The sequence below is a fragment of the Ochotona curzoniae genome, unplaced genomic scaffold (genome assembly GCF_017591425.1).
Source record: "Ochotona curzoniae isolate NIBS_2020 unplaced genomic scaffold, NIBS_Ocur_1.0 contig_4501, whole genome shotgun sequence".
Taxonomy (NCBI): Eukaryota; Metazoa; Chordata; class Mammalia; order Lagomorpha; family Ochotonidae; genus Ochotona; species Ochotona curzoniae.
Window position 1 is genome coordinate 3108516 of NW_024466307.1, and position 144179 is coordinate 3252694.

Genomic DNA, 144179 nt, shown 5'->3' on the forward strand with positions numbered 1-144179 from the left:
AGCAAGAACATGGATGAGAACAGGGGCACCTCACCTGCTGGACCTCATGGCTTCTGGCCGTCTCCCACCATGGCAAGCCCTTTGGGAGAAACAAGTGCCCCTCATCTTGGAGTGAAATACGTAGCCGGCCCAGACGCTGGAGGAGCTGATGGAGGGTCCGAGGAAGGTGGTACCAATGCAGGCCCAGCTGCTCACTCTGTCCCTGGTGGTAAGTCAGCAAGTAATGACCACGAATTACCACAGCATCAGCCTCTGCTGTTTGACATAAGCAAGAATACAACCACTGTCTCATTTTTGTGCTCTCCACCTCAGGTAATCATGCCTCACGTGATGTGAAATACACAGGGAGGGCAGTCAGATCGTCTGTGGAGACAGTGAAAAGCATCAGCATGGAGCCCTTTGTCCAGGAGGTTTCGTGTCTCTTCCGTGCTCTCTCCCTGCACCTGTCACAATTTACTGCTTTGTAATCCCCTGTGTATAGCGTGCCTGAGAAGTGAACGCAGACAATCCCAGGCAACCTGGGCACTGTCTCATCACTCACCACTCAGCGAGTGCGTTCCTGTCCCCACCCCTCCTTGCCTCATGTCCCTGGGTGCAGATGAAGAAATGATTAATAGTTCCTATGAATAGAAGGGGAGGGAATGAGGAAGCACACATCCCAGGGAGGAATGGAGGCAGAAGAGGCGGGGCCATGCAGGAGTGGAGGCTTTCCATCTCCGGCATATGCTGTGAATTCAAAGATAACCTTCCCTGGAATTGCGATCTGGGCATCATCACATCCAGGCCCAGGGCTCCATTCTGACACCAGACCTGCTCTGGGTTTGTGTGTAGTTTGCCCTTTGTGCTGGCAGCTGAGACCCCCCATTTTCCCCAGGATTATCTCATTTCCAAGATGGAGAAATTGGCTTTGCAAGCAAGAATAAGAGTGATCACTTTGTACCTCAGTCGGTCACTTCTTGGAGAGTTTGTTTTGCTGTTGTGCAGGATGGACATAGTTATCTGTGTACCCATGACATTGAAAAGAGTGCACAAGTACAACCAGTGACTGCTCAAGCTATGGTCTGCCATGTGCTTCTGACATGGGCATGTCTTGCAGTGATGAAAACAATTGTTGTTAATGCAATTGCTATTCCTAGCACACAGGCTGAGTCTTCCAGACAAGGTCAGTCAGTGACAAGAACTGCTTGGCCCAGAATATTTACAGATTGCTGCAGAATAGAAGCCTGCCCCTTGGGTTTAAAGATGCTGAGATCAGATTTCTGGGCCACCTTGATACAGTGTAGCACAAAAGCAGGCTGACTAATGCTGTGTGGTGTGTCAGTGGTAATGATCAAGAGTGACAGGACAGGGCCAAGGGGCTGGGCTGAGCCTTGGCCTGTGCTCTGCAACCCCCTCCAGGTAGAAAGTAATTTGCTTCTGGGGGTGATGGAGCCCAGCTGTTTCCTCCCCAAAGTCCCAGAGCAATGTCCCTGAAGTACCTGCAGCTCCAAGGACAGACATGTGGGGCTGCTGCTGGAAGCACCTGGCTGTGAGAGTGGAAGCCATTGCTGCCCTGCAGAGGAAAAGAAGGAGGGAGAGAAGGCCTTTGAGTTCCTAACTGGACTCTTATTTCACCTCCTACTGTGGGCTCCATCACAGCCCCTCTGACTTGCTGTGTTCAAGCTGCACAGCCAAGGATAGTAGATTGGGGACTGCATTTAGCCATGGGGTCTTAGAGAGAGACAAGACAGCTATGTGGATCCTGGGACATAGTTGCCCTCCGATGCGTTAATGCTTGGTTCTGAGACTGCTCAGGATTTCCTGCTGAGTCCTGCTGCAACCACTGGTGGCTTGAGAGGATTCCCGTGGCTCCTGCAGACTTCATTTTCCTTGGTCCGCCTCTTTTAGAGTCACTGCTTCTCTTATCCCTGTGGGCGTCATCATACTAGAGAAGGTGGAGCAAGTGGAATTTCAGGAGAGCGTTTCGCCTGAAGGCCCAGAGTGGAGCTGCATGCCACAGGCTTCTTCGTAATCATGAAATTTCCAGTAGAAAGTGGATGTCAAAATTTTCTTTCCCTTGTAGGTAGAAAATTGCCATTCCAAGGTTACAAACATGTGTCCCTCTTAAAACAGGGATTACTCTTTATAGCTAAAGCTACTTAATGAACCCTTTTATGTAGACAAGTGAAGGCAAGCATACTATACTCTCTTTATTTGGGGGGGGGGGAAGCTTGAATACAAAAGCAGGTGTCTCCATTGTTCAATGGTTTCTTAAGCAATTGGCAGATGTTTTCTTCTGTAAAGGTAGCTGTTTTTCCCCCACTACACTGAAAATTAGGTTATACTTGGAATTATCCCTGGTTTTGTGATCAGGCAAGGTGTAGGTCACTGAGGTATGTGCTGCTCAGTGGCTTGGTTGCAGGAAGTTATACGAGGCAATCTGATGACACAGCAAATGTGATGTGCTGGCTTGATCTGCTCACCTGATTGAGAACTGGACTGAATCTTTATAAGAGAGGTTAGACTGGGTTGCTAATGCCTCCCTATACATGGTGCCATTTCAGATTGAGTCAGCTACACATTGAGAAATAGTTACTCCAATTATGCTTTTCCACAGACGCTCTGGAAGAGCCTTTGGGGTCAGGTGCAATGCAGCTCCAAGGAGCTGCTGACTGCCAGTGCCAAGCATCCTCGGGAGGATGGACCTTTGGAAGGGGACTGGGACTGACTTGGAGGAAATGCCGAGGCGAACGGACAAGTGTACTTGCAGTGTTTTCTTCTCCTTCCAGTTCTCCCTGGCTGTGGTGTATTACTGACCCTTCTGCCCACTTCACAGCTCTTTCTCTGTAGACGACATCAGCTGGCTAAAGTGAGACTTCATGGGCATTCCTGCCCAGCTGTTCCCACTTTCTGTTTCTCTGGCCCTTCCACTGCTTTGTCTGCGTAGCCCAGCTTACACTTAGCAGGGGCTGTGCATCCTTCAGGCATCACAGACGATGTGTTGAAGGCCTAGGGGTCATCCGAGGCATGCAGTGAAGATCAAGTCATGAAAAAGAAATGTTGCTGCTTCCAAATTACAGCATGCCAAGAGGCAATCAAATTAGAAACCTTCAAAATGAAAATGAAGCCAACTGCAGTTGAAAATCCTTACGTCTGACCCCCCTCTTTTCTTTTTTTTATCAAGATGGCACTGGAGATGAAGAGGGCAGCCCTTGCCCCTCTCAAAGCCAAGGCCGAAGCTAAGGCCCTGAAGGCTAAGTAGGCCGTGCCAACAGGTGTCCATGGCCACAGAAGATCCTCACATCACCCACCTTCCTGCGGCCCAAAACGCTCCTGCTGCAGTCGCAGCCCAGATGCCCTCGGAAGAGCACATCCCGGAGAAACAAGCTTGACCATTGTGCCATCTTTAACTTCCCCTGACCACAGAGTCTGCTAAAGAAGATAGAAGACAGCAAAACACCAGAATTCATTGTGGATGTCAAGGCCAACCAGCACCAGATCAAACAAACATATAGCTGCCTAATTCAAAATATATGTTTTTCACCATAAAAACAAGAAAATCTGTAGGTCCTCCTTCTCAGTGATGTATCAGTTCATTTTCATGGGGGAACAGAGCTGCATGATAAGTTTGTGGTGAGGTGAAGTTGGTGCTCCTTCCAAAGGTGAGAGTTTCTGTCATCCAGGAGGGTTCTCAATAGGGTTTCCTTGTCTACTCTAAACTCTCCCCTCCTCCAATGTTTTTTGGGTCACCCTCTGTTGTCCAACAGTTTTCTTTGGTTGGAATTCACAGCTGGGATTATCATCCAACAGGAAAAAAATAATAGAAAGTTCAGTGAAGACAGACCTGAATTTCTTCCCAAGGACCAAATCCCTGGTGCTTCAACTACTTGTACTCCAGCGCATCAGCTGGGACTGAAGCAGGTGTCTGTTGAAAGGGAAGTTACTCAGGCTGGAGAGAATGTGAGCTGCTCCGTGCCTGACTTCTTCCCAGTCAGTCCCTGGTGAGCAGGCTCTTTTCCCAACCTGCACCTGCACCATCCATCCATCCAAAGATGGGCTCACCTGAGATTTGGAGCAACTGGTTACAGTGTTTCTTGGCCCTAAAAAGTTGGATCTTGCCCAAAGCCAGGAAAGGACTTTACTTTTGTTGATCATAGAGGGGCTGACTCTACATGCTGTTCATTAATTTAAAATTTTGACTATCATTTTAGTGAATGGCAGGTTTATTGGCCATTGGATTTGAAGTCTTCCCAACAGCATTTTCCCATCCACATTGGACAGAAATCTTGCTCATGGAATCCCTTCTTTGCTGGGATACTGCAGTGAGTTCTAGCACTACTTCTTTAAACTGTGTGCACAGCTGGGTTCCAAGAGAACAGCCTTGGTGACACCAGCTGGGGTGCCTGGTTTGGCTTCAACTGCTGCAACTGAGTGGTTTCTGCTGGAGCAGTTGGTCATAGCCTCCTGGAAGCTGTCTGCTGTGAGTCCAGACAAAATGCAGGGAACCAGGTGTAAAATGTTGGACAGACTTCACGAGTTAGAGTGACTGAAAAGAGCCTTGCCTTTCAGTCCACTTCACAGGACACTTGCCCGTGGCTCTGAGGATGGTGCTCTGACAGGCATTGCTGGGTGGGGGTGGGGCCTCTGCAGGAGGTTCTTTGTTCTATACCCTTTCTCAGGATCACTCTTTGAACTGCTTTGCTACTTCAGGGGTTGAACTACACTGGAGTTCAGTTCTAGAGTTAGAGCTGCAATTGGGTAATCGTGCTCTCTGCTCTGCAAGGCAGAACGCCACGGGACGAGTGCTTGTCTTCCCATCTGTTCCACACTGCAGGAGGAGACTGCAGCCCGTCACGCAAAAAGCCAAGCCATGATTGATCTGCAGGTGAAAATCTCAGACCCCAGGTGCTTCAGGAAGTATTTTCTCCATTTTGTGGCTTCAGAATTCCTGTTCACAAGCCAGTGTTCATGTTGATAGATTCATGAGCCATGTGCAGGAGACACTCCTCAAAGATAGATGGATATTTAATGTATCTACATGACTCCAAGCAGGAGAGAAATTGGAAGGAAGCTGGTCCTCTTGTCATTGATCACTCAAGACTGGAATAAAATTATCAGCATGGCTGAGCCTACATCTACTTGAGTGCTTTAGCCTGTGCTATAAATGGAGCAGGCAGAAAGAACAGGAGGTTGATCAGTTGCCTGGGTCGATTTTGTTTGTGGTATGATTGGCTTGCCAGTCAGCTGTGACTGTATCTTGCCTAAGAAATGTTGAAAACAGATGAGCAGGCAGAATGGCAGGCATCAGTGCAGATTCCAGTTTCCTTGCAAGTCTGCAAAGGATGCTTATGTGTTGGGACAGCTTTCTCTTCCTCCTGATTCGCACAAATGCTGCTTCTCGTCAGTTCAATGTGGTTCTCAGAGTTCTGCCCGCATTCTGCTTTGTGGGAGTTTCCCGTTGTCTCCTCAGCAGGTTCAGTGTGAAGCTTTGCAGGCATGTGCCAGGGGGAGTGGGAATCAGAGACCAAGTGTATGGGAAACAGGATTAGGATTGAAGTTCATTTTTGGTGTGAAGTTTTTGAAATCCATGCATATGAAGGGGCTTCATAAGAGTGCAGAAAATGCATTTTAAGAGAAAACTGTGTATGGAGCTCAATCTTTTTTTGTACTCCAATACCCTTATCTTATAATTACTTTTTTTCCCTGCCATTGTTGGGAAATCTGTTTCCTGAATGTCTCTTGGAAGGCTTTGCTCAGGGTGCTGGGAAGCCTGGTGCCTGTCCCCATGGTTTCCTGTGCTTTCCTGGTGGCAAGCTGGGAGTCCCTGGGGGTTCTCGTGCCCAGTGCAGCTGTGAGTCAGAGAGCCTCTGGTCTGCTGACAGGAGCTGGGGTGTGGAGTACGCTCACCTGGGCCAGGCTTGTGTCCCAAGAACACCTTTGTCCTGCGTGAGAGAGGAAAGTGGAAGCGTGTCTTCTCCGTGGATGGTTTAATTGGGTGAGAAAGTCAGGGCAGCCTGGGTCCCGGGCTCCCTTGGTTTTTGTGGGACAAGGCTGTTGTCCAGCAGTGGGATGCAGAGGTGGCTGTCACTGGTAGCAGTATACCCTTCCAGTGTTCTGTCAGTGGTACCCCATGTGGACCAGAGAGAACAGGAGAGGAGGAAGAAGAGGAACTGGCTTGATATTAGCCCTTACACCAGTTGGGTATGGCCGATAGAAGCCTCATATTCCAGCCTGCACAGAGTGCATGAATTCCATTTGGATGCAGTGTTGGAAAAGGACCACTTAGTGGAGTTGTGACTTCTTCAGCTGTCATTGTTGTCACCACAGTCATTACCATGATAATTGCTTAAGCAGTTCTCTCTGATGGTTCTTTGCCAAATAGTTCCCTCAGCGTTTATTATTTCCATATGACAAAAGTAGAAACTGAGGCAGATGAACTTGACGTTCAAGTTTCACACAGCTTTTGGTGCATGACTCCTTTGGTAGCCAGGCCAGGTTTGGGCCTTCAGCGGCAGGCTAGGCTGGTGCCTGTATCCGCCAAAGTTGAGCTGATTTGAAGTTGGGAACCAGGCTTCATCCAGGCCTCCCACGCAGGTGCAGGGTCCCAAGGCTTTGGGTCATCGTCTGCTGCTTTCCCAGGCCACAAGCACAGAGCTGGATGGGAAGCAGAGGAGCCATGACATGAACTGGAATTCATATGGGATCATGATGCTTGAAGGGGAAGGTTAGCCGATGGAGCCATTGCCTCGGGCTGAAGATTACACTCTTGGGCTTTGAGCCCATTGGGGTCCTGCTACGTTTTGTTTCTCCAATATTCCCACAGTTGGCTCTCTGCCTGCCTGCCTGCCTGTTTCTCTTTCCCTGTGCCTCTGCCTTTTTTTCATGTTCTCTTCAATAATTCATTATTTTTACTGGTTGGTCTTTCTCTTCTTGTCAAGGCCATTTATTTTATTTCCCCCCCCCCCCCATCCAGGAAGCTTACCAAAGCTCCCAACCAGGAGATAAGACTCTCCTCTTAGGTCTTTGAGTTGATTTCTGCCTCAGTAGCCTCTTATCCAGTTGCTGTCCTGTGATTTCTGCAGGCAGGTTGAGCCTAGTCCCGTGGTGACCTGCCCAGCATCCCGTAGGAAGGAGCTGTGGTGACGTCCACAAGCAGCTCACAGCGTATACAGCCTCCTGCTTTTCTGACATGGATAGCAAGAAAAACAATCAAATGTCCAAGTGGTGTAGAAATTGAAGTTTAAGTCAGTTGCTGCAAAAACACACTTCATTGTGGTCCTGATGGGTTATTTTAAGGTCATAAGTTGCTTCTTTTAAGGTTGTGCTATTCAGACACTCAAGTATAGGAGCCACTGGGGAAATTAGTGAATCCGCCACGTTTTGGCAAAGTGCACAGCTCTGCTGCGTCTTGACTGTTTCTGCACTAAGGTCTCAGGAAACGACTTTGCATACTCTGATGTCTCTTGCCTGCTGCCAGGGGAGGCCTTCAAGCCAAGCAGATGCATATCTACTAATTTATAACCCAGTGGTTACAAAGCCCAGGGCCCGTTTCGTCTAAAACTCGTGTTTTAAAGATTTATTTTTTATTATTTTTTTCATTGGAAAGGTGGATATACAGAGAGGAGAGACAGAGAGGAAGATCTTCCGTCCGATGATTCACTCCCCAAGTGAGCGCAACGGGCCGATACTATGCCGATCCGAAGCCAGGAGCCTCTTCCGGGTCTCCCACGCAGGTGCAGGTTCCCAAAGCTTTGGGCCGTCCTTGACTGCTTTCCCAGGCCACAGGCAGGGAGCTGGAAGGGAAGCGGGGCTGCCGGGATTAGAACCGGCGCCCATATGGGATCCCGGGCGTGCAAGGCGAGGACCTTTAACCACTTGCGCCACCGCGCCGGGCCCTAAAACTCGTGTTTTAAACTTAAGAGATAGGTTACCAGTTCCTATAACACAGTTCTGCTTCCGTCCCCTCCCTCTGCATTCTCTAGGTGCTTCTTCCAACATTAGGTGATTAGAACTTTCATTTGGAATACTTTTTGAACTCTGTAAATCTCTTTGTTCTCTGCATCCAGTATTTAAGTTACTTAGTGTTCTGTAGTATCTGTTCTCCCCTCATCCTTTTAGCATGAGAATCCATGAATTTAGCTTGGCAGGTGGCCACGTAGCCAAAGGGAACATCCCCTCCCTCTTTTGCACCTGAGTGAGGTTAATGGGATATGAACAGAGTTGATGCAAGCATTTCCAGGCTTGTGATTTTAGAGGAGTCATAGAGATGGGGGAAGGTTCATGGCACACGTGTGTGTAAGGGTATTACAGAGTCTTGTTACAAATTTATATATTCCTACGTACTTTTATATCATGTTTCCTCTTAACTCTATAGCAAGGAAATTACATATAATTTCATTTTTCAATTACAGGATGGTGCAATGAAGTCTGTAATACAAGTATGAGACAATATTGCCGGAGCAGAGAGAAGGGAGGGAGTGGGTAAGGCATAGTTTGGGGGGCAGTTCGGGGGAGATTCTGGAGGTGGCATAGTTGAGGATTCAGGGTAGAAAAACCTCGTGGAGCAAATGCGCCCCTGCATGGAGGGATGAGTGCGCCAGGGAGAAGGGGTGGCACAGGAGGCTAGGGCAGCCCTGGGGAGCCTAGGGAATTCTGGGAGCTGCGGATGACTCGCTATGGTGGAGATGATGGTTGTAAGCTGGGGGAGGGAGGCTTGCTTGCCCTGCTCTATGCGACGTGTGGGAAGCTGCCATGACTGTAAGCAAGGAAGCAGGGCTGCCTTTTCGAAGGACAACTCTGGCAGTCTTGTGGAGATTGCCTTGGAGGCACGCAGAGACTAGAAGAAGACTTGGGAGCATTTTGTTCTGAAGCATGTTTAAGGGCCAAGTTGTAGGACACCTTCATGGAAGCAAGGGCTTGGTCAGCTGAGGCAGGGGTGTGGCAGTCTAAAAATCTTGCCCTAGACTTGCACCAGCTGAGTTTCTTTCTTCTGCTTAACCAGAGTCTACAACTTTGTTTCACCTCTTTCAGATTATTTCCCCAAAGGCTAGCTATTTTTTACTCTCAGAGGCCTTGACAAACTACAGTGAAGTTTCTCATTAGTTTTGTTCTTCTAAGAAGGGACGATGTCAGGGTGACCTTCTGTTTGTCTCTCTCAAGAGCCCTCGCAGGGGAAGGTTTTTATTGTCTGTCTGTATTTAGTGTTCGGCATTATTGATGCCAGCCTGTGAGCCTGTGCCCTCAGGTGTTAGTTGAACATTTAATTCCAAGATTGTCTCCTATTCGTCCCCAAACAGATCCATCAAGTCTTTTATTTTAGTGTGGGTATAAATGAAGAGGTGACATGTGGTGCTGAGTGGGATAAGGTGGTGGATATTTTGAGCTGGAAAGATGTTGAGGACATGAAAGGTGGGAAAGTTTGGACTGTCAGTTGGTGTGTTGCTCTAATTGACTGAATGTCAGAATTGCTTAAGAGAATAAACTTGGTTAAGTAGACATAACCTATTACATAGTCAAATTGCTTGTTTTTACAGTTGATATGAAAATCAATGAACAGAGGGAGGTGCAGCATAAACAATGTAGATGTGTTCAGTTTTCTCCCTGGTCCTGTGGCTCCATTGTGAATCTATTCAGGGACAGTTTGGCCTGAAGCCCATTCTTCTGGAAGGACAAGGTGAGCCAACAGTTTAGGAGGCAATGAGCTATCCTTTGGGAAGGACACACAGCACTGAATATTCTGGTGCCACATGAGTCTTGGACATCAGAAACACGCGGCTGGTGACTTTCTGAACGTGTCCATAGGGCAGGAAGTCGGCCACCTCCCCACCCTGTCCTCACACCCGGCCACATGCTGTGCTCCTATGCAACTATAGCCTAAGAAAGCTCCTCCACCCCAAAGGGCATTCGTGACATTTCACTGGGGCACGTCAGCCAGTCCTGAAGTCACAAGCTGGAAAGCTCTCAGAAGGGTCACAGTGGTCCTGGAGCCTCAGCGGGAGGCGCAGTGGCTGCATGGCCAGCAGAAGGGGTGTGCCCTGGCGGGACTGCACGGGCTCCTGGTGTTTGTACAAGGGGAGGAAGCTGTAGGGATATGAATTTCTTTTAATTGGGGCATCTGCTCTCTTCCAGATATTTCTGGAAGAGCCAAGTGCCTGTCACCATGGCAAGAACCACAATCTGAGACACCCTGTTTTGGCTTGGGGTGATTGGACCAAGCAGACATGTCCCCATCAGGGCTGAGGTGCTAGGGCAGCAGGGGAGCTGGGAGTTGTTTCTGTCCATGGGTGTGGTTGGGGGAGCAGGGGGAGGGGGCAGGGCGACTTGTCTCGGCTGTGTGTCTCCGTTGATGTTGTATCTGGTTGGTCCAGGAGGCATCAGCTATGTCTCTCATTCTGGGTGTAGAGGAAGGGAACTTTTCCTTCTTTCCTTTCAGTAGCAAATTTAAGACAACATGAAGTTAAATGAGGTTCTATTTTTAAATGGGGTCACTGATAAGGGGGCACTAAAAAGTTTCCCTCTGCCTCCGCTCCTCTCCACCTTTGCTTTCCCACCCCATGTACTGATAGAGAAGGTTCTGGAACCATGGAGTTTTTCAGTTGGTGACCTGTTAGAAAGGATGGGCAAACCCAGCATTTGGGTTGTACCACTTGGGTGTGTAACAGGCAAAGAAATTAGCTTCCTAATGAGAAAAAGTTTTGAGGTGCAAGTCCAAGATTGGTCCCTTGATTGGGCTTCTGAAGAGAGTCTCATATGGCATTGGCACAGCACATCAGGACAAGTCCAGCCAGCCAGCTGGGAAGCAGAGAGAGGCTGGTCTTAATGACTCTCTTGGGACCTTGCACCTCTGAAGTTGCAGCCCCAGCGATCCAGGTTCCCTCCCAGACCCAAGTCCTAAACACTGTAATTGGATCACGTTTCTGCCTTCATGATCCCTTCTGCTTACGACTTGGGGTTTAAGGTCCTCTGTGTGTTTGGGGCCCAGTCTTTTTCACATGGCAGCATCCATGTTTATGCATGTATGTGAGTGACTGAGGAAGGGAAAGGCACACATGTAACTATGGAGTGTGTGCTGGGAAGTGGGTGACTTCTGACAAGTTTGAAATTTGGAGCAGAGGTCAAGGCTAGAGATGGTATTTCCTCAGCCAGGACAAGTAGGCTGCCGGCCCAGCCTTGTACTCTCATGGCCCTGGACCTTGGAGTCACTTTCTCCATATTTTCACAGTGTCCCTCTGGTGCTGGTACAGCAAGGACTTGCAGTGGATCCATGGATGGAACCTTCTCAAGCAAGTCCCTTGGTTGCCCAGCAGGATCTTTCTTGATTAGAATTGTGTGAAATTGAGCCACTGGAATGGTGCTGACAGGCTGATCTTGGGTGACTCATATTGTTTATTCAGACAGAGATTGGCAAAAACCATGTCTCTAATACCCTAGGGATGGCCCTGGCTGGAGACATCAGTTTGGAAATAGTTCATAAGAATCATAGAAGTAGATGATATCATCTAGGATTGAGTGTGAACTCACGCCAGAAGTCCTTGGGGCTTGTGGAGCTAGCCTGTCTCCTGTAGGTCTTCCTCTGCTGTGTGTTGCCAACCGACACCCACTGCTGTAGCAGTGGAGGTTCCAATGGGTCTAGCAAGGGTTGTCTCACGCAGAAGGGCTGCCGAGCAAATGCAGGGGCTTCATCAAATGCACAGGCAGGCACAGAAGGCCTTCCTCACAGGATTGTCTGGCTAGATGACTGGAGATTTGTTTATTATTTGAAAAATGTGACAGAGTGCAAGAGAGAACAAATGAGAGAAGAAATCTAGCTGTTGGCTCACTCCCCACATGGGTGGGGCAAGCCCACAGCCTGGGGCTCCTTCTGGTCTCACATGTGGTGTCAGGGGCTCAGGCACTAGGACCATCTTCCATTGCTTTCCCAGGCACCTTAGCAGGGAGCTGGAATTGGAACCAGTGCTCAATTATGGAATGCTCATGTTGGCAGGTGTCAAGTTGACCTGTCTTAACTATAATGCTGACCCCCCAGATGGCTTTAAAGTTTAGTTATTCTCCCCTCTTATTGGGAGCAGACAAAGCAAATATTATTATCGGTGTAATTATTTAGATAAATGTAACGCCGAAGTATTACTATTACAAGGGTAAGAGTAGAACATTGTGTTTGTGGGGGAGATGTGTCATGGGTAAAATTGAGGGGGTTGATATATTTAGTTTTCCATTGAAATCAACTTTATTTGTATGATTTCTTGGAACCTGGACCCTTTATCTGCTGTTCCTCCACCCACCAAGCAATTGAATAACATTTTACTTTTGGCATTATAGATAAAGAATTGGCATTTTTATCAGATTTTTTAAAACATTCACCAACTTCCCATTCTTCCTTCAATTGTTTTGGAAGTTTTAGTTTGGAACAGAATTATCACCACTTGCCTGGATTCTTTCCTTAACTGCCTACTGCAGGACCTCATCACATCTTCCTGGTCCCTGGCAGAGGAACGTACACTGGGTCCTGTTCCAGTCAGGCTCTGCTCACGTCTGTCGGAGCCACTGTGGTGCAGACTGAACACAGAGCAGGAAGTGGAGAATGACAGTTTCTTGAATTTGCCTCTACCAAAGCTCAAAGCATTGTAACAATCACCCTGCTCTGTGAAGACAGAGCTACTTGAGTTTAAGGTATTTTTAAGGTCAAAAATACCTTCTCTGTAGCAAGTGGCTTTGTGCTGATCAGAGCAGCTCTGGCTTGGGATTCCTCGACCCTGCTGCTCTGCAGTAATGCTCGGGGAGTTTCCAGGTCAGAGACAGTATTTGCTTTTGATGAATGCATCCTTGGCTCCCTGGGCCTGCTGCTGTTGAAGCTTTCCAAGATGACATCTTAGCATTAGCAAGAGAGGGAGGTTGACTGTGTGAATGACTCGATCTAGAGCTGTCTGGGACACGTCCAGCGTCCAGGACTTCCCTCTCTGTCCACTGCCTAGGTCACACAGAGCAGATCTCAGGGGTTACTCTGAGTGGAAAGACAGGCAGCAGCAGCAGAGGATAATGCCAAGCTGGCTCTTTCCCGAGAGAGGAGGGAAGGGTTTGCAGCTGCGTGTTCTGGGATGATTGCAAGCCACGGTGAGAGGCTGTGTCTGTTCACCTGGACAGTCCGAAGGATCATGTCTTCGGACAAGCCTCAATGCAGGCAAGAGGGTGAGGAGGGAGTGAGACGCCAGGGAGAACGGGCGAGGGGTAGATTGTGACTTAGTTAAGAGAGTGAGTGGACAGAGAAGACAAGACATTTGGGAGAAAGAAAGAGAGGGTGGCTGCTATTCAGCCAGTCACAGCTCAATTCTACATACATTTAGCCTGTAGATCTGTTGCTTCACCCAATCGCCAATTGAACCCAACACTGTAGCTGGCTAGCACTGGCCTTCTGTGAGTCCTGGGCCCTGCTGGACTGGTCTTGATGTAAGTGGGCAGCAAGGCAACCAGGTGTTCTATATCTAAATCGTGAGCCACGAGAGCTCACATAATTAGAAGGGTACTCCCCAGTCATCAACGTTGGTGTTTTGAGTGAGTGTGTGTGTATGAGAGAGAGGGGTAGAGCAGAAGAGGAAGGGAGGGAAGGAGGGAAGGAGGGAAAGGGGGAGAGGGAGGGAGAGAGGGAGAGAGAAATCAGAAGCTCCAAGCAGCTGGAAATCCCGTGATCACTGAGGGAGGCAGCTGTGTGTGCATGGAGGGGTCAGGGATGGGGGTTGGGGTACTCTTCATTTACGGTTTTGTCCAAGCTAATCTTGACTGTTGGGGTCAGTGTTTCTGCAATGAGGAAGTAAAATCCCCAGGCAAATAAACTTGTCCCTGCTTCAAGATCCTTTTCCCCAAGAGAACTTTTACTCACTTTTGAGTTTTCCTGTTGTAATTCTCCAGCTGAATTCTTCTGATCTGAGATATGAAGGAAAGATGAGGTAGGCAGTGCCTCAGGAGGAGCTCAGGGAGCGTTAGTTTTGCAACTTGATGAGCAGGGGACAGAATGCTGGCTTTTTTTTTAAATAGGAAACAGGGTTGTCTTGGATGCTACCACCCCCAACTGCAGCCTCTCGACTCCCCCTCTTTGAAGCTGGGGAAGGTGCGACCTTGTTTTTGATTCCTGATTATCCTGGGCATTCTGATGGGCATCCCATGTGGAAAAATCTTGTGGGAGGGAGGACTTGGGACCATGAGACACCTTTGCCAGCCAGAAACAGTCCCATGAGACCAGTGCTGAAGCCAGTTTTATGACTTTTCCTTGCTTTGTGTATGTCCTTACTGGGTGCCACAGTGCTTTCTGGAGACAGGTGATGCAGTGGGCATGAGATGGCCTGGTCTGAATCCTTCTCCATCACCCACATCTCCCAGGGAGCAAACTCCGCACCTTCTCAGCTTGTTTGATCTGTCAACTAGGGAGCAGGACAGGAGGATTGACGAGGGAGAGAGACAGGATGGTGAGCTCTGGAGTCAGCATGCCCACTGGCCAGTCCAGGCTCTGCCACTTGCATGTGGCAGGCTCATCTCAGCTGGATTGGCGACCCTCCATTGCCCCTTTCACACCTGTGTGATAGTGGTGTACAGTGTGCACCCCATTGTGTGTTGTAAGGAGCAGTGGGGGGTGCAGGGTGCCGAGAAGGCCAGAGCACTGTAAAGGTTTGTTAAGCAGTTCCTGCACAGGAGGTTTTCTGCACAGGATGGCTAGTAGAACCTCATGAAATGTGGGGGTTGGCTTTTCTCTTGCTCATTTGGGGTAACCAGAGTCATTTCCCAGAAGCCTCCTTGTTCTCAGTATCTCCCTTACCCCACCAAACCATCACGCTCAGCCATAGATATTCCTCGCCCCAGCTTCCATCAGTGTGTCTGAAGCCCATCACCACCCCCGTACAGGAAGCCCAGCTCCAGCTTTGCGGAAGCTTACTTCCTCCCTGTCTGCCCTGTCCTCCTCCCCTTCGCTTTCAGGATGTTCCTGTCTCATGCATAGGCTGGGAAGGCAGCTGCCAGCTGGTTTGCAGAGCTGTATTTTGCATGTCAAAGACAAAGATTACTCCCTGTAGCACAGTTAGAACTGGCAAAAAGGACCTTCCATTCATTGCCCGTGACCTGTGGCCCATCCATCCCAGCCATTGATCTCAGTACTCTAAAGTGCCCCTTCCTCAAACACCTCACTACCCTGGTCGCCCAGGATTTACAGAGTCACGTGTGAGGGACTCTGGGGCCTTTCTTCCCAGGCAGGCAGCACGTTGCCTGTCAAGGTGCAGGGCTCACACCTTCTTCATGCCCAGATACCCTGACACACCTGTCTTTCACGCAGGAGAGATCACGGGGCAGACAGCTCCAGGGAGAAAAGGCCCTTGAAGCAGCTGGGAGTTTCCTAAGTTTGCTGGCGGGAGGAGTCAAGAAAGCAAGTGCTCATATTGAGAAAATGGAAACACCTATCATTTGTGGAGACTACAAGGTTATTCAGTCAGAGCTTACATACTTTTTTAAAAATGTATTTGAAACACATACTAGAAGAGGGCGAGAGAGGGCAAGGGAGGGCGAAGGAGGGCGAAGGAGGGCGAGAGAGGGCAAGGGAAAGAGAGAGAGAGAGAGAGAGAGAGAGAGAGAGGGAGGGAGAGAGAGGGAGAGAGAGGGAGGGAGAGATTCCATCCATTGGTTTACTTCCCAGGTGATTGCAGCAGTCTGAATTGGGCCAGGCAGAACTGAGGAGCCAGAATCTCCCGCTGTATCTACCGCATGGGCGCTAGGAGCCCACTTCCTGGAGCCGCCTCCTGCCGCCTTCCAAGCGTGTGTGTTAACAGACAGCTGGAACCAGAATATCCTGGGCAGGTGATGAGACTCATGCAAACTGCTTGCTCTCATTTGTGGCTTGAAGGCAGCAGGAATTAGCAACACATGCCGACAACACAAAGCACCTGGTGATCTCCCAGCCTTCTGGAATAGCAGCCTGCTCCTCTGCTCCTCCCAAGCAGAATTGTAATCACTTGAGTGGGCCAAAATAGCAGGGGGGTCAGAGTCTCGTGCTTCAGGTCTGCTCGGGGACCCGGGACGTTGGCAGTCAAGAGTGATCTTGACCTGCAGGTTTGCAAGGGACATTTGCCAACAGCAAAATGGGAGGGGACTTTTGTATCAGTGCTCCCACCGGTGCTTCTAAGGATGATGGCTGAGCTCACATGGGCGCCATCTTAGCCTCACCTGAGTCTGAGACAGCACACTCTGCCCTTTGAAAAGGGGCTGGAGAGGATTCTGGTGAGCGGCGTTAGCCTGGGAAGGAGGCAGCAGTGGTCTGAGCTTAGAACCAGTGCCGCTAATTTTTGCTGATGTTTGATGCAATTTCTCCATCGTCAAGGGCTTGAAGCCTGTGCTCTGTACTTCTTCAGACCCCTGCGCCCGTCAGCTTTCCCTTTGGAGTCGTCATGGTGAGAAATAAGGTAGGAAGGAGGGCAGAGCTGTGTTCCTGCCCCCTGCATTGTGTCCGGCATGGCTGTAGTGGGAGCGGGGGAGCCTGCTCAGGCAGGGTGCGTGCCTGCGGCAGCGGTGGCGGCTCTGCCTGTGGCGGCTCTGCCTGTGGCGGCTCTGCCTGTGGCGGCTCTGCCTGTGGCGGCTCTGCCTGTGGCGGCTCTGCCTGTGGCGGCTCTGCCTGTGGCAGCAGTAGCAGCAGCAGTGGGTAGTCTTGGGCTTCGAGGGCTTTGGGTTGCTGGCTCAGTGGCTTCCTGAGAATTGGGCAGGTAGCAGCTCCAGCTTTTGTTCTATTCTGGCACTCACAGGGGCACAACAATGGCGGGCTCAGGGCGCTTTTCTCCTTGGCTTTCCTGAGCCTTTGGGTTATGAAGGCTTTTTTCTTTTTTCTTTGCAGTTGCCAATTTCCAGATAATGTTATCTCGCTCACATTCCCAACAGCACCTTGGTAATCAATGCCTGAATGATATTCCCTTGGCTTGAAACCTAGAGGGCTTCTCGAGTTCTTAATTGGACACTGAGTAGTTCCAGATCCTTGAGCTGCAGTAACTGGATTTTTTGGGCCCCGTCACCAGGTGTTTGCTTGTGTGGGATTTCCAGTCAAGGTTTTTCTATTTTTTTTTTTTTTTAAAGGGTGAGGGCTCATTCTCATTCTCCGAATAGCTAAGACTGGACTAAGCTGAAGCCAGGAGCATGAAACCTGTAACTGTATCCAGGTCTTTGAGGTGGGTGCAGGGCCCAGCACTCCAGCACTTCGGCCTTCCCAGGTGCGTTCACAGGGAGCTGGATTGGAAGCATAGCAGCCAGGACTCACCTGATGCCCATATGTAATTCCACTGCTGCAGGTGGCAATGCCAGCCACTGCTTACTATTTTTAGGAGCATTCATTTCTTGTGGAATACTTACTTCTTCAGTGACACTTATCATTACTGTCAATGTTGTTCAGCATCTTTGACAGCCGTGATTCTTCCAGACTTTGGATTGTGAATGTGACTTCCTGGAAGTGAATTCCTGGCTATAGCACACAGCTCTGTGATCCCCAGACAGCTCCGGGATAATAGAATGTTCCTCTTTCCTTTCAGCTTCTGCAAAGGAGGCTCTGGCGGAAATGAACGGATCTGAAGGCAGGCGTGAGCACTTGCCGGCACCTCCCTTCCTTTGAGGCCTGAGTAAGTCACTCACCCCCCTTCTGTGAAGTTGCTGTTGGGTCCAGATGAATTGATTTGCAAACACTATGTCACTGTAAATTTTTTTGAACAAAGATTTTCTTTGAGTTTCAGAGAGAGAATTTTCCATCTAATGGTTCACTCCCCAGATGGCTGCAAAGACTAGGTCTGAGCCAGGTCAAAGCCAGAAGTGCCTTCCAGGTCTTGCATGTGGCTAAGCATTTGGGCCATCTTCTGTTGCTTTTTCCAAGCCACTAGCAGGGAGCTGGATCAGAAGCGGAGCAGCAGGGACATGGACTGGCACCCTCCTGGGATGCAGGCGTTTCATGCAACAGCCTGGACTGCTTTGGAGACGGGCTCTACTCTCCATCCCAGCTTTTAGCAGGTGGTGGCTCAAGTGCATGAGTCACCCACGTGAGAGACCTGGCTTAGTTCCCAGCTCCCACCTTCAGCCTGCTCCAGCCTCGGTGACTGGCATTTAGGGGAGTGAATTCACAGGTGGAAGAAATCTCCTTTGTATCTCTTTCAAAAAAAATATTTTAAAATAATTTACAGTGGGGCTGGTATTGTGATACAAGGGCGGAGCTCCTACAGCCCTAGCAGAGCCAGGGACAGAAAGATGGTCAGATGGAGGGCTGTGTCTTCCTGTTTGTAACTCGTTTGTTGCTCAATTATCAACGAGGGCAGCCATCTCCTGGACACCCCTCGGCCCCAGTCACCACAGCCCGTGGATGTCGCTGTCTCCTATGTAAAATGACATGTGGCAGCGGTGGCGGGGGAGGAGCTGTGACTAGGCTGGGAGGGTTGATGCCATCCCCACAGGCGTGAGAGAGCTGCAGAAGGTGTTGGGCAGAGTTCCTTCCCCTTTGGCTCTCTGGCTCTCACCCTCTCTCCCTTCTGCCTTCCACCAAGGGATGAAACCCTGTGAAGACCCTTCGAGAGAGTACCACCTTGCTCCTGGACTTGCTGGGCTCCAGAACTGTGAGTCAAACACACTTCTGTTTCTTCTAAGCAGCCGGTCCCTGCTATTGTGTGTCAGCGCACAGAGCCGACTGAGCCATGGAGGCTCAGGGTGGGCAGGTAACTGGAGAAGAATGCACAGTTGCTCAGTGGGAGAGCCCAGTGTTCATGAGTAGGCTTCTCCTCCTTGGTAACGGTGACAGTACAGAACCAGTCCAGAGGAGCTGACGATAACTGGCTTTATGTAAACCCTGCCACAGCTGAATGAGAGGGGGCGATCATGTTAGGATAAAGAACAGGAAGTGTTCCTATGTGTTTACCTGAAGAAATTCCTTACATGGTAGCACTTCACATGAAAGCATTTGAAGGGGGAGATTAATTCTCTAAACTGTTTGTGTATTGGTTGATTTACCATGGGTCAAACCCACTCTATGTAAATGTACATGCCTCTTTTTTCCTGCAAAGTTTGTGCTCCCGGTTTACGTATGTGTGAAGAATTGTTTGCACCTGATATGTTCTGTGCTAAATTAGATACAGACCAGAGAGCTCTTGTTAATTGCCAACGTTTTGGAAGTTTACATTTTGGGGCAGAGAATCGGCAAGGCTCAAGAGCATAGTAGCAAGTTGGTTCATTTGTTCACTCCATCAGCACTTTGGAAACACTTTTGAGGGAGCAGCATGCGGAGTATCCAGGGAGGGACTCAAGTGCTCAGTGATGACATGGTCTGAGCTGGGGACCAGTGCATCCTGCCAGTGGGCTTGGTAGAGTCAGCCGTGGGTAGTGCGGCACCACCTCCAGGCCCGGCTTTGTGTGTCTACAGGGGAGTAGGGGTGTGGACATGAAGTTTTCATTTGGTTTCATTTTACTGAAACCAACTTAATTCTGACGTGACCTTTCCTGTGCGGAAGGGCTGCTCCCCTGCATGGCCTCGAAGAGGCCTTAGTCCATCTGGCTTGGATTAGAAGGGAAGACGGGCATTTTTGGGTTTCACATTGAAACACACTTAATTGTCAACAGACAGGGAAGATGGAAACAAAAGATGGCTTGTAAGGGAAGCTCTTCCTCCTTTGTTAGAGACTATGCAAATAGAAGCTTTTCCTGCAGTCCCTGCTATTGGGCCCCTACCCTTAAGTAGAACACAGCTTTGCCCTTGCAGAGTCCTGCAGCTGGTCAGAGCATTGAACTGATACCGGACAACCAGACTGTAAGGAGAAGCAAGCGGGACATGACTTGACATAACTGAAGTCACGTTTTGCTGAAGTCTGGAGCAAAATGAGGGCCTGTGTAATGGTAGCCAAATGGAGAAATGGATTCCTCACTGGGCCAGAGACACTGCCTGCAGCGCTCTCCCTCCCAGGGCCCTAGCCACACTGAGCTTTTGTATGGCCAACATGCTCCACTGAAGGGTTCTCTCATTTGAACTTTGTTTTTGAAACTAGTGGGTGGTCACTTTATGGTCTAAAGAGCCAGTTTTCACACCTTCTGGCCTACTCCACCATGTACATTTCTGCTGAAGCCACCCCCTACTTATGGTTTATTTCTGAGTTTGTTTCTAGATACATCTTGCTGCAGGCTGTCACAGCAGACCTTGAAATCTAGAGTGTAAACCTCAAACTTTGGTTGCTTTCCCTAAGTGTGCCTCTTGCTGGTAACAGTGTCTGAATTCTTCCAGTTGCTCAAGTTTGGGAGTCGGGCATGGTGCCAGCCATCTGCTCTTCAGCCAACTTGCTGTCAGTTGGTAGGAGTGGGATGAACTTGAATCTGCAGGTCTATGATGTCTGCTAAGAATTCTAGATCATGAAGGTCTTCAACTATTCTTATAATGGGTTTTTATACCACAAAATAAAATTGATCCTGCTCAAAATGAGGACTGGCAAAAAGAAAGTTGCACAATGGGTGAGGCTGTTGAGCAATCAGCTGGTCTCATTTGTTGGTTAAACAGTGTTTTCCAACATAATGTGCCAAAATTAAGTTACCAGCCTAGCAGAATGGCACCTTACAGGGGACCTTTGCAGATTTCACTTTCTGGGCTTGGCTAAGTGTTACGAAGTTTATTAAGTGTGCTAGGCCAACGAGGCAGAATCATTGCATGAAATGACTCTAGTGCCACAGCCAGTAAAACAGCCCCCCGCTGTTCCACTGGGGGGGGGATTCAGCTTCAGAGAAAGAAGAGAAGGCATTTAACTAGTGGAGTGAGCATATTTGTGGGAAATGTGGGATTGTGGGTGGAGATGGAATATGGGAGAAATCAGGAGGCTGTGCAGATATTCCTGTGAAGAGCTCTAGGAGACATTTTAGTTTCTACATTTGTGCCCTTGTGGGAACATTCTATGCAAGAGTTGTATTGGTAAATATGGAATGCTTGGGTATCCCTGTAAAAACTGTAGGGTGTGACTCTTTACCAGCTCCCTAAAATACTAAGGTCTGTAGCATCTCTGAATGAATGTGTGTCTATCCAGATATGTGACATTTATACATAAACGCGTATGGATGGAGTGTGCCACACAGAGCTACAGTGTGTTTATTTGTAGTTATGCACATAGATTGCTTCTGGGCACATGAACTTCCTTTCTGTGTTTTGTGTACTCTTGGTGAAAACTGAGTCCATTCTGCAACCTAGCATCTCTTGACGTGTATCAGTCCTGACACAGAACAACCCTTGGCCCTCACCCATGCTTCCAGAGGTTACAGATGTTTGTTTTCCTTGCTAGCAATTGAATTTAGCCCACCAGTACATTTTTATAAAAATCAGCATTTGGTAATTGCTTTCCGATTGGGTTAGGTTGGGTTTGAACCAGTGACCTTTGTAGCAGAATCTCTGTTCAGTCTCATTTGCCTGGTTAAAAATCTTGAAGTTGGAAAAAAATCTTAAAAAATGCTTCTTGATCTCAAAATTGCATGTCCAGATATAAAATAAATACATAGGACAGTTTTCCTGAGTGTTTCTTTTACTCCTGATGCTTCATTTTTTTTTTTAAATCAAATTTTAGGAGAGAATCAAGAATTGTATTCCAAGTGTCTTAGTAGTAGATTTTTTTTGTAGTCTTGATAGTTAAGAATTGTTCTCCAGAAACAAGAAATTTACTGTGTGGGGAATAGTTTCTCAAAGCATGGGGCAGCTCCAGTGAAATTTGCTGGATGTTCAGACTGTTGTGAAATCTCAGCAGCTTAAACAGAGAAATACGAGAAAGCTAGCATGGTGGTGGTCTTCAGGTATTTTCCCGCTGACCTGAGCAGTTCCCATGAGGATAAAGGACAACCACAAGAAGACTTGGTGTTTATGGCCTGTCCGTATGGATATCAGCAGCTTGATTGATTCTGATGCAGGACAAAGAGGTCAAGCGTGCAATGTTCCCGGATCCTGGATCTTGTTGCTTCAGATTCTGTGTAATCCAGGCCATCTTCTTCCACAGGAACTCTATTCTGCTACAGCTCAGGATTTCTGTGAGGAACTCGTGCCTTAATGGTCTTTCTGGTAGAACATTGTGCATTTATTGTGCATTTCCTTTTCTTGGTGACTGGCATGGGAGATCTAGTTGAAGTTCCTGTGTCTTGGGCAGGGGCAAGGATTATGGAAAAGGAGTTAAGTTAGGCGACTGGAATCCTAACTGGAGAAAAAGTGCAAAACTTGATCCTGGTTGATGTGGCGATGTCTGCAACTCTGCCTTGCAAACAAATACACAGTGTAGCCTTGGGCTACCTTGATGTGGCACTAACGTGGGCGTGGCTCTGTCAGTCATCCATAACCCAGCTCTGGGGCAACAAGTAGACAAGTGTGGTGTTTGGAAAAACCCGTGGTCAGAGGATAAACTTAACCTATGATAGGCTGAGATTGAACAGCCAACGGAAGACCTCCAAGATGGAGAAATGCTGAGCGGAGTTGAATCCCTGCTCCTTTCTCGATTCTTACAAGCCAGGGAGGAGACAAGGAAGCCCACCTGGGGCCATCTCAGTGGTGGCAAGGAATATAGATAAGCCCTGAGCGTGGCTCACATGTCAGCTCACCATGCCACTGCCCTGGTTTTATCTAGAGTGTGTGCATGGCTCACGTGACAGCTTTGCCCGACTGCCAAGCTTTGTGGGTGATGGATCACCTCACTGAGGGTGAGCTTGGGAGTTAGTCATTCATAGTAGAAATAGGTGCAGGAAATGAATGTCTCCTTCAGCATCTGTGGCAGCCAATTCCCATGAATCATTGCAGTCCTCCAGCAAACACATCAGCGTGCCCTGCAGCGGAGACGCTGCTCGCTGCCAGTCCGCCTCTGATGTTTGGAAGATGAATGCATGCCGTCAATGTGTACTCGACTGTGGGGATTTCAGATGTGCAGGGCCTGCCTTCTGTGTTTGCCTCTGGATTTTTAAAATGTTCATGAAATTAGGCTGTACAACTGCCTTTTCCCCTCAAATAAGCCAATTTTTAATGATATTCATGGCACAACACATTTCTTCAATGATCTTGTTACAACATTTATTTGAAAAGCAGTTACTGAGAGAGAGTAAGAAACAAAGAGATTTTACATCTACTGATTCATTGCCCAAATGAGCACCAGTGCACACCATGTAGGGTATAGACTCTGAACTAACCCCTTCCAGGCCATCTGTTTGCACTGGGGCTACCACGGCTTTAGAGGACGCTCAGCTGACTGGTTTTTACATCACATCACACTGTTTATTCCAGAATGTTCAGAAGGTACGGCAGGCATCGTAACAGTTGGCAGTGAAACTTTTAAAGCCCACATGGAAGAAAACGAAGTTCTGACTATTTTGTTGCTTAAGGGAATTTAATTTGTGGCCTGTGAAGTTGGATGTTCCTGGATAGTAGAGGTTTACTAAGCCATAAATGCAATGTATGTTAACCAGAAGCTATTTGGTATTGGCTGAACTCGAGTAGTGAGGCAGGAATTATGCCTAAGCTTAGAACAGATGAGTGTTAAGGACTATTCTGGGTCTCTAAGAATATTTCTTGAACAAATTGACATTGAAGACAAAAGAGGAAGACGCCTGGAAGACTCAAGAGGTTACTCCTAGTGTAGTTGGTGCACCCCACGTGGGTGGCACTTAGGTGTGCTGCCTGGGAACACGGCAGATGCCATCTGTGCCTCGTGTCCTTAGCTGTAGTGCAGAGGTCCCACAGTGCAAGGTGCATCTCCTGTGGAGAAGTGCTGAAGTGGAACGTGTTCATCTGTGTAAATGCTGGGAGAGAAGGGCCAAGAGGTAGGCGTGTGTTAGCTACTTCTGTTGTTGTCATTGCTACTCTAAAGAGCAGACAGGAAATCACAGTTCCCTTGGTGGGAAAGTATGTTAGCTTTTCCCAACCTCAGAATTAATGACTCTTAACTCCGCCAACAACCAAGTTCTGGGTCTAGTAGGCCTGGACCGGGCTGTCCTCCACCACACAGGAAGGTTCAGAAGAGAAACCCCTGGGTGGAGGAAGCTTGCTCTACAAAGAATGAAGGAAGGAGCAGGACTGAGCTGTCCTGTGTGTTCTTGTTGAATTGACAAAGATGAGTGTGTCTGTGATGAACTGACAAAGGCAGGGAGCAGCTGATGGGGGCTGGGAGCTTGGGGGAAGCATCCCCCTGCACCTGTGCAGAGATGCTCCTTAGAGAACTCGCTGCATTACTGGATCCTGCGGGGTCCTTTTCAGCGGAGAGTGACAGACAACTAGGCTTAACATAGGCTGTGACTGGAAAGCATTGGAGCAGCAGGCACAAGCGTCTAAGATGCAGGTGTAGCTGTCTCTTCCCCTTGCTTGCTCATGTTCATTGTCCCCACCACGGACAGCCTCTGCCTACTAGAACAGAAGGTCACTCACAGGCAGCCCTACTGACCAGGAGATCAAGACACCCTGTCCCATGTCTGAAGTTGAAGACACCTGCTGAGAAGCCTCAGTTGGTCAGCTTGTCTCACACCTTCCTCAAAACCAGGCCAGGGCCTCTGCCAGCCCCTGTGGTCAGGGAATACAGTTTGTGATCACAGTTCCATAGGAGGCACTAGAATGAAGCCCCCATTCTAATCCTAGCTGCAGGTACCGTGCCCGTTATGGTTTTCAATGAAGGAGTGAGTGAATAAAAGAAATTATTTGTCAGTCTCGCTGGATCTGATATTGTGTCCATCTTTTAGGCTTCAGATATGTGTTTTTAAATGTATGTTTTTTTTCTATATCTCGAATAGCCATAGCTTTTGGGGGAGGTGGGAAAAATAAACTGTTTCTAATATGGGTTGTGGTGACCAATTAATAACGAGGAGTACCAGTGAATTCCAGGAAGCTGCCTACATCTAGGGAGCCCATTTGGCCAGATAGAAGTCCACAGGAGGCCAATGACATTGAGAAATAATGGAATGAGTGCAGTGGTGTAAGAATTGGCAATGGAGCCGAGACTGTTAAAACAGCAACGCAGACTAGGAGAACTTGGAGACCTATAAAATGTGTTTGTTGTCTTTCCTGAACTTTTGGAACTTGTTCCTATTGGGTTTCTACAAGCTTTTCCTTGTCTTCCTTATTGGATGCTACAGGTTTCATGGCATGGGATATAATGGTGTTCAGCCCGTTTAGTAACCAATGAGTCTATTGTGCCCAACTTAAATCCTTTCTTACAAACACAAAGGAAAGATTTCCATCCATGGATTTTAGATACAAGAACAGTCTCAAACTAAAATGCCAAGACACAGAGCTTAGCTTGGGAGCGTGGTCCTGGGGGCAGAGGGCAGAAAATGGAGGGTGAAATAGCGGAGGACGATGTGTTGAGCCATGCTGCAGGTGGCTCTCGCTTCCAAGGATGGCTCTGAAATGTGTGTGAGAGCTCAGCTCCCAGTGGTCATGGCTGGCCTCCTGGGCTCCAACCTTCTCACTCTTGTGTGCTCTAAGCTGCCGTTAAAGACCATCTGTGAAGAGCTTTGGCATGGTGGGTCAAGGTGGAGCAAAATCCCAGAAGCAGCTTTGAAGGTGGAACTGCAGAGAGGAGTATGAACTTGCCCTATGGGCCATTCTTTATTGCTGTGACTGTTTTTGCTTCCCTCTCAAGGACCTGGGATGGCAGGAACTTGGGGAGGGAGAATGACAAGGTCTGTGTTGCCCCAGGCCACTGGAAAACTGTCAGTGTGAGTCCCTCCTCAAGACCATCAGGAGCCCAACTCTGTCACAGAAACTTCTCTAAGTTCTCTAGAGATTATTTTTAATGGCTTTTGCTTCCATTCTGCATTTGTTTGAAAATATCTCAGACTTTGAAGACATGTCAAAAATGCATGGGTCATGTGGCTTTTGGAAGGATTTATTGAGTTTTGCTATTTTATCTGGCTTTTCAAAGAATGCCTCGGAAAAGGGTCTGTGAACTTGGTGACGCCTATTGAGAGAATTGATGGAGTGATGAACTCCAACTGCCACGCAAGGCACCCTCTGATTTGCTTAGTCTGTTTGAGTAGGAGGTGACTTAAAAACAAGATTTATTTTTTATTGGAAAGTCAGATTTACAGAGAGAAGGACAGAATAAGATCTTCCATCCACTGGTTCACTTCCCAAGTGGCTGTGATGGCCAGAGCTGAGCCAATCGGGAGACAAGAGCTTCTTCCACATGGAGACAGGAACTTGCCACATGGGTGTAGGGTCCCAAGGCTTTGGGTCATCCTCTACTGCTTTTCCAGGCCACATCAGGGAGCTGGAAGGAAAGTGGAGTGCTGGGATTCAAATTGGTGCAGATATGGGATTCAGGCACATCCAAGGCGAGGACTTTAGCTGTTAGGCTACCACAGACTGTTATCCAGAGCAGGCAGGGTTTTCAAGAATCTTGGAGGTTATCACTTCAGAAACAGGGCTATCCGAGCTGCTGCTTTGTGACAAGATGGCAGAAAAACATAGGCTGCCTGTTGTGGCAGAGTCAGCTCTGTCAGGAAGTGCCCATCTGTCCCAAGGTTTGTGTGAAGGAAATCGGCCTGATGTTTGGTCCTGGGATGGCCTGGGGACAGTCACAGTTCAGCCACAGCACAGTGTGGACAACTTAGGCATTTTGGAGTCTCGGCCCTATCTTGTTACTGCTCCCATTCTCGGTTCCCGTAGCCTCAAACAGCACCTCAGTCCGCAGGCTCCTGAGAGATGATCACAAAGTAAAGCTTGGAAAGGGATTTCAGCAGGTGGCCTCTCTTCCCATGACTCTTGTGGGCTCAGTAGTTTCTCATGATGCCCCCAACTGAGAGAAATGCCCAAAGACTTCCATTTGTTAAGTAGTTGGGTCCATGTTGTTTAATATATGTTTATATCCTGACAATGCAGTGGTTGCTTTGAAGGGTAATTTGTGTACTTTCAAAGAAAATAAAAACATTTTCCATTCTAAACCACAGTTGTTTCCCAAGGTGAAGTATGTGTCTACTGGGAACTGCTAACATTCTCAAACTTTGGAATCACATTGGGCACTGCTGCTCCCACTTTCTGCTCTACACTATTTTTTCCACTACTTGTGGAACTTTTTTGTCCACTATTTATGGAACTCTCTGCTTCACAAAGACTTAGTGTCATTGAGTGGAATGCAGCATGGTCTGCTGTTGGAATGGTGGACTGCCTCTAGACTTGTTCAGGTGGTGATCTGTAGATGCCAACCTTGTGTTTTCCTTTAGAGTGTCAGAGTGTGATGCTCCTCTTAGGTCAGGGTGAGTAACACATGTCTCACATTTTGGGGTACTGGTTAACAGGAAACACCAGAGTCCAGCTTCTCTACCCTGATCCCGTGTGTTCTGCAAGGTTGCTCCAGATGATGGACACATGCCACATGTAGTTTATGGAGCAATGACAGTGGAGCAGCCACAACAACCTGAATGTTTGCTAGCATCTGATTAAATCAGCAGCAGCTCTGGGGGAGGCTGGGGAGCTACTGTGCACAACGCCTATGCGGTTTCTGTTTTACATGTAGTGCGTGTCTACACTTGAGCTTAGCCCAAGGCCAAGAAGTGATTCATGTAGTGCACGTCTAAGAACACAGTGTGAATGGCAGCAACTTAGAATCACAGGAGTCTTGATGGGCAACCAGGAGTATGCCTCCTTCCAAGGATTAGCTCAGCGATCACTCCTTGGAGTACCACATGGCAGTGAAGGGAGAGAAGAGCGTGTGTGGAAGGCAACGTGGAAAACAAGACCAGCGAGTTCCCAGGCAGATCTGTTTTAGAAACAAAAATGAAAGCGGAAAAACTGAGCATTTATTCCTGGTTTTAGGAAACAAGTGTTTCCATTTCCTTAGGACAGTCGTTGGGTACTCAAAGAAGTACAGATTCACTGCATTGCTATAGTATTAAAAAGGAGAAAGGCGCACTCTCTTTAATTATCTCATTAAATATCCCAGCTTAGTGAGAGAGAGATGGATGAGACAACTAGCATATGGTGTAAATCATGTTGCGGAGTCCAGTCATAGCCCTTCAAGCTAGAACGAGAAGTCTGCAAAATGAAGGAGCACGTTGTGGTGTACTCTTCCTTCCGCGTCATGGTCGCATCGTCTGGGCTGCTGGAATTCCGGCTTTACCCAGTCTGTTCCCCGTGCTTGTCCTTCTGAGGACATTTGCTTGCAGTTGCTAGGTCTGAGGGGTGGCTGGGAGCTAGCTGTTGGTGGGGGAGGCTTGTTGTTTGTGGAGCACCTGCCATGGTGAGTGGAGAGGAGAGGGACCCTGGGTCAGAGCTGGCTCTCTGTGTGCAGCTAAGAGCTGGTGGGCAGTGTTGCGCTCTGAAATTTGAACCAGACTTTGCATGTTGTGAAAATGTCTTTTCCAAGGCAAGAATACAGAACATGTTTAAGAACTTGTTAACTTGATTTGCCTCTACCAGTGTTGGGTGAGGGAACGGAAGGGGGTTAACTACAAGAATTTTTCACAGCATTATTTGGCGGGGGGTCAGATGATCCTATCTTGAGTTTCAGAAAGATCAGGTACCAGTAAGACTGGCCAAAGTTAATGTTGGAGGAAGGGAAATAATAGCAATAAATCTAGACAGGAACTGATAATATATTCTGAGTGAAAATGAAGAGAAAGGGGTAGATTAGAGAAAGATTTAGAATGTGCAATCCATGGAACTTAATCATGACACTAAATTACCATTCAGCTTGGTATGCTTGATAACCAGTGATCTAATTGGGGAAGAATCGTGCAAAGTTGGGGACTCGAGTTAAGGATGTGTGCAGTGGGGAAGCAGAAGTCCTGGGTGTGGAGTGAGGGCCCTGTGAAGCAGGTGGCGTGAGGGGGACAACCCTGCAACCCGATCCCTGGGCAGGTAACACTAGAAGATACAAGCAGAGAGAAGAGCCTTGGCAGAAGGAAGGGCCTGCAGGGCACAGGGGAAATCATGGGGATTCTGTTCCAGGGAAGGCAGGTGTGAAACATGTTCAGAGGAGAAAAGCCGAGGGGATCTGGTGGTACAGAACTGTCAAATGCATGTTTGTAGGAGAGTGTCCTTCAGGGGTCCACACTGTGTTGTTCATCTGTGCAGTAAATGTTCCTGGGTGGCTGGGTGGAACAGCAAAGATGAAAGTGAATGTGTAAAGAAAGAAGTGAGGGACAGTGTATTCATCTTGAAAGGCCGTTTTTCTTAGAATATGAGTGCAGCCATGCTCTGCTGGTTCATAGGTCTGAACTGAACTTGACTCATCATTCTATTGCTATTGCTTGCCACCAGTCAAGATGTCAGCATACTTCAGGTGTAACGGAATTGTTAATATCTAGGAGCATGTTGACTTTTAAAAGGAGGGGATAATAAAATAAAATAAAATAAAATAAAATAAGAGGCAGAATAAATGACTGGGCACAGTTTTCTTCAGTGTCAGTCAATGTCATCTGAATAATAAAACAGTAAGTCTACTTTGGAAAAAACAGTCTAGTAACTTCTTCCAAATTAAGCACAGCTGGGCTTACTGCAATATTATACTACCTGCCCCATAAAATGGCTATTTTGCTTGAAAACCTTGTGCAGTGTTTGTTTTAATTAAAAACACTATCAGTTGGTGAACTGAAAATATATCGTCATTATAATGCTCAAAGCCACAGCTAGTCCCACGTGTGTTCTGAGAAACAGCCTCCCTCTGTGTCATGGTGTCCCGTTCCCGCTGGGTTCTGGGTGTGTGCCTCCCAGTCTTGGCTCCTAGAGTCTACCCTGAACTGCTGCTTTCTGCCAAACCAAATTCACCCTTCCTCTCGAGCCAGCAGAAAGTCTGCATCTCCCAAGATGTCTGTTTTGTGACAGTGTGTTCTGCCCTGTGGCTTGTCTGGTTTGCAAACCACTGCCCTATACTTGGCAATTACTCGGTGCATCCTTTACCCCCAAGGACATTTTAAAGGGATTTGATGTCTTCTCTAGCCCTGTAGATGATTGATTTTTTGAAAGAATTTTTGATTGGTACATTTTTTCATTTGAATACACCATGTGACTGATGTTATTGGGAATAACCAAGTTTATGTCTTCATGTCTTAGCCATGAGTAATCAGACTGTTAGAGTCAAAGTGTTTTAGATTCACGCCAAGGTCTGCTTATGTCACCTTGTTAGTTCAATGTTTAACATGATCATAGGGCTTTGAGGCAAGCATACTTCAGTCTGTATGTGGACTTGGACAGCTGTAACTTTAGGGGCACCTGTGATGGTTAATTGGTGGCTCCTTGCTCCTGTTCATTCCTTGCCCTTGCCTGTGAGTGACTGACAGACTGACCCATGCACACTACATTTTCCAGGTTTGCAGATGAGAGTCTGATGGGAGACTGGAAGGCAGAAGAAGGGAATGGGTATTGTCCTCAACCTCTGCCCTGGCTTTTACAGGGTCTGTTCTCCCCAGTTCCACCCCCTGCTGGACAAGTGGCTGCAGTCCTGGTCCTCCAGTATCTATCCTCAGAGAGGTGACAGTGCCCCATGAATCCCTATCTGTTTTGTTAGGTGAAATTTATAGGAGGCTGTTGATTTGGTGAGACACCTGCCCTTTTTCTCCCTCCCCCCATTTTGAAAACCTCCTTTTTAGGGGGCTTCATGTCAGAGAAGTAATAGAAGTATTCTTGGATTTAATTCTCATCTGTGGAGGTGTCCTGATGGCTCTACATGACCATAAATGAAGATCGGTTTGCATTTACACAAACTCAAAAAAAGTTAGTCTCTGCATATCTTTCAGAAGAGCTGTGGTTTGAAATTCCCACCCCCTACTCAGCACTCCATTCCTGACTAGCATGGGGCCACACAAATTGTCTCCCCACCAGGCTGAGACCTAGGCCGTGATGCAGGGCTGACCGGAGGCTGAGCCAGCACAGAGCCTGGCTCTTCCCACTCGGTTATTATTAGTGAGGTGCTCAATGACAGTATTGGCTCCCTGGAACAAGACCAGAAAAAACTTCCCCCTCCTCATTCCCAGATGGAGCTGAAGAAAGGGCACAATGGCATTCATTAACCAGAGAAACGAGGAGGTTAATTTGCTTTCCCTCTAAATCTGAATGCTAATGTAACTATTTAAATAGTGCCAACAATGGAAATAAACAGAAGACTGAATTAAACCACAAATGCATAGGCCTGTACCACTTGGCACAGCATAAGAGCTAGCAGGATTGAAATCATGGCATTAAGGCTTACATGTAAAATGAATTGTGGGACTGTGTGGGGCCAGCACAGCGATTCATCAAACTGAACCAATGTGACCCTTGGGAGGGGAGAATGTTCTATTCAAAATTGGGAAAAATGATTCTGTAACTTATCTTAGAAACCGGAGTGTCCGGCTCTCCTGTAGCCCTGGAGAATTTCCTTGGAGGTGTATAGGTGGAGTAGAGAAGACTCCTGAGGTGCCCGTGGGCAGCCTCCCAAGAGGAGGGCAGGGAATGCCCAGAACATGGGCTGCCCCAGCAGCCTGACCTGGATGGTCACTGAGGAATAGCAGCCACTTGGTTCTGCTGGGCATAACATCTTCATGTTTGCTAACTATCCCTAGTAGCTGCTCTTCCTCCTGTAGGAGGCCAATGCATGGTCATTCAGGGTGAGTTTTGCATGGATGAGTAAAGCATTCCTGGAAATCTCTCCTTTTGCTTATGAGATTAGACCCAGAATATCTGAAGTTCCAAGACATGATAAGATACTTTAATACTTTAATACTTTATTACAAAACTCAAAATAGTGTTGGATTACATTGTGGTGATTTGGTAATAATGTATTGTATCCTGCCAACTAAATGGAAACTTTCAGAGTGTGCTGACCTGATTCCTCACTTTTCATGGACTGAGAGCTGAGGAGGGAGATTCATGATTAGAAAGAGGGTAGATCAAGCACTAGAAATCCTTCCAGTCCTCCACTTTAAAGTCCCACTGAGGCTTGTGCCTTTTTCCATTCAAATTATTTTCTGTGGGGGAAACTAAGGATAATTTTAAATGGATGATTGGGATTATTGGGGAAGAACCTTAAGACTAAGGACCAGGAAGGGCAGGCAGTGATGGGCAGACATCAGAAGTGGTGAAAGGCTTGGGCACCTTCTTATCGAGGTGAGTTTTGAGTTAGGGTAGTGCTCAAGTGATGTGCTTACTCTCATGTTGACAGTGAAACTCTCACATTTTGTTAGGATGTATGCTGTGCTCATTGGAATTGATGAGCAGACATAATTTAGGCAACAGATCAAAGGAATCTGCACACCCTGTGAGTATGCCTACCTTTGGCCCAGAAACGTTGTCTGTCGTGGTCAAACATTCAATGGCCCAGAGCACAGCCTCTTGATGATGGATTTTGAGAGCCTGCTCTATGATGTTTGACAAGAGCTCACAGCTGGAACCGTAGATTCTCGAGGTGTCTTCTCATCACTCCACACACCAGCCTGGTTTGTCCTAGTTTCAGCTGTTCTGGCCAACTTGCAGTCAGTCCTCGAGGCCCCCAGCCCCAGCCCTGCATCCTTAGTTACCCATGTCGCTTGTCATTGAAGTGGGGTCATCCCAGACGTACCACTGAGTGGTTTCACATGATGTAATCATATAGGTCTTTATGAAGAGTTCATGAGTAAAAGGATCCAGAGGGTGGTGGTTGAAGAATCTAGCTGAAGATTCCACTTCAGAAACAACAGATGAAGAGTTCCTGGATGTCTCTGTGCTGTGACGTGGTGGGAGCTTTCATGCTGTGCTGCTTTACCCACTCAACAATCCCATGTAGGGGGCATTGTTTTTGTTTGATTGAAGATTTTTTTCCCCTGAGGATCACATAGGTGGCTAAAGATACAACCAAGTGAAATCTGATCATGTGTTCACAATCCTGGAGAGTTCAATTGTTTGCTTTCATGTTTGTTTTCCAGAAAGTACTTTTTGTTTCGTTAAAGGGTCTGCCTTGTGGCTCCTTTAGTTTGTACTTTAGGACTCATCCTCTGCTTTATGGATTCCTGTATATATTTAGCATGCAATCACAGATCAGTATTTGAGCCAATTAATGAAAACGAAAGAAAAAAACTCCAGCTCTACTCCCAAAGGTTCTCGTGATTTAATTGTATATACAGTCCCGTGTGTCTAAATGTAGGCATTTTGAAACCCTGTAATTTTTTTTTTTGCTGCATTGTAAACAGCTGTTTTTGAGGCTAATTGATTTTTCTGAAGCAAATGTATTATAATGAAGGGGTTGCTTCAAAAATAAGGTATTTTTCTTCATCAATTTTTTTCTTAATTTATATAATTGTTAACGAAAGTAGCATCACAGAACAGGATGTGTTTTTACTTAAAGAATTCTTTAGATATTTCCTGGAACACAACCTAACATTTTGAGAACAAAATCAATGTACTGTTTCCCAATGTTTGTGTAAACTTGAGACACTGCGAGAACACTGGCATCTTAGTTCTGGAGGTCATTTCTTCTCTCCTGAGTGCCTCGTTTTGGGGTCCTCATCTTCCTGCTGATGGACAGCTGTGATCCATAGTCATCAATGGAGGACACTCAGTGACACACCGGTCACACCAGAAGGGCCACCGGGACCACGTGTCCATGAGTGACGGTGCACAGCCCGAGCCTCCACGTGCTGGGGGCTTTTGAACATCTCTCACCCGCTCGGAGAGTACAATGATGAGAATTTGAAGTGCCTGGTTGGTCTGTGGAGGGAGTCGGGTTTGTCTGTGTGGCCTATCTTCCTCTTTTTCTTGCTGTGCCTTCCCCACAGTGACCCGTATTTAGTTCCTTGGCCCGGGCCTCGTGTTCCTCCACATTATGTCCTCAGTGCCTTCTCCATGGTAACTGGTATTTAATCTCTTGGCCCAGGGCCCATGTTCCTCAACATTATGTCCTCCCATGGCAGAAAGTCAGCCTTTCCCATCTCTTCCCATCCTCCAGTCACCTGACCTCTGTCAAATGCTTCTCTGCATGTTGTTGCTTGAGCTTTGCAACTACCCCAAAGCGGTCCTGGAAAACATGGTTCCTGTCTCCCACTCAGAGCTCCTGTATAGTAAGCAAACTGCCCAGCCCCCATCCACAGTGTTACCTATAGGTATTCATGTGAACCAGCCCACACATTCATCTCCTGAATGTGCTGCTTCCCAATGTTGCTGGACAAGCTCCAGACAAAGACTGAATGGCTGAATCCAACCAGTGAAAACAAGGTGAAGACCCCACTGGTCTACTGCTTGCTCTTCCTCCTGTGGCCACCAGTTTCTTGTTATGGGTCATCACAACAAGTGTGCATGGTGTGAACCTACTCTCGGGATGTCACCCTGTGGCCCTACACCCAGGGAGTTTTATCTTCTCCTTCAAGGGCCCTTATTGGTTACACTTTCTAGCTCAAGTGTATTTGTCTCAAATGATACTTGTGTTTTGAAAATAGCCTCAATTGATATAGCCCATGAGATACAAGAGTAGAAATTATAGGCCTGGGTCAAGAGAAAGAGTAGTTTAGTTCAAGAATTTTCCTTACGTTCTCCTGCTCTCCTACCCGACAGGTGCCTCCTGCCTCCCCCACATGGACAACCCGATCTCGGGCAGCGTCAGAGATGAACCTGGGAAGCCCAGCAGTGCCAGTGTAGCCAGGATCATTAGTAGGGGCTGCTTGTTGTGCTTTGCCAGTAGGCTGGGAAGGAAACTATCTCTTTGTCCATCTCTTGACCTCTGTTTACGGAAAGGCACAGGGTCCCTGGGTCCCTGGATCATCACAGGGAGGAATGCTTGCTGCGAAAATCTGCCCCTCCAACATCAGACTTGCCCTGAGACAGGAAAGCATTGCTGCTTTGTTTAGCCCGTAAGAGTGTGGGATTTATTTGTTCTTGCACCTTGGCGCCTCACGTGCTAAAGATGCTGAGGGAGATTCTATATCAAATGTTCTCACATGTTCTATGAATGGACCTTCAAAAATGAACTTGATAGTGGAGGGAAAGGCCTGTCTACAGAGTAGGAATTTGTAAAAGTCTCAGTGGCAGCCTTGGAGCACCTCAGTGAACAGGACATTTATGTGAATATGCAAATGACCGGGGTGGTTGCTTGTTGGGGCACAAGCTTCATTGCAGTCTTAGTTAACTGTGGTCCTATCACAGATTCTGTGGTTGTCCCCATGCCTGCAGGGAGCCTGGTGAAGTGGACCTCTTGTACTTGATGTGACATCACAGACACACTTTGCCCTGTTGAATTGGCGTGGGTAACAGAGCTGTTATGTCGTGAGATCTGTAACTGAGGAGTTGTGGCTCTGCCTTCTCTTTTGATCTCATCGATTCCCAGGGCTGCAGTTACAACAATCAAGCACAGACAGTCCTGTAAAGGAAGCCTGCAGTGTCACACCCGCCCCCGGCAGCTTGGCCAGGGCTCTGTTGTGTGGGCTCCAAGGAATATGCACATGGCAAGGGTACCAGATGGACTAACCACATTTTTCTGGGTTTTGGATGTTCAGAAAGCTGTAAGCCACATCTTACGCATTTTCTTTCTTTCTCTCTGTTATGTTCTTCCTCAGTTGTTCCTAATTGGTTCAAAATTCTCTCTTCCTCTTCAATTGGAACTTTCTACTTCTAGAAAAAATTTTTCCCCTTCGGGTATCTGGGGCCTTTCTTCTGTGCTGGTTTTGGCCTCCTCTCTTGAGAAATGTCTTGTTTGCTGGGAGGATGGGTCTGTGCAGTGTCAGCCAGGTCCTCTTTGAACTCCCTTCTCGCTGGTGTAGGGGTTTACCACACTGACATTGCTGTCTCTCCTGACATCTTCGTCCTCTCTGCCAGGGTCCACGTCAACAATCCTAACATGTGGCTCTTCTGGCGTTGGCCCAGTCTCTATCCTGTCCTTGCTCCGCTGACTCACTGAGGGCCAAGCTCTCCTCTGTTGTGTCTCCAGATGGAGATGGAAGAAAGCAAGTCTTAAACAAATGGCAGGTTGCTTTGGTGACCAGGGTCAGCCAGATGGCCAGGAAGTGGTGTCAAAGGGCCTTCAGAATGTTCGTGGAGAAGTCAATTGAAAGAAACATTTGATTTTGTTGCAGTAAATTTTTAAATCCCCAAGTATGAGAGATTTTCAGTAAGTTCATGAGAATGCATATTGTGAAGAAATTAGAGTAAGTATTTGATGCTTATTAAGTTGGGATCCCTGGGTCCTATATCAGTGAGTGGATTCAAGTACCAGCTCCACTGTCGATTCTGCTTCCTTTCTAATGTGCACTCTGGGAGGCGGGAGTTCATGGTTCAAGCAGCCGGCCCCCTGCCATCCACATGGGAGACCTTGACGCATGGGAGGGAGGGTCCCAGCTCTCAGGTTTGGCTTGACCAGCCCTGGCTTAACTGATGAATGGGGAGATCACCCCCTGCCCAAAAGCTTGCAAATAAATTATAGCAACTAATATCTTACGACAATAAATTCTATACATGGATTTTAAAAGTTTTTTGCATCAAGCCAAGCATCTTTTTTAATAATTATTTACTTTTTAAAAAAAACTTGAATAAGTTAGAGAGAGGGAAAGAGATAGAGCAAGTGAGAGCTTGCATCTGCTGGTTCACCCCTGAAACAGCTGCAGTGGTCAGAGTTGAGCTAGCTCGAAGTCAGGAGCCGGGAGCCTCTTCCGGGTCTCCACACAGGTGCCGGGGCATTAGAGCCTGATCCAGCCTCCATTGCTTTCCCAGGTCATAAGTACAAAACATGATTGGGAGTAGAATAGCCAGGACTAGAACTGACTCCCATATATGATGCTGGTGCTTGCAAGTCAAGAATTAGCTTGTTATGCCACCACATCAGCCCCAGAGTAAAAGTCTTAATTGCATTTTCTGAAGTTTTTGAACTGCACTTTAATGACTGTATTTTGAGTTCATCTAAACCCCATTTACCATCAGGGCATTATAGGGGCAACACTAATGCAATGTTTTCAAGGCAGGGTACCTACAACCTTGTGAACTACTAAAAAGCTACTCCAAGGGCTAGCTGGACTTGATATCATATTGATTCAGAGACAGGCAGACATTTCACATTTTCTGATTCACTTCCAAGTTCTCTAAACATTCAGTGCTGGGCCAGACCAAAGCCAGGAGCCTGAAACTCAATCCCAGTCTGTCACAGGGTCAGAAAGGACTTGGGCAGTTGAACAATTGCCAGCTGCCTTCCGGGATGTGCTTGAGCAGGAGGCTGGAGCTGGAAGCAGAGTCGAGGCTGGACTCCTGATGTGGGATGAGAGCATCCCAAGCGAGATCTCACCTGCTGCCCCAAGCGCCCGTCCCTCCTAGCCACATTCCTACACCTGTGTCCTGTGGCTGATTCCTCATTTGTGAAGGAAGTGAGCTTTTCTGGTTTGGCTCTTACTCCCTGCTTTAGAACACTACATTGTGAGATAAACCTCAATGGTCTTTCCCACCCCCATCAGGAATGGACCATAGCATAACCACACATTGGAGGGGGATTAAATTCCTAAGGCAGTAAGTAAGTGGAAAGTCACCTAGGTCTGGAGTAATTCTTAGAAAGCTGTAAGGAAGATGTCCCATCGGTAACATGGAGGGAACCAGTTTCCCTTCAGACTTCCCAACAGATGAGCACCAGATGAAGATGTTGGCTTGTGTTTGGGACCATATTCCAAAAATATGTCTTTCTAAATACTACAGTCACACTTGGGGAATGGCAGCCTTGCCTTGCCCAACTCTAGGGTTTTTTCTTTCTGGATGGAAGAAAGGTGACATTGTCATCTCCATCCCACATGCAGGTCTGAGATGTGTGTGCCTGTCTCTGTGTGATGGGGCTGTAGGCAGATCCTTGAAGGAAGGTGGTCTGTCCCCACTGGTGAGGGATAGGAATGAGGTCACTGGTCCATGCAGTCTGCTGCCACTAGCGAGGATGGCAGAGTGTGCAGGCAAGGGGCTCCACAACATGTCATCTGCTCCAGTGCCAAACCCCCATCTGCTCAGAGAGTCTTTGTCTTCACACGGGCTCCTGAGATGAACACAGGAAACAAGGCTGCTGTGGAGAGACTGTCCTGTTAGCTGAGGGTGATGTTTGCTATGGAACAGCCGTTAGGCTGTGCCCGCTCAGGAGGTGGATTGAAGGAGGGAGGACTGTGGGTGTGCTGCAGACCCTTGCCATGTCTGAGCCAGTCCTTGGTGGAAAGCAGCCGTGGCAGGGAGGGAGCGGGGCACTCTGGCCCCTCATCTCTTTCTAGGGATTTTCACGGTTCATCAGGCAAGGTTTTGGAAGGCAGCGAGGCTCACCACTATACCACCAATGCTCAAGCAAGGTTTTGTTGAAAGACTGAGTGATGTTAAGCTACAGTAAGTAGCTTTGGTGATACCCATCATAGCCAGTACAGTCATTTTTTAATTCTTTCCCTCTGGCAAAGATCGTTGTAAGTGGCAGTCCTGAACTGCCACAAACAGGTACTTCCAAGGGCTTCTGATTAGGACCGAATGAAAGAAACCTTGTTCAGCTGTCCAGGGACGCCTCGTACATGTGTGGGCAGAGGAAACAGGAGGGCCGATGAATGCTCTTCCAGATGTGATCCCAAGAGAGGGACCAGTGAGGCTGCCTTGTCTACTGTGTTGGGATTGGGACCCCCAGCCGGGACCAACTGCCATCTCCCTGGCAAAGAAAACAGACCCCTGCAAATAGCCAGTGAGCTTAGAGGGTTTGACGGGTCAGTGGCCTTATCTAGCAATGTGAGTGACGATGTGTGTAAAAATCTCACATTTAGGGAAACCCAAAGGCATATTCATGCATTGGGAGATCCTAAGTTTTGTTCTGAATTTGGATGTGTCTCCCCCTCTTCACCCTATACCTGTACACAGCTTAGAGGTCTGATGATGGAAAGGCAGTGAGTGCTGGTGTTGACCGGTCTGAGGCCTGAGGCAATGCAGGCCTTCTCTGGACTTGGTACAAGCAATCTTGCTTGCAAAGAGTATGGATGAAGTGTGTTGTGCAATTATATTTCTCTAGGGAAAGACCCTCCCTGCAGTGTTTCCCCGTTGATAACTCTGGCTATACGTTTTGGACTGCAGAATTTGAAAAGAGCCATGTTTTCTGGAATCATCCCCACACTAAAAGGTTTCCAGGGGATGTTCTGGCCTTGCAGTTGGGGTGTGGTCAGGATGCATGTAGATTCTTGACTGATGCCAAGATGCAGAAGAGAGTGCATGATAAGAACGGAGGGCTGGCTGTGGGCCAGTGTGCTACCTGCCTTGTTTGTGGTAATGCTTGCAGGAAGGCTGTGGGCTCGGGATTATTTTGATCTCATGAAACAGATGGCAGTGCAGCAGACTAACAAGAAACTTGCCCAAACGCGTCAAGCTGGAGGGTGGCAGAGGCAAGATTTGAATGCAGGCTGCTGGTTGCCAGGAAGGCTTTCTGAAACTTGTGTGATGGTCTGTTGACTCTTTATGTTTATTGCATTAGACTCTTTTCGGCAGTGCTTTGGGAAAACCAAAAATGTCTTTAAAAGCTGCATGTGATAAATGTTTTACAGTTGTCATTTAAAAACAAACATGTAACTTAACCAACCATTCAAAATTTTTATAAACTAACTGTACAATAAAATGTTCCAATTTTGAGTTAAGCAGATTAAAATAAATATTCAGTGTGATTCCCAGAACTGTCAGTCCCGCACTCTCTGTTCAGGAGGTTACACATTCTCAGCTGTTTGTGTGTACAGGAGGTTTATTGAATCAGCCTCCAGCCTCGGAGTGCCTTGATTGTGGCTAGGGATCCCTGCCTGGCTTTGCTCTGAAAACAGCTGTCAAAAGACACAGACACAATCAAACCGGGGTTTGTTTTTTCCCCATAAAAAGACTTCCAGTGGAAGACTTGCCTATGGATAATTATCACTTTAAAACATTTAAAAATATATTTACTTAAATGGCAGAGTTAGAGAGGGGAGAAGGGAGGGAGAGAGAATGGGAATATATCTTCCATCCTCTGGTTCACTCCCCAGAAGGTCACAACCATTGGAGCTGGGCTGAGGCAAAGCCGGAGCTGCTTCCAGAACTCCCAGGCAGGTGCAGAGGTCCCATCACTCGGGCCATCCACTGCAGGGAGCTGGATCAAAAGTGGGGCAGCCAGCACTTAAATCCATGCTCGTGTGTGCTGTGGGTGTTGCACGTGGCAGTTTGACTACAATGTCCTGCTAATGATTTGTTCATAAAGCTACATAGACAGTGAAACTTTCTTAAACATTTGGATAAATCATCTTTTCCTGCGTGTACATTAACCCTCCCCCAACAGAAGCCAATGTGATCCATAGTCCTACATAGTCTAGATCTTTTGTGAAACATCTGGAAGAGCCAGTTGCATCTGTGTTTCACACTGGGTTTGTATTTTCTAAGAATGGGTGAAAAGACTTTGGCAGTGGGCACATCTGGGAAAGTGCATGCAACTGGAAGGAAGAATGGCTGTTTCTCACACTTTGACTTGCCCTTCCTGCCACATGGGCTTTGCACATGGAGACCTCCTTTTGCATCACCACATGCTGCTCTATTTTCCAGGGAAGGAAAATGCTAGAGGTTGCCTCTCACACTAGAGAAAGGCTCGTCACAGGATGCATTGGGGTGGGTTTTGGTTGCAGTGGGTTGGTGTGCTCTGTGGCCAGCCCTGCTCTCCATGCACTTCAGGATATTTCTCCCATTTGTTCAGGTTCTGATCAGGAAATGAAAGATAAGATAAAGTACTTTAGCTTGAGCCAAACTTCCTGCTGAGACCCGACTGGGTGGGATCGATTCCCCCAGCTCCTCTGCCATCTGTCCCCTTGTTTCTGCTGGCGCCAGGCCTCTCCTGCCTTGGTTCTCACTCTGCCTTGGCTAGTGAGCCTGCTCAGGATCGTGAGAAACGGCTGCTCCCTGTCCTGGCACCACTTTGCAGAGGAATCATTTCCGCCCTTGGTGCAAGCCCAGGAGCTCCTTTCGCAGGAAGAAGGCTGGTAGGCTGATGGAGAACATGCATGTTTGCTGCTTTCCTTCGGGCTTGTTTGCAAACAGGTTATGGATACAGAAGGGTCTTCTGGTGCTGAGGTGGCTCCCGCATCTGCTTCTCATTAAGAACCATGCATAGGGAAGATTGGGAAATTAACTGAGTTGTGGAATCACAAGGTTGGCCTCTTGGTATGGGAGATTATAAATGCTTACTTTTGAAAATGAAGGTCCCCTTCATGTCCCCTGGGTACCTTGCATTTTCCAAGGTGGATCAGTACCAAGCACAAGCCGTGCCCTCTGTGTCCCCAGTGGATGAAGGTGCTGGCTTGCTCCCCATTCCTCTGGAGAGGGGTCAGCCTCTCGTGGCACATGGTGTGCTGTTCCCCAGGGTCGGCATGTCTGTGTCTCCAGTCTGACAGTGCAGCATAACAGAGACATGGGTGGGTTTGTGTCTGATCGGGGCAAGGGAGGCATACTGGGCTTACCTGTTCTGATGAAAACAGACACCATGGCACAATCTGCAAGAAGGATGAGGCACATCTGGAAATTTAGCATTATTGTGGCTTTCAGGCTCTTTCGCCATCTGCCTTGGATCAGGAGGAAAAGCCTCAGCTCTTGTGAGTGTCCCCTCTGCATATGTGAATCCTTGCATTGCCTGACTCACTTCTCTTTTCCACTCTCCATGTTGGAGGGAAGCACTGTAGAGCAGAAATCTGGTGAGGGACTCCTAGTGCCAGACCCAGAGTCAGCCAGGGTTGATAGTGAATCAACATGCGCCAAGGGTACTTCTGGAAGCTATCTTAGACACTAAGGGTCTTAACCAAGGCAATTGAGTTGCAACACACAAGTCTAACTCTTCTGAGATCGAGACCGCTTGCTCAACAACTTTCAGTGAGTCCTAGATCAGTCTCATCAAAGAACATGCAAAATAGGAACGATAATTGTCCATCCTGGTCTATGCAGGCAAAGTGCTCAGTTAGTTAAAAAAAAATATTTTTATTGGAAAGGCAGATTTGCACAGAGAGGAGACACAGAGAAAAAGATCTTCTGTCTGTTGATTCAATCCTCAAATTGCTACAATGGCTGGAGCTGAGCCAATCTGAAACTAGGAGCCTAGAGCGTCTTCTGGGTCTCTCACACAGGTGCAGGGTTCCCAGGGTTTGGGCTGTCCTCCACTGGTTTCCTAGGCCATAAGCAGGAAGTTAGATGGAATTGGAGCAGCTGAGACTTGAACTGGTGCCCATATGGGATTTTGGCACTTGCAAGAGGGAGGATTAGCTAATTGATTCATTGTGCTGAACCTAATTCATTTATTTAATGATCATTTTAATCAGCAGGTTTTTTTTTTCTCATCAGAGTGCCCCTGGTTTATTAATTTTAGAGTTGATTCAAAGAGTCTCCATTGACTTTAAATTTGATCAGAAAATCAGATTGTTCCAGGAAATGGGGATTTAAGATAAAGACAGAATTTTACATCTTGTTCTGGTTTCACTATGTAGTAAGGGAGGGTCACCTCTTTGTGGTGTATATAAACAAGAGAAATAGTTTCTGTTGGTCTTCTTGGATGTGAGAGAGGGGGCAGGTCATTGCAAATGTGAGAAATTTGACAATTCCTGGCTCAGCCCTCTAATTTTTTAAAAACAACTTTAAAAAAGAAGGTTTATTTATTTTTGTTGGAAAAGGAGAGTAACAGAGAAAAGGAGAAATAAAGAGAAAGCTCTCCCATCCACTCATCCACTCCCCAAATGGCTGCAATGGCCAGAGCTGAGCCAATCCAGAGCCAGGAACCTTCTTCCAGGTCTCCTACTTGGGCGCAGCATGTCAAGGACTTGAGTGATCCTCCACTGGCTTCCCAGGCCACAGGCAGAGAGAAGGTTGGGAAGTGGAGCAGCTGGGAAATGAACTATTGCCCATATGAGACCCAGGCACTGCAAGGTGAGGACCAGGCAATCAAGCCACCTCACTGGGCCCCCTAGGTCAACCCTCTTAAAAAGGAATCCCTCCAGCCTGTACTCATGATGTGGAGATGGAGGAAGAGCTCAGTATAGAGGGCTGGGACTAATCAGAGGCTTTGCAACTCACTTTTTGGAAAATATTTTCCATAGTGGGAAATAAGGGACATTTTTGAAATAATATCCCTGAGGTATATGTTCCAGGACTCCCATTTTTATTTGCTAATGTCACAAGGGGGAAAGCCTGCCTAATGCTTGGATAATATTGCACACACTCTCCCTTGATCTCTCCTGCTTCCCTGCGTGTAGTGATGGTATTCTTCCTCCAGATTCTATGAGTAATTGACTTTTTCCTGCAATTCAAAGTTTCCTGGCATTCAGAAAACCTTACTGGCCATGTCTACTTGGGCAACATCAGGACTTGGCCAACATCTGGATTTCTACCTGAGGCCAACTCACCGTTACAGGTTGAGTCATAACTACGGCCACGTGGCTGTCCCTGGGGCCTCCAAAACAGACATTTTCTCTGGAAGGAGCCGTGGATGCGCATGGCAGTGACTCAGAGCCTTGGCTTACTCAGAAATCTTGTTCAGTTCTGTTAATTCTTCATCAATTCCTGAGAGAAGAACATGGAAGAATTCAGCTCCTCTTGAAGCTGAACCTTAGCTAGTCCCGACATGAGCCTTCATGTTTTAGGGATCCTGAATCAGATGTCCTGGCTGTGTTAGCCAAGGTAGCTGAGACACAACTGGGAGAACTCGGGTAGAGCCACCAGAGGGGGCAAGTCATAGTTCTGGCAGATTATCACTGACACATCTGTTCCTTACCTCTTCCCCCACACTCAGTGGCTTTGCTAAACAGCAGAGCTTAATTGCCATACAATCTGTTAAAATTGTAATTACTAAATCAAGCAAGAAGGCAGTAGAGAATCCAAAATTCTGGCAGATCTTAAAATGTTTACATCATCTAAGTTATGAAATGCAAATAACTTTATCCAAATTTTGGTAATATTGATAATATTGTTTTGGCTCTTTGACTTCTGCCTGTGGAATTGGATAGCATCCTGCTTGACTATGTCAGTGTGAGAAGATTAGCAGGCATGTCAAAACAAAGACTCATTTATTGAGAGACTTGTCCAGCTTGGTAAGTAGAAACAATTTGGAAAACAGACAGTAAGTACATTGCTTTCAAGTACATAAGGGAAACAGAGCCAGCCAGTACCATACTCATCTAAGACAGTTCCTAAGGAAAGCTATTACAAATAGATCATTAATGTTTTACTTAGCATGTATTTGTATGTATAAGCTGTGTTTTTGAAGTGCATATAAAAATTATTCAGAAATGGATCTATTACACAATTTCTAGATCCTGTTCTAATGACTGGCAATTCCTACTTATTATAGCCAGATGTAACAGTTTATACAGATCTGAACATTTTGATTTTAAAATCATTGATATCTGCACTAAGTGGACTCCAGGTCCTGCAGTGCCCTTCCTTACACAGGGCTGAAATGGTTCCTTCATATGCTTCAAATCCTTTCTCAATGACTTAGAATACCTCACACCATGTAAATGCTGTGTTATTAGGAGTTACACTGCATTCTTCAGGAATGTATGACAAGGAAAAACGTCTACCTGTTTGAGTCAGGTGCAGGTTCCCCGCCCCCCCCCCCATATTTGAAAGCCATGGTTCTTGGCATCTGGGGGTGGAAAGCCCTTGGGCGCGAGGCCCGACATGCTTCACCACTGTTAAACCAACACCAAGTGCCATCGGCAGACTCAGATTTTTTGCTCAAGAGAATCTGAGTCTCAGGATGAAGGGAGAAAAGGAGAGATTATGTTGACTGAAAATACATTTCTAGACTAATGACTTCTAAATGCAGGAAACCACTCTTGGCTTATCTTTTTTTTTTTTTTCATTCTTTAGCAATTTGGAATAGACAAGTAGGAAATGAAACACAAAAAGGGCCCACAGTGAGGAATCTACTCATAAGAGATTTTGATGACTGGGATGTAAAGGCCACGCCTCGTGCTCCTTGAGCTCGTGGCACGTAGGGAAAAGCAGGAAGCAGTGTTCTGCGCGGCAGGCGTTGGGACGTGGGGTCCACCTGCTCTCTCAGTGTGGAACAGGGTGACCTGGGCTTTCAGGGCCAGGCCCTGGAAAACAGGAGGCCGACCCAGTTGCCTGTGTCCTCTCTAGGGATTGCTGCATTTTCATCTTCAGTCAGTCTTTCAGGACAATTTAACTTTGTTGAGTTTGCTTTGGCAAGTCAGCTTGCTGTCAGTATGTGAAAGAGAAAAAAAATCACAACCAATTTAGTGACAAGAAGTAGAAGACGGTTCCCTGCTGGCTGCTGCTGTGACCGAGGTTGTCATGGCAGTTTCCTTAATATTTTCCGTCCTCCACCAATTCTGAAACCTAAAGGAGAAAGCAGGCCTGCTGAGGTGCTGCCAACGGGTGAGAGGCTGAGGCTGGCTACACCAGTGTGCGTCTTCCAGTGCCTCTTGGGGAGCCCAGGCCAGTTAAATCAACAATAGCAACAGCCAGAGCTTGGGAAATGTTGGGAACTCTGCAAGAGAAAGCTTAAAATATGAAAGAACATCGTGAAGCCTGCTGGGAGCTTTGGTTGATCTGTTTCCTAAGGGACTACGTCAGAGTGGTGTCATTTGACGTGTACTGCTCTCAGCCTCCCCCACAGCCTTCAAAAGTCACTCTGGGCTAACCCCAGTGCCGACCACAACAGAACATGGCTCTGAGCATCTCAGAAGGGGTAGAAGCCCTGAGAGTGTGTGTGCCTTGAGAATCTATTCCCTTGCTTCCTCAGCTCACACATGCTCTTACCTAAGAATGCAGGATCCACTTCCAAATCCTCTGTGAGTTGATGGAAATAGCAACAGGTGACATTCCGTCAGCAGCTGTGGTGATCAGAGAATTGTTGCTCCCTTTGCTTTGTGGCTCTGGACTCATCACAAAGAGTACAAGTGAAAAATCAAAGCCAGATGACCTATAGGAAGAGCTTCCCGTGGCTCTGGGATGGGGCAGTAAGACGATGGCCTTTGGGTAGACTCCGTCTGCCTGTGTTCTGCGACTTGTTCCTTTACTGAGCACCAGCTGGTGCCAGCCACCATGTTAGCTGATGTGTTGTAATGTGGGTGACATGCGAGGGTGTTCTCTCCTTCTCTTGCTAGAATTCTTTCGTGTATGTGCGCTCTTCAAAAGGCCACATAGGATGTCCATTGTGAAAAAACTGTGCTTGGATTTCAGAAAGTTCTGATCCAAATAAACACTTAACTTGAATTCCTTTTTCCATGAACTTTTAAAAACCCCTTGTGCTCTAACATTGCATGCTATTCTGGCTAAATGAGTTCAGACCACTCCGTGTCCTTGTTAGCCTTAGCTCTTACAAGTATCGAGCATGTGACAGGTTTTATTTACTTGCTGCCTTTCCCCTCACTATAATGAGGAACTTATTTTTTATATGCATCTAAATATGTAAACGGTGCTTCTAAATATTTGTGTAACCTATCAGAGAATGAACAAAGTTGTTGGCAGTATGGATGGCAGTCAAAACCCTTCCTGTTTTCCCTTTAGATCCATTGTAGTCATTGCATTTTCAACTTCCTGTACGCTTTATCACCTCTTCTCAAAAAGCATGAGGACTGGCAGTGTGTGAAGATTTGGTGAAAACAGAATTCATTACGCTTTTGGACTCCTCTGATGCACACATCAAAAACAGCAAGAAAGAGCAGACTTGTTTGCAAAAACTTGTGCTTGGTAAATCAATAACCTAATGCTTCCAGAAGGGTTCCAGAGTCATCTGCTGAAATTCATTAATTGATAATTTCTACTTGGGGGTTTCCTGTGAAAAGCACATGCGACAAAGTGTATGAACAAATTCTAAATGTGGCATCTGTAGCTGGGGAGGTGTAGAAGATGCAGAGGAGGGCCACGCAGGGACAGAGACAAGGGTAGGGAGAAGTAGGCCGTAGTGATGTCAGCCAAGTGGCGCAGCGAGCAGGAGCCTTGGAGGGAGTGAGGTCCTTGTGCATCCAGCTCATGTGGAGCGGCGAGGACTTCTGTACACAAAGGAGAAATGGCATACGGGGTCCTGTTTTTTTTTTTTTTTCCTGTGTTTTTGTTTCCAAAATACTGCAGCCTGTTGGTACTTACAGAAATGATTTGGTGGAAAAGGAAGAAATGCAAGTACTTGGGGAAATGTTCTTGGTGGATGAGATGGAACGCTGTCTGACAGTGAGCATGTTGGACTCGGCTGCCACAGAAACGAGGCCCAGCACGTTTTGTTTCTACCGTGCAAGAAAACTTCAATGAGTATTATGAACTTAGTAAAGAAAGCTGATTCAGTGGATACTAAAACTTAAAGCTTAAATGTGTTTCTTTTTCAAATACAAGGCAGGACCAGATAATCCAAAATATATAGACTTAACAAAAGATGAAAACATAGATACTTAGAAGTATGCAGCTCAGAAGGAAGGTAATTGAGTCAAAGGATTATAATATTTGTATGTGGTTTCTCAAGGTACATAAAAAGGTTCTCATGAACTTCAGATGTTAAATTATGAAGGTTAAAAATTTTTAAGTGAAGCCACTTAAAGGCACATAATGCAGTTATTCTGTTATAGGGATTATTTGATTGCAAGTATAAACTAGCACTGTTAACTAGAATATATATATGTAAGGAAGAATAGAATGAAAGATACAGAAATAATAGTTATAAGCATAAAACATGTAGTTTTCCTAAGAAAATAAGTCTGTAGCTGTGTTAACCTACAGGAGTTTGTGCCCAGTTTCTTTGCACCAGTTGCTCTGCCAGCGTGGGAGGTTTATTTTCCATCGTCCATGCCATAAGGATGTGTCTGTTTCAGTGGACAGTATTATGGAACTGCTGTACTTTAATGAGGCTGTTTTGTTTTCTCTCTAGGCCATTACTATAATTTTGCAGTGTAGTCATGGCTGAAATATCTTAGGCAGTATTCAGAATGGCTGGCCTCTATCGTGCAAAAACTTGCTGCCAATATCATAAAGCCTAGGTACTTTGGCGATGTTTCTCTGTGTGTCATTGCACAGGCATGGGATAGCTCCACAGTGGTGATCATGTGAGAAATTGTTTTCCAAAAGATCACCCCCACCATCTGTGCGGCATAGAGCAGGTTCAAGAGGCGGAGAACAACCCTTGGGCACCGCTGGTGGCTAGGAGCTCAGGAAACCAGCAAGACCACCTGTCCATGTGGGAAAATGATCAGAAGAAATGGCCTGATACAACTGACTTTGCCCCATGGAGGACATGCAAAGGATTTTTAGGACACTTATTTTAACTGTTTTGATAATACAACATGACTCACTATTGCCTAAATGGCTGAGTCCTACTCTTTTTTTTTTTTTTTTTATGTCCAAATGGTGCATCGGTTAAGCTGCCATCCCTTATGGGTGTTGGTTCAAGTCTTTGCTGCTGCATCTCTGATCCAGATTCTGGCTAATACACCTGAGAAGGTAGCATGGGATGGCCCAAGTACTTAGGCCCCTGCATCCTTGTGGGAGACCTGGGTGGAGTTCCAGGATCGTGGCATCACTCTGGCCACTCCTGGCTGTTGTGACCGTGTGCAGAGCGAATCAAAAGGTGGAAGGTCTTTCCCTCTCTTGTCTCTCCTCCCATGTCTCTCAGCTTGATCAATCAACCAAACAATCTTTGTAAACAGGAAATTTCATACCTGTAGTCAGAGAGTCTGCAAGAGTTCCAGATTTTACAAGAATAAAGAGAAGTGTGTGCAAGTAAAAAGGGGCTAGATATATTGACTTTGCAGACAGATTGCAAATATCTTAATAATCGCACACACTCTCTCTGGGGGTCCAAGGAAAGCTCTAAATATCCACTCAAAACTTTTCATGACCAGACATTCCTTATAAAGGAGTTAGGTTACGCTGGTTAGTGTAATTAAGTGTTGGGATGATTCAAATCCCACAGGGAGCAACACATCTGGGCAGCATACACAGTTCCCATTTTGTTCAAAGGCACCTGTGGTTTGACTGTGGGATGTGATGGAGCTGAGGCAATGAGTGCAAGTGGAGGAGGTGAGATAATAGAATCATGTGCTAAAAATGTGTTGGATTTGATTGCCCTTTCAATTTTTCTTTGAAAAAGAAATACCAGTATGGGGTCTATGAGTGGTCAAATGTGCATCGTCCAGTCCCTTAGCCCAGTTATTCCTCATTTCTCTGAACATCTGGCATTGGGTGAAGAGCTGGAGCAAGATGCGTCTTTTATTCAACTGGTGAGCTGAAAGATGCACCGTTTTCACCTTTTACTTGTAGGACAAGAATTCCAGGATCTGTGCTTTTGGAGCAAATCCAGTCTTATTTTGTATATGAATTTTATCTCTCATGGAATCATGAAGCTCTAAAGGCATTCCCAATCTCAAGTAGTTTCTCTTCAGGTGGTGTTGCACATGAGCTGTTTTAGTTTGTTTGCTGTCTGACTCTCACAGCTACCCGGGACCTCAGAGCACATTTTCTACCGTCACTATTACAAAGCCTCCTTGGCACAGCAACCCCTCTGTTTCCTGACCTGTTCTCACAGTTGATTGGGCCAGTCTCTATGAACTGAAGGAGTCATGTCGGTGAGTGCAGGAAGCAATGGCTGCTAGTTCAATAGGCAAGCTACTTTTGATATTCTAAAACCATAGGCTTTGTATAGTGAGAAGAGATACAGTAAAACACAGAGGTAATGCACTCAATTATTTGGCATATGTTTACAAATCTCTATTGAAGATAACTACACAGCTAAAAATGTAAATTTTATATCAGATAATTTTCACATTTTACAACATTTCATTTGGTGGTATGTATTCACTTCTGTCAGGGAGACATTATTTTAAACAAAACGAAATAACCTGGGGCTAGTTTTGTGGCACGAAGGCTCAAGTGACTGATTGCAAACCAGCATCCCCTCTCTGTTCAGGTCCTGGCTATGCTGCTGCTACCCAGGTTTCTTGATGATGCTCCTGGAGATGACTGTGTGGGTGCCTCACCAAGTGTGAGACCCAGGTGGAGTTCCTGCTTCTTGTCTTCGTCCTTGGCCAGCGCTGGCTGTCCGTCCACCTGGGGAAGTGAACCAGCGCGTGGAAAATCTCTTACCTGTTCTCTCTGCCACTCCACCTTTCCCAGAAAGAAATAATTTTTTTTAAAGTAAATAATCTGAACATATTTTCTTATTTCAGTCAAGACTTGGTTTCTGTAGCCAGTGTACATGTGTGCGCATGTTTTTGGTCTTTTTTCAGGAAATCACCACGTAGTTCATGTTGTCAATATTCTAAAGGATGCTTCTAGTCAACATAAAATCTGATCGAGCACAGAGGGCAGCAAACTCTAAGCTGAGCCTTGACTGCAGCATTGGAGGGGACTGGGCATTTTAAAGCAACTGTCTTTGTTTTGGCCCGCTTGTCTAGGCACCACAAAGGAGCATGTTTTTTCCATCAACTTTGGGGCCAGTTTACACAGTTCTGGTCAGCTTTTTACGGTCTCTCTCATCCAGCGCACACTCCTCCAGGGACTTTCCTGGTTTGTAATGGTACAACAGATTCCCTCTGATGACTGGAATTGTCCCGTGGTAGTTGGGAGGGTCATTGGGGATTACTGTCCAGCTCTTGCTGTTTTGTTTTTTTTTAAAATTCTAAATTATTTGATTTGGGGGGGGGTGGTTAGAACACATTTAATAGAAAATTTGCTCTCAGTTTTTAAGGACACAAGACAGTATCGTTCATTGTGGACAGAACAGCTGGTACAGCAGGTCTCAAACTGTTTATTTGCATATCTGAGACTGTGTTCCTACAGACCAACAACTCTTAGTTCTTTTTTCTCACTCCATTGCGATTCACCAGTTTGTATTTCCACCAACGTCTCTGGATTCCAATTTGCTTATATTCCCACCAGTAGTTGCCTTTTAAGTTTTCACAATAGTTGTAAAGAATCTTACTGATTTCAGTTTGCGTTTTCCTGATGGTTAGTGGCATTGAGCACCCTTAACATTTTTTTACATTTAGACGAGCGGTACAGAGAGATTTGTTCATGTATCTTGACCATTTGTAGCTTTTCTTGTGGTGGGGAATGTCTATTCAGGTTCTTATTCCAGTTTGTACATGGGGTTGCATTTTGTTACTAAGTTGTAGATATTCCTAATATATTTTAAAATTAATCTGCTACTGGATATATAGCGTGCAAGTTTCATTGCTCATTCCTAAGTGGCCTCTTCTCTCTTTGGGTGGCTTCCTTTGCTGTGCAGGAGTTTTAAGTTTGGTAAAATCTTATTTTGTCTATTTTGGTTTCTGTTTGTGCTATTACTGTCATTTCCGTAAAATCATTTGAAGACAAGTGTCATGAAAATTGAAGTTTCAGCAGATTGCTTTCCAGGTAGTTTGTTGTCATTTTTCGTCCTACAAGTTCATCAGATATTTTTGCTGGTTCTAATGGGGTTTGGGGAGGGCGTCTTGAAGGTTTTCTGTATGTAAGATCCTTTCGTCTTTACTGTTTCTCCAACACTCCTTCCTCCACCGCCATCTCTTTCTCCTTGCTTTTCCCTTTTTCCTCTAGGACTTCCATGCTGTGCTGAAGAGCCTTGAAGAGAGAATATCCTTGCATTGTGCTTGGCCTTACAGGAAAATGCTCAGCTTTTCCATCATTCAGTGTGATATTAGCTGTGATGTTTTCATATAAGGTTATTACTATTTTACTTTGAGGAAATTTCCCTGTGTTCCTATTAAATTTTCCTCCTAGAAGTGTGTTGAATTTTAGCAAATGATTTGAATGCACTTAACAAGATTTATTAATGCTGAATAAATATTTTGAACCGTCTGTGCATCATGGGAGTGAATCCCTTTTTATTGCGATGTGTGATTCTTGGTCATAGCACATAATGTTATATGTTAGAGTTGATTTGTTAGTGTTTGTTGAAGATTTTACATCTATGTTTATCAGTGAGCTTGCTCTATACTTTTTCTTTATGTTCTTGTCTAGTTTTGGTGTCAGAATAATGCCAGCATTATAGAATAATTTTGGAAGGGGTTCTTCCCTTTTGGGATAATTTGAGAATTGGCTTTAGTTCTTTCAAAATTTTGTAAAATTTAGCATTTAATCTCTACTTGGTTTTCTTTGTTAGGAAACTCTTATTCATTCACTCTCATACCTGTTACTGGTCTGTTCGTGTTTTCTGTGTCGTTCAAGTTCAGTTTTGTCTCCTAAAAGTTTCTTTCAAGGATTTCAATTTGTTGGCATATATTTATTTAAAATAGTCTCTTATGGGCCCATGTATTTCTGTGATATCAGGGTTTTTTTCTTTAGGTCAAGGTAGCATAATTTTCGTCAAGAAGGTTCTTGATTGTCTTCATTTTCAGCGACACATTAGTCATTCAGTGGCATGTTCCTTAACTTCATGGCATTGTTCATTTCTGTTTTTCTTGCTGTTTTTGTTTTGTCACTTCTCATTTAAGGGCATGTACAGTAACTGTGTAAAGGACTGTCATATCCTGATGTGAGGATACAATGCAGTGTGCATCTCTACTTCCAGACAAAGTTGGACTCCCAATGAAACTGTTTACTCTGTCTTGACCATAGCGTGCTGACCCTCTGCCATTGTCCATGCCCACAATGATGGACATGTGACTGTGTGAAGAACTATACTTTAGTAATGATATAAGGGAACTCACTGTCTTTTAGCTGGGAAATTTAATCCATTTGCATTCAATGCTATTGATAAGTGAAAATGATTTTGTTTTTCTGATTGTTTGTACATTCTTTGTTCCTTTCTTTTATTTACCTTTGTGGTATAATGGGTTTTGGTATTAATAGGATTTGATTTTTTTCTCTACTGTTAAGCTTTGTACTTTCACATGTTGTCTGCATATCTACACATTTGAAAAAAAATAATACCACCTCAGATTTTATGCACTCTCCTCAGGGGAAGACCTTTACTGATCAATTTAGCCAGAGTGTCTGTTAAATTGTCTATTAATCTGAATGCATGAAACCATTCTCCAGTCATCTGAGGTTCTAAGCCTCAAGGCAGCTGACAGAAGCCTTTGCTTTGTACCCTGCCTGGAGAAGCACGGGGTGTGTGTGTGTGTGTGTGTGTGTGTGTGTGTGTGTGTGTGCGCGCGCGCGCGCGCGCAGTTCTTGCTGGAACTTTTCTCGCTGCTTACTCATGTGGGATTAGGAGCAAGTGGTGTAGACTGTGTTGCGTGTGTGCTGGTTCAAGCTTCCTTCTTGAGTTTTTTATGATCCTCCAACCCCAACCAATCTCTGGAAGGCTCTGAGATAGAAGCTGGAAGACTCAGCTGAGGTAGAAGCTGTCCTCTCAGGAAATACTCCCAAAATTTGGGACATCAGATGGGTGGTCCTATGCTTTTCTTATGGAACTGCTAGAGCTGGGCGTTCCGGCTTCATTGTAGCTGGGGTGGGGGTTTAGGGCAAGAGGATGTGTCCAGATTTCACAGTGGTTTTGATATTGTTGTTTTTCCCATGTGGTATTGCAAGATCCTCTCTACCAGTTTCTGCATTTCTCATGAAAGAAATTAACCCATTTGTTGATGCTGAATCTGACCATTGGGGAAGAAAGAGTTCATGGCTCTTTTCCTTTATTTTGCTGATATTTCTAACTCTTAATTTGACATATAATGATTTTGAATTCCACAGAAGTAAAATGATGGGCTGATGGTTTTCCACATTCAATCTCTGGAATCCTCATTATACTTTGATTGATGGGTTTCCTTCCCACTTACAGGCAACCATATGTTCCTATAAGTTTTAGGGATTTTAAAAGATAGAAATAAACTTTCCTGTGTAGTCGTGGTGTAGAACACAAACCTGATTTTGAACTAAGAGACTCCTGAAATGTGGTTTGTCTTCACTGAATTAATGATACTGTTTGGCAGTTGTTCTAACTTCCTGGAAGTCACTTACTACGATGCTTCAATTGTACAATTCAGTTTCTTCATTGGCAATGTGAAAAATGTTAATTATAGAAAACTTGTCCTCCTTTTTCCTGTTTGAATGCGCGGGTCTGTCAGTTGTGTTGGTGTCCCTGGAACAGTATCACCCCGGGCCTGGTGCATCGGAAGCAGGGGCTCTGCTGGTGTTCATGTCTGGTGTGCGAAGTGACGGTGGATGTGTTTTTCATGGAGGATAGAGCAAGTTTATCTTGAAATATGGAGTGAGTTTTACAAGAAAAATGCATCTTTCTGGTCACACAAAATATTGAGCATCTTTTTAGAAATGTGTTAAACTTTCAAATATATTGTGTTATAAATATTCATGAAATATTTATACTTAATAAACCTTATTGTAACCAATCTTAACCCACTTTGGGTGATGACAGTTACTTAGAAAAAGCTAATATAGCTTTATGCATTTCTTTTAGTATGTTCTTAGTACACTAAATTTCCTCTCCAAATAAACTTTTTGTCTAAGGTTTGGGCATGAACAAAAACTGAAGATTTAATTTTCAAGATAATGTTATTACTCTTCCAAAGAATAATTTCACAGTGTAGTTTTTAACCTTAGAAATATAATAAGCTTTTCCAGAGTTTCTGCAAGTGCACTTTAAATGTAACAAAGCAGGCTAGGGAAAAACGCACAAAGATGCTAACCATCCTGTTATTCATGATTTTAAGAAATAAAAAGGTTTGATTCTTTCAATCCTTTAGAATTGAGCAATCCATGGTATTTTGTTACTACATAATTCTTAGCACCTCACTCTAAGCAACTCAGCTAACTGGCCAGACGCTACTGCAAGAGGTTTTTTTTTTTTTAAGATTTTATTTCTTTTATTCTTTTTTGGAAAGGCAGACCCACAGGGAGAGAAGGAGAGACAGAGAAAAAGATCTTCCATCTGCTGATTGATTCCCCAAGCAGCTGCAATGGCCGGAGCCGAGTCGATCCTGAGCCAGGAACTTTTTCCGTGTCTCCCACATGAGTGCAGAGTCCCATAGGCAGGCAGCTGAATGGGAAGTGGAGCAGCTGGGCTATGAACTGATGTCCATATGGGATTCTGGTGCATGCAAGGCAAGGATTTAACCACTAGGCTATTGTGCCGGACCCACTACCGCAAAATTCTTAAAACTCAGTACTGACATATGTATTTTTGGACATTGAAATATCTATGAGGTTAAAACCCCAAACAAGTTATAGATTAATATGTATTTCATGATTGCATTTTGAAAAATTCATATATATATATGTAAATATATGTACACACAATCTGGAAATACAGAATAAATATTAGAATACAAATGTGTATACAGTCATCTGAATACACTGGTAAGACATACTCCAAAATATTGTTAATATTCCCTGGTCCAAAAATTTAAAGAATTATTATTTTATTCTTTCTAACATTTTTCTCTAGAAATAATACATTTATTTACATATATGTAAACTATTTCCTTTCTTAAACTTTGTTAATTTCTATAGATGGCCTAAGGATAGTAATAATCCAGTTGAAATTGCCTCTTTTCTTCAGAACATTACCTGAATCTACAAGCCAGGGTCTTTGAGTACACAGGTGACAGAGAAATATTAGTTCAGTGGTTATTTCCATAGCTCACTTTTTAAAAAAAATTTATTTTTATTGCAAAGTCAGATATACAGAAAGAAGAGACAGAGAGGAAGATCTTCTGTCAGTTGATTCACTCCCCAAGTGACCACAACAGCTGGAGCTGTTCCGATCCAAAGCCAGGAGTCAGGAACTTCCTCCAGGTCTCCGACGCGGGTGCAGGGTCCCAAGGCTATGGGCTGTCCTTGACTGCTTTCCCAGGGCACAAGCAGGGAGCTGGCTGGGAAGAGGAGCTGCTGGGATTAGAACTGGCACCCATATTGGATCCCGGCATGTTCAAGGTGAGGACTTTAGCCTCTAGGCCACACTGCCAGGCCCTGTAGCTCACTTTTTAAAAAGTTATTTATTTTTTTTCTGGGAGACAAATTTACAGAGAGGGAGGGAAAAAAGAGAAAGAGGTGGGGGGAGAGAAAGGCATAGAGAGAGAGAGAGAGACAGACAGATCTTCCATCTGCTTGTTCTCTCCCTAAATAACCACAGTGACTGGAGCTGACCCAATCCAAAGCCAGGAGCCAGGAGCTGCTTCTGAGTCTCCCATGTAGGTGCAGGGTCGCAAGGCCTTCGGCCATCTTCTGCTGCTTTCCCAGGCCACAAACCGAGAGCTGGATCAGAAGTAACACAAGCTGGCGTCCACAGGGGATGCTGGCACTGCAGGTGAGGTGTTAGCCTGTTGAGCCCACTACATCAGCTCATCATAATTAGCTTTTTCCGGGGATGTGATTGATGGTAACTGAGGCAGAGGAAGCTGGATGAGGCGAGCACAGTTCAAGGACGGAAACAAAGAGTTGCATGGAGCACGTTACGAGTTCATGGTTTAGTAGACCTCCAAGTCATGATGTGGGCTACACTGTTGGATGTTTTATTCTGGCATTCCTAGGAGAGATTAGGACGTTCTGGAATCGTCATCATGTAACTGCTGTTTAAAACAGTGTCTGGATGAAGTCAGTAAGGGTGTAGGGTGAAACAACGGGGCATTGGAGTCACGAGTGGGCTGGGAGACTGCTGAGTCCAAGATGCTCAAGCCTGCATTTGTTCTCTGAGCTTTGCATACATTGTTAGCTGATTAAGCCTGTTAGTGGAAAACACCACTAAGTGTCAGCAGTCAGCCTCCGCGTTCTGGGGTTGCTGCCCAGCAGTGCTTCCCAACAACAGGGACAAACACTTCCGTTCACTGGTTGACTCCCTGCATGGCTGCAGTGGAAATGGCTGCGTCAGGTCGAAGCCAGGGGCCTGGAAATCCGAACAGCCTGATTTCTAAATTGGCAAATTGTCGGCTATTTTTTTTTTTCTGAAGTGTAGATTTGAGAGACCCATCGTGATCTGAGAAGGGGTATAGATTCACTGCCATTAATTCATAAATATCCTGGTCAAGCGCATGTCCTGTCTACCTTGCAGCAGCAGCAGTCACATGCAGGGCCCACAGAAATTGTGGGTGCAGTGAAATCACCAGCTCTGGCACCCCCACCGAAGGCTTCAAGCTGGGGGAGGAAAGTTTCAAGTAGGGTAACCCAAGCTTTGGTGGCAATGACCAGAGTCTGCTTAACCATGCTCTGGTACAAGCGGGGCTTAAAAAGGACATGGAAAATGTATATTATAAAAAACATAGTGCATGATTTTTGAACGTTGTGGCTTTTTTTTTTTTTTGCACCAGGACAAATTTATGTTTTAATTCCATTTTCCATGAAGTTCTTGAAGTGCCCTCATGTTTTCAAAAGGTTTCATTTCAGCGTGGGAACAAAACAGCTGAAAAAGCAGTTCAAAGCAGCAATTTCTGAGAAGGAATATAATTACTTTGTGTTTCTACCCCAGGTTTATCTAATAGGCTACTTTATAATGATAAAGATTTCAATTCTGCAGAACCGTGACTTAAAAAGGCACGTCTGTGGCAGTCTGACATTAATCTTCCAACAGATTGACGTTAGTGCAAGTGGGCATCTCTGGGCCTAAGGCAAGCAGGGATATTACATTGTATTACATTGTAGCGTGTCCGGCACTTGAGGACAGCTGTTGAGTTCTGTGTCCAAATCTAAGGAGGTATCTGTCAGTGAAGGCGAAAATCTGCGTCCCTTTCTCCTCCTAATCTTAGCATGGCCAGTGTTGTGTGCATAGGTCACGCCGTGCCTTCTTCCCTCCCCGCCTTCTTCCATCCCTCCCTTCTTTCTCCTCTCTTCTGCTTTCCTCCCCGCCTCCTCCTCCCACACGCCCAATTCCAGGTCTGCTGGGTGAGAGGGGTAGAGACCCGGGCAGTGCCTCGCTCACACTCTTGCTTTCACAGCCAGGTCATTTCCCTGCCTTCTAGTGATGCAGCAGTTAGGAGCTGGACAGGCTGGCTGAAGACAATGGACTCAGCCCAGGCAGCTGTGCCTCTTGCTTCACTTCATGGTGTCTTGTCCAGGCAGCTGTCATACCCTTGGCTTTCACTAACGCTTAGCTCCGCAGACCAACGAGGTTTTGGCAGACCTGCATATTGAAGGAAAGTAACGTGAGGATTACTTTTGGGGATTCTTCCAAACCATAGAGAGATTGTCCGAACGCCAGCCCTTCAAGGAGCCTTTCCCCACTCCTCAAATCTGAAAGCTCTTGGCTGTTACTGTGAAATAATGTTGTGGTTTTCAGTGGTACCTGTTACATTAAATCACATGTTGATGGGGAAAGAAAGCAGAAACATCTTGCTATTATGAAGGGGGAAAATGAAGCCCATAGCTTTTCTGCAAACAGGCTTTCCTTTTTTTTTTTAATGTGAAATAAAGGTGTTGGGTTTTACAGCGCTCCTTATTTTAGTTGGATATAAACCAAAGCAGTTTTTCCCATGTCGGCCTCAGTGCTTGCATTAGGCTGATTATTCCTGGTACAGGAGAGTCCCAGGGAGCCATGCCTTCTCCACCCCTTAGGTGTGGAAAGCAAATGAGCATACAGGACCAAGCTCCAAAGCCTGGTTGGTGAGTCACTGAGCGGAGAGTCAGGGTGGTACACAGATGACGGAAACTGGTGTTAAAGTCTGTAATTGGCGCACTTGCAGACGCTTGTGGCATGAAGATGACCCGGACTTAACCTAGCTTGGACCAAGTGGATCGGATTTGTGGTGGTCAGCATCTCCCCCATCCACTGTTTCATAAGGTGTTGTCTGGGGCTCCTGGAGGACAGCAGCTCGGCTCTGCGTTTCGGTTTGGTCTTCTTGGAACAGGTGTCTTCACTTCGCCAGTTCTGCCCATTCCTTTGTGCCAGCGAGTCCTCCGTTCCCATGCTGTGGCACAGCCTCCTCCTACCCCAATACCTCGGGTGCTGATGGCAGGGGCAGCTTTCCCCCTGTGTCTCCTTCTCGTGTCTCAGCACAGCCCGCTCTGTTTGCAAGGCTATGGTCAACCTCCTAGGGGATTTTCCACCACGTTCTTTCTTTCTCATTCATCTCATGTTCCTGGCAGCCCCAGGTCAGTGCCCTCTGCCCTTGAGGCTTCATCTACAATCTGTCTCTGGCTAGCATGGAGTTCTGTATTTCCTGACCACCAGATTGTTTCGCTTTTCAGCTGCCTGGTAGACATCCCTCCTTGGGCTCATGGTCCAGTGGCTGAACGAATGCTTGTTCCCTGCGCAGCCTGGGCCCTCCTGCTGCTTTTCTTATCCTGGAGACTGATGGCAACCTTGAGTCACTTGTTCAAGCCATGGGTCATGGATGCATACACGATTTTTCTGAATGACTTTTATTTCTCTTAAATACTTGGTACTTTTGGTCTGACTTGAAGATTTTTGGTTACTTTTTGCTTATTGACCTCAGGGTTATTCATATCGATTTTATTGCTCCTTTTCATAATTTTATATTCTTATCCTTTTATTTCAATGTTCTTTATGTTCTTTAATGAATGAATGAATGAGATTATGTAGACTGTGAAAGATGTTTATCCCAGAACACCTTTAAATCCACTATCCGGTGAGAGTCTGCTGGATTACTTAAGGGGGGTTCAGGATAGGGGAAACTGAATTTAACACTTTATATCATGTGTGAAGATCTTTAGTAAGCTCACAGAAAGTGCAAATTGTTAAAACTATGCATGGCTTTCAAAATATTTTGACACTGAGATGCTTACCTTTTAATTCTATTTTCCAGGACTTTTCTGTGGGATCCTTATCTTGCCAGTGGTACAGCTGAGAAAAGAGGTTGCATAGCTCAAATTATTGACCATGTTTGTTCTTCCCATTTGCAGAAAACTTGAGCATTGATCCTTGTCATTATCTAGAACATTCTAAACAATTGTGTCTAATGTTCTGGAAGGTTGATCTACAGCTTCAGAGATTAGTCTAGAAATGCAAGTTATTTCCAACCACGTACATGTAAATCGGGCTAGGACAGATTTCAGTTTGCTTTGTCTCCCAGCTCCCTAACAATATGTGAGAAGAGGGTACTAAACCTTTTCCAAAATGTGGAGTATTACTCAAGTCTGGCAACGATTTCTGAATATGAAGAAATAGGCTTCTGAAAATGAGTAGGTTTTAAGTAGAAAACCGCATAAGAAGACAGATCTTGATAATGTTTTTTTACATTGCAGTTTTTAAGACTTCTTTTAAATTAACTTTAGGGACTGGGGTAGGTGGGTGCTGAGATGCAGTGTACCAAGCTGCAGCTTCGATGCTCACATGCCACACCCCAGCACCTGCTTAGAGCTCCAGCTGCTCCACTTGCAGTCCAGCTTCCTACTCATGCTGTTGGGAAGGCAGCAGAAGACGGCCCAAATAATTGGGCACTTACCACATATGTAGGAAACCAGGGTGGCCTTCCTCACTCCTGGCTTCAGCCCAGACATGACTATTTTTTTTTAAAGATTTATTTTATTGGAAAGGCAGATATACAGAGAAAGATCCTCCATCCACCGGTTCACTCCCTAAGTGGCTGTAATTGCTGGATGGGAGCTGATCCAGGAAGATGGATCAAAGTGGAGGAGCCAGAGCTCCGACCAGGCACTCTTATGTAAGAGGCGGGTCATTTAAGTGGTAGCTTAACCTTTGTGTTTCGTAATGCCTGCACCAAGATTCTCTGTTGGATTCTCCTGGAAGGGTCCTAGTGGGACCCAAAGTAAATGCCTGTACCCATGACGCCATCTGCTGATGCACAGGGCACCTGTCCATAGCCACTGGGGGAAGTCTTACCATGCTGTCTCTGAGGGAATCCTTCAGTTCAAGTTATCCCAGGAACAGTTGGCCCTTGTAAGTCTCTCCATGAAACCCCGATGAATGGGTTAATTCTACATCTGCCCTCTCTCACCCCAAGTGTATGTCTGCACTGAATATACAGCAGCTGAAATGTCATACAGTTTTAGTCATTACAACATTTTTTTCTTATTTTGAGATCAGCTCTACTTCCTGTAACTTTTATGAATTGGTTTTGTTCAAGCCCAGAGGATCAAAGATAGCAAACCCAGTCTATTGCTCATTCAGATATGAGAACGACTATTGTAGGCTATAGGATGCATTTTTGAAACATGTGGTAATGACATCTTCGATGGTCTGAAGTTCAAAGCCTTTACCTAAAGGGAATCCATAGTTATTGGAATAAGAAGTTGTTGAGTTTATTTCTTCCTGAAAATCATCACAGACTGGCATTTATGGAGGAAGCTAAACTCCGTCTCACAGAGAATGCTCTGTGCTCTTTCCCAAGGGAGTCCCCAACACTCTTAGATGGGGTGGAGAGTCACAGCCTGCTTGCGGGAGTGTGTGTGTAGTATTCTGAAGATTGTACTGGCTTGCTTGAGAGGTCAGGGGGCACAGCGGGCATTTGGCCTAGCAGCCGAGCTGCCCGTTCAAGTCCTGGCTCTCGCCCCTGACCCTGGCCTCCTCTAGTGCGGCCCTGGAGGCAGAGGTGAGAGCTTCAGGGAGGGGGTTTCTGTTGCTCACAGAGGGTGCCTGAATCAGCCCCACTGCGGCGCCCCTGCCATTACTGGCAGAACAGATGGGAACTCTGTCTGCCTCTTTGTCTTTACGTGAGTTAAATAAATAAACAGAAGATCAGGTGCCCCAGTGAGGAAGGAGTGATTTCTGAAGTTCTCAGTTTTAACAAGTTTGGGTTGCCTTGTAGAATATTCTCAGACAGTGGGGAAAGTTTACAAATATGTTCTGAACACTAGAAAAACCCTGGGAAAATGCTGTTGAATGTGTTTAGGTCGCAGTGAAAGGCCAATTAATAAAAGGGCTCAAATCCAGTTTAGTTCCAGCAACATATTATGCCGTGAAATTACCACTAGGTCATCTCTAAATTGTGCAGTAGTGGCTGTTAGGTTAAAAATAGAGCTTTTTTTTTTAACTTGGACATGAATAGATGAGTATTGCTTTCATGAAAGTGACCAGCCTGAAAAGGCCTGGGTGGAAATGAGTACATGGACTGAATGTCCCCCTCTTTGCTCACCTCTCCACATTACACAAAGGCAGAAGTGGGGTCCTGTGCACTAAATGAGGGATTTTTGAAAGTTTGAGGCAGATGTGTCTCATGAAAAACTGCATGGCTTCAAAGCTTTTTCCATCAAAATTAGCTTACTTTTGAAATTGCCCTTGTGCTGGTGCCACCATGGCCCTTGAGCAGCGTCAGTGTCTGTGGGAGTCCTTTCCCTCGCACACACTGGTGGGCTCGGTGGAGATGTCCTCGTGCCAGCTGCTGCAGGAGCCAAGTGTAGTGAGTGTGCCAGAATATCGAGAGAGATCTTTCATTCCCAGGTTTTCTCCCCCAGTGGTTACAATGCCCAGGGTTGGGCCAGGAGCTAAGACAGTCTGGGTCTGCACGTGGGTGGCAGGGGCCCAAGCACTTGAGTCATCAACTGCTTTCCCAGGTGCATCGGCAGGGACCTGCATCACTAATAGAGCAACCGGTTCTTGAACTGGCATGCAGGATGCTGGCATTACAGGGAGCTTAACCTGCACCACAACACTGAGTCCTCCTTCCTTTTAGTTGAAAGATTTATTTATTTTTATTTGATAGGCAGGTCTTACAGAGAAAAGAGGAGAAAGAGAAAGAAAACAAACTTCCATCTTCTGGCCCACTCCACAAATGGCTGCAATGGCCAGAGCTGAGCTGATCCAGTGCCAGGAGCCAGCAGCCTCCTCCAGGTCCCCACATGGGTGCGGGGTTCCAAGGACTTGAGCCAACCTCTGCTGCTTTCCCAGACCATACGCAAGGAGCTGGATGGGAAGTGGAGCAGCTGGGATGTAAGCGCGTATCCCTATGGGTTGCTAGTACCACAGAACAGAGAATTAGCCTATCGCACCACTGCGCTGGCCCCTCTCCCTACCTTTCTTACTATGGCTTAGGTGTTTTGTGTACAGCTTCTGGTCTAGGTAGGAAGAAATATGTGGCTAGGATGGGTGACTTTGTGCCTGCAAGAACACCCCGCAAATACAATGGAATGCAAGCACTGCGCGTAACCCAGGGAAATGCCTTTTGCTGGATCCAGGCTGAATTGTGTGTCCCCCGACAGGCCAGCAAAGCCTAGGGTGTCCAGAAGATGCTGTCCCCCCCGTCCACCTTGTCACCCATGCAGTCGGCGTTCTCCAGTGGGAAGCTCGGTGGCTAGCAGGCCTCCCCGAGTCAGTGCATGTATCTCGAGTGTGGCTTTCCCAATGGGCCAGTGGCGCCATGGCTGTGCGACTCTGGGGAGAGCTGGCCCCGTCAGAGGACAGAACAGACTGATTGTGGGTTGTGTTTTGCTGTTATTCTGCATGAAGACTTGCAGAGTCTCTTTGAAAGAATACTTCAAAAATGTTTACACTGAAATGAGCATACAGCTCAATTGTACTCTATTTGAGTTGATGATGCCTTTAAGTTTTGCCTAAAAAAAAAAAGCCTTTACTGCTGGCTAAATAATCTTAGCACTTTTTAATCATGCAACGGATTAGTTGTGTGTCAGATGTCTGCTTGGCATGTGCAACTCAATTCTTTTCTTACTTAAATCCATAAAAAAAACACACCAAGGAGTTTCATTTTCCTTAAATATCATGTAAAAATGTCTTTCTATTTTTAAGACTGGATCAAGCCTGTTGTTAAAGGACTTAAAATTCCCATTCTCCCTCAAAATTTAAATAAAATGCGTGCAGAGATTCCCTCCTCTGCTATTTCATTTTGTCCTGAAATCCCACAGACCGCATTATTTACTGAATCAGGTCTTCAGAGTCCTCCTTTGCTTGCCAAGGCATGTAAATATGGTTTCCAGTTGATCGGTGCTATTTTGTACAGAATACAGTCCTGACACGGAGGGACACAATGTCACGTGAAGAGAAGTTTCTCACTAGATTATTTGGAGAATTAGTGGCCTGGAAAAAGACTACATGTTCAACAGCATACATCTGGTATATAAACAGCTAGAGATCGTTTGTCAAACTCTCATCAGAGATCATGTTCTGAAACTAAGAACGGCAGCTATAAGCACACGGGCCATTCTTGATTGCTTCGGTCTCCGGCCACCTGGTGGGATGCCTTCCTGAGTCCCCGTTCTGTCTTCTTGGTGTGGGAAGATGACTGGGACAGCGGTGATGACCACAGCCAACACCCGGGGAGCCCTAGCCGGGGGCGAGGCGCCGTGGAAGGGCTCAGTGTTTGCAGGACGTGGTTTTCAGTCTCATTTGCACAGGAGGGAAAGAAGGCCATTCTCACGCTGCGTGCTCGGTCTCTCCCCTTGCCTTTTTTCTGTGGAAACGCAATGCTTTGCTCAAAGTCCTGTGACCTGCTGTTTTCATTCCCTCCCTCTGCGTGTGCGGTTCCTCCCGTGTCCCCTGCTCAGGTTGGCAGCATCACACCTGGTGTCTCTCTGTCTCTCTCCCTCTGGGCCTACCCCCACTGCATGGGGGCAGCCCTGCCCCTTCTAATGCTACAGCCACTGTTCAGCTCAGTTGGGTGTTGCCAGGAAATAATGTCTCTTCAGTGTTGTTACAGTATTTTTTTAAAGGTTTAATTGTTTTATTTTACTTGAGAGAGAGAATGGATGTGTGCTTTTCTGCATTAATTCCTGTCTGAAAAAATATTTATTTTATTGGAAAGTCAGATTTACAAAGAGAAGGAAAGAGAGAGAAGTCCTGTGTCTGCTGGTTCACTCCCCAAGTGGCCACAATGGCCGGAACTGATCCAAAGCCAGGAGCCAGGAACTTCCCCCGACATCTCCCAAGTGGGCCCAGGTTCCCAAGGCTTTGAGCCATCCTTGACTGATTTCCCAGGCCACAAGCAGGGAGCTGGAAGGGAAGTAGAGCAACTGGGATACAAACCAGTGTGCAAGGTGAGGACTTTAGCCACTAGGCTATGGCGTCAGGCCCCTCCATTATTTCACTCCCCAAATGCCTAGACACACCCAAGAACTTGGGCTATCCTGGACGCGTTGGCAGAAAGCCAGGACTCAAGGAAGATGCTTCAGAATGGGAAGTTGTGACTTGCTACATCACATTACTTGCCCCTTAGTTTTAAGCACGTATTGTACCTGAGAGGGAGAGAGAAATCTTCCCGTTTGTTAGTTCTTCCCCTGAAAGCCCAGGCTAGCCAGCCGCTGGGACCATGGCTGGAGCTGGAAGCTCAACCCGCGTCTCCCAGGAGCACAGCAGGGACCCAGCCACTGGAGCCCCCCACTGTCACCTCCTCAGGGGAGAACTGGCAGAAGCTGGAATTGGGAAAGGACTCCTAATTGAAACCCGAGCTCCCCAGCGTAGGATGCAGGTGTCTTGTAGTATTAGCAGCGAGGGCAAGCGCCTGCCCCATCATTTTGGTTGTAAAGGAGAAGATAGAAATATAGGTATTTATATAAAATATCTCTGACTTGGGACTAGTGCCTTCAGTGTCCCTGGGAAGAAATCGATGAAAACAAACAAACTGCCCATGGGTATCCTGGGGCTGAGTGTTTGAGGCCTCTGTTTGCCCGCCTCAGTCGGGACAGAGCTCCGCACAGCTGGCAGGTGTGAACAAACTCTGTGGTGAGAAAACCTCCAACCCCATGGACCTCAACGATGTAAAAAAAAACTCCACAGTGGCATTACAAAAGCCACTAACTCTCCTGGTTAAGGAATTCCTGCACAGAATCTCTATTACGGTTTCCTGCTTTCTTGGCCTTCTGCAATCACATTTCAGTTCATTTAGAACTATTCCTTGGAGACACCAACAGCTCAGCTGAGTGTGCAGTAGCAATTGTTTTAAAGTGGAACTAAGGGTCCTGCATGTAGCTGGCCCCTCATGGAAAACTGAAGAAAGCCTTCACAAACTCGCACAGGTAAACCAGCTCCCCTAGCTTCCCGTCCCGCACACCCGTAGGCTCTGGTGCAGCTCGTCTGTCAGGAGGGTGCTCCACTTCCTCTGAACCTTTCATGTCTCCTCTGCTCTCACCCTTGACGCCTCAAAAACAACAGCACATTATCCACAGACACGGCCGTACTTCTCTGGCCCCCACTCAGAGCTGGTGTCTGGGTCAGCACAGGCTGCTGGACATCAATCCTATGGACTGGATTGGCTGAAATTGCAGACACTGATAGAGCTATGGAGGCTGAGACATGCCAAAAGGTCGGGCTTCCCAAATGACTCATGACCATCGTGCTGTGGAGGACGGAGGATCCTGTTCCCTTTGTTTCCTTGTAAGGGCACTAGACCCATCACAGAGGCTTCACTCCCATCACCTCTCCAGACCAGCGATGCCTCCAAAGGGCCTGCCTTCTCACCCCAACATGCTGGGGATAGGGCCTCACTGTCTGACACTGAGTGGACAATGCTGCCTATTGGAAAGTACCAGTTGTCAGCTTGATCACTGCCTGAGTTGGAGAACTTATACAACTCTGTTTTCTTATTTTACAATGAAGAATACAGCAGCACCCATCTTAGAGGTACTTCATGAGCCCTAAAGGTGAAAAGTCCTTCATCATGGTGTCTGGCACACAAATGTTGGCTCATCCAAGGCTGTGTGGAATTCAGTATTGACTAGACCACCTAGTAAGCCACCACACATCAGTGGTGCCCTTGCTTTTCTCGTGTGTATTTGGGACAGCCAGGTAGCATGTGTCACGGCAAAACACTGCTTTAGGTGGAAAACTCTAACATCACTGTTGACGGTCAGGGCGAGACTGAGCAAGGTGTTCTGTGTTTTACCATCCTGGTGCAGTATGCAAGCACAGCCACAAGGCGTTTAGATAAGCTCTTGTCCAAGCAGCACATGAAAGCTAGGGCAGTAAGCTGAGAGTTGGTGGGAGTGCTTGGGTTGTGTGATGCCAGCAGGCTGCAACCCCCACCTCCATTCTCAGAGAAAGGGAGAGGCCTTGAGTGAACGTTCTGGATGCCAGGGAGCCAGCAGAGGCTGCATGCTCCCCGCCACAAGTCCCCTCCAGCCAGAGGCCTGACAAGGCACTCCTTTGCAGTGGTTTGGTGTGGGTCCCTGGACCTAGAAAATAACAGCAGAGCTACTATTTTTCAGCATCACTGATTTCTTCAGCAATTAATTTTTCTTTATCATTTCCTGTAGCAATACTTTAATAAATGTGACTCCTTTTTTTTTTTAATCTAAAAAGAAAAAGAGCTGGGGCCCGGCGCGGTGGCGCAAGTGGTTAAAGGTCCTCGCCTTGCACGCCCGGGATCCCATATGGGCACCGGTTCTAATCCCGGCAGCCCCGCTTCCCTTCCAGCTCCCTGCCTGTGGCCCGGGAAAGCAGTCGAGGACGGCCCAAAGCTTTGGGACCCTGCACCCGCGTGGGAGAACCGGAAGAGGCTCCTGGCTTCGGATCGGCATAGTATCGGCCGTTGCGGCTCACTTGGGGAGTGAATCATCGGACGGAAGATCTTCCTCTCTGTCTCTCCTCTCTGTATATCTGCCTTTCCAATGAAAAAATAATAAAAATAAATCTTTAAAAAAAAAAAAAGAAAAAGAGCTGTTCTTTTTAGAAGAATTTCCTATAAAAACCCTTCCAATGATGACTGTTGAACAGATGCTCTGGAATTCTCAAACATGCAGAGATCTCTCAGGATGTGAACAATGCCAGTCCTCGGATTCCCCGCAGTGTGAACAATGCCTTCCCTACCTGACAGCTGTCAGTCAGTCCTCGGATTCCCCACCATGTGCTTGTGACTCTGGCTCTTGGGTTTGATGCAGTGAGACTGAGGAGTTTGCCTCTCAGTTGGGAATCTTGTGCATGTCCGAGCATGTGCTCGGGGTGATGTGCTCCAGGACTGAAACAGTGTGTCTAACACAGTCTGACGGGACTAGAGTAGTTGCGGATTTGTGCAGCTCTTGATGTGAAGTTGCTATCCAACAGACTGTCTCAGTGGAAGGGTGGAAGGGAAAAATGTGTTGTCACAGGAATTACGGCTGCTGGGCTCTGGACGCTGGCCAGGTTGTGGAGAATGGACACCCAAAGCATCACCTATAAAGAGACTAGCTCGGTCCTATCATGGAAGATAAACAATTTCTCTAAGGGACATTCTTGGGTCAATTGAGAAAATTAGACTGAAGACAGTAGGCTAGATTAAAGGCAAGTATTAATGATAGTAATTATAGATCTGTTAACTGCCATAGTAATTATGTCAAAATATATCTTCCTTCTTTGGAAAAATACAATGAAATGTTGAGTGAAGAACTGATGTATTCAGTTTACTTTTAAAATTTTTAATTATATATATATTTTAAATTTATGGTACAATTGCATAGGGTCTGGGAGTTCTCTACCCCTTCCCCAAATTCCCAACCCCCAGCTGATTCTCTCTTTCATAAACAGTCATATATCCATCAGTCTGTTATTTGTGTCCTGACATTGCTGGTGCAAACAATGCCAGATAGTCCAGCATCTTATTGTCAAGATACATCCAGCAGTTTCATTTGGAGTCCGTCATTGATTTGGAAGTAGATGCACATACTGCATTGTATCTTCACATCTGGATTTGATAGTCTCTATTACACCGTCACTGTAGTTTCCCTCAAATGAGAAGCCGTGAACCAAATTCAACAACAGGCATGAAGTTAAAAAAAAAATTTACAGCACCATGGAGTTAAACACCATGCTACTGAATAAGTGCTGTCCGGAAATAGTGCATATCTTCATAAATGTGAGTGCATATGTAATATGAACAAACACACACCCGTAATACAGACACATTTAAAACACACATGGGTAAACATACATGGAAAAAAGAGAGGAAAAGCAACATTGGGACAAGTGATTCTTTGCAAATGCAGGATATTGCGATGATTTGAATACATTTCCCAAAATATGGGAAACTTAATCCTCAATGCAAAGCTGTCAAAGTAGAATGTTTAAGAGGGGATTAGGTTATGAGACCACTGTCCTTAAAAAATGGATTGATGCTTTTATTACAAGAGTAAGTACATTATCATGGGAATGAGTTCCTCTCTATTTTTTAGTTATTTATTTGGTAGGCCGAGAAAAAAGACACAGACAACCTTGTACCTACCAGTTCACTTCCCAGATGCCTACAGGCTGAAGCTGAGAGCTGGAACTGTAGGTCTCCCATGTGGGTGGCAGAAGTCTGTGTTTGCATGACCTGCCGCTGCCTTCCCAGGCATAGTGGCAGGCAGCCAGATTAGAAGTGGAGCAGTTGAGAACTGAAGTGGGGCTCTAACCTGGGATGTAGGAGTGTCTGTTGGCCTGGAAAGCACATTCCTCTTGCCGAAGTGCATTTAGCTTGTGAGTGCTTGCTCTCTCTCCCTCCCTTCCTCATGGGGGGATGCCACAAGCAGATCCTCAGCACGTGTTTCGTGAGCTTGAACTTCCCAGTCTGTAAAACCATGTGCCTATTACATTTCTGTCCACTCGGAATCACTCTAATCTTGCGTGTGGTAGCACAAAGCGGGCTGAGGCAGTACACAGATGTCCTGTGAGCTGTTGTTCTTGAGACTTGGTGTAGGTGTTAAGTCATTTTCAAATAAAAAGTTGAAAATGTTTTTCTTTGTTATTATCTTCCCATGATGCAGTTTTGTAGGTGTAGGCATTGGCCCCTCCCCTCTCCTTCTTCCTTCTCATTTCTACCCCACATCACCATTTTCCCACATGTTTTAATAGTGTAGTCCCTGAGCAACACACACAAATAACGTAAACCTTCCTAAATATCTTACTGGGGCTGCGTTGGAGGTGGTGCAGAGCACTTTAGGGTGAGGCAGTTTAAGAAAACGCTCGAGCAGAATAGCAAGTTCGGAGAGCAGCTAGTTGTATCAGCACATCCCACTCACCGGGCACCTGTGTTTGTAGCTTCTTCTCACTCAATTGTCCCTCCTTCCCCTCTGACACTCCCAGCGTGGTATTGCTAGGCCCTTTGTGCAGACCTGGGACCCAGGAGCTTTTGTAACTGGGTCAGCTGTGGCATAGCTAACACTTCCCCGAGTTTGTCTAAGCTCAGGACAATCCTTAGCCAGGCTGTTAGTCTCCTTAGTGTCTCCTGTATGGAATGTGAGCAGGGTGAAGGACGGCTCCCTCCACCTTTTGGAAGCTCCCAGACATTTCTGTTGACATTGAGGACTCTGCCTCGACGCTGGCTGGTCGCATATGGAACAGCACGCAGCATCCCAGGGAGAAGCCTCTTAGCTTGTCTTGTGCCCCATGCCAAGAGAAGCAATCCCATGTCTGAAACAGCCCTGCGAAATCCAGCCTCCCTCTCCTTCCATGCTACATAGACATGCACTGTGGGGTGTAGAAAGTGATTTGGGGGCCAAGTACTACATGGTGGATGGAAAACCCTTGCTTATGCAGAAGCAGCTATATTCCTTGGTATTATTCTTTCTCCTCTGAGTGTTACAGAACCTAAGTGAAAATACACTGTCTGGAATAGCAAGCCATTTATTTTGGGGCTCCAGGCATCACAGACACATTCACCTGCCCACTAGGACTTGGCAGGTGAACAGCAGACTTCCGCTTAGAGACGGGGATACTCTGTAATGGATGAAGAGCTTCCATTTTCAGGAGCTGTTTCTTCTCACTCCCTAACCTGAGATTAAACTGTGCTTGAACTTTGCCCTGACTTCAGCTAGGACTTGGGCGTTCATTTAAGCCTCTCAGATAAGAGATGTCCTGATTGAACCACATAACTGAATTTTCTAAAACTGATAATCTTGCCCTTTTCAGAGTTAAAATCAAAGGTTCCTGTGCTGGAAAAGAGAATTGTAAAACTCGTGGTTACATAGGGAATAGACAATTACACATTCTCTGTTCTGCAGGATACAGTTAGTGCTTCCTCGGTACTGGCTGTCTGGCGTCTTTCCCTTCTGATGGATTTTTAGGTCCTTGCAAATGGATAACCCTCACATAGCCGAACTATTCCCCAGAGAGCAAAGGCAATCACTATCATTATTCCCCAGCGTTGATCCCAAACTCCAATTAACTTCTCCTGTCTGTCTGTTAGTTGGTTGATTGAGTCATTTATATTGACAGTACAAAGATGGAATAATATTATAATTATAAAATGTGAAAACCTACCCAGGGTCCTATGGGGTGACTCCATGACATGGCCCCTGCCCTCGCAAAGCAGGCAACGTCGCCTGTGATGTCAGCAGTCACAGGTCCTGCTCTCCAGGGGAAATGTCCCCATCATGCAGAACACCCAAAGGCACAGTGTTCTGTGCTGCTTAGGAGAAAAGGAAGGACAATGTGTGAGGCGCTCTTCTAGGCTCACGGTAAGCATGAACTAAGGACTGACGGGGAGTAGTACTTCTGGGAGAGCAGAAGGTGTGTGGTGATGGGGTTGGGGCATTTGGAGAGGCAGGCTAAGGACGGGGACATGACTCTGGGGACTTGAGGATGTGTCCATCTGATCCTTGAATGAAAGATGGACTGGCAGGCGGAAGGAAAGCTAGAAATAACTGATCTAGAGAAAGGTGCCTGCCGAGCTCAGCACAGCAAGGTGGTTTACTCTGTAGCAGCCTCACGTAGAGGAGCCGTGTTTGCACCACTGAACAGAATTGCCTCCCACAGGTCTGCAGTTACTGCAAATTTGGCAATGTGGCTGTTGATATGTGGTTAGGCAGCCAAATAAAAAGTTGTATTTTGGCTTCCTGAAAGGTGGTTGTTTGTGGAGATGAGTGGAGAAACTCATGTCATATTTTGGGCTACTTTGAGTTTACACGATAGAATCGTGAACTGAATTCGAAAGGCTGCGTAGGGCCATATTTTGGGAAAATCAGCGGATTTCCATGGCTGGCTGTGGGCATGCCTGAGAGGGGCTTTCACACCCATCTCAAGTCGGATTCCAGAACCAGTGTTTTGACATGTCTAATTTTTCCTGAAAGGACTTACAATTAGGAGGCGAATTTGGCAAGGTGTGATTGGTGACACCAGCCTACTCAAACCTCAAGTGAACTTCTTCCTGGTGTTAGTGGGGTAGGGAAGAGCATCCCAGAATTGTCCCTAACTGCACATGGGAGCAGTGCAGGCACAGGCATCCTCAGAACAGACCACTTCTACTTACATGTGCTTCATTCCTGGCAACTAGAGTAAGCCCCAACCGAACAACAAGGGAATCGCTTCAGTTCACCACATAGTCCACTGGTTACGAAGCTCCTTGCCTTCTCTTATTCTCACACAGTCGACACCTGCAGTAGTGCTTCGCATTACACAGAGTGGCATTTTTCCTGCACTTCCAAAGCACCAGACGTGGCCATGAACCTGAACTTGGAAGGCACGTTGGCGCACCCAATGCCTTCATTGTCTCCCACTGTGTTTCCTGTTCTGGAAATATCTTGAAACCACATTCTTCTTTCCATATGTACCACAAGGGCATTTCATCTCTTTCCATTAGCTTTGATGCACCAGAATATATGGGTGAGGTCATCTGGGGGGTGGCGGGGAGAACATCATGGAAACACAAAGATGTGACCTCAGCTCCGTCGTTCCTTGTTTCTCATTCTGGATAGGAGTTGGAAAGATGCAGCTGGCAGGCTAGTCCTGCATTGTGATAAATAAAGTTTTATTGGAACACAGCCACATTCATTTATTGACATAGCTGTTTATGTGTTTCAAGGGCAGAAGTGAATAGTTCAGAGGGGGATGCTAAGGCCCAGGCCCACATTTAGTGTCTGGCTCTCTAAGGAAGAGTTCATTGACCTCTCTCTCAGACAATGGACAAAGAAAGATAAGAACAAATTTATACATGACCACAGGCAGTTTTGTGACTCATTTAGTTTCCACAGCAAGCTTGTTGCTATGGGAAAATTGCTTATTTATACTTGGATTCTTTAGACGGCCCCAAGTTGTCCTGAGAGGCACTGAGGCAATTTGAATAGCTTCTTTCAGCTGGTTTGGAGAATCTGTAATTCTCCCTCCTGCTTTCATCCCTTGTTAGCTTGGGATAAAAACCAGGAAGAGATGAGACCAGGCAGGTTGACTTGGAGATGAGACACTAAACAAAGTTGAGTAGGAGAATGAGCTTTTCTCAGCAGAGGATCAGGAAGGGAAGGGGAGATGATTGTGTGACCCAAGAATAAATACTTTTCATTTGTGGTCTCTTTTATCACTGTTGGAAATTTGCCAATGATTTTAAATGAAAACCAATTAACTTTCTAAATGAGGAAACCCTGAGATAGTGGGACGTTTCGCTCCCAAAAATTAGATCTAAGGAATTTCTTGAAAGTTGGTTGTAAAAGACACACACACACACACACACACACACACACACACACACACACACACACACACACACACACACACACACACACACACACACACACACACACACACACACCCACCCACCCTTTTGTAGCACTTATTACCTGGAATCTGGGACAGGACCTTAGCACCTGGAGTTTGGCCTTTTCTTTGCAGAGAGCTGCTGCCATGCTGTCTACACCCTGTAGGACCCGGGACTCTTCTAGATACTGTCTGAGATGGGCTGAGAGAAACTGGATGGCTTGGTAGCAGCTGGGAAAAAAAGGTGTATTGTGAGTTTCTGGCGGGAACTTTCAGGGTGTGCTGGCGTTGGCTGTTGCCATGGAGCCAATTGCCCCAAGACTTGGTGGCCTGCAGCGGCAGCATTCGCTGTCTCCAGTTCTGCAGGCCAGTGGCCCATGTGCAGTTGAGCTGAGCTTTTCTGTGACCATCACAGACCTCTGCTGGGGACAGCTGCTCCTGACTCCCTCCTCTGCTTGCTGTGGGATGTGAGACCCAGGTGCTCAGGGGAGGTTCCCAGACAGCAGAGTGTGACAGGCTGCGGTGGAGCTACTGTGGTGACTGCTGAGCTGGGGGTAGTCTGTGGAAGGTGGCCACAGTTCAGGTCAGAGCAAGCACAAAATCACATTGGAGGTTAGTTACAACCAAAGTAGATTTGTACCTTTTCACTCGACTATTATGAAACTTTTAAGCTTTTTTCAAGATCTGAGTTGCTCATGTAATTAGAACAAAGGTTGAATTGTTCCTTGTCTACTATTGAGCAGATAAATCTCAGCATCCTTAGCCAGGCATAGGGCCCTGCCCTACCCCCACTGACCTGTGTTCCTTGCAAGTCCATTTCTGCACAGAGAATAGTTTCCTGAAGATACTGAGATACCCACTTCTTTCTATACCATTTTTCATCTGCTTACTAAATGAACTCCCCTCCATCCTCTATAGCTTAGTTTCAAAGACAGCACCTCTGGGAAGCTCCTCTGTATCCCCTGGTTTCAACATCAGAGCTCCTTGGACAGGGGCCTGGCGAGCCTCTCCCATCTTGTTCCTGCTGTCCTGTGTTGATTCTGAATGTCCCCTCAGCGGTTGGATCACACAGGTGCTCAGATGCTGCTGTGCCTCGCTGGGTGCTACTCTGTGTTTCTGTGCCAGTGTCCTCAAAGCCATTTAGTTCAAGTGATCTAGCAAGTGAGATTGCATCACAAGATAAACTGAAAAGTGCAGGTTTGTTTTCTGTCCTTTCAAGTTGTATCTCTGCTGATTTATCTTTTCCAAGTAAACTTACATGCTACTGCAAAGGAAGGAAAGAAATGGCAAATTCTAGCATCAAGTATGCCTGCTGCATGACCCAAGGGAGATTGTAAAGTTTTGCTGTGCCCCGATTGTTTTCATGTAACAATTCTGGATATGTATATGTGTGTTGTAGCTTGTTTCCATCTAAGAGACTGTAGGCATGGAGGAGGGAGCTGGATTCTGTTTCACTAAACCAAGCTGACAGCTTTGGTCCAGTCCCAACATCTTAAAGGCTCCAGAGATATCGAAGACGGCCAGGCTTGCAGCTCAGACCAAGAGGAAGCTTGCCAAGCTCCACGTTAATAACAAGCTCCACTGGGTTTGTGAACTGCCCAAACTCAGCATGTGCTGGAGTTAGTTTTGCTCCTAGTGAGTCCACCCTTCCTTGTTATGGTCAGTCGGGCTTCTGAAGGGTCAGTGACTTCTGGGGTGTTGCCCTGCGGAACGACAGTTCCAAAGTGACACAAGGATGTCTGTGCTTCTGTTACTTTTCTCATGAAGGTGTAATGAATGTGTCAAGAACAACTACTAGAAACTTGGTTTATTGTCCACTCTATGTTAAATAGAGCCTAAATATTCTTTATTTCAGCTTTAAAGTCAGAATTGCTAACTTTTAGGACATCCATATGTAAGGACAAAAAGCAGTTCACCTTGCTTCACATTTTCAAGTTAAACAGATTCTAGCATGAAGAGAGTGGTCTAACTTGTCCAGTGGACTGCCAGTACTAGGCAGTGGTTAGTGAGACCTAATTGTGGAGAAGCATCAATTAAGACAAACCAAGAATCAGAGCGAATCAGAGCAATTTTCCCAGCTAACAGCTATGTATCAATAAAAATGAAAATGTACCCAAAGGAAATTGTATGTCTTCAAAAATCACGGGGGAAGAGTGGACCCTCTTTTAAATCGCATTGTCATTTTCTCATTCTCAGTTCTCCAGCAGGAAGAAAAAATAATCCAACTGCATTCAAACATGCTGGAAAATCTGAGTTGCTGTGCTGGTTATTTTTAGCAGGCTGGCCTCCTCCCTACTGAGCCCATGCCGCGCTCTTGCCTGTCCCACCCAGGGCCACAAGACGTTGGCCTGAGGCAGTAGCACTCTCACCTGGGTCCCCCACTGAATGGCCTCATCCAAGGCAGACAGATGATGGAGCTTGGCGGGAGAGCATGGGGTGGTCTCTCTCTTGGATGTGCTACTTCCCAGTGGAGCTCTTCTCCATGGCTGTTCCTCACAAGAGGCTTTCACAATGCGAATCCTCTTGTGCCCTTTGAATCCGAGGCATGATAATGGCTTCCTGTGTGGGTAGTTCCTAAGGGACTCCAACGTCTCCGTGAACTTCCTAAGCCCTGTCTGCCCGTCTGTCAGGCATTCCTTTATTAATACTTATTTTATCATGTGACTCAGATTTTATTTCCTATTGAGAATTGAGTGATGGGGTCCATCTCTGATCCTGGAAGGGAACTACTTGACTCCTGAAGTGTGTTGATGCCTACCTGTGCCTCTTTAACCCTCCCTTCTTGTCTTGGAAAGTCCTGGCACTGATACCAGTTATTTCCTGTGTATACTGCTGCAAATTGGCCTTAACTTTGTGAGAAAATGTGTGTCGTGACTATAAATACCTTGTAGGAGCTCAGCGAATCAGCCCTCAACTCTTACTCAGCCTTCTTGAAATCTGAAAAATGTTTTCAGTCTTCTCCTTCTGGGGATATTGCTGCCCAGATCAAACCACAAGCCAGACAAGCCCCAGCACTGAGCTTCTGCACAAATGGTTGGGCAGTGATTGCCTAGTGGGACCGGGAAGGGCGCTGCTGGGTGTATAGATAGGACTTTTGTTGTGAATTAAGAAAAAAAAAAAACGTTTTAAAAAGTATGACAAAAAGTATTTGCCTAGTCCACAGTGACATTTGAACTTTTTTAAAAACAGAATTCCAAAGAGAAGAAAATCTTACTGTAGAGTGTATGGAATTGAATTCATGTGGTCCAATAGCTTCACTTTTTAGGTAAAAAACGAATTAGGGTCAGAGAAATCAAGTGACTTCCAGAGGTTAAAAATCTACTTAGTGTGGAATGAAAGCTCCAGTTCCAAACCTGAACAGTACTCCTGTGTACATTACGCTGACTGTGCAGAGGACAGAATAGTGTCCAACATTCTTAGCCAGCTAGGTTGTATTGAGCAGAAATTGACCACGCCCTTAAAGTCCTGACCTCTTAGTATCACCACAATGGGGATTAAGTTGCTGCATGAAATTGCAAGAGGGCACCCCTAAACTAGGGCAGTGTCTTTGCAGGGAGCCTGAGTGTTGTGTGTGAGCCAGGCAACATTTCCCAAGAAGGGGCCTATGCATGCTTTTCTGCATGTGTGTGCTCTTTTTAGTGTACAGAACGGATCTGTTTCCTTCTTTGAAAAGCAGACACACACATGTCCTGTCTGCTGGCTCATTCTGAAAAACCCAGAGTGGTGGGATTGGCCAGGCTGAAGCTGGAAGCTGGGGCAGGGAGGTCAGTGTGGGCCTCCTAGGTGAGTGGAAGGAAGCACTCATTGCCTCGCAGCAGCCACGTGAGCATGAGCTGGAACCCAGAGCAGGGCTGGGACTTGCACCTAGTGGTGTCCTGCTTGGATGCGGGTATCCTGAGCAGCATAGCCACTGCAGCGAACACCTGCCTGTGTTTGCTGTGTGAATTAAGAACGTGGCCGTCCAGCCCCTCTAGCAGTTTTCAGGCTGAGCTTCAGTTCATCTTTTCAACACATTAAACTAAATTTCAATTCTTCCCCTTGGTCTTAGTGAAGAAAGCTTCAGTGCCACCTCAAGAAGCTCTGAGGAGCCCAGCAAGTGTGTGAGAGGACTTTTTTTTTTGAGAGTGTCGCTATTCTTTTTGGTTAGAACAGCTGTAAATCACTAAATTGCAATGTACTTTAAATGTGAAAAGATGTTCTATATCAAATCTATTCAACTCAAAAAATCTAAACACCAGCGCCTCGCCTAGATCCCATCTAAATCAGAGATGAGGGAGGCTCCGATGTGGGTTCCGTCCAGACACAAGGTGTCCTCTGGTTGTAAGCCCGTGGAGTAGAACAAGGGGGTATGCTCTGTCCATGTGGTGATAGAAAGGGTATAGTATCCGTGCCAGAAGAGGGAAGTAGGAAGGAAGAAAAAGTAACAGATCCTAAACAAATCCAAAACACAGAATGGCAAACAACACTAATTCCCGGGCTGAATAATAATTTCCTTAGACTCTATGTCATGATGCACATGGTAGGAGCTCGGATCCCAAGACTTCTGGTCACTTCGCTCCTATGCCTTTGCTGGGCCCTTTCAGTGCTGCAGCCCTCACAGACTGGAGTGGAGAGCTCATGGTTCTCCTGGGCTGACACTGTGTTGGTGGTTCCAGGAGCCTTTGAACTTGAGGGTATCCTGCCACACAGTTCCACTGACTGTTGCCATCAAGAGGGCTCACTGGAGCACCCCCTTCTTTGTGTTAACTGTCTTGCTGGGTCCCAGGGCCCTCTGAGGCAGTCGGAGATCCCCACGGTAGTAACCACGCTACCACAGGCCTGGCCCTCGGTGGAGTCGCAGAGCTAGCATCAAGAGGGTATCAGCAAGGGGTACCGCTCAGGCTTTTTGGCGGCAGTACTTGCAGCCACAGCCAAGGTGACTGGGGATCTGTGTGAGTGATGGAATTTGGGGAAGAGCTGCCAGGTCCTGCAGGTATTCCAGGCTCTTTCCCACACCTGCCCTGCCCTGAGACCTGGAGCCCTACGTGTCTGAGATGCCTGCAGGGCGCTCTCCCTTTGGCTTCTTTCCAGCTCACCTTCGTAACAGGTGGACCTTGGCCACATTCTTCTGTCCTTTCCATGGTAGGCAGAGGATTTTCCCAGTCTTTGTGTCACATTTCTCTCTTCAATTTTGTGTCAAATCATTCGTTCTCGCCTTTTACTGTAAGCAGTTAAGAGAAGCTGGATGTTGTGCTGCTACAAGATTCCTTTTGCCAGATATCCCAGTTCAGTGCTCTGGCATTTTGCTTTCTACAGAGCCCTTGAATGTGGGGACACCATTGAGTGGAGCTAGAGACAGGGCGGAAAGGAAGAAAGTAGCCAAAGGGCAGAGTGTTTTAGATAGGATGAATAAATGATAGTCATTTGAGATGATGGATATGTTTTTCAGCCATTCAACATTGTAAACTTAGAATATCTATTTGTACTTAATTATATGGGATTCTAATTTCCCGATCTCCAATAAAATTAGATAATAGTTGTGTATCCGATAAAAAATCTACCTCTGATACAAGAAAACAAATGTGAAACTTGTCTTGGGATGCCTAGGCGGGGCATAGTTACATGGCTCAATACAACTCCTCTTCACCTCATAGGTCAGTAGAGGTGAAGAGAAGTGGTGTCCTCTAGTTGGAATCTTGGCCAAGTGTCTTGGTGGAGCCAACAATTCACTGATTGACTACAATCCATATTCACTGCTCTGTGACTGTCCCCCTCCTAGATGCCATTGGTACTGTGTGGCAGTGTGGTCTGTGTCCTTTCTGATTTTGAATTTGTGGTGTGTGAGTGCCGTTTGCCTGGGCATGCTTCGTGCCCATGACAAGGGAACTGAGTGCTTGACTCCTTCTGTGCTGAGACATCATTGAATTTCTCTTGCCAAGTAGACCCAAGTCAGGCTGCGTGTTCTCTTCCGAGTGCTGGGTATCAGTGGCTGGCAGAGACTTTCTCAGCAAGCCATTGTGGTAACCTGAGCTGTGAGCAAGTTTTGTGTTTGCATGGTTGTCTGTGACCAAGAGCACAGAGAATGCCACAAGTAAGAATGAGTGTAGGACACCCTGCCGGTTATGCCATTAATGAAGCCTGGCACCAATGTCTGGTACAACCGCTGCCATGTACCGGAGAACAGACCTCCTTCTTCACTCCATCACTTCTTGTCCTTTCTACTAGAGTCTCTTGCCTCAACTTCTTGTTGAGCACATCACAGTCTAAGGCCTTCCTTTCACCAGAAAAAAAGAAAAGAGAACACAGTATCTATTGGCTTTCTCTTTTCCACCACAACTCAAATTTCCATGATAATAATTTTTTGACATTGGTTTCTGACTAATGGCATCGTTTGCAACAAGTTGCACTCCACAGTGCAGGGTGAACGCAAGCAGCTCAGTGTATTGTTTGTTCTCATTTGTGGAATAAACCTTAATGAAATTCACAGGCCTAGGAACTGTGGTTGCCTGTGAAACTGTTTCATCCAACAATGAAATATTTGCATTGGCTGACATGGGCTACCAGCTGGCTAAACACGGCTGGCTGCTTGGAAATGCTGACATGAGCAGCCGTTGGCAGGCAATTTGTGGCAATACCAACCACGATGGTGGGGCAGTGTCCAGCAAGCAATAGGAGATAACGTAAGAGGGGAAGGAACATTTGCAAGTGCAAATGGACTTTCCAAAGAGTCATGTCACTCTTAAAAGTTCACATGCATGGCCAACGTCATGAAGCCCTGATGGAATAGTAAACTAGTCCTCAGAAGAAACAATGGTGGCCTGTTGGGGACTCAGATCCAGTGTCTGGAGAGACTGTCTTACTGCTGCTCGAGTCCCATTGGCTTAAAGCTCAGAAAATGCATTCTCAGCAGAAGTTTTCAGTCTTTTATATCTTAGCTGTCTCCCACGACAAGCCTGTAGAGTTTCATTCATAAATATACAGACACATAAATGATGGAAACACTCAATGTTTGTTTTTCCTGAAGAGGTTCTCTCTAGATGGAACTCCCAGGGTTGGAGAGTTACCAGGTTGATTTATGAGTTTGAAATCTTGGAGTGTTTCCATAAAATGAGGATTTACAGCCTATAAATATAATGACAAAAGTGTGAAGATACATTTTTGTCCTTGAAAATCCATTGGAACAAAGGGACTGTTCATAAAATTGCCAGAACTGCCATTTCCCTCTGACAGAGGCTGACCATGCCTAGGCAAAGTGGCTTTTTATGGACAATTGTTGAATGTATTCTCCCTGCTACTTGCAGGGGAAGTGCTTGCTCCTGAAAGATCCATGGTTGGAGAGAGGATATGTGTACTGGGACCTTTGACCAGTGACACAAATGAGGTATGGCAGAAAAACATCTTGGCACGTAGAGCACTTGACTTTCTTTGCCCTTTGCAGGCTAGGTTCATTACAGTCTGATTTGGCTATTTTCTCTTGGGCACTTAGCTCCATTCTTTCCTGCGTCTAGTGTACCAAATGATGCTAAGTTACCTACTGTGACTGACGGAGAGTGACAGACATGCCCTGTTTTGGCCTTGCACGATGTTAAGGGGAACACTTGGGACATTGGACTGCTCACACCTTTCTCTGTAGGCAACACATGTGTGTGAAACAGGCAGTAGGGCAGCTCTACGGAAAGCAGCCTACACTGAGTCACAGCAGGGGGTGTGGGGGGCTGGAGAGCTCTGGACCTTCTTTCAGTTTAGTTGTGAATGGAACTGACATGATTTCCAAACTCAAGATAAATGTAGTGCTTACCTTGGGATTCCAGAACAGGCAAACTTTCAGACCTACTTACTTGATTTTAGTTCTTGGACAGAATTGTGAATCCATTCAGCCCTGAATAATTCTCTTCTGTAGAAGTCGAATAACCCAGAAGGAGTGAGGGAATCCTGTGCACACTCGACATCCAGCGCCCTTGAGGATAATGCTAGGCTACGGTTAGAAACAGCTTGATATTTTGGGGAAAGCACTGAACTCTGAGTCAAAGAAACCAGGTTCTTTTCTTGGGTTCAAGTCTAAAACCACTTTGCCTTCCAACCAGGACAGTTGGAGGGTGAAAGGGGTATTGCGAACACGGGGAAGGGTCTGACCGACATGAACACGGACTTTAGGCAGTTGAAGAAAATTGCTGTGTGTGGCCGTGCTTCCAGTTCCTGTGTGTTTGGGAAAAATATTGGCTCACTTAAACACTGGAAGCTTTAGGAAGAAGTAGACCCTCATCTGAAGGGGGCGCTATGCTTAGAGAAACACGTGGGGAATGTTGCAGAGGCAGTGGTGCAGTTGGACATGCCTGTGTCTGTGTATGTTTGCAATCTGACTTGGAATTAAAGGTCTGACATTTTGAGGGCAGTGGCTTTGCTGGGATGTTCTGGAAGCCCCGGGAGCTTACAGTTCCAGGACTCTTGCTTCTTTGTGTTGGTAATTTGATGACTCCCCCATCAAGTTCTGCTCATCTGCCTCGGGCTCTTCACGTCCATTGTTGTTTTCTGTCCAGCATGGGAAGTGAGCTGAATACCTTTGGTAGCGCCCCTGCTGCCACTCTGACAGCTGTGTGCACAGTGCATACAGCCCCAGCCCTCTCAGCCATCTGCTCAGCCTGCAGTCCAGTGGCCTACACTGAGTGACCGGATGCCAGTCATTAACCAGGGCCGTCTGTTGGCTTACAAACCATGACCAAGGAGCTTCAAGGGGCAGTTCGAGGTCATACAACACAATTGCCTTTAATATACTTTAGAAACAAAGTCAGTCTCTAGATACTACCATGTGACTGCTGTGTGTGTGTGTGTGTGTGTGTGTGTGTGTGTGTGTGTGTGCACGCTTGTTAAATAACACTAATGTAAGATCCACAGGCAGGTATATGCAGGATGACTCTTGTAAAACTGATATCCTAGCTTGTTCAGAATTGCCTTAAATCATGCAGCAAACGTCCTGGGGCAGGGCAGGTTGTGTAATCACAGCAATTTTTGCCCCTTTATCATCATTGTAGAATAGGGCCGAGTGCTGAAGGAGCTTCTCCCCCAGGAACTGCTTTCCCCACACACTGGCACACATGAAGCTAGTATTCAGTTTCTTTGAAGAGAAACATGAGTGGGTTAGCGTAGTGCGCCGTGAGACTCCTGCCTCAGCAGCGGGAACCTAAAGCAACAGTCAGGATAAAGTTAGTTTACTTGATCTGTGTTTATTTCCTCAAGAGAAATGAAAACTCGAGTAGGGAGAATTTTGTCTGGATGAGTCTGTTTGTTTTCTGTGAGTCAAAGAAGATTGATGAGATCTGAGCTCAGCTGTAAGAGCAGGTGGGAAACAGCGGGTCCCAGCACAGGCAGGGCGGCAGCAGAAGGAGCAGAAAGGCAGATTATACAGAGAGAAGGAGATATGGGCCTTCCACCCTGTGGCTCACCTCCCAAGAGGTCACAATGGCCAGGGCTGAGCACGTGGAGAGCCAGGAGCTTCCTCAGGGTCTCGCGCATGGGTGCAGGGTTCCAAGGCTTCGGGCCATTCTCTGCTGCTTGCGCAGGACATGGCACGGAGCTGGATCAAAAGTGGAGCAGCCAGAACATGAACAGGTGCCATAGGCGATGCCAGTGCTGAGGTGAAGGATTAGCCCCCTGTGCCACTGTGCCAATCCCTAGATGGACTCTGATGCTCCTTGGGCAGACCAGCCCAGGCTTTTGTGAACACTTGGAGAATGAACCAGCATCTGGAAGAGTCACTGTGTGTCTATCTCTGGGTCCCTCTGCATTTCAAGTGAACGAAGAAAAACATCAAAGAATTCAGGGATATTTTTGAGATGACAAAAACTACTGTGGCAGGTAGCAAACCTGTGTGGCACCAGGGTGCTGTGATGTGGCTCTGAGGTTAGGAATTTAGTCCTTCAACACAGGTGGCGCAAATGCTGTCCAAAGACCCATTTCTAGCTTGTGTAAGGAAGCAAATTTTGCATCTACTTGAAAGTGTTTGAACATGCATGCCAGTTTTAACTTTTCCTGAATCAGATTTTAAAAATTTATTTATTTACTTGAAAAGCAGGGAAGGAAAATGGAGGAAGGAGGGAGAAGGAAGAACAGAAGGGAGAGGACGGACAGTGGGAATTAGAGGGAAGAGGAAGAGGAGGCAGCAGGGAGGGAGGAGGAAGGAGAGAAGGATAAGTCTTGTCTTCTGGTCCGGTCCCCAGATGCCTGCAGCAGCCAGGGCTGAGCCATGCCGAAGCCCAGAGCCAATGGCTTCACCCACCCAGCTGGCAAGGACTAGACTGCTGTGGCCATTACCCATTGCCTCGCACTGCCCGTGAGCAGGAAGCTGGATTGAGGTGAAGGAGTGGCAGGAACTGGAACTGGCTCTATGGTATAGATGTGGGCATTGCAATGGTGATGTTCCCTGCTGTGCCACAGTGTCTACTCCCCAAAAAACTGGTGATGGCATCCGTCTACCCAACAAGATAAGATGGCTGCATGCACAGAAGCCCTAAGTGGTGCAGCAGATCTGCAGCTTTGTGTTGCAACAAGAGCAGGCCAGCCTGCCTGAAAGGATAGAGTGTGCCTGCAGGCCAGTGTTACACACTCCCCAAAGGGCTCTCCCTTCCCAAGGGGAAGAGAAAGAAGCTTCCAGAAAGAGATGGATTCAGACATTAAGGCTGGGAAGTCGCGGTGGGCTGTGAGATTCCTCAGCTCTCTGTTTTAGGCTCTGTGTGAAGTGTAGTGTTGACCCAGCAAAGAACTGTTCTTCCAAGCGCACAGATTCTGTGCCATTTGTGTTAATTTAAGTCATTTGCAAACATTGACTTCAGGCTGTTGACATGCATGTCAAGGGACATTTGTTGTCTTTGGTTTTGTGGAGAGGAAAATGGTGTACAGCATTGTTAGGAACAGAGGTACGGGCCCGGCACGGCAGCCTAGTGGCTGAAGTCCTCACCTTGCACATATTGGGACACCAGTTCATGTCCCAGCAGCCCCGCTTTCCATCCAGCTCCCTGCCTGTGGCCTGGGAAAGCAGTCAATGACAGCCCAAAACCTTGGGACCCTGTACTTGCATGGGGCTCTGAAATCCTAGTTTCAGATCAGTGCAGCTCTGGCTGATGCAGCTGCTTGGGGAGTCAATCAGTGGACAGAAGATCTTCCTCTCTCTCTTCTATTCCTCTCTGTATATCTGCCTTTCCAATAAAAAATAAATAAATAAATCTTTTTAAAAAGAAGAATAGGGGTACAGGGCCAGTGTGTAATACAGCAGGTGCAGCTGCTGTGTCTCATCCCCACACTCCCCCAGTAACGCCCCACTGTGCCCAGCGGCCCTTTGAGAGTGTCTCTTGCCCCTCACCCATGGGAGGCATTGTGGTGTGCCAAGTGAGTCTTCAGCCAAAGCAGGTGAGGGACACGGTTTCTTAGATGAGTGGGTCCTTCTTGCTGTGGGTCTTTCACTTGCTCTTCCTGCTGCTATTGTTGCTGGAAAGATTGAGGAAAGCAGCATCCCTGGAAGGTGGTGGTTGTGGATTGAAGAGAGGACCTGATTGTGAGATGAATGGCTATATGTTTGTGCTGTAAAATCCCAGAGTGAAATTGAACACGCCCAGAAGGTGAATTAAAGGAACACCTTTAAGGCAGTGGTGTTAGGAATTGAAAAGGAAGAAGAGTCATAGGGTTTGGGGATAGGTTTGAAAAAGCGATGGTCTGGTGAGCTTTAAAAGTATGGAGGCCTTTTATCTTGTAGGACATGTAAAACCTGACCATCAGTGCAGAAGACCATAGAAATAGTGGGCAAGAATACCACATAAAATAGTGGCAACAGAAACTCATAGAAAATTAGTAAATAGGACCATAAAGAATGCAAAAACAGGGCCCGGTGGAGTGGCCTAGCAGCTAAAGTCCTCGCCCTGAACATGCTGGGATCCTATATGGGCGCCAGTTCTAACCACGGCAGCTCCACTTCCCATCCAGCTCCCTCCTTGTGGCCTGGGATGGGAAAGCAGTCGAGGACAGCCCAATACTTTGGGACCCTGCAACCACATGGGAGACCCAGAAGGACGTTCCTGGCACCTGGCTTTGGATCGGCACAGCACCGGCCATTGAGCTCACTTGGGGAGTGAATCATCGGACGAGAGATCTTCCTCTCTGTCTCTCCTCCTCTCTGTTAATCTGACTTTGTAATAAAAGTAAATAAATTTTTTAAAAAAAAAAACAATGCAAAAACAATGACTCCTGAACACTTCAAAACAATCTTCAGCTACACTGAGTAACTAATGATGTATGTTATTAGTCATCTCTTGCCGTAAGCATGGGATCAATAGCTCTCTTCCCTAGGTCTGTGAGCTCTGAACTCCAAGGTGCCTGGGAGAGAAGGGCCTTGCCCGTGGCCCCACAGTGCTGCGGTGTCCATTCCTTCTCCCTCCTAACAGGGTGTGTGCTGCTCTTCTGGCTCCCCTGGCTTTCCTCCAAGACGTCTGCCTAACTCCACTTGCTGCTTGAAGCGATCCCTTCTACTGGAAGCCTTTGTGGACTTCGTATTGTTGCCTGATGAAGTACAGGCCACACTTTCACCCCTCCAGCCTAAACCACCAGCCACCTTCCCCACACATCTCACTTGGTGAGAATACCGCACGCTAGTCTGTTTCCAACTGAACGTCTGGCTGCGTCCCTTTCTCATGGCTTCCTGCTTGGTTTGGCTGTTCTTTCCTCTCTCCTGTTTCTTTGTTTATTCTGTGTTAAAACAGGACTCAATTTGAGGGCATCTGATGACTCCATTTCCCAGGCCTTCAATCAGATCCCCCCCACACACGCTTCATCTGTGTGTTTGCTGGGCTTTTCTTTTTTAACCTCTTTTGGAACCCAACTTAACAAATGTGAAGACTAAGGGGCTTGGTCAGAGTTGGTGCGCTAATTAGTCCATCCCTGTACATGTTAGTGGAAACGGATGTTTCCTGCTGCCAACCGTTGGCACTTGGGTAATTCTTTAGAGAACCACAGAGCTTAAAGAGTGTAAAGCTGTGCTGTTCGTGGAAGCTGGTGAGAGAATGGCTTGCGGTTCACAAGATCAAAAGCTCACGTGCTGTGTTTTGTAAAAACCAAGAGCAAAGCCAATCTAACTGGGCCGCTCTGCACTCTCCCAAAGGCCCGTGCATCCGGGCAGACATTTGTACATTTGGAGAGCAGAACGGAGTCAGGGAAAAAGAGATTTCTGTTCACTGCCTTTGTTGTGTTAAGAGACAAAATCTGCTGAAACTACAGCAATCATGCAGATCTTGGCATCTGCAATCCGTAACAGGTTTCAGATTTCTAAGAATGACTTGAGAAATCACATGTCAGCTGGGGCTTCGGGGGAGGCGGAACACTGATGTAGAACAGCGTAGATGTGCTTTTCACGTTCTGTGAAAAAAATATGGAAAACGCTAATCAAAACGGCCATGATCCTCATCCTGCATTTTCTGTTAAGGACGGCGATTAAGCTCAGTGTCTGTCAGAGATGTGAGCAAAGCCAACGAGCTGGAAAATCAGCTCGGCAAGTGGCAAACATGCCAAGGGTGTGGATGAGACAGTGGGAACACGATACTGTCCCTGCACTGGCAAACTCAGATCTGTTATATTTGAAGTTTACAACACCCTGAAACACAGATGTGGTTTAACAGACCTAATTAGCATGGGCAAGCTGGTGCTGAAAACAGATACCTCTGATTTCATCTAGGCTCATCCCACATGTCTCACTAGTGACAAAAAGAGCTTTCTAGAATAGCAGCATGGCTTGCTCAGGCGAGCAGCCCGGGGACAGCAGCAACAGCGAGAACCTGGGTCTGTGGAGCTTTAGCTGTTTCACGTTGCCTCCTGCTCCTTGTGGCTCCTCTCCCCTCAGCTTCTCAGGTACTGGGAGCCTAGCAGCCTGCAGATGTACTGGGCTCACAGAACTGTTAGGGGCCGTTGGACCATGGTCCACATTGTCCTTTGTCTCTGTGCTTCTCGACCTGGTGCTTTCTGTCAGGGTCAGTCAGGTCATCTGTGATGTACCTGACTGAACTGCTGGACTTACAACAGAAACATAAATAGGAGGACATCCTTGTGTTGTACGTTCTGAAAATGTCCGTATGTGTATTTGTGTAAGTTGTATGTCATTTATGGGTTCACGTAAAGGCCATTTGTTTAATTTCTTTCTGTTTGTGAAGGTCAGGACATGGTATTTTCCAAAATTGGTAACGGTTGGGCCTGTCTGGGAAGAGACACCAGTCCCTGCTCAGCCCAGTAGCTCTGGGACGCTGGATGAAGGCGCACGACATGGACAGGGAAATGGAAGTGAGACTGTGATCAGCCAGAACCTTGGGGCTTTCAAGGTAAACATGCACAGAGCCTTAAAGCTTCTGAGAAGACAATTTCCCATTGTGCTTGTGAGATTGTCGTAACACTGGGACAGGTCTGCGCCATGCGTGCTTTCATTCCTGTACAAGCACACAGCACTTGATTAGGCCTTCTTGCCAAACACACACACCTGTCTATACAGCTGATTACAAGTGGCAAAATAGCAGATACTGAAAAAGAAATCTACCTGCAAAAGTACCCTAGTATTTAGCAGCTCAGTAAGGGTTGGGTGGAAATGGGAAACAAAATGTAAGGCCATGTCTGCCTGCTGACGTGACCCCTGGAGTCAGCAAGGGACCCATCTTGCACCCTGATGCTTGGGGTGGTCGGGGGCAGGGCTGGCCACAAAGAGGCCATTTTGTTATGGGACATACCTGACTCTCCTGAAGACACTGGTCTGTGCCAGTAGCAGTTGTTAGCCAAGGTATGTCCATTTTTTTAAGTCTTCCCTATAGCTCTCATCTCTGTATTCAGAAATACCCGTTTCTCCCTTTTCTTTGTGCCTTTATTCCCTGCAGTGGGAGCCAAATGGCAAACTCCATGTCCAGGATCTCCCCGGGCACTGACTTCCAGCAGGCTTGGATTCAAGAGGGTGTGGCTCATATTCATGTCTCTTGGAAACTGGGTTAGAAATGTGACCTCATGCTGGAAAGTCTGTGGCTCCCAGGGAGGGGGAGCTGTGGAAATCTGGGGATGGCACCTCGCCATGTGGCTGGCTGCACTCCATTGGCTCCAAGGGTTCCCCGGCAAGCCACGCTAGAGGGCAGGCTAACCCAGAGCTTTGTGTTGCCTTCCCATGAGAGCATAATCCATCGACTTTGACCTGAAGCATTATAGAGATTAAATCCTGTGGAGTGAATGCATGCCTGACCCTGATTCATTATCACGGAGGGAGACTGGGCCCAGATGGCATTTAACTTTGTACTCGGAACATCTAATGTATTAAATGCTTAATTTTGATGGAGTTTAAGGAAGACGAAAACCCCCAAATGCTTGGGGAAGTAATGGATGACATAAGCTGATGACAGCTGTGCTATGGAGAACCAAGCTTCGCCATGTGAATTTGGTAGTGAGCAGAAGCATACAGCAACCCCCTCCAGTGGAGCAGAAAATCTCAGATGTCCTCAGACTGGGGCCTGTGATGCCAAAGGGTGCTTAACACAGTGCTTCGTAATTCCTCCTGTTTCAAATCATGGAATCTCATTTGCTTTTCTCTTGCGAAACCCTGAGGCAGTCCAGGGATCATTGAAGACAAGCTGTGTACAAGTAGCTTGTCTCAGAGAGAAACCTCGCATTGTTCTGGCAGAGTCCGTTACCCCTCCTTCCCCCAGCATCATCAGACTCTTTGATGACTTTCAGATATGAGATAGAGTGGAGTCAGGCGTCGGATTTTCAGCCTGATCGCAGGGGTGTCGGTACTGACACAAAACACTTCTTCCCACTATTCTTTTAAATTACACAAGGAATGGGTGTGTCTGTGAGGACTCTCCAAAGAAACAGAACGGGCCGGGTGTATGTGTAAATTTATGATGAGGAATTGGTGGTTACAGCTGTGGATGCCAAGAAGTCAGAAGGTCTGCAGTCCGTGGGTTGGAGGCTCAGGGACTGGGGGGTGTTACAGTCTGTGCAGGCTAGAGACGGGGGAAGGCGTGTGTCCAGCTCCAGATCAGCGTCTCCCCGGGTCAGCCTTCCACTCTTCAGGTCTTCAAGCAGTTGGAGGAAGCCCTCCCATAGTGGCAGGGCCACCTGCTTTACTCTTTCTGCCAATTTGTGTGAACAATCTCTTTCAGAACCTACCTGTCTTCCCCCTCCCCTACACCCCAACACCCTCAAAATAATGTTGAGTGATGTATCTGCGCAGGTGCTCCGTGGCCAGTACAGCTGGTGAAGTTAGTCCTCACATGAGTATCTGGCTTTGTATTTCCGTCACACTCTAGAGATGATGCCTTGGGAGCACCGTCACTTTCAGACCTCACTGCAAACTTGTAAGCTGAGAAAAGGCCATTGTAATAAACAGTAAACAACATCACAGGCGGGCATGCTGCTCATCGGTAATTAATACGGTGTGCAGTGCTCTCCATGCTTATTTTATGGGAAAAAAACCCACCTAGAATTTGTGCCTTCAGTCCCACGCAATGTGTGTCAGCTCTTCCAAGTTTGGGGCACAGGGCTCTGGAACTGTGTTTCAGCCTTCAACCCATATAATAGTTAACAATAGCAACCAACTTTCTGAAAGATCTAAGTTCTGAACGCAGCAGTGGCATTTGCTTGGTCGAACAGATTGTGTGTGACAATGGACAGAGCCCCTCAGCAGCTTTGGTACATTAGCACGGCTGTAACGTGAGCGCAGTCACGGCAGATGCTCAAGACAGGAGAGAAAGAAATGGAACAAAGGAAATCAAGGCAGTGAACAGTCACAGGGCTACAGGAATGTGACCGGCTCACAGGTGTCTCCCCTGCAGACGGCGCGGTCCTGTCAAGGGCTTTCTTTTGTGGTCACTTTTCCTCAGAGTGTCCTCCCTGTATGGGAAACGTGTGGGGGACACACGGACCCTTATGTTTGCCAGGTGGTTTTGTTTCATGAGCCCTGGGAGGCCAAGCAAGGAAAGAAACAGGAGGAGTTCGTCCTGCAGAAGGTCTCTTCATGACTCCTTGAGTGCACAGTACCCCTGGGGACAGGACATACTGCCTTCCTCCATCCTGTCAGAGTTCCGTGCAGTCACATTTCCCGTAGTATTTGTTCCTTTGGAAAGCAGATTTATGGAGAGACGGGGGAGGGGGGCATTATCCATCCACTGGTTCATTCCCCACGTGGCTGGGCCAGGCCAGGCCAGGCATTCCCCACAGGAATCCCCGCGTGAGTGGCAGGCCCGGCTCTTGGATGGTTTTCCACTGCTTTCCCCAGGTGCATCAGCAGGGGCTGGATCAGAAGCGGGGGCGCTGGGAGGCAGAAGGCATTCCACGCAGTGTGGGAAGCTGGTGTCGTTGCAGTGCCTTAGCCGCTGTGCCGCAGTGCTGACACTGAGTCCCACTGTAGACACACTCAGTGTGGCACGCAGCACGAGCTGCAAGGTAGTTTTTTCTTTCCTCTTCTTTGTCTTTCTTTTTTGACTAATCCCAGTGTCAGTGCAAATTGCCAGAATAGCACCTGATCCGTAGTTGCCTTTCCATCTCATGTATTTTTGCAGTGTGTCTTTATAATTGTTTTTCTGTGTGTTGGCATGGCTGATTATGAGTGAGACAAAGGCTGTGGCCACACTCTGCATCTCTGAGAGGCAATGAGAGCAAGCGCATCGCTGCTGCTGGTGTGCGGTAGGGCCGAGAGATGGCCAAGTCAGAGCAGAGTGAACTGAAGAGGTGCAGAGTGCTGTCTTGTGCAAGGGCATGAATCCCAGCAGCTGCACAGATTGAAGAACAGCAGAAAGGCCTGCACTGCTGGCACAGACGCTGTTAACTGAATTATGAAAATTGTCACTAAACCGGAATCAAGTCAGCTTTTTTGTAATTTGCATTCCTAACGTGCTATTATACCCTCACAGCTTTTTTTTTTTCAACACACAGATGTGAGTGACATGTATGGTGTCATGAATAATTCAGATCTCTGCCGCGCCATCTTACCGCTGGCTTCTATTGTTTCCCGGCTCAGGAAGATGGCCCTCGGTTATAGCCGGACCTGCTTGCAGTATCATTGCTGACAGCAATCTGCCGAATGATCACTATAATTACAAGTGATCGTTCTTACAGACTCCACGTTACGTGGTCTTCAAATGGCAAGGCAGTTGGGCATTTCACTGAACGTTGGTGCACGTGAGCCCCTGGGGGGCAGTTGCTTGTTGGTACTCTTGGGCAGGGTTACTGCTGGCATCACACCTTTCTTTAGAAGTAGTGCTTGGGGCTCGGTTGCCCTTTGGTTTGAATGATGAGCTTGGAGCATTGGTGCCACACCTGAGCGCATCGAAGGACTGCCTTTGTGGCCAGAACACACTGCTTCATTTCGTTAGCTCGTGTCCCCCACTGCTCCCCCCACCCTTTTTTTTTTTTTTAATGAAAGGGTCAGTGGCAATTCCATGGCTCACTGATGGGCTGGCCTGTGAACTGAATGCCCAGGATGTGTTAAGGAATGCCAGCTGCTTGCTCTCGTCCGCCACACAACATGAATTTTGGACATACTAGTGGCCAACTGCAGTGAGTCCTTGTGAGTCATGGAAAGTGCACAACACTGGGCGTGGTGTGGATGTCCAGCTTTTTGTTGGAAAGGACCTTCTTGCAATCCAAACCCAGGAAGCAAGGACATGGGTCCTGGTTCTGGGTCTACATGGGCTTTACCAGTTACCTCAGGGGAAGGAGGAAAGAAAGAAAACACCTTTGATGGAATATTTGCTGGGGACAAAAATTGAACATAAGTGCATCATTTGATGCACATAGCAGTTGCACTTGGTGTTTTAGCTGCCTGTGACCCATGGCAGTTCTGAATTCCAGCAAGATTGTGTCGTCTGTGGCACACCAGGAGCACAGCAACTCAAGGGGCGTGACCTTTGTGACGGACCTGGGCCTGGACCCTGCGTCAGGTGGACTCAGCTGTCCTGGCTCTGTCACTTCCTGGCTGTGTGGCCTAAGCCACACTAAGCAACTCCTTGTTTTTAAAATTAGAATAATTATACTTCTGTCCTAAGACTATTAACTATTCAAATCTGTAACTCCACTGTTTCAATGGGCCAACCTGGGGCTTTTGGAGCCTGAGAAGGTCTGCCCACTTGTGTGTGTCATCGGATAAGCGCAGCTGGCTGCTGCTCCCGTCTTGCTCTGTGCTGAGCTGGTGGGCTGGTGAGGGGATGGGGCAGTGGTGCATCTGCACATTGTGTTGGTTGCCTGTGGGGTTTGAGTCCCTGTGGACAACGTAAACTTCGAAACAGCTGCCCGTGATATTTTCATTTCTTCTGAGTGCTGTGTCTCTAAATCATGCATCTGAAAACAAAATACTCTACAAACTCTATTTGTTTATGCTTACCCTCTCTTGGAATTGTTTATCAACATATTGGTGCAGATTAGAAATGGTTTTATTTTGTGTTGCTTTCAGTGTGAAGTTGTATAATCTATTTTTACATAGAAAAATGGTATTACTGAGACCCGTGAGTGCTGCTTCAGCCCACCAGTCACACTTTTATGGTATCATAAATCTCCCTCTTGCATGTCTTCAGTATTGTTGCTAGCAACAGACATGATCTTGAGGAGCACGCTACCATTTTTAATACCCACAGGTGTTCTATTCCTCTACCCCTTCATGCCTACATTCATTGCCACCCTAAACCAGTACTGAAATAAATGCATATTAATTTTTAGTGTTGTTTATTTTATTTCTGCAGGTGCATATTAATTTTGGAGTCCGGTTAAGCCTGTCTAGACCTGACATGCCACCAGATCTCTTAAGCACACATTTAATTTTTTTATTGTTTTTGTTTCATTCTTTATTATCAAAATTAATGAATGTAGTTTTTATAAAGCTTATTACTTACTTACCCTGAAGACTGAATTTGAATGTGCTGTTCTGGTCTGCTGAGTAAATGGAGATTTAATTACAGATATTTAATTGCTTATTACGAACTTGATGGAGTGAAACTGAATAAGCCCTTCATCCCCATTTTCCAACTTTAAATCCACTCCCTGGCTCGCCAGGCCAGCTGCTGTGCTATGCAACTCTCACCCCCAAGCTGGGACCGGGTCTGAAAGTGACATACATTTGAAAGTAACCTGAGGACAGTTCTAGCTTTCTAGAAGTATAACAAGGAAGAATTGTCTATTTATTTATTTTGGAAGACAAGAAATAAGGTTAAGCTCAGGAGAAATGATTCTGTGTGCTGAGAAGGGTACCCTTCATAGCTGGGGTTTGGGGCTCAGAAACCCAACTCCGAGATTCAGATGCACTGTGGATGAGTGAGCCGTTAACTGTAGGCATGCAAACCCTCCTGACAATCCAGTTTCCAGTGAGGTAGGATGGAGGACTCAGTGGTGCTGGAACACATGGCAGTGAGCCATGGGTTCAAGGGTAGCTAGGGTTCACTTTCGTGATCACTTTTTGCTAAAGTGTTGTAAAAAATCTGTATTTAATATGGGCTGATTGAACCTAATTTTCATCAAAAACTCTTTGCCCTGGAAACATGCCTACTCTGCGGTAGGAACTAAACTCCAAATGTTTGTGTGATGCTGCTAGCTGATCAGTGCTTTAATTCAAGGGGTTTTGTGATGAAGTTGTCACTTCAAATGAGCGTGAGTATTCATATTTGAATTCCAAATTGAGGCTTATCTTTGTGTTGACTTGAGAACAGTAAGTTTGGAAAACGGCTGCTTTCAGCAAAACTGGTTCAGTGTGACTCCCAGTACAGGGCCGGAGATGGAGCCAATTCAGAGCTGCTGCCCATGACCTGGGCATCTCCCTGTGGTCCTTTGCAGCCTCTGGGAAGGAAAAAGGCTGGGCCAAGGTTTCTTTTATTAGGAATCTGTCTCCTGCCTTTGACCATGCCTGGTGTGCCCAGGAATCCTTCAGGTAGCTAACTCAAGGCTCACAAGGAGTGTAGCCCTGCCCCAGGGTTGGGCGAGTCCCCAGAAGCCCACGCTCTTTTCCCAGGACAGTTGTTTCTGAAGAGGCTGCAAGCAGAGCTTGAGCCAAACCTGGCATTCCCTAGCATGGTGTGGCATGACGTGATGTGATAAATTATCTTCCATCTACCCTGGACGCTTTCCACCTTGCAGAGTTGCAGCTGCCCATTAGTAATAAATGCTGACCCTGGGATGCTGGCAGGGAGGGGACACTGCCCCACCGGTGGCCCCTGTGGTTGGTGTAAATTCTTCTGAGCTCAGCTGTGGTTGGGGGAGATGTTGCTGGCACAAGATGGAGGTCTCCCTCTTCCCAGTGACACGTGTGCATCTGCAGCACACAGTTCTTTGTCCTATGTGGGTGTTGGAACACATTGCTGGTGCCAGCACTTCATGAAGTAAGAGCTTTGAGCCCACCTGCCCCTTCCTCCACACCTCCTGGGGACCCTTATTCACCCCTCTGGCACTGGTCTTATTTGTGAGCCATCATTGCTACTCCCTGCCACTGCTCCTTTGTCTGGGGTATCCCATTTCACCCTGTCAGGTGTCAAAAAAAAAAAAAATCTTTGGGAACTTCATGGAAATTTACCAAGATTCTGCCCAGCCACCTTCAAGATCTCCATCCAACACCTACAAAGTGTCAGTTCGGCCTCCCTGCATTATCCTCTGCAAATATTTTTGTCGCAGCCATTGTTTTCATAGACTATATTACATTTCACGAGTCTTTCCATTTATGAAATTACGGTGCTTGTGGTTTTGGCTACTGGTCAAGATTCAATTTAAAATTATCTGAAAGAATAATAATCTCATAGAAATGATCTTCATCTAAAAAAACCATTACCATTTTTGAAATCTTAGTTTGTTGCTGTGAGGAAAATTTTGTGGTATTTTCAGAAAAAGAAATAAGTATATGTGTAGAAACAGACTTAATTTTATGGAGTGAAATACCTTTAATCCTCATTTCTTGCTTTTCTCACCTGGTATGAGCATGACAAAGGAAACATGACCTGGTTTTAATAAAAGCTTAACATATTTTTAGTTTTTAATTTTACCTTAAAAATGTAGACATACATTGACAAATGTTCACATGGAGGCTATGGGGCACAACACTATCAGTTAATGACCTTCACAGGTCCAAGTTGAGAGGTGAAAGAACTGTAGACCTGAGGCTGTGAGTGTGGTGGGTGTAGACCTGAGGCTGTGAGTGTAGACTTGTGATTGTGGGTCTAGACCTGAGGCTGTGGGTGGAGGCTGTGTAAGCGTGGTTGGGTGTGGACCTGAGGTCGTGGTATAGACCTGTGGCTGTGGGTGTGTGAATGTGGTGGGACTGGAGGCTGTGGTGGGTGATGGTGACATCCTTCAGTGACAGCAAAGCACAGATAAGGGGAAGATTGCTGGACAAAGCCGTGTGGCTCGAAGGTGTAAGGTACTTGTCACAGAAATACTCAGCAGGCTTTTCTTTCTTCCTACTTACTTGAAGAGGCAGAGGCAGGGAAGCAAAGAGATAACTCTTCCGTTGGTTCAGTCCTCACGTGCCTGTGTCTCACCTCCTTGCATCAGGATGCAGTTTTTCTTTTCCTTTTTTTTTTTTTTTTTCCTCTCATAACTCCTGACTCTCTGGAAGCCCCAGGGAGTTCAATGACCCAAAGTCACAGCCACAGAAATTGGACCTATCTTTTTGGAACAGGAAGAGATCCTGGTGGTTGTCTAGCGGACTGTCTTTAAGAACTAAGACCTGTAAAAGTTATTGGAAATAATAACAAAAGCAGCTTACATTAATGGGTGTTGTGCTAAGTGAAACATAGGAATTAGCTCACTTGATCCTCCTGACCATCGCAGGAGTAGGAACCCTCATTCCCGCCTGTGGTGAGAAAATCGAAGCAGAGCTAACTGTATAGTCGAGTCATTCGTAAGTGCAGAAGTGACATTTGGGCTCAGTAGTCTGGCTCCAAAGATGAAGCATTACCACTACACCATACTGTCTGCTTTTCAAATCAGTGCTTGCAAAATGATAAATGGCAGCTTAGGAAAGCAGGTTTTCTGCTTTCTAGTGCCCTGCGATCACAGAGCTGTAGGGTACAGTGGGGAGAATCTCTTGTTCTTCATGCTGACTTCATTGCTGTGAACACACGCTCCCCCCACCTGCCCACCTGTGCACCTGCAGGTGGAAGTCTTCATTTCACCGCCCTAACTCTGTCTCATTTTTCAGACAGTTCTTAAAGATATTTGCCCAGAGCATGTTACCCGCATCTCACCCCCATAAGGACTTGGTGCAACTTGTTTTTCCAAGTTACTGCTTGTAAACCAGTGGCAGCTCTTTGTCCTTCCACACCCCAGTTTCCATAAGCGTTCTCTTCATGTTGGTTCAGTACTTCAATGGAGTCCTATTTGCCAATTGACAGGTTGATAGCTTTCACCAGAATTAAAAAGGAGTTCTAGAAGAGTATTTCCAAAAGTTCATGAAAATGGAATTAAATAATGTTTGGTTTGGTAAAAAACAGTTTTGAAGCTATGCATAATTTTTCATAATGTGCATTTCCATGAGCTTTTCAAAGACCCTTTTCATGCATGGATTTGAATTTGTTTCCTTGCATCAAAATAAACTTATCTTTTCATGCCAGTTTCCATGAGCTTTTTGAAACACCCTTGCATTTTCGGCCAGAGCGGCACTATAAGCAAAATTATCAGCTGCGAATGTGGAAACCATGGCTTGGCACATGAAGGAAATAACATGTTTTTATTGCTACTAGTTACATGGTATAATTTTTAGCAATGTTCTCATCCCATATGACAGACATCACCATCGCTGTCTGACAAAACTTTGACTCTGGATTTAAAAAAAAAAAAGATGAGAGAGGGATAGAGTTTGGGCCAAGTCTACAGAGGTTTAAATATCCCCTAAAGTATCAGAGCAAACTGAAGTCTTTCAGAATGTGAAACCGTTTGTTTTTGGCAAGGTGCAGCTTCCTGTTCACAAAGTGATGGTTTCAGATGGTTTTCTGAACATCAAACAGGCTTCTTTCGGGGCCTCATTTTGATAGGTTCTGATGGGTAATCAGAAGTACATGGATTAACTCTGCTTTCAAATAAACAGGGGCTTAGCAATTAAAGAGAAAGACGCTTGGCATCATGAGTGCCATGGCCTGCCAAGGTCTACACATGGGACTAGTCAGTCCCGGGTACTGGATGAAAGCATGTGGGAACCTAAGCCTCCCTCCCAGGATTCCTGTAGCATGCCCAGGTCAGCCTGCCTTGCTCAGCCTGTCCTAGGGGCTGGGGCAGCAGCAGCTCTGGGCTGCTGCACTCTCCCCCTGCTGTTGGCTTTTGCCCAAACTCCTTATGCCCACCTGCACAGTGACTGGAGGATGTTAACCATACTCCCCAGCCCCAGCCCTCCAGGGCATATCTCCATGGGTTTTCAGGATCCAGTGCTTCTGGTATGCTAAATGCAGCTCTCCAAGTTAACAGAGCCTGTGGTGGCCCCTGCTTGTGCTGTCCCACTCTTCTGAGTGGTACTGTGACAGCTGAGTCTGCAGGCATGACTTGGGAGGTGTGCACATCCTCCTGGGGTGATGCTGAGCTATACATCAAAGTCACCTCTGCTTCAGAGGATACCATTCTGCACTGCGGATTTGAACACCTCCTCTCTACTGGAATCTTGCAGAGGTGTGGAATGGCAACTTATGGAATTCTCTAGTGTTCACGGCCTCTTTCCTAACTGGACCAATGAACCCTGTATTTCCTTTTTCATCAGTGACCATGGTTAGGTGGCAACTCCTGGTCTTGCCTGAATCCATTAAAATTGGTAGTGTTTTCTGTAATGGAATTAGAGACTCTGATGCAAGTCTTGGCATATGCTAGACCCGAATGAAATGCTAGTTCTTATATACTCACTATTGGAGATTTTAAAAAGAAGCTAAAATGATGATAATAAAACAATTTACATCTCTTAAGGGTTTCTCATTTTCACAACATGCAATGTCTTTTTTTTTAAGTTTTATTACTTTAAAGGCAGAATTATATAGAGAGGAAGTGAGAATTGGTTGATCTTCCACCCACTTTCCAGTGGCCGCAACAGCTGGGCCTGGGCAGGATTCTCCGTCTGGATCTTCCACATGAGCTGCAGGGGCCCAACCACTTGGGCCATCTTCTGCTACCTTCACAGGCACATTGACAGGGAGCAGGAACAGAAGTGGAGTAGCCAGGATTTGAACCACAGCATGGGCTGGAACGCCCATGATCTCTAGTTTTAGCCCCAGCTGTTCTGCTTCTGATCCAGCTCCTGCTTATGACCTAGGAAAGTAGCGAAGGATGGCCCAGGTCCTTGGGCCTCTGCTCCCACATGGGAGGCTGGGAGGAAACTCCTGGCTCCTGGCACAGGATCAGCTCAGCTCTGGCCATTGTAAACATTTGGGGAGTGGATGGAAGATCCTGTCTCTCCTTCTCTCTGTAAAGCTGCTTTTCACATAATAAATAATAAATTATTTAAAATCTGAAATTCCAGCTTGGCCAGTTTCTACCTGTGAATGTGTTATATAACCTCTCTGTTTCCTTCCCTATACATTGGAAGCCATGATAGTGCCTATTTCGTGAGGTTATTGGCAGCAGTTTAGTGAAGTCAGAAACCAGCGCTCCCGAAATATGAGCACTATGAAGCACCTGGCTATTGATATTCTGAAGATCTGACTAAACTTTCAAATTCTGTGTGTCTGCGAGTTAAATGAGACAGCACAGTGAGTTCTCTTACTGTGTGATGACTCCACAGAGAGCTGGATTAGAAAAGGGTTAGCACTTTGAAAGCCACATTAGAGCTGAGTGACAGGTGTGGGAGTGCTGCCATCCTCAGCACTTTGAACTATGGATTTAGAGTCTTCAGGAAGAAAATAAATTAGCTAGACTCTGCACTGTCAGCAAAAAATACAGATAAAGTTATAAGAACTTAAGTGGAGGAAGATATGGATTTTTCTTCAAGGTTAATCTACGTGAGTAATGCAGAAGCCCAACACGTGTTTAGCTGTGCATTTCCCAGAGTGTCTCTTGGGACACTAATCCCATGAGATGCAGCTTGGACAAAGTCGTATGAGTCATTGCATCTAGAGAACAGCAATGCCCATTAGCTCACCTTAGAGATTGCTAACATGCCTTTGCTTATTAAGGCTCTGGGTGGTACTGCCTTGAAGCACTCTCTCTACTTGCCTTCCATCCAGTTATTTCCCAAAGCTATCTGGCTACAAAGCTCAGGTGGCAGTTTTCCATGGAACACACTTTGCAGCAAGATAATAGGTATCATTTAAGGGGCAAAAAATCATCCTTTCATGGCATAAACCCCCGAGAAGCCTGTGTCCCTTGGAGGTCTTCAGTGCTGATAGACCATTTCTGCTTGGTCCTGCCAGGGCCATGCTTTGGGCTGCGAGTTTTGTTTATGTGCAATTACAAAGAAACTACAGTGCTTTGCGATGATCCTAGCAATAATGGTGCTTGCATATCTTTAGATTCATTCACTGCGGTGAGCATTCTTTCTTGGCTCAACTCCCTCAGGCTCTGGAGTATTTTGGAGCTAAGAGTTGCATATTCTGACAATTAGGATCAGAAGGCTAGGAGTGGGATTTATGGGGTTATGTACTGAAGCCCAAGACTGTCTCAAGTGCCTGTTGTATCCTTCCAGGGACCAAGAGAGCACCTGGAACTTGTCCAGAGATGGGGGACCTTCAGGGTCCCCCCAGGCTAGGGACCATTGCATCTATCATGTGACAGAACTTTGAGTTCCTTCTTCTTGGATTCCTGGACATCAAGCAGAGAATCCTAAGAATGGGAAGCCCCAAATTCATCAATTCCCAAGCCCTTCACAATGTCTGAATCAGGCCAGGAGCTTCCAGGCTTACCCTGGGCTTTATCACCCAGGGCAGGCCTGGTGGGCAGAACAGTAGGAATGTCCTCTTTCCTCTGGAGCAGGGATGAAAAGGACAGGAGAGGGGAGACCCCTGTCCCTCCATAGCCACAGAGGAGTCTTGTACAGGGGTCTGCATCCTATCTGGGCCCAGTGGTGTCCGGGTTTCCCAGGGTGTGTGTTTGCACAAATTCCCAGGGTGGGCTTCTTCAGGAGCCATTGAGAAGGGCAGCCCTTGAAATCCCCTAGGGTTTCCTACCACTGAGCCAGGAAGCTACACTGATTGCATTGACTGGGATACATTGTAGAATTAAACATTACCATAGAGTCCTGCCTGCTGGCCCTAGGAAGACCAGCTGAAATAGCTGAATGTGCATACTAAAGTACCATTTGTATTCCTCCTTTGGGGGAAAAAAATTATTTCACAGGTTTAACACTTCCATTAGATAATATCATCACATGGCAAGTTGAAAATAATAACAAAGGGAAGCAACCAAGCAAACCAAAGCTAAGAGGCTGCTGCACCTTGGGAGTGTTAACAAAGGCTGTACGGTTATCACACCCCAGCTTGTCACTCTTCCATCTTTTTCATTCTGTATCAGTTACCACAGATTAGGAAAAACTATGATATTTGTCTTTTGGGAACTGGCTTATCTCACTTAACATAATGGTTTACAGATGGACTCATCTTGTTGCAAAGTCAGGATTTCATTCTTTTTATGGCTGGATAGTATTCCATAGTTTCTATGTACCACATTTGGTTTCTATCCATCGATGGGCATTTGGGTTGGTTCCATATTTTAGCCATTATGAATTGAGCTGCTATAAACATGGGAATACAGAGAACTCTCTCATATGCTGATTTCATTTGGATGGATGCCCGGGAGTGGGATGGTTGGGTCATATGGTAGACCCATTTTCAGATATCTGAGGAATCTTCTTACTGACTTCCATAGTGGTTGCACTAGTTTATATTCCCACCAAGAGTGCATTGCAGTGTATTTCCCCCTACATCCTTATTAGTACTTACTGTATTTTGATTTTGGGGTGATTGCCATTGTAGTTTTTATTTGCATTTCATTGACTCGTGAACTTGAGCGTATCTTGCATAGGTCCATTGGCCATCTGAACTTGATCTTCTGAGAAAGGCTTGTTATGTTCTTTACTCATTTATTAACTGGACTGTTGTTGTTGAATTTCTGGTATTCATTATAAACCCTGGATGTTAAACCTCTATCAGTCGCATAATTAGCAAAATTTATCTCCCATCCTGTTGGCTGCTCTTTGATAGTTACCTTTGTAGTGCAGAAGTTCCTTGGCTCCATGCAATACTTTATTGCTTATGTCTTCTTTGGTTGTCAGTGCTTCTGGAATTTTTCCCAAGAAGTCCTTGCTTCATCTCTGTCCTGCAGAATGTTCCTGGTATTTTCCTCTAGTAATTAGAAGGTATCAGGTTGTACATTTAGATCTTTGATTCATTTAGAATTGATTTTTGTATCAGGTGTAAGGTATGGATCTTGTGTCATATTTCCGTACATGACTGCTAGTTTCCCTCACACCATTTATTGAGGAGACTGTCCTTCATCCCTGGATTGATTTGGTTTATTTGTCAATACTTTAGCAGGCTGTGAATGTGTGGGTTCTTTTCTTGGATTTCTGTTCCGTTAATGCTCAGGTCTAGTTCTGCTGCAATGCCAGGCAGTCTTGATTACAACTATCCTGTAGTGCATCTTGAGTTGTGATGTCTCCAAATTTTGTTGTTGTTGTTGTTGAAGTTGGCTTTAGCTATTTGAAGTTTCTAATGTTTGTTAGCTTTGCCGAACCCCCAGAAAGAAAATACCAGCCAGGTATAAACAGGCCTTTATTATGCAAAGAGAAGTCAGTTCCTGGGCCTTTCCCCTTGCAGTGGAGGAAGGAACAGGAGAGGAGAGGACCCCAAGTAGGAAAGACAAGCTGGGTAGTGGAGACAAAAGTTTTATACCCTTCTGACATGAGTGCTGGCATTAGCCCTGCTTGGGCCCTGATAGGGCAAGGAATGTTGGCTTTTGTCCATCATTGGCCCACAAGTGGCCTTGGCTGCCTTCGGGGCATGCCAATCTCTGGCTGAGGTCACTGTGGGGTCCACCCACTTTCTGTAAGGGTGGTAACCATTAGTGTTTCAATATGAATTTTAGCAGTTTTTTTCTAGATCTGAGAAGAATGTTGTAGGTATTCTGATTGGGATCATATTGAATCTTTAAATAACTTTCAGTTTTATGGACATTTTTATCATATTAACTCTACCAATGCTCACACATGCAGATTTTCCCATGTTTTGGTGTCATCTTCTATTTCTTTAATTTTTCTAATTTTCATCATAGAGATCCATCCTATTCTTTAAATTTATTCCAAGGTATTTAGATATTTTGCAGCTATTGTGAATAAGGCTGATCTTACAAGTCCCTTTCAGACATGAAATTGTGCACACAAAGGTTATTGATTCTTGTAAGCTGATTGTGGATTCTGCAACTTTATCTGACTCTCCTAAGAGCTCCAGGAGTCCATTAGTGGAGCCTTCTGTATACAGAGAATGATTTCATCTGCAAATAGGAAAAATTTGAGTTCGTCCTTTCTGGTTCTGGATCTTAGTGGAAATATATCCCACTTCCCCCAATTAGGGTGATGTTGGCTATGGGTTTTCCGTATTTATTCTCCATTATGCTGAGGAATTTCCTTCTATGCCCAACTTGCTTTAGGCTTTTTATCAAGAGAGGATGTTGCATTTTATCAAAATGTTGTATTTTGTCAAAATACTTTGATGAAAATATTGTCATTGCGACAATTGTGCGATTTTTCTTGTTCAGTTTGTTAATGTGATGTATCATACGTATTGATTTGTGTATGTAGAAATTTTCCTGTATGGCTGGGATGACTTCATTGGGCCTGGGTGGGTCATCTTTCTGATTTTTTTGTTGTATTTGATTAGTATTTTGTTGAGGAATTTTGTGTCTGTGTACCAGAGATATTGATCAATAATTCTCTTCCAAATGTTGTATCTTTTTTTCTGGTTCTGAAAGTAAGACAATTCTTGCCTCATAGAAGGAGTTGGGAAAGATTCCACCCCTTTCAGTTGTTTTGAATAGTTTGGGAGGAACTGGGATTAGTTGTTCTTGGAAAGTTTGGTAGATTTCAGACGAGAAGCCTTCTAGTCCTGAGTTTTCTTTGGTGGGAGGGTCTTTGTTGACTCAGTCTCTTAGTTACTGCTCTATTTAGGTTTCCTATATTCACATAACTCAGTTTAAGTAGTTGGTATGTGTCCAGAAATCTTCTCATTTAGATTTTCCACTTGTTGGCAACTGGATATGTATTGTAATCCTGTGGCTGGTTGTTTTATCCTCTTTTCACCTCTGATTTTTATTGATTTGGGTATCTCTCTAATTAATTGGGCTAATGGCATAATTTTAAAAATAATTTCATTTTAGTTTTGATGATGTTTACATAGTTGAGAAGAATGCATGCCCATGTGGACTAACAATTAGAGTGGGGAGGATCAAGGAGTGGATGAGACAAATGCTTCCAATCTCCTTTTATTCTTCTGGTATCTGGGGAAAGTGGAGAGGGCCACTCCCAGCAACCCAATTGCATCAGTGTCCAGGAAGGGAGAAGTCCACCACATGTCATTCCAGGGTCCCTGATTTGGAGCATGTTCTGAGGGTACTGCTTAAGTGGTACTGCTCACCAGTGGGAACCACAGCCCAGCCGTGACGTCCCCTTTGCTCTCTGTCCAAGCTTGCTCCCAGACATAGATCTTGTATATGTCAGTGGTTGCTCCGACCCAGCCCAGCATAACCCATCACCCAGCTTGGCCCTTGCCATCAGATGCTGCAGCCTGGCTGAACCTGGCCCTCCCCCAGTCCCAATTCTCGCTGGTGGGTGCCTCAAACTACCCCTGCCCAGCCTGCCACCATCCTTGGCTTTCATTCAGACTGGTACGTGTGATAGCCTAGCCTTTCTTGGCACGGCCCACACATTGTCCTGGCTCCTGCACTTGCAGTGTGCTATGGTTTGTCCTAGCCCTACCAGGTCCATCCCCTACAGAGCCAACCCCAGTATTCATGAGAGTTGTCAAGTTTCCAGTTCATGCCTAGCTCAGCCTGTCACCACACCCAGCCCTTGAGCAAACCAGCTGGCATGGCAGTCCCTCAGGGGTGAGCCCACAGAACCTGCTCCCAAACTCAGTTCTTTTCTGAGCTTATTAGCGTCATGCCCCAGCCTAACATGGTCCATTCCCTGCCCCAACACTCACTGGCAGATACTGTAGTCAAGCCAGACCAGGCAGGTTCCCCAGCCATGGCTTTTGTGTGCACTGATTTGCAGTGGTTGATACCAACCATCCCAGCTTAGGTCTCCCACGTGGGCAGGTGTATTAGTTTGGCCCCAAAAGGCCCTCCAGTTTCTCTCCTCTAAACCACCCAGTCTTACTTGCTTCGTTGACCTTCAAGTGCAGTATCCAGGTTGGTGGAATTCCCCCAGAAATCACTTCTTACCTGTCACGTTCTCCCTCAGCAGTCCTCCCTCCCACACATCTTCAGACCCACTTCCCTGTGCAACCCACAGCCCACTATGCCTGATCCTCTGGTGGTGTTCTGTGCCAGCCTGGGGCCCTGCTTACCTACTCAGGGTTCACACACACTAGTACACGGGTCCCCAGGTCCTATACATTGGTGTGCTGGCATCTTCCCCCACATATCTTTAAAAAAAATAGGGTAATGGTACACTGGTATAGTGAACACAGATTTGGCATTAATCAGACCCAGGATGCCCTCCAGCTATTAGCTGTGTTTCTCCCAGCAGTGTAATACTTGCCTACGTACAATGCAACACAAGCCATTGCCTATAGCTGGGCTTTATACACACACACACACACACACACACACACACACACACACACAATTTAAAGCTGTTCAACTCACTGATCTTGTATAATATTTTTGGTTTCCATTTTCTCTATTCTCTCTGCTAACTTTGGGTTTCCTTTGTTTTTCTAGACCCTTGAGATGCATTGGTAGATGATTTATTTGATGAATTTCTGATTTCTTGATGTAGCTGTTAGTTGCTCTGAACGTCCCTCTTAACACCGCTTTTCCCGTATCCTGTAAGTTTTTATATGTTTTGCTGTCATCTTCATTCGCTTCCAGGAGTTTCTTTGGATGTCTCTTCTGCCCCACTGCTCATTCAGTATGATGTTCAGTCTGAATACTTCTGCATAGTTTCTGGAGTTGCTGGTTCCCAGCTTTATTTCTTGGTGGTCTAAAAAGATATGTGGTATGATTTCAATTTTTTTGAATTTGCTGAAGCTTGCTTTGTGGCCTATCATGTGGTTTATGCAAGAGAAGGTTCCATGAGCTGATGAAAAGCATGTGTATTCTGCATCTGCGGATGAAATGCTCTTTAGATATTAATTAGATCCATAGTATGGATTTGCTTTGTGGTTGTTTTATTGATTTTCTGTTTAATGAATTTGTCCATTGATGAAAGCGGTATGTGGAAATCCCCCAATTATTACTGTATTGGAATCTATGTCTCCTTTCTCTCTTTTGATCTATTAGTAATTGTTTTAAATATGCTGGTGCCCTGGCCTTGGGAGCATACCAGTTCATTATAAATTGCTTCTCCTTGTTGAATTAATCTCTTGTTATATAATGCCCTTCTTTGTCTATAAATAGTTTTTGTGTTTAAGTCTATTGTCAGATATTATAGTGGCCATACTTGCTCATTTTTCCTTGCCATTGGCAACCTTTCACTTTCAATCTATGTGTGCCTTTGTTGGTGAGTTACATTTTTTTATAAGCAGCAAATAGATGTGTCCATGCAGCCAGTCGGCCTCTAGTGGTTGGAAAGTGTAGGCCATTTGCATTAGGTTATTGAAAGATAATGACTTGTTCTGCCACTTTCCCATTAATATTCTCATTGTTTGCTTTGGGCTTACCTTGTGTCTTTACTAGGTTTTCTACCCTCACATTCTTTCATGCTGGTGCTTGGGACTCCCTGTTTCTGTGTATAGCACATTTTAAAGCATCATTTGTAGGGCTAGGTTGGGTGGTGGCAAGTTCTTTCAATTTATTTCTTTGAAAGGTCCTTATTTCACCATCATGTAAAAGTGAGAGTTTTCAACACACAGCTAAAGAAAGAAGAAAAAAGTTTTTTGCTGTGTCTGGTATTGTGGCTTGGCACTTTCTTTCAGGATCTGAACTATGTCTCTCCATCCTGTTAGCCTGGAGGTTTCTGATGGGAAATTAGTATTTGGAAATCCTATATAGGTAATCATTTTTCTCATGCACATTTTAGAATCTTTAAGTGTGGAAAGGCTGACTGCAATGTTCTGTGGTGAAGACTTTCTGGTCCTGCCTACTCAGTCCTCTGTGCTTCCTGCACTTGGGGGGGTTTCAGTAATCATTTCACTGAACAGGTGTTCTGGTCTACCAATGCCTCCAGGAGCTCCCACAAAACATACGTTAAGCCATTGGGTGATACCACAGAATTCCAACAACTTTTTTTCTCATTATTATTTTTTTTTGCCTAAGATTTTCCCCCAAAATTATATTCTAGTTCAGAGGTTTCCTTCTGCATCATTGCATCTGTTGCTAAGGCTTTCCACTGTATTTTTTTTATTTGCAATCTTCATTCTAATGTTTCATCTATGGGTATTGTTATTTTGCAGAATTTCAATATCATGGGAGACTTTCATTCATGTTGTATATGGGTTTTTTTAATTCCTTCATCTGATTTTCACTTTTTAGTAACCTTATCTCCTAAAATCAATTCCCAGGCATTTTATCAATCTGTGTTCTAATATCAAAGTGCTGTGTTCCCTTGGGGAGTCTCCCTGTGACCCTGTTTTCTTTTGTGTGTCTTCATATTTAGTGATTCGTGCCAGTTCCTGTTACTTCTGATAGTTTCTATCTTTATGCCTTTGTGTCTTGGAGGCAGGACTCCTCCTTCATTGGGTGTCCGGAGGTGTGTCCTGGGTGTATGTGGCACACTGTGGTCTGTGCTCAGGTTTGAAGTGAGTCCACGGGGACTCCCAGGTTGGGGTGGTGATCTCCTCTTGTTAGCCTGGAGGAAGCAATGAGCATTACTCTGGAATCACTGCCTGGTCACCCCTTTCAAGTGGTTAACACTTGAGGTTAGCTCACAGTGGCTAGAATCCTCACCCCCCGCCAGCACACAAAGATCCGTGCAGTTCCCTGTGTGCCCAGAGACCCAGCTATCCTGCACAACGTCATGCAGCCCTTCAGTTCCCCTGGTCTTTATGCAGAGGCTGCTCCATTCACAGCTCCCTTCTCACTCCCCTCAGCGACAACAGTAAACCTCAGCAGGCAGAGCAGTGGCATCTCCTGGTCCAGCCACGTCAGGGTGTGCCGCCCTGGTAGTGCACACTGCCGTACCTCCCCTCAAGGTTCTTAGACGGGGTGTACCTTCCCTGGCCCAAACAGTGAGCAACACAGACTTATCCTTTAAAGACTCATTTATTTGTTTGAAATGTAGAGTTGGGGGGAGGAGAACAGAGGGAGAGTTGTGGGGAGGGCAAGAGAGGGAGAGACAGAGATCAATCCTTCATCTACAGGTGTTTACTCCTCAGAGCAGCTCAGTCTGTCCATGGCAACCATTTGTAGCCTAGAGTTTCTACTGGGTTTGCCATGTGGGTGCAGGGGCACAGGGGTCCACTGCTCTTTTCCTAGGTCATCTTCAGGAAGCTGGACTGGAAGTGGAGCAAGTGGAGCTGACACTTGTATGGTACACTGGCACAGCAGGTGTAGGTTTTAGCTAGTACACCTGCTGTGCCAGCCCCCTAGACTCATCTTTCTAAAAAAAACCTCCCAATTTGTCCTTTTGACAGAGCCAGGACACCTTCAATAGAGCAGCTTCTAGTCTCTGGCTTGTATCTTCCTTTCCTCTGATGCCCTCTACACTCAGCATCAGCGTGGTCTTCCAGATTCTACGTGTCTGGCTGCTCTGGCTGGGCTACAGGGACCAGCCTCTTCTGTGGACTGTGGCGTGGGGCATTGCAGCTCCTGCTATTGGCCACACATCTGTCCACCTGTCTCACAGAGCTCCCATTATTTCCCCTCCCTACTCCAATGAAAATTCCCATCCTGTGGGATTCTGGAAATGCAGCTCTCCGCTCTGTGGATGAGTGGGCAGATGTCACAGGGTGCTATCATATTCACAAAACAAAAGCCACAGTCTCTCCTCTTGCCCTCTGAGAGGTGAAGTGTCCTCATTACCCATTGGCTATACCTAAAGAGCAAATACAAGACCTGTGTAACTCCTCTGGTAGGGAGCTGAAGCAAGCAAGGACTCCAAGCAGGTGCCAGTCACATCTGTCCTTTAGCTTACGCTAGGTGGGGCATCATAGCCACAAGAGGAATAGCATCCATGGTACTGCAGCTTTGAGGCTGTAAGGAGCAAGAAAAAGGCATGGCGTAGCTGATGGTGGCAGACAAGCTTTGGGATAATGTGCCAAGCATACCGAGGTAGAGCCGGGGGCTGAGATCACTCTTGCTGTAGACTTTAGGATTTACTTAGCATTGGAAAGGCAGACTTACAGTGAGATTGTCCCTACAATGGTTCATTCCCGCAAATGGCTGGAGTTCTTCTGGTTACCTCACAGGGCCCGCATGAGCAGAGTACATGAGCTCTCCTCTGCTGCTTTCCCAGGCTGTCAGCAGGGAGCTGGGTTGGAAGTGGAGCAGCTCTAGGACTCGACCTGGTGCTCATTTGGAATGCTCAGCCTGCGATGCTATGGCGTCGGCCCCTCATTGCTGATCTTTGTGGGAACAGAGTAGACTCTGAGGTTAGACCTGGGTGTGAGTACCTGCCCTGCTGCCTGAACAGGGTTCAAAACATTGCAGTGCATACTGGGCTCAGACGCAGCATTGCCCCCAAAGGAGGGAGAAGCAGAAGTGTGACCATCAGAAGCAAACCCTGAGAAGTTGATGGGGGCTACCCTCCACCCCTCGCAGTGCCTCCCTCAGTTCTGTGGTCTCCCTAGCTTTGCCCTTGATAGTCCTCAGACTGGGATGGCCTTCCCTCTCATTTTCTAATTTCAGCCAGAGCTGAGTTGTATAAAGCCTGCCCGACGTCGCACACTTGACAGAGCGGATCTGTTTTATGGTTCTAATGGTTCCACATCTGCTTCTCCCTCCTTGACTTTGAGCAAGGGTTTGTTCGGGTCTGGAAAATGAACAGCAGGTGCGTTAGAGCTTCTGCCACACTCCGAAAGGGACGCACGGGAAGCTGCAGCCCACCATTCTGCTGTGTCGGGTCACCCACCGTGCACTTTGAAAAGTCCACCTAGCCACAGGGCACATGGAGGGCCAGCACTACATGCCAAGAGACAGAGGAACATGTTAGGGCAGTCTAAGAAGTGGTAGACGAGGAGGGCTTGAAGCAATGGCAAGAGGCACGAAAACGAGCAAAGTGAGATCTCCGGAGGTAACGGACTGCAGGTGTCTTTGGGATCAACCACTCTCAATCTGCCTGCTGGGAGAATCCCTGCCCCTGAGGGCAGAGGAATTAGAAGGCTCCAAACATAACAAAATGGAAAGGAAATAGAAACAGCGGGCATCTGACTCGATCAGTACCTGCTATGTACATTTATGCTGTACCCCATCAGAGTCCACGCTGCTACACCGCTTCAATGGGCGCTGTATATTAACCAGAAACCTTAAGAACAGACATAACCAAGGAGGAAAAACTTAAAAGCAGGAAGCACTGTCATCTAGAATGCCTTCAGCCATCTGAGCAGGCCCCTGGCCCCGGTCTGGAGGGTCTGCTCGCTCTCAGAGGACACTGAGGTTCCCCCTGCATACTGCCCTTGAGAGCAGTGGGGGGGTGGGGGGGCTGAGTGTTTACATTCCTGGCCCCGAGAGCACCGAACGGGGTGGGAATAAGATCCCAAGTAAACACACTTGGAAGAATGACGAGTGAACGCAGACTTTGACCCTGATAATGGGGGTGGAGCCCCGAGACCGCACTAGCTGAGCTGGGGGTGGGATGGCAGCCAAGTGAGCAAGAACTCTGATAACACACACTGGATCTTCACAGCAGGCTGGGTGTGGATAGTACTATTCTTCCCATTTTACAACTGAGGAAAACTGAGCCTTGGCTCAGTGATTTGAGAAAGTCAGCGTGGTGAGATTTCACACGCTCACCAGAGCTCACACAGCTCAGCGGGGGCAGAAACCGTACATCTGCCTTTTCCTTAGAGAAACGAATAGGAAGCAGAAAGTGCGTTGGTAACAAGTGCCAGAAGGGGACGAGGGTTGACTTCCTGGTGAACACAGGGTGAGCACTCCCACCTCCTGCTGCATGAGGGGCCTGGTTCAACTCCTGGCTCTACTCCCTGCCAGTGTAGACCCTGGGAGGCAGTGGTGATGGTTCCACTAGTTGCATCGTGCCACCCACAGAGGAAGCTGGATGCCGGCTTCTGCTGCAAGCATTTGAACCGTGAACCAGTGTATGCAAAGGCTATTTATCTTTCTAATAATTGTTTCTTACGGACAGGACACTGGAAGGATGTAAAAGATGTTAGCAAACAAAGGAGTGCTGAGAGAAAAGTGGACATTATGAAATGTGGCAATGAGAGAGAGGAAAGGAGTTTGTTAATCTGGGAATTTTCTTTACCTTTCTGCAGAGCTGGGTTGCTGATACTGTCATCTGCACATGCAGGAGGCAAGCTGGAGTGGGAACTATTCCTCAGAGCTTGCTGCAGAGGGGGCAGAAGAGAAGTGCAGGAGGCAAGCAGGTGGAGTGAGGGCATGTAAGAACCTGTGAGCTGGGAGAGGAGGGCTCAGACATGGGGAAGAAAACACAAGATGACAGATCAGCATCTTGGTCTTGAGACAGTACCCCTCTCCTGCCTGTACTCATGGTTCTGCTGAGCACTTGCAGGATGTGGATTGGGATTAGAGAAGTGGCAGAGGCAGGTAAGCAAGACTACATACTCTGTGCTGTTCCAGACCTTGAGACAATAGATTTCCCATAGGTCTGCAATACCTGGTTTTGTGTGTGCGGAAACTAACAGCCCAGTCATGAAATGATGCCAGGGTGGAGGGCACTGCGGCAGAAGACTTAGGGATCCAGGCAGAAACACTCCTGCATGGTCCCCAAGAACACCACATGGAGGCTTCTGGAGGACTCACATCTTAGATGAAAGAGCAGTGTCCTGGGGACTGACGGGGAGTAAGATGGCTGGGGCTTCAGGAGGGAGACCAAGGGAGCAAGTGGCTGGGGTGGAGGTGAAGGTCATTGGTCTGAGGCTATGAGGAAGGTGATTGCCTGTATGATTTGCAGTGGTGAGGAAAGTCAGAGCCCAGGAACCCCACATTCTGTGGACAGGATCTGCAGGGTCTGAGGTGTGTGTACAAGATGGTATTTCTGCAAGCAGAGTGGCTGGCGACAGGCTCTGCATGAAGAGCCCCCTGAAAGGGATGGGCAAAGCTATCTTGAAATCCTACTCCACGGATTCCGATCGAATGTTCTGTGAGGGCCAAGGTTATGCAGGTACAGCAGAAGTACTCACCCCACGGAGCACTGTCTCCCAGGAACACAGTGAAGGTGGGTTCTTTCCAGGACAGAAGTCTCCCATCAGAGAGGGCAAAGCTGTCAGCTCTGCCCACTGTGAGCAGCTCCCGATCTGCACTCAACATCTGCCAGATGACACGGCGATGAGTGAGATTTGCCACAAGGCATTGACAGCAAAGCCAGGCACAGAAGCTACTCTGTCGGTGCTGGTGATATTAACAGTATGAATGGATTCTTAAAAACTTTCTTTTTAGCTGCTGGAAAGATAGTGACAGAGGGGAAGGATGTGTGTGTGTAGAGTAGCTAGATGGTGAGACAAAGCAAGTGTGTAATTTCCAACTGCTTTGTCTTCCTGAGTCGTAGAATGTACTGGACAGTGGAATGTTTCATGAATATTTTGGTCCCGGGTTTTTGCTTTCCAGTCAGCAACACCCCCAGCTCCACAAATGCTCACACGCGCCTTGCCCGCACACCTCTTGCAGCTCCATCGGCTGGTTTTGATTAGGGTCTCCCCTGACATCCTCCAGAGAGCTCTCGCCAACAGGTGGCTTCAAAGCCTCACAGGTCTCTGACAGACAAAGCAGGTCCCATTTCAGGCCAGACGCAGCCATTGTAATTGCATTACTGTAGGGGATGGGAAAGGGAAGTGAAAGACCAATTAGAGGAGGGGGCTTACTTCAAGCTTCATTCCTCACCCCCCACTCCCCGAGCTTTGTCCCTCCGCCAGGCTTCTGTTTGCATTTCATCACAGTGAAGACATTTTTCTCATATGATGTGGAACATTAAAGAATAATAGTGTGCTGACGCACTGGGGAGTCGAGCTTTGTGCAGCGTGTGGTTCTTGGCTCAGAGTGTGTGATGCTTGGAAAGTGCTCGACCCCAAGCTGCTGTGAGCTAAATTCTGTGTCTGGTAGAAAGTGGCTTGGAGGGCTGGGTGAAACTCAGGTTCTAAAGGTAAAACTGTCAGGCAGTCCCAGCTCCGAGAGAGTGATCGGACCTTACGTGCACACTTGTATGAATCCACTCACTGTCTCCCACACAGAGCAAGCTGCTGTGTGTGCACATTTGTTCACACAGTTTCCAAGCAGTCTTTTGGTGAGGGATTACACTTACAAGGGAGCTTCAAAAGCTCATAAAAACTGTGTTTTGTGAAAATACATGGATTTCAGAATTTTTTTTTTGCAGCAAAATAAATTTCTCTTAATTCCAGTTTTTCACAAAAAAATTTTTTTCAAGTCCCCTTGTATGTTAACACGCTGCCTGATTTATGTGATAACTTGGTGTCTGCTAGGATTTTTTTCACCTGCCTTCCACAGTCATCTGTTGCTCTCATGGAGATTTGAGACAGGAGTCCGGGGAGAGCTTAGAAAGGATGCTTTGAACAATGCTCCCTATTCAACATTTTCGACTTTGATATTCAATGGTCTTTGCTTACCCCATCTGTTGGGTTTCTTTCCCTTCCACTACATCAGATGCTGATGGTGAGCTATCCAGACAGCCCATTCCTAGCATGTTGCACAGTGTTTTATGTAACCCTCCCGGCTTACCATAGGGTGCTGAGAGCCCTTGTAATCCAGGGGCCTGGGAGCAGACTGCTGCACTGGAGCGTGGGATTGCTCTGGTTCAGTGCGTGGTTTGACTTTTTTAGATGCTGTCCCTGCAAAGAGAAATGGTTTACTGCGAGACACGCAGGGGTAATCCTTGATTCCTCCCACTCCGCCATCCACCCTCAACATCTGTCACCTGCAATTCTTTGGAATCATCCAAGACATTTCCTTAGTCTCTCCCCTTGCCACCAACTTCTGTACAGGCTGTCGTTCTGAGCAGCATTTCTGAGATCTCCTGGCCGCCTTCGCCTTGTTCGGCGAGAGCAATGCGCAGCAGTGTTGTGGTGATGGAGAACTTGGAGGTGAAGACTAATGCAGACTTGGGCTAACTTCCTCAAATCACTCTAGTAACAAGCAGGTGTTTCTCTCAGTCTCTCCTGAAGTCAGCAAGCAAAACACCTTAGGAATCACCCCCAAAACTGGCACCAAAGCTTTTGAGCTCAAGTGCTCTTCTGCTTTACCTACCACCTCTACCTCTTATTAGCCATTGCTCTGAGCATGCTTCCTCGGCATCCTACTGGTAGGACCACATTACCCTCTGACCTTGACTCCCAAATAGTCAAAGTATCATCGCGAGTTCTACTTTGTCTGCGGCCGAGGTGGGTGGGGCAACAACAATTAAAAAGTGGTTCTACTTTGGCTTCTGACTCAGAATGATACGAGCTTAACCAGTACAGAAACCTGCGATAGAAGCTGCAGTCCTCTTCAGCTGGGGCATGTGTGATGAATCTTTTCTTTACAAAATCAGATGTGGTGGTGTCCCACCATCAGCCTCATCTGCAACACTGTGCCATGTTGTATGTTATAACTTACCCCTCCCCACCATTCCTATAGCAATTAGCCTATTGCCAACACTGTGGCTAGGAACAGTCCCCTCTGTGCATCCAGGGTAAATATTTAGAGGTAGAAGGCACAGTGCTGGCTATATGGGGGAATTACCGAATCTCCTGCTAAGTCATCAACCTATTGGATACCTCACCAAAACTGAGGCTCTGCTGAAAGGCGACTATGGCAATTGCTGGGAGCCCCGTGTCTGCGTGATGACTGGAGCTTGTCAGTCTCCAAAGCTTCCTGGTGGTGGTGGCGCCTGAGGATCTTGCTCATGTTCTTTGCTCAGCTGCTCTGAGAGTGGGCAGGAAGGAGTGGTGAAAACATAGTCATATCGATCCCAAAAAGCTGAATGAGGGAGAGAGGAAGCTTGGGTGACAAGGAGGACAGATCTGATACTGTTAGATTTGGACATCTGTGGTTGGGAACTCAGAGCTGCAGGCTCCAGTGATCACTGCACCCTGAGATACGCCTTGTCTTCTCCCAGCCCTGCTTTTTGCTCAGTTCTGTGTGCTCACTATGCAAGTAAACAGAAATCTTCCCACGTCCACAAAAGCACAGCCAAGTATCAGAGCCAGCACTGCTCAGTAGGAAGTGTGAGCCGCACGTTGGATTTGAAATGTCCTAGCAGACATACTGTAAAAAGCAAAATGTGATGCAAACTATACATATATAATCCAAAATATAATTGTGTTAGCATGTCTCAACATAGTTAGATATATCCAACATGTCTGATTAATAACACAAACCTCAGTGTTTATAGCTCCTCTCAACTTGCACTAGGCACAGTGAAAGTGCTCTACAGCCAGGTGTCCATGGTCCACCTTGAAGCAGATCCATTACAAACTCCTATTTTCCACTGCTATTATCTCCCTTCCTCTGTTGCTGGTCTACGTTAAGTTTGAGGGGTATCTTGTTACACAAAAAATCTGTCTCAGGGGTATGGGATGTCCCCCTAGACAGCTGTGGAATAACATTTCTTCTTTCTCTCCAGCAGAATGACTGCTGCCCATCAGCTACGTCGGTAGTTCACACACACCTGTTACAGGACTTGGGGAAATCCCTTTCATTCTAGTGACCCTCCAACCCACTGCCTTCCAGCGTGCTCAAGTCTTGTCATCCAGGGAGAGACTTAAAAACAGTTTAACCACAGTGATAATCACAGTTCCTCCTAAGAATCCCACAGACCTAGAAGAAATCAGGGTTTTACTTACTGGAACCCCGAGGAGCTGCTGTGGGAGACCTGGTCCCGCCGTGACACACTGGACTCCAGGGGCAGCGCTGAGTCCTTGGTTCTCCACATGCATGATGATGTAAAGGTTTAGATACTCAGGTCTCACATCAGATGGCTTGGATTCCACCACAGCTCTGGCCTCTAATGTGTCCTTCTTTCTAACTGTGGGAAGTAGAGGCAGAGCTCAGTGTGGTGTGTCCCTGCCACCCACAGGGGAGACCTGCAATGCTGGCCCTCAGCCAGGATGCTGCTCACACCCCAGCTGTGGCAGGCGTCTGGGGAGAGAACCAGAAGCTAAGAACATTGTCTTTCTACCCGTCAAGTAAACAGAACATCAAGTTGCTTTTCTCCGAAAAGTTACATCCCTCTTATTTGTTCTACTTCCTGGTGATGTGTGAAAAATTCCATTGTTACTGGCAGGGGTTTCCCTGGAGCTTTTATGAATTCTGGTCCAGTGCTTACATGGTAGCTAATCTGAAAAATCACTTCCATGTTAAGTTCTATGTTTTATATTCAATAATAAGAAACCATTAAGAATGCCTAGGAATTATTTACTTTCCAAGAGGCTTAGTGGCTATAGCATTTTTGCAGGATTTGCATTATGTTTGGTCTATGCCTAGTGTTCTCAGCGCTGGGGGAGAAGGGGCTGGCATTAACAGACTTTAGCCCTGAGCTGTGATCTATCAGTTATCTGCACCTCTGTCTCAGGCACACACGCATGTGCAATCTGGAAGGCAAAACATGTCTTCATGGCAATCCCTCAGAATTTGTAGCGAGTTCTCTCAGCTGGGCTCCTTCCTGCGTATACCGGCTAAGCATATGGGAGAGGTGCTCCGGCACTTGAAGCCATTACAGAGCCATCAGCACCGTCCTCCAGGCGGGTTGCTTTGCAAGGACTGCTCTGAAGATCGCCTCCAAAAGAGATGATCTGCTGATGGACTCATTAGCCACTTGGATACCTGAAACCACATTTGCCCTGTGCAGTGGCCATCCAGGCTCCTGGGCCACGGGAAGCCTCCCACTGCAGACGGTAAGGTGCGGGACACAGGTATTTTGTGATTTGAACAATCATTTTGAAAGTGGCACTAAGACCTGTAGCTCCCACGAGCCCCTTTCCACCCAAGAGCCTCTCACTAGCTGCTAGTCATTGCATCCACACATCAGGAGGGGTGCTTTAATGGAACTGTCCAGACAGAACATTCTTGATCTTACTTCCATCCTGTGGAACACAGCAGGGAAAAACCCACCAAGAATTTTTTTTTAATCAATTCTGGCCTTCTTCTTTCCCATCTTGGAATCCAGGTCAATCCCTGGGAACAGTCTTGGTTCTAGTCCAGCCATTTCAACCTAGTGGTGGTGGAGGGTCAACCAGATCTAAGGAAGTGCAGCACTAACAGGGAGACTCACGTGTCTCCAGATCAGCTCGCAGTCCTCTTCCCGTGCGTGACACGCAGCCATCGCTGCCAGGAAGCACTTGGAGCTCCTCCGTGTTCCCTTGCTGTCTCAGTCTTTGTGGTCTCTTGCCCCTGCGAGAGTGATGTTGAACAACCTCACCCCATTTTTCCCTGGGGCTTCTCAACTCTTCCGATGTGGGGAGCCAGCCGGGCTATAGATTACTGGGCCATCTCCAGCTTTGACGATGGTGTTGGATGGCAGGAAGCACAGTTCCTCCCACTACTGCCTGGGACACAGTTCACATGCTGTCCGTGGTGCTCCTCCCTTGGCCACCTCTCTGGCAGAGTCCTGCAGGGGGTGGGAGGGCCACAACACAGTGTTCATGCAGAGCTGCTCCCAGAAGCCCGGGGCCTTACACCATTGCTCTGGGAACACACCTATGTGAATCACTTCTCTCCTTAGGGCACATTACTTTCCTTGGAATTCCCATTTGCTCATGTCAACACTGCCTTTGGAGCCCCACCCCCTCGCTCGGACAGCCGTGAGTGTGCACAGTGCCCATGTCACATCTGCTTTCATCAACGAAAGGATTCGTTGAATGCACTGAATGGAATGAGGTTTGGGGGTCCAAGGCACCTGAGATGCTGTCTGCCATGGCATTGCTTTCCCTGAGTCAAAGTCACGCACAAGACTAACATCTATTCACCATCATTTACAGGATGATGCTGACACGGGGAAGTGCCACCAGCCTACTGGAAAGTGACATCTCCTGTGTGCAATGTGTCTGACTGCCCGGCTGTGAATACTGCCAGGGTCAGTGGGAACACGTGGCCAGCGGGGCACCATCACCAACTAGCAGCCTCTCCCCCCAGAGCCTTGAGGGCGCAGATGCCCATGCCATGGAGTGGAGTCATTAGGAATCGGTAAGCTCTACTTACCTCCTGTGCTTCGAATGGATTTTGTTTAGCTGCAAGTTGATATAGTACAATTTTTAAGTGATGACTGTGCTGACAATACCTAAAAATGTCGCTGTTGGCCCTCACTGACCAGCCTCCTCCAGGGCTCCACTGCTATCACAGAATAAGGCAAGCCCACGGCCCATCTTCCAGAGCTGTTGTGAGTGCAAGCCTAAACTCCAGCATCGTACCTGCCACGTGGGTGCCCAGTAAACACCAGTGCCTGGTGGAAGAAGGAAAGGAGCTGTCTGGCCACATGGCACAGCACCTGGTGTCCAAGGCAGGGCTGGGCTGGCCTGGTGATTGCCTGGAGACTGCGTGCCCAGCTTCTGTCCTAGACAGGGTGGGGGACAGCCTGATTTGAGGGGGAGGAGAGGAGAGCACGAGACCAAATGACATCATTTCCCTTCTGCTCCTCAAATGGTCCTCATTAAGTTGACTGCCCAGACTATAAAGAGGGATTTTAAAAGCCTCCTGGAAAAATTGAAGGCAGACCGTCTTGCTCAGAGGACGAAACGGGGGTAAACCAGAACATATGTACCAAATAATGTGCTCTTTGTTTCATGTGATAATTCACTCTCCACCCTCCCTTTCCTCTGTGTGGGAGAGCCTTACCTCCAGGTCACTTCTCTGCACCCACAGGAGCAGGGTAGCTTTGATATGCCCGCAGTGGCGAGCACGCGGCTGGAGCCCACCGCACAGGGGCTGTCGTCTGTTAAATTATGATGGCCGCTCGGCTCCTGCTTTAAGAGGCTGGTAGCACTCAGTTTAAATTATTGAATGTCCATCTGGGAAAGCCTGGGTCAGGAAGAGGTAAAAAGGTCAGTTTTTCATAATGGTTGTTCTCTCAGTCAGAATGCTGTCTCCCCTAAGGAACTGGCTGGAGACTCAGGCTTGCTTAATTGAAAACGAGGGAGATAAAGAGATCTTTTAACAAAGGTGCATCAGCTGCACTGACAGATTGTCCTGCTCATTACTAGGAGCAGTTGCTAAATTTACCGTGCAGTTGTGAGCAGAATGAAACTCCTCATTGGCACTTGCACGGCTCTTCCTCCTCCAGTCTGATCTGTATTGTTAAGCTAAGCAGGTAGCTGCCAAAGCTGTCGTGGATGCCACATGGCACACAGCAGTCCTTCAAACATGGTCCAGGTGGAACTCTGCAGTTCAGCTGGACTTTCATAATTTTATTGTGCCTATGACAGCTTATCTGAAGATAAATTCCCTGTGCTAACAGCGCCTCATTCCATTTGTCCACAAGTGCATGCTTCAAAGCCACCATGCTATGCAAAAAATCCTCAATTGGCACCCAAGCATGAACCAGAACATAAATTGATAAATTGCAAACTTTTTCACCTTTGAAGGACTTGGAGAGCAAGAAAATACATGCCCTCAACTGGAGGAAAGGAGTTTACCAACTGCCTGGAAAGGACAAGATGTCTCTGGAACATGCAGGAAACTCTATGACACCGAAACAATTAAAGCAAGCCAACAATCCAGTCCGACTGAGAAAGCAGCGGTAGGCACGGAGAGCAATTCTGCTACAGAAAACAAAGAGAATGAACCTACAGGAATATGTGCAACAACATCAGCCACTAGAGAAATGCCAATTAAATCACAGAACAGCAACATCAGATGTGGGCGAAGTTGCAGAAATGAGGTTAGCCAAGCTTTGCTGGTGGGCTTGCAGAGGTCCAGCTGCTCTGAAAAACAATCCAATCACGTTGCAATAAACTGAACATTCAACTTTCATAGGGCCCACAGACGTCTCCTCTGGGCACCGATCCCTAGCCCTGTGTTTCACGTGGCTCTTTATGGAAACTTTACTGCAAACAACCCAGATGTTGCCCCAACCTGAGTGGTTGAACACTCCGCAATACATCTACACCATGGATTACGTGTCACCAATGAAAGTGAACACACTGTAAAACACCCAGTGCGTCTGAGCAATCCCCAGGGAGTTACACTGAAGACGGCCAATGTCCCAGACACTCCACGCTGCAAGTTCTTGCATAAATGCGACGGCAATGGAGAGCAGAGGAATCATTGTGAGGGCTAGAGACAGGGAAGCAAGCCCAAAGGACAGTGAAAGTTGGGGCACAGCAGTAGGAGATTCCTCTGTGCTGTGACAGCCACCATGCAATACTCCGGTTATAATGTTAGACTGTTATCTGGCAAGACCTAGTCCCACTCTGGATGAAAGTGCTCTGATGGGTTTGTGGTAGTTTTTGTTACCGCATGAGACTTTTTGATGACCTCTAGAGAATGTAATAGAGCTACATGCATGCTGAGAAAAATGAGCTTGGAGACACAGACCTCTACAGCTTTGCACAGGAAATTAGTTTTTAAATAGATGGGAATCTTACCAAACTAATAGCAGCATCTTACACAGGTGGAATGGTTCAGCAGCCCAGGTACACCTCACCAGACATGGTAGCTGACCTTGGAAGGGCTGGGAATGTCCTTCAGACAGTGGCACTGGGCCCGCAGCTCACGGGTTGCATCAAGTGGTGGAGAGGGTGGGAAATGGAGCATGAGTTGTGTTGCTGTGGCTGCTGTTCCAGGCGCGGAAGGAGGGAGGGAGCAGGTGCTGGAGAACTGAGCTGTGTAGGAGCCGTGCACTGTCGGACCTGTTCTTACTCATCTCTGCCAGGCAGTTTTCTGTTTTCCTCTACTGATTGTTGCAGACAAAATGCCCGTGTAAACAAAAATAAAATCCATGTTATGCTCAAATTGTTTCCCAATGCATCGATTCTAAGCAAATTAGCATCATTCCCAATAAGCATTAAAGCAGAACTGATTGCAAATTCAGTATACATAAATGACGTAATGCCTAGCTAATTAGCAGGAAAGGAAGATCCTACTTCCAATGGCAGGTAATGCCAGAGTTGAGAGACTTCAAATGGTGAACTTGCACTACTTACTCATTACACCTGCAAAGGATGTTAGAACTTTGGCAAGAGCTGTTCCTACTGACTGAGGGAAAATAAAATTGATTCAGCCCTAAAAAATAAGTAAAAGCCTTTAGGTTTTAATTTCAGGACAATACTATAATGGGATTGCATGCAGACTAAAAGGAAGACACAAAACATTTCTCACAGCTTTAGAAAGGAGATTACAAAATATGTTTCCATTTTATCCATGTTTTTACCTACATTCTAGTTTAAGAAATAAGGTGGAAAAAAAAACAGAAGCTAAGCTGGGAAAACATAATAATTAGACTTGCATTGTCTTCTTAAAGGAAAGTAACGTGTACTTAGCTCTTTGTGGATCATAAACCGATGGAATGTGGTAGAGGAAACCGAGACTGTGGCCAATTGGTTCCTGGAGGTAGAGATCCAATGCTGATAAGAAAAGCCTTAAGTCTGACTCCAGGGGCTTCAGTCAATATGTCTATTGTGTTGGTACATGGCTCACTTAACCACATCTGCCATCCTGCAACACTCCACTGATCACCAACAAAATGTGTGTAATTACACATTAAATGTTGGAAATCCTGGTGTTCATAAATCAACAGTGTAAGTAATCAACCGAGATGGCCAGGCTGCCCTCAGACACAGCTCTGACCATGGCCTCGGTTACCTCATGGCTGCTTCCACAGCACAGGCCCTGAAAATAGTTCATGATGAGACACGAATTATTGGGAGAAATTTACAGTATGCAAGTTCGAGTTAACGGCCTGGGGTTGGGCAGGTGACAGGATGGTTCAGACACTGGGAAGCCTGTCGCCTAAATCAGGGCACCTGCTTATTGTCTTGGCCCTCCCCATTTCCAGTTGCCTGTAACGAACGTGTCCTCTGGGAGGCAGCAGGTCACGGCTCAAGTATTTGGGATGCCAGCACCTACCTGGGAGTCCTGGCATGAGTTACTAGCTTCCAGCGTTGGCCTGGCCCAGCCCCAGCCGTTACAGGCACTTGGGGAGTGAGCTAATGGAGGGTGGCTCTATGTGCCTGCTTCATGTGAGAGACAGACAGAACACAAACACTGAAAGAACTAAGAACCCCCATAGACAGTGTTTGTGGAAGAAACAAATCTGACCTTGATGCTGAGGCTATTCCTAAAATGGTGCAGTGTTTCTGCAAATGATGGCAGCAGCGTTGGAAGGTTGAACCCCAGCAAGGGAGGGAAGGCTGCAGGTTGCAACTCCTCCTCTCTAGTACCCCAGTTGTGAATAAAAATTTGTGAAAACTTCAAGGAAAAAAAAAGATTTGTATTTTTACTCTGATGAGAAAATATTCCAGCCCCAAACCACAAATTATAAAAGCAAACCATGCAAACACTGAGCTTTGTATCAGTGAGGATGGCAGGAAGCTGCACGGCTACACAGGCCGATCCAGCCAGCATGCTGGAGCACGTTTCCTTCAAAGTCAGGGCTGCAGTCCAATGCAAGCCTTCAAGAGACAGCCCTCTGGATTGTGTGTCAAGCTAGACGTCAGTCTGGCCCTTTCAAATCCAAGAGCGGCCAAGAAGGGGATCGTTTCTGATCTAGAACCTTGCTCGTGAATGACAGGGATAAATGGAAACAATCTGATCCATATCGATCTCACTGCATGATCTGAGGTTTGGATGCCAAACTGAGAAAAGCAAAGATGAACTGAGGTGTTCAAGTTAACAAACCTGGGTGAGACAGGGTACACTCTTGATCTTTTCACAGTTTTTCCTGTGAGATCCTCTTGTAACAGACTGTGGCGACCATGAGTAGCACAGCCTAAGGAGGAGAAATAACATTAGGTTGGCAGAGTGATGGTCCAGGGCCGCACAGGCATCTGTAATCCCCCTTAGAACAGCCCTCTTAGGGTCAGGCTACCGTCTAACTCCAGCATCCCATATCGCAGTGCTGGTTGGAGACATGGCTGTCCTGCTTCCAGTCTAGCTCCCTGCCAGTGTTCCTGGGAAGCAGTGGAAGATAGCCCAAGTGCCCAAGCCCCCGCCACCCACATGGGAGACCTGGAGAGAGTTCCATCCAGGCTCCTGGCTTTGGACTCATTCAGGCCTGGCTGTGGTAGCCATTTGGTGATCCACCAGATGCAAGATCTCTTTTTCCCTTTCCCTCTCTGATGCTCTGCCTTCAAAACAAACATTTTAAAAAGAAAGTAATATTAGGAACCATAGTCTATCAAGAAAGTGACTCTATTACTGAACAATGAGCAACTCTCTATCACACACACACATAGCACATTCCACAAGTCCGTGAACCTTTGCATTTTGAAAATATCATCGAAGAGCCAGAAAGTGATAATACAGTGGGGAGAGGGGGTGGGGGAAGGAGGTGGGCTTGGGTGTGGAGGGCAAGAGTAAAAATTGAGAAGGGCAGGCATGGCACCATAGCCTAGTGGCTAAAGCCCTTGCTTTGAACACACCAGGATCCCATATGGGTACCAGTTCTAATTCTGGCAGCTCCACTTCCCATCCAGCTCCCTGCCTGTGGCCAGGGAAAGCAGTCGAGGACGGCCCAGAGCCTTGGGACCCTGAACCTGTGTGGGAGACCTGGAAGAAGTTCCTGGCTCCTGGCTTCAAATGGGTGTAGCACCAGCCATTGCGGTCACTTGGGGACGGAAGATCTTCCTCTCTGTCTCTCCTCCTCTCTGTATATCTGATTTTGCAATAAAAATAAATTTTTTTTAAAAAAAATTGAGAAGGGAAGGAGAGGAGGGAAAGAGATGAGTCCCTGTCTCTACGGAAATGTGTTGTGGAAAACAATTATAGAAAGTGATTCTCTTAAGCAAAGGAACAAGGACGAGGACAGAGATTATGAAGATTACATAGGTAGATTGGAAAAAAAGAACTTCTGAAAATTGACAATAAGAACTTTACTTAGCAGGTTAAACAGCCAATTAATCACAAACCAGAATAGACAGGAAGAGTTCAGAGAAAATTGAACATGTATTAAAGGGGGAATAATTGGAAAGAACATGGTTACAGAAACATGGGAAGTGAGGTAGAGAAAGTGTGTCATATTGCAGCACAGCAAGAGGAACAGGGGGAAATGATAGAAACCAGCATTGACGAATGTGTTCGTTTTTAGAACTCAAGAAATTATCAGTATCAAAAGGATCAACAAATCTCAAAATATATTTAAAAATCCATGCCCACACACATTTATGGGACATTACAGAATATCCAAACCAAATGAAAGATTCCAGAAAGTGCTCAGAGAGACAATTGTTTCCCAAGGAAAGATAGTTACCTGGAGGGCTGACTGCTCCCGGCGTGGCAGTGAAGACGCTCCAGAAGCACGGACAGTGTCTGTGGATCTTTGTTTCACATCTGTCGAGCAAGTTGACAGTACTGTACTTTTCACAGTTGTGTGGTTATTTAAAAATTCTTTGTGAGACAAGTTGAACATCTCAATTTTATTATTTTTAGATATTTCCTTGTTATTTGAAAAGTAGAGCTACAGAGATGAGGGCAGGGGAAAGTGATGTTCCGTCTGCTGGTTCTCTCCAGATGGCCACGTTGGCTATGCTTGGGCCACGCTGAAGCTACCAGCCTAGATTTTCATCTGGGTCTCACAGACGGGTGGCGGAGGCCTTGGTCCTTGAGCTCTCTTGCACTACTCTCCCTGGTCACACCAGCCAACTTGATCACATTGTCATCACAGTCAACAGAAAATCTGCCACACCCAACTAGGGTGTCATTGTGGACTCTGGCCATACCACGCATGCTCCTGTGGGTATCTCTAAGAGGATCAGACACTGTACTAAGCCATGGAGCTATGCTTCAAGACAAAAACCCTGAAACTTCCACAAATGCCTAAAAACAAACAAATACAGGAAAGATGAACAAAGGTGACAATATGATTTCCCAAAAGGAACATAATGGCACTTTATAATCAGAATATGAAGGCAAGGACATAGAAGAAATTCAAAAGGATTCTAAGATTGCCGAGAAACACACAGAAGTCAATACTCGAGTTACAAAAATCCATTGACTACATAGATGGAAAATTCATAGATATGTAAGGGCAGTCAAGATGAAATATTGGAAATACTCAATAAAATAATAAAAAGCATTAGCAACAGAATCAGTAAGGCAGAACAAAGAAATCCTTAGAAATAGCTGTCAGAAAACAAAATCATAACCAAAAATAATGTTTGAAGTTAATGCTGCAGCATCAACCAACCACACATGCCTTAGGAGTTCCTGATGGTGTAGAAAGTGGATTACAAGTGAAATGATAGTGGAAAAGTTATAGATACAGATATATAGATATTACAGATAGCGGAGAAGTTATAGAGCGTGTAGAAAGAATGGGACATCCAAGCACAGGAAACAGAGAACTCCTAACAGGTGTGACCGGAAAAGATCTTCATCGTAACACTGTAGGCAGATTTTCAAAAGTAAGACAGAGGAAATATCCCAAAACTTGAGAGAGAAATGCCACATTATCTTTACAGGATCTCTGGTCAGTGTCGACAGCTGGCTGATTTATTATCAAAAGCCCAACAAGGTGGAACACAACAAGGAGATGTGATCTGAGAACTGAAAGACAAAAAGTGTCAGTGCAGAATTTTGCACCCATCATAGCTCACATTTATAGATGAACATGAAGGGGCTGGGGCAGTGGTGGATTAGCCTAACCCTCCACCTGTGGCACCACATCCCAGATGGATGCTGCTCCATATCCTGGTCGGCTTTCAATTGTGCTCCCTGCTGTGGCCTGGGAAAGCCCCTGTGAAGACCTGGACAAAGCTCCTGGCTCCCAGCTCTGGATTGGCTCAGTCCTGGTGTGGCAGCCACTTGGACAGTAAACCAGCGGATGAAGATCTCTGTCTCTCCTTCCCTGTGTAAATCTGCCTTTCAAATAAAAAGTTATCTTTTTTAAAAGAAAAAGTGAAGGTAATTAAGGCCCTTCCAAAATAAATTTGTCACCATTCAGACCCATGAATGATCCTTAAGAATGTATTCTACATAAAAACAAAGATAATCAGCATCTTGAAAGAACATGAAAGCAGAGTTTCTTCTAGCAAAAGTATAAAGGAAGACAGGAACAAACAGGACAATGTACGGGAGAGCTGGTGCTTGTTACTAAGCTACAATGTTAATAGCTTAAACCCTGCGATTTAAAGACGCAGACTGGATAAAATAAGACCCTCTTATTTGTTGCCTACAAGACACAAGCCTCACCAAAGACATACACAGATTAAAAGGATGGAAAAGCACATTGCAGAAAGCAAAGACAGCGGCAGTAGCCAGACAGTAAGCTTTGACACAAAAGAGAAAACGATTCAGAGAAGATCATGATGTAATGATTAAGGGATTGATTCAACAGGAAGATGCGAATATAGCACTGTACATATGCCCAGGGCCAGGGTGCCTGGCCACTCTAACACAAATGTTAATGGATCTAAAAGGAGACAGAGGCTTCAATACAGCACTGCAGACTTCAGCACCCCACTTTGATGGGTGGACAGATCAACCTTACCAAAAAACAAAGGAACAGCGAAGATAATCGACACTGCTGAGCACACAGAGCAACTCACCGACAGCTGCAGAGTGCACACTCTGCACCAGGGCAGTGACGTTTCTGTGGGACAGACGCAGAGAGCAAGCTAACCGATTCAAAACACTGAGATCATACTGTGTGTCTATTCTGACCACAAGGGAGTGAACCTGGAAGTCAACATCTAAAAACCAGAAAATAGGCAAATACAGGCAGATAGAACAGCACGCTCCTGAATGAAGAGCAGGCTGTGAAGGGTATCAAAAGGGAAGTTAAAAAGTCATAGAAGTGAGGATGACAGCAAATACATCGAAATGTATAGAATCCAAGAAAAGCACAAACAAGAACAAAGTTTAGAGCATTTAGTGCCTACATTAAGAAATGTGAAAGGCATTAAAAAATAATTTAATAATACATCTCAAGGTCCTGCAAACTAAGGACCAGCATTAGTAGGAGCAAAGAAAAACTAGAGAATAAAAATTGAAACAAAATATATAAAACATTAGTTACAAGAGCGCCGACTTGTTTTTTTTTGCAAGTACTGACATACCATTGGCCCAACAAAGAGACAAAAGCAAAACGCGTAAAATCAGAGATGAAGAATGAGCTATCCAACAGATACCACAGAATACTCAGACTTAACTGTGAACAGCTATATGCCAACAAATGGAAAAATGTGCAAGTGGATAGGTTTCTAGACACATACAGTTTACCAAAATAGAGCCATAAAGACACAGAAATCCTAAGTAGACTAGTAAAGCAAGATAGGGATTGAGGCAGTAGTAAGCTCCTTTCAACAGAGAATAACCCAAGGGGCAGATGGCTTCACCACTGAATTCTACCAAATTTTAAAAGAACTTCTAAACCTAATTCTTCTCAAACTATTCAAAATAATTACAAGAGAATATCCTCTCATACTCCTTCTATGGAGCTGCCGTTACCTTAATTCCAAAATGAGAATAAAATTTAACAAAGAAAGATGACCAATATCCCTGGTTAACATAGAAGCAGAAATCCTCAACACAATGCAAGCTAATCAATCTAAGAACAAATCAAAAAGATTATTCACCCATATCAAGTGGGATTCATCCCTGGGATGCAGGGGTGGTTCAACATCTGTAAATAAATGTGAGATACATCACAATAACAAACGAAAGAATAAAGATGCAGAGAAAGCATTTGCTGAAATACAGCATCATTTCATAATAGAAAAATTAAGAAAATTCGGGCCCAGCACGGTGGTGCAGTGGTTAAGGTCCTCGCTTTGCACGCCCGGGATCCCATATGGGCTCTGGTTCTATCCCAGCAGCCCCGCTTCCCTTCCAGCTCCCTGCCTGTGGCCCAGGAAAGCAGTCGAGGACAGCCCAAAGCTTTGGGACCCTGCACCCGTGTGGGAGACCCAGAAGAGGCTCCTGGCTTCAGATCGGCATAGCATCAGCTGTTGCGCTCACTTGGGGAGTGAATCATTGGACGGAAGATCTTCCTCTCTGTCTCTCCTCTCTGTATATCCGCCTTTCCAATAAAAATAATAAAAATAAATCTTTTAAAAAAATTAAGAAAATTCAGCAAAGAACAAATATACCTGAATACAATTAGGGTAATATATATTGCAAGCCATGCTGGCATCCAAGTGAATGGGTAAAGCTGGTAACATTTCTAATAAGCTCTGGAGCCAGACAAGGATGCTCACTCTATTGCTTCAACATAGTTCTGGAGCGTTGCCCCGGTATCTAGATCAGAAAGGGAAATCAAAGGGATACAAGCGGGTAAAGGAGGAAGTCAAAGCAGCCCTGTTTGCAGGTGACCTGAATCTATACATAGGAAAAACAAACGGTCCTCGTAAGGAATTGCTGGAACTCACCAGACTTCGGCAAAATGACAGGACATGATGTCAGCATCCAAGAACCCATAGCCTATGTATAAAGATGTCATGGCTGATAAAGAATCTGAAAGAGGAGTCCCATTCACAATAGCTAAAAAATATAAATACTATGGAATAAACTTAACTAAGGATGTGAATAATCATTAAAGTAGGTATTAATGAAACGTGAGGAAAGGAAAAAGGAAAAAAAATAGAAAAAATCTTCCACTCAAGAATTAATATCATCAAAGTGTCCATACTACTCAAAACGATATGCAGATTCAAAACCAACCTGATAAAGTACCAAAGGTTTTGTTTTCAGACCTGGAAAACATGACCCTAAAATTCATACGGAATCACAATGGACCCTGAATAGTTAAAACAATCCAAACAATAAAAGTACAGCTGGAGACCGTACAATACCTGATTTTAAGACAGTTTTACAGCAGTTATAAACAAGACAACTTGGTATTGGCTCAAGAACGGGCTTGTTGACCAAATGGAGCCAACTAGAGACCCCAGAAATTAATCCATGTGTCTACAAGCAAATAATGTTTGACAAATCAGCTGAAAGCACTCCTTTATAGAAAGTCAAGTTTCATCAATGATGGTGGTGGAAACATTGGCTTCTCTGCATGCAAAAAGATGAAGCAGCTCCCTACATTTCACCCTATACCAAAATTAACTCACATTATCTCTAGGTGGTAAATCTAAGATCTGGTACCATGAAATTACTAAATAAAAACAGGAGAAACATGACAAGCCATTGACTTCTTGGAGAAGGCGCTAGAAACACAGGGACTGCAAGCAGAAACAAACAAAAGGGATTGCATCAAGTCAAGAAGCTTCTAAGCAAAAGAAATACTCAGTAAAATGTGAGCAACAGAAGGGGAGAAAATATTTGCCAACTACATATCTAAGAAATAACATCTGGAATATACAAGGATGTGAAGAAGCTCAGCCACAACGAAGCAGCAACGGGGCTGAGCAGCAGGCCGAGGGCAGAAACAGGCGTTTTTCAAAGGATGACATACACATGACCAGCATCAGTAGGAATGAGGCAAACGCAAATAAAAACCACAGTGAGGTTTCACCTCATCTTATCATCTGAAATAAACAAACAGCATGCTGGTGGGACGTAGGGAAACAGGTTCGTTCTCTCTCCGCTGCTGGGAATGTACATTAGTGTGACCATCATGGAAGACAGTTTAGCAGGGAGATTCCTCAAAAATCTAAAACTAGGGCCCAGCGCGGTGGCGCAGTGGTTAAGGTCCTCGCCTTGCACGCCCGGGATCCCATATGGGCGCCGGTTCTAATCCCAGCAGCCCCGCTTCCCTTCCAGCTCCCTGCCTGTGGCCTGGGAAAGCAGTCGAGGACGGCCCAAAGCTTTGGGACCCTGCACCTGTGTGGGAGACCTGGAAGAGGCTCCTGGCTTCGGATCAGCATAGTATCGGCCCGTTGCGCTCACTTGGGGAGTGAATCATTGGACGGAAGATCTTCCTGTCTCTCCTCTCTGTATATCCGCCTTTCCAATAAAAAAAATAATAAAAATAAATCTTTAAAAAAAAAAATCTAAAACTAGGTCTACCCTATGACTCAGCCACTGCACTCTTGGCAGTCTACCCCAAGGGGAGGAAATCAGCATATGGAAGAGTTTAACAGCTCAACTCACACTAGCCAAGACAGAGAACCAATACAGGTATCTATGAATGGAAACAACCGATGTCAGGACATGCACACATGGAATACTCAGTCATAAAAAGAGGAACTCTTGCCTTTAACAAAATGGATGCATTTGGATTGGCTCAGCTCTGGCCACTGCAGCAGACTGGGGAGAGAACCAGTGGATGGAAGCCCTTTCTGAATCTCCTCTCCATAAATCTGATCTGCCTGATTAAAAATCAAAAAAATTTAAAGGAACCTTGGGATCATTACGGATTTTCTGCATTCTTCTGGTTTGAATTTTCTGGTATTATGTCATTCATTTATTTCTAATGTTGATTTTATCCCCGTTAAAGCTTTTCTTTCCTCTCTCCCAATCCTCTCCTGTTCCTTAGCTGTTTGTTGGCCTTCTCATGCCTTAGCATTTGGCCTTTTCTACATTAACATGGCAGAACAGCCATTTCCGACCAGTCAGAGGTACGTTTTTTTACCTATAGGAAACAATATCAAAAAGTGGCATTGGCCAAGTTAAAAAGGCAAGCAGTGAAGAAAGGAAAAAATGCATCATTTCTGGGGGTAGACTCCCAGTCACGATTCTGCAGTTCTGAGTTTGTTTACCACCCTCCCTGTTGTAGCCAGACACTGAAACCTGACAGTTTTGTAGGACCACCCTTGCTCAAACTCACTGCTCCCCTGGCTCCTTTGTCAAACCATGAGCAGACTCAGCTTGTGCACCTGTGAGGCCAACTTTCCAGTCTAAATAGCTTACATCAAATCTTTTGAAAGCAATAGGGTGCACTCAAAGCTCTGGGAATGGGAGCCAATTTTTAATTTGTTCCTCCTGTTTGCTGAAAATATAGTATTTCTCTTTCAAAGGCTTTATTAGAAATCTGGTTTTCTTATGGGAACACAGACAAGCAATTTACAGTGATGCATTAGTGATGATGGTTCGAGTCAAGGGGTTCTTCAGCTATTAGGAACTGGGATTTTTTTTTTTCCCCAGAAACGCTTTAAAGTGCACAAAGATCTCAGATTTTAAAGGAGCCAGATCCAAAAAGAGAAAAATCAAGAGTTAATAGTGACAGCCATGATGACAACGAGGATGATCATGGCTGCTATGATACCCCACGCTATGCCAGGCACCAGACCAAGCAATTCACAGAGCTTCTCCTGGAAGGGTAGGTGCAAGCGGATGGCATGCTGTTATTAGAGTTCTGTCAGGAACTCTGTTGTACCAATATTGATGGCAGGAGGGAAAAAAGGAGAAGTTGATTCAGTGCAGAGGAAAAAACTGGGCTTGTTGCCCAAGGTCAGAGGTACGATTTTCAAGGATGCAAAAACCACACCTCATATCCTTGTTGCTCCTCCTCTCCTTTCCATCAAGGAGATGATTTTAAATAGAAAACAGTGAGAAGTGTTGGGTGAAGGGAGATGCAACCCCCACCCCACACACACAGAATGTCTCCAGGAGGGCCCCTAGCAACTCCGGCGGAGGCAACCACGTGACTCAGCCAAAGGCAAGCACAGCAACAGAGAATGCTCAAGGAGAGCAGCAGGCATCTTGGAACGCAGAGCACTGCTGAAGGGGAGGGGCACGCCTGTGTAATTCTATTTTGCAAAGGGGGAAGGCAGAGTCCACAGGAGGACTAACGTATTTTCTCAGTTTTCAGTCATATCCTCACTTTCTCACTTTCTTTAGGAAACAGGATGATTCTAATAGCAATGACAGAATATTCTCTCTAACCCCTCTACCTAAGTGATTACTGCCTATTAGTGCGTTTGTGGTGATTAACCACCACGTATTCTTCCAATGAGTCATCTGCAGTAAGACGTGGTTGGATTGCTACTCACATGTATATCTTTTTTTCATATGAAATAGTCTTAAAACCAATACTGGATAACATCAGAATAAAGACTAGGTCATGTGGAACACGCTGTGAGTGGTCAAAATAGTCATATTTCCTGAAACACATTACAGAAATTTCAAAGCCAGGACACTTTGATATGAATAATTCATGTGATAACCTCTACTTGCCTAGACATTCAGGCTATATTTTGAAATGCTTATTAACAGCCTAATCTAAACGTAATGAAAGATTATGATCATGAATGTAAGTTTTGAAAAAAAAAATCTCAGGACAAATCAACCCAAAAGAATACTTATGGTCTAAGTTTTGGAAATAGGAAAATGATTTTGTAAAAAGCATGTAATTGTAGGCTATCTAAAGAAAAAGGGAAAAAAAAACCCTCCAAATATATTACTAAAAACATTAGAAGTGGATTAAAATGACACTATCAATAAAATAACATTTACATTAAATGCTATTAGACAAAAGGGATCATGACAACCCAACACAGGGGAAAGTCTTCATGAAAAAAATCCATGTTGAGGGCCCAGCACGGTGGCACAGTGGTTAAGGTCCTCGCCTTGCATGCCTGGGATCCCATATGGGTACCGGTTCTAATCCCGGTGGCCCTGCTTCCCATCCAGCTCCCTGCCTGTGGCCCAGGAAAGCAGTCGAGGACGGCCCAAAGCTTTGGGACCCTGCACCCGCGTGGGAGACCCGGAAGAGGCTCCTGGCTTCAGATCGGCATAGTATCGGCCCGTTGCGCTCACTTGGGGAGTGAATCATCAGATGGAAGATCTTCCTCTCTGTCTCTCCTCTCTGTATATCTGCCTTTCCAATAAAAATAATAAAATGAATATTTTTTAAAAATCCATGTTGATTTAATAGAATATCTACCTACTGAAGAATTGAGCTCTTACAATATTACATAACCTTAGACTGTTATGAACTCAGAGTGGATTATATCCTTGAAATGTAATAGTTAAAACTCTAAAATGCTTAGAAGCAAGCATTTGTAATCTTGGGTTTATCAATGATTCTTACATAGGACACCAAAAGCACAAGTGACTAAGCAGTGATAAACAGTAACAGTATTAACTGTAAACCACGTTGTGTCTTAGATCCCCAGAACGTACTCGTGATTTGACAATTCAGTATCAATGAACAACTCAGTTAACAGATGATTGATACTTAGATGACACTATCTGCCTGTGCCTCCAGACTCATGCCGGCAGCCCCCCTGGTCTCTGCTCCTAAATTGCACTTGTTTAGATTCATTCCATATGTGAGACTGAGCATTATTTGCCTTCCTGTGTCTAGCTTATTTTGATTAATATATTGTTCTCCAGCTTTGTTTTTCCAAATTGCAGGGTTTCTTCCTTTTCAGGACTGAATATGCCATTCTGCTGTACACAGATGCTGTGTTTCCTGTGTCCGTTTACCCACTGACAGGCACTTCGAGTGTTTTCCTATCTTGGCCACTCTGACTTGGCGAAGATTATGGAGCTGCAGCTATTTCTGAGACACTCTGGGTACAGGTTCAGCACTGTGATTGCTGGGTCATAAGGCATTTTTATGAGGACTCTTCTTGCCGTTTTCCACAATACCCACACAAATGTACACACTGTTGAAGATGGTTCCCACTTACTAACACTGCAAATGTTTGAGATAGATGAGGTAGATTACTTCTCACCACTCACGGTGCGCTCTCCACACAAGGGAAAAAAACAAAAGTAGTGGTGGGTAACATCGATTTGTGATTACCACTCTACAATGCATGAATGTTTACGATCACTTAATTTCCCTGAATATGATTTTTGTTGGCCAACTGATATTTCAAAAAGAGATTAATAATTCAGCTTCACCAAAATTAAAAACTATTATGTCCAAAAACACCCAATCCAATGAAACAGCCAGCAGTGCGAGAATTACAAGCCATCATCCTCAAAACTTGTGGTTAGGATCTAAGATCAACACAGAGGTCAACGATAAAATAATTTTTTGAAATGTTTTTTTAGGGTTCGAATAGACATTTCTCTAAAGATACATGAACAGCTAATTGCCACATGAAAAATACCCAACAGCATTATTTAATTTAAAAAAAATTTTACTGAGTTGGAAGTGGAATTCTGTGGTTTGTTAAGTAGCTATAATATAAAAAAGAAAAAAAAAGTCCAGGATGTTAAGAAATTGAAATTCTCATATGTCTGGTGGGAAAATGAAAAGGTCTGGTCACTTTGGAATATAATTTGACAATTCATTTTCCAAAATGTCAAATGCAGGGTGATTGAGCAACACCTGCCTTAAGTTCTTCACCAAGGGAAGCAAAACACATTCACATGAAAACTTGCACATAAGTGTCCTTAGCAACAGTACTCATAAGGTTATCATCTATTAATGATCATTACTGATAAACAGATAAATGTGTTATACTGGTCAATGGTAAAGTAAATGGAGCTGCAACCTGGATGACCCTCGGCACCGCGAGTCTCCATGAAAGCATAACTCACACAGACTCAATGCCACAATGATTCTAAAGTACACCTAATAGCAGTCTCGACAAGACAGTGGCTGCCTGCAGGTGTGAGCAGAGGGAACAGAGGTGAGGTTAGAATGTTCACTGTGGTAATCTGGCAAGTAAACAGTTAGGGCCTAATACAACTATTAATGGCTGCATAATTCTGAAAATAAAGCCCATTTAACTATACTTTACAATGGCGAATTCTATGCATGTCAATTATATCTCAATAAAACTTTATTTAAAATCCACTGAAAGTGAATGATCATCAACTCAAAATACTGGGGTTCCTGGGGACCCTGGTTAAGTTTGCAAAAATACAAATCAGATTGGACTGACTCCTTTTTTGCAGATGGGGTTACACATCTGCTACATCCAGTACAGCTATTTGTTTTAGTGTGTCTGGATTTTGTAAATTAATGTTAAGTCTCTCTAATCTCCTTGAAACAATCACAAATTTGGGAATAGACTGAAATCCTTATCTTGTTTCATCACTGAACAGAATGTCCCACCCTGGGATGAGGGAGGAACACAGACTGTTGGAGGAAAACCCTTCTGTGACAGTGATCTGTGTCAACAATTACAGGGATTGACACTTTCATCAATGGAAATCATGGAAAATCATGGAAAACCATCACTCACCGATTCTCAGCCACAAGCCAGGTATCGAGCGCAGAGCTCCGGCACCTCGCGCAGCACTCACTGGATGCATCTAGGGAAAGAAGCAAATCAGAATGAGATATAGAGCTGTTTTTCTGAGATTGGAGTCAAATGGTCCAAATAACTGATAATATTTAGAAAAATAGGATCAAGTTATCTAGTTTTATTTTTTCTCCACTGCGCCTGCAAATTTCCATCCCAAAGGAAGAGGAGCTCAAGTCAGTGGAAGCTGCGTGTGGAGAACAGGCTCTCATGGACTGTCTCCATACACATGTCACTCCTAAGCAAGGAAAGGGCAAGAGCCCTTGGGTGAACACTGAAAAGGAGCCCACCTGACCCTCTCCCCTCCCAGCCTGTTTAAAGGGAAGTGGGTGGTCCTTCACCTTTGTTGTTTTTGTCACTATTGTGAGCTGGCTGCTCTGGGATGTTTATGAAATTCAAACAGTGTGTTTTGGAAACCAGTACCTGGTGTTCCGACACCAGATTTCCGGAGGAGCCACGGCTTACTTAGTGCTTCCTCACCAGGACTGTTCTGCTCATCCGTGCTCTCTTTTCGGGTGGGGCTGTTGGGCTAGTTCTCTTCGGGGCTTTGTATGATGAAGCTGACAAGCCAGCTCTGCCAAGATGCAGGTTGTGAAACACTCCTCCACAACCTATGCTTGTGCACCAAACACGAACCACCCATCCCTGCTTTCAACACGTTAGTCAAGGGCTTTCCAACACAATCTGGGCTGTTCTGCCATGAAACGGATACCCTCCCCCTGCTTTTCCCCAGGCTTCTCTCAGCAACCCACTTTCACCTAGAATGCAGAGCTGGGAAGTGGCAGTGTTTCACAGCATAAATGCTGTCGGTTGCATCTGCTCTCCAAAGAACACACATTCGGAGGGCTTTAACAATCCACTGAAGGGTTTTCAGGACGTCGTCATTTCTACCCCCAATTTTCTGATAGCGCTTCTTTAGTTATAATAACATAATTTAAGCCAAACCACGCGATTGCTTTGGTTTGGAGGTGGGGTTACTTTGCCTTGATCCTAGAATTTTCAACGCCTCTGGTAATCACTGTGCAGAGCACTGACTGTGGAAAGTGTCAGGCGCGGGTGCCAGACACACGACATGCAGCATTTCCTAGTCTTACTGCCTTCCTGCAAGATTGATCTCACCATCCTAGTTTTCCATATGGGGACGTTGGCACTCAGAGATTCATGAACTTGCTCAGTGTCACAGCCAGCTAGACTACTTTGAAAATCTTTATTTTGAAAGAACAAGACAAAAATTCACTAGTTTACCCCTTATGTGGCCACTACAACCAGGGCTAGTACACGCTGAATGTGAGTCTCCACCTGAATGGCAGGGTCCAAGTTCTGAAGATATCACCTGCTGTCCCCCTTGGCACATCTTAGCAGGGCACCAGAATGCAAAGCAGAGTGGGAGCCTGAACTCACGCACTCCAGTGTGGACAGTGGGCGTCCCGGGGGCAGGGGGTCTTTCTCATCCCCGACCACTGCTGCATGCCTATAGGAACTCCTGCCAGTGTCAGACTGTCCCTCTCCTTGGGCTGGGACAGCCAGCTTTGCTATAGCTTAAAAAGAGTGACATCAACATCTGCCACAGGCTCTGTTGTGTGTTTAAAACAAAAACAGAGCAGCTCACGTGAAGGAGAATCCTGCTCCCCTCAGGGGAGTGCAGATCGTCTTAGGCTCCATTCTGTCGAAGTTATGGCTTTCTCATCTCCCATCTGCTTCTGTATTTTTAAAATCTAAAACCACGCTGAGGTCGGTGCCAGGGAAAAGCATTTTATTTGTGTGTTGGTGTAGGGGACAGTGGAATCCCCACACTTCCCACACCAAGTGGTTTTTATAGCGCATCACGTTCTAAGAAGTTGCCAGTGTTTCCTCCAGGACTCTGCTGTGGCATCGTCACTGGGGAGTCACTGTGCCTGTCGCAAATACCACCTATCGAATGGCACTGCCCAAGGTTTGCAGGAGCAAAATATGCTGCTTACTCCTAAGACCCCATGCCGAGGGGAGACTGTAAAGTCTGCTGGCTGGGCTCATGGCCCTAACACACGGCTGTGCCTCATTCGTGGACTGTTTACAAGTTAAAAGTGTCACATGAGGGAAGGCGATTGTAAGAGGACAAGTCAGCTGTGGGCCAGGTGGTGGGCAGATGATGAAAGAATGCATATACCAAGGATGATGGCGCCTCGGACAGAGAAGTATCATGTTGCAGCCAGGACTCTCTCACAATGGCAAAAATCTCAAGATCTATTTTCTTTCAGATACTCACACATCTGCGTTTTAGTTTATTTAAAGTAGATTTGTGCAAAATTAATGTGTGTCTACTGCAGTCAACAGAGGCACACAACAATCTAGAGGGAAGTGTATGGTTGTGATTTAGCAATAAGGTGTATTTATCTCTAGGAGAAAGAGAAGTGGGAAAGGGGATTTTCACAATATGACTTGTGGTGGAAATGGATACGGGAGAGGGACAAGGTGGCGTTCCAAGAGTAACGTGCGCACACCTGAACATGTGGCGTGCGACAACTCACCTCCTGCATCCGAGTGTGCTCTCCTGGCAGAGACGCGAGGAAGCAGGGGCTCTCTGCCTTCCGCGTCCCCACTCGCGTCCTCTGGGCCAAGTCATAGCCTTTGGTTGTGCTTGATTGGGCCTGGAGGATGTGGAAAATATGGCCACGTTTTCAAAGATGTTTGCACATTTCTGGCTTTTCCTTTCGCTGTCTGCCTGACATGTCTAAACTAGTCTGGACGATGAGGTTCGTGTGGCACAGAGCTGAGCTAACACAGTCGACCCAACCACAGGCAGCCCGGGTCAGCTGGCCGGCCTTCCCACTGGGCCCAACGCCGGTGCCCGAGGCCCTCGCCTAGACGGCAGAGCTCACAGACCCCAAAGATCCCAGGATGGTTTTCACAGAGCACCTCGCAGCTGCACGAGTCTCACTCCAGGAGTAACAAGATTATCCTTGAAATGACCCAGATGAATAAACGGTTAATTAGGGGGTAAAGGCTATATCACGTGTTTTCATGGTTCACATTCTGTTTTGAATAATGGGAAATACCATTTTAAGCGAAGACGTTTTTCCAAAGATTTTTATAAAAATTCCTTGTTGAATCAAATAGTTTTAATGTTTCACCCAGTGCATGAAGAACTCAGTGTTAACCATTTGACCCTCCATCAAGGAGGAGCAGCTGTTGAAAAATCAATAAGTTAAAGACCCCCACAGAAAGATTCCTATGTGGAACCAAAGCTTAACCGTGGAGTTTATCTGCCCTGGCTTTCTAAAGGCCTGAGTGACTGCCAGTGTGTTACAATGGGCGCGTGGGATTTCCAGGGTTCTCTTTCATTCATGAGAACAGAGCAGAAGAGGTTAAAAACCATGTTCAGTAACAGAGCCGGGAAGTGGCCCAGCCAGGACCGACTTTAAACTCCACCCTTGTCACCAGCACACCTAATTACCCCTTATCCCTCATGCTAGTCAAGTGCTGGCTTTGGCAAGACACTGCCGTTTTATTTTTATTTTTTAAGGCAGCATTTAAGTTTTAAAGTATTTTAATCCCTTGTAAAAGCCCAATACTTGTAATTGCTTTTTAATTCAATATACAGAATAAAAATGTGGACTTCAGCACATTTGGCACCTGCTGCTTGTTCTACCACCTTTATTTTTAGCCATTTTTACATGAGCAGCTTCATCACTTGTGTTTTCATTTTCGCTGTGTATGTAATGGGGGTTCCAACCATTGCTTCATTAAAAAAAATAGTGGTTAGTATCTCTCGTATTAAAGATACAGAACAGCATCATGGTTTATCTCAGTACATACCTGGAAGCTGGCAGCGATGGCCGACTGCGTGCAGTGCTGGAGCAGCCGCGGCAGTGCACCCATCGGCGTGGATCCCAGGCTCCGACTGCCTGTCGTTGACAGCCGATGCTTGCCTACCGGCCCTCCGTCGGCAGTGAGGGCTGACCCAGCAACACCGGCTCTTCACGGAGGCCTGTGAGCGCAGAGTGCACCGTCACACCATCAGACGCTTGAACACGTGGGACTCCAATCCCGTGGCAGGCACCCTTCCAGCTCCTGGGGAAGGGGAACAGGGAGACATGGATTTGTTTGGCCTGGCTTGAGCCTTTTCTGGAGGAAACGGCACAAACAAAGGGAAAGCATTTCATCTGAATGTTGTTATAGGCCCTATCTGGAGAAAATGACCGACGTAGCACATCAACATTTTCTTTCAAGTGCAGGTTTCTAGAATTAGTTGCTGTTCTTCATAAGCTTAACTAAACGTGCACAGACAAGCAGAGGCTCCTCAGTGTGTGAACCCGGTCTCTGGGCCGTCTAGCAAGGCCTTGCAGATGTCTGCTAACAAGAGTGTTTTTAATGCATGAGTAAAACGCATGCTACTGCAAAAGAAATGCATTATAATGGAACGTAGTTCCAAAATTACAGTACTATAAGACAGTCATGTGTGTGCTTCTTTATTAGTGAATGAAGTAAAGTTAATGCTGTTTACCAGAGCTGCTGTGACGGCTAGATTGGGCACACGAGGCAGCGGTGGTCTTCACCTCACTGCCAGGCAAGCGCCGAGCGCCACCAGTTGGAGCTGTGAGATGTGTGTGTCACAAGGACAGCCTCCGTCTTCACCTTCAGCTGAGCACGCTCAGGTCGGAGCTCTGGCGGGCTCGGTGGGAGGAAGTGTGAACCCCTCAGGAGCTGCCAGTGATTTCAAAGTCACCAGGTATAGAGCTGAAAGCTGCTGACAGCTTTCCACTTCCAAGGTACAAGAAAAATACGTTATTCCCATTAATGACAAAACGCCAAGTACTATGAATGCAATGGAAATGCATCACATTCATTTGCATTTCCAAGGCATGCTCAGTTGGAAGCTATAAAAATTATGATAGAATTTTTTTTCCTAATTGTGCATGTGTCTCTTGAATCAGGTCATAAGCCTGGAGTTATTTTAGTATTTTAAAAGCTAATTTAAAAACATGTTGGATAGGGACAGAGCGAATGCCCACAGTGGTGGAGATGGGATGGATCAGAGTCCGTCACCAGGTTTACACTCAGCCCGCACACTGGATGTAGACAAGAACTGTCCCTCTTCCCGATTTTATCAAGTTATTTACATTTCCTCAGCTTAAAAGAAAATCAATAAAATGAGGGCATGGATCTGTATTCTGTAGAGTTTTGATCAAATGAGATAACTTAGGGCAGCCTTGCCAACCTTCAAGTGATAAACCAATGTCAGCTCATTTTGTTCAGCTTACAATGGGGTTCTGTCCTGAGGAACCCTCCGTAAGCTCGTGGTGTTGACTGGAAGCCAAAATGCTGTCCGGCCCAGGTGAGCAGCAGCACACTGGAGACGCTGGCTGCCTGGGGGCTGTGGTGTGTGCTGCCATGCAGCCCTCCACCTGGTACCCTCACCAGTCTGCAAGTCTCCTTCCAGCCCCTTCCTATAAATGTGTAAGCCCTCCTCCCCGAGGTGTCCAAATTCAGCACCACTGGTGAGTTCTGCCCGTTCTTGAACATCCATGTGGATCCGGCGTCTCTGACCCGTGGGGCATCGCACTCACGTGTTTTGCTGCAGGGTCTCACAGTTCTGTTTCTGCACCTTTGTCCCCGATTTCGGCTCAGCATCCTGTCAGCTCCAATCCTGTCAGCATCCTCTCTGCTTCCAAGACACCGTTCTTATGGCCAGGAGTTTTCCAGCACAGTCCGTTACCCACAGCATTTGCAATTCAGCAGGAAAGCGCTTCCATTTCTAGTAGGGATTCTTTGTTCTTTCTTCTATGTCCAGAGTGCACAAAACTGCAAATAATCCGGAGAATGAAACAGAACAACTGGAATCCTTTGTCCCCATATTTCCTGTCCCTATCGTGAGCAGTGCCCCACTGGACCAACTCTGCAAGAAGAAATGATCATTATTATAAATTAAGGGGGAAAACCTCTACCCTGGAGTGCAGGGCAGCAGATGATCTGCCCTCCTCTTGGGACATTTGTGAATAAAACTCTGGTTCCACTGTATTAGAGATTGTTCTGCTCATAGAAAGGCTGAGGGACTGCAGTCTGCTTGTAATTACCAAGTTGCAACTCAATTACCTGGTCACCGGCAACTTACACCGATGCCCTGCAGTGCCCCTTCGGAAACGGAGCAGGGGGAGCAGGAGCGGATTCCCGACGCTCGGATGTTTTCACTTAGGCCGTGCGCCCCAGGGCCCTGCACTGGTGTGTCCAAGCAGGGTGGGAGAGAGCAGAGCGGGACACAGCCCTTGGTCTGGGCCCTGGGTTGGGCTCTTGCTCCCAAAGCAGTTCAAAGCAAGCCTTGCCTCGAGTTTCTCTTCTGACCTCAAACATGTATACATGTTCCTAAACAAGGATTGAACTTGGATGGTGCATAGCCCATTCCTCCCCAAGGTTACCCTAAGAAGTGTCCGAGTTGTGTAACAGGTGCCACCACACCCTGCTGCCTTGGGGAGGAGAAAGGTTCACTTTCCATCCCTTTTGTGCAAAAGCATTCCTCTAGCATGTGGCTTTCTAAATACTCCTTTGATTTGCGCTAGCTCTTCGTCATATCGTCAAACCTTATGCCAACTCCAGGCTGGAGCTTTTTAAAGAACACAGTGACAGTAATAAGAACACAGTTTTTTTTAAAACATCTGAATCTCTGTGCTCATCACAAGGGCCCTTACCTCGGTCAAGCCTGTGGCCGTCTGTGCTCTGGGCACTGCCCTGCCATAGGTGGGAGATCCACAAACAGCCAGGAGCCGAGCCGGCAGAGAAGCTAGGAGCTCGGATCATGCGGGGACCGTTTCTCAGTCTGAGCTTGGACTCACTAATGGCTGTATGAGGACGGAGTTGGACAGGAACAGACAGGAATTCCGGCTCCCCTTTGTTCACTGGCTTCTCGGGCATCAGCTCAGCCATGAATGGATTTGCTCTGTAAAAAACAAAAATAGGAAGACCACTAACTTCCCTCTCAGGAACACTCACCTCCGCAGCGTGAAGCAGCTTACAGGTGCAGCTGGTCAGGCAAGGATGCAGGAGAAAAGCCTATGACATTGAAAACCCTAACCCCTTACCTGGAGCAGCGTGTCCTGGTTACAACCTTGGCTTGCCAGGCTGCTCAGAGTCGCCTGCTGGACTGTGACAGGCTGGGACTCTGGGCAGAGGACAGCCTGCTGGACTTCCCTCAGCATCCTCAGATGGACACCTCCCATGTGGCCTCTCTGATTTTCTCTAGTGCAGGGGTGTGTAGCCTGCTGGCTCAGGGTCAAGCCTTGGGAGACCAGTCCTGTGGAGAGGTCAGTGTGGACTCTTCCAGTGTGTGACTGTGTGGACAGCAGTTCTCAGGGTCTGCACATCCCACGCCATGCTCTGGGCGGTGAGTGCCAGGCCTCACCCCATCCCAGTGCAAAAGAAGGGTCCTCTGTTGCCTGGGTGCAGGGTGGTACCAAACAGCTGCTATTGGCGTTACATCACAGATCAGACACCCTGGAAGTCTTCCCTCTGATCTACTGGGTTCCGATCAGATTCTGCAACAAGCAGGTGACTACTCTTGACTGGTGTCCCTCTGTAAAGAGCATTCCAGAATGCACACATTAACAGTGTCAGAGGGGCAGACCCTCTTCTCCCAAGCCTGCTGCAATGGGAATTTCCTCCTCAGATGGGCTAATCGCTGTGTAAGGGCACGGCTCAAAGTCTTACCTTGATGGTTACAACCACGGAGTGCTGCTGGGACCAGCTCTCCCTCCAGGTGCTGTTCAGTGTTGGTCTACAGCCTGCAGACCACACTTAGTCTGCCCCCTCACCAACTCCCCTAGGAGGATCTGCTGCATCTGGCCAGAGGCCAGAGCAACTGCGGGGCTGAGGCTGCTCTGCAGCTCATCTCCCAGAATCGTCCTGGCTGACTGTCCTGGCTGCCCCTCCTGGCTCATCAGGACCGCTGGGCCTCCCTGCCTGTCCAGCTGCCACATTTCACAAGACAAACCCAGAATGTGAATGCTTTGCGGGATTGCTGTCCCAGCCCCGCTCCACAACAGGAAGGTCTTTGTAAGGAGGCTGTGCTTTGTGGTTGAGTGAGAGAAGGAAGCTATCCAACAACCAGAATCAGAGAGCTGCCTGGTCATGCACCCACTGGCACAAAATACAGTATCAACAATGGCTCCAGCCGATGCAGCCGCTTGGGGAGTAAACCAGTGGATGGAAGATCTTTCTGTCTCTCCCCCTGTGTATGAGACTTCCAATTTAAAAAAAAAATCTTAAAAAAAAAAGATGTCCTGCACCCCAAAGCAGAATGATAGCCACCTTAATCAAAGATGGTGAAAGTACGGAACTTTCTAGTAAAGCAACAAAGAAAATCGAAAGCAAACAGAATATTTATGTTAAAATAAGACCAAGTCATCATCTTTCAATAACCTGAATGCAAATTAAACTCTTCAAAAACTAGCTGAATGGATTAAGAAAAACAATATGCATCTATCGGCTGCCTACGAGAAACACACCTCAACCACAAAGATACACACAGGTTCAAAGAGAAAGGGTGCAAATGACATTCCATGCTAGCATCAGGAAAAAACAGGCGTAGCGATTCTGGTATCGGAGAAAACTAACAAAAATTTTTGGAGAAAAGAAGGGCAACATTTTGAAAAATGGTTGCTCCTCTGGGCAGCCTGACAATGACAGTAATGTATCCATCACCCACCCCTGCTAAGAGCACCCACTGCCCGGGCTGTAGCCCTCAGCCAGTCCACTGTCACAGGAGAAGAACCAGGAGGTGTGCCTTCAGCCAGTGCTCTCTCGCTTGTATTGAATTATGAAGGCTTCCACAAAAGTTTATGGAAGATGCATATTATACAAAAAGTATGCATGAATTTTCTAGAAATCACACCAAAATAAACACATCTTTCAATCCCAGATGCCCATGTAATTTTCGAAGCTCCCCTGTATAATTAAGACTTTATGAAGAAATGAATGTGGAAATTATCATTCAACTGTTAGAATTGTACTTATTAATTCAAAGAACATATTTGATGTCATTCATATCACAATGACCTGGGACTCAAGTTGTGTTGTGGTAATTACCATGCCTTTGCTGAGACACTGAGAATCTAATGCATTGTGACGTTGGTTAACCAAAAGCAAAGAGGCATGAGGCATCAAACAGCGACTTGCTAACTTTTGTTACATGGGAATGGCTGGAAGATGGAGTCCCCTTCAGAGGTGCCGGAGCCTGGCAGGGCCCCCAGATGAGCGCCATGCTGCGATTCCCTGGCCGCCTGCCCCCACGCCCACAGGCTCGGGTTCTCACAGATTCCTACTCCCTTCATCATCTGATTTTTCATGTCTGATAATACGATGTATTTTCAAAATAAAAACAGATGTGATATCTAATTTCTTATTGGAAGTGACAAAACATAAAAAGACTTGACAAAACATGAATTCACATGTCAAACAAATCAAAGAGAATGGGGTGCTTTTGGGATCTTGTGTCCTCCCAAGATTTCGGTGAGGGTTTATTGTTGACAAAACATAGAAAACAGAAATGTCACATGTATGCATGCATGTATTTTCAAAATAGTGATAGGAAAAAAACCAGCAAATGTCACTTAGCTTTATGAAACTGAATTGGATGACTTTTACATTGTCTCCGTGTGAAATTTCAAGTAGCTGTTGACCAAGTGAGTTTTTTTCCTATCAAAAAAGGAAGAAGTTCAGAAATGAATTA

At 46.2% G+C, this 144179-nt stretch overlaps 1 long non-coding RNA gene across 1 annotated transcript; it reads left to right on the top strand.

The window, feature by feature from the left end:
* Positions 1–17527: 17527 nt before the first annotated feature.
* Positions 17528–117670, top strand: LOC121160304. Its single transcript, XR_005884528.1, has 3 exons — positions 17528–17609; positions 18519–18587; positions 117215–117670. It is a non-coding gene; the product is annotated as an uncharacterized LOC121160304 (long non-coding RNA).
* Positions 117671–144179: the final 26509 nt, after the last annotated feature.